Here is a 144,179-nt window from a genome sequence, read left to right on the forward strand (position 1 = left end):
TGTAAAACGTCCTTTCCCAGCCTATTCTGAAACATGATTGGCTGGCTGAGGGAGACAAAAAATGCTGGGGGTAACAAAAAGCAGCAGTATATTACGATGTATATGAGTTTAGATACGTCAGATCCACTTTATAGTGGTTTGCATGCTTGTATTCAGTTTTATATCTTCAAAATCAATGTGTGGAAAGTCGGTTGTCAAAGTGGGTAATTTCTAAATATGAATATATTAGTATATAAAGGTTGACCGTAATTATAATGCTTGTGAGGACAAACAGCAAGACAAAAAACGGTCCTGAGGCACAGCTTGCGGCTGCATGCCTGTGTGTTTATGCTAAATGGTTAAATGATATATATGTTAAATGGTTTTGTAGTGTTACATCATATTGAAATGTAGTTTCCTGGTAACCATAAAACAGTGGGCTGACTGGTCTGTGTTGTGAATAGCAGTATAAAGTGCTACAAATGCTTTAAAAAAAAAAAAAAGTTAAACTCATCTTAATGTTTGAAATAAGGTTCAACATCTCTATTGGAGTAGAAATGCATCATTTTAAATATAGTTGTTGTTTTTTGTTTTTTTCAGGGGGCACCAGTGGCAATTCTGACTCACTCAGTACCCTCGGCGAGATCAGACATGACTAGGTCCAGGTGGAATCTGTGGTGTTTTTTATTAAGTATTTTCTGTGTTATTTTGGGGGAGAATCTTCAAAATGAATTTCAATACAGTAAACTGAACACAGCTTAGAGTATTGTACTCTTATTGTCAGGTAAAGGAATCAGATGGTGTTGCATTTTATGGATTCTGTGGTAATCTGCTGAACTTTCTGTGGAGCAGATTTTGTAAGGTTAGACATGACCAGAAGGCAAATACTTTTTTTTTTTTTTTTAAACCCCATTAATGGTGCAGCTTAATTTTTTAAAGATACAGATATTTGCATTAAAATCCACTTGGCTCAAAAATCTGAAGGGACACGTGCCTTCTGTACATCTATACTTAAACACGCGGTCATAATCTTAAGTTTAAAAGACTTTAAATAGACTTGTCAAGCAGTTTCCCCTTTGACTGGGTGAATGATCTTAGAGCATAAAATCATTTGATTTAATTGCATTAGTTGAGGATCATAACGGCTCCCGTGGATCTCCTACAGGGAAATTACACAGCTGGGAGCGTCTGACTCATAACGAACCACCAATTTTGGCGCAAACGGAGCAAGCCCAAAATCACCGTTTTCATTGAGACAGACAGGAGTCGGTTCGTTGAACTGTTTTGCTCTTTTTAACACGTGGAGGCGTCAGTGAATGGGACATTTTGCAGGTTTTGCAACACCGAGCGGGAAAATGACTTGTTTACTGAGGCGTCGTGTGATTGAGAATTTTCCATAGTTTTGAGGCGCCCATCGTGCGCAGGGACTGTTAATGGTGCTCATTATCATTTGACTGTATTCATGTGTGTGATGGAGAGAGAGAGAGAGAGAGACTCAATCTACCATCTACTCGATTCACGGAGTGCGCGTCTGAGAGCAATGGTCTGTAAAGTTGGATGGAAATATGAACGCGCCTCATAACCAAATGATTTCTTTAATTAGTTAAGCGATAAGACTAGTCTGTTTGCATTGACAGACAGTAATCTGTATATGAAACGTATGTCTGTGTTTAATTATAGGTGGAAAGGTAAGAGAATTTAGTTGAATTTGGCGCGGAGCGCGTGGGAGGCATTGGCGAGTACAGTCTCAATTCCGCGCTGAGATGTTAAAGAGCGTACACGCGCTCGACAGTTTGCCATGATGTCTCGAGTTCAGTCGATGGTGTCGCAGAGGAATCTCTATCCAAAATACACCTCATCGACGTTTTAACGGCTGAATACGGCGCGTTACTGTTGTTTTCTCCAAAAGGATGCGATATTGACGGAATCCCCCTCGGAGGCGGCACACGGACCTGTTCCACAAGCTCCACTGCGGAAAGCACTCGAGTCTCAGAAAAAAAAAAAAATTACAGAAATATTAAGGTGAAAAATCCATGTTGTCGTTGTATGTCGTTTTTTTCCTTTTTCTGGTTAATCCCTGTAAGGAATGGACTCGGTAAACACAAGGACACCGGTGGAATTACGCCGTTAAGAGCGCTGAACTTGACGGATTTGTTTATAAAGAAAGATCAAGGTTACACGATGAAGACTACTGAGGACGCGGTTTAATTTCTTGACTGGTGTGTTGAAAATGCATAACGGGGATATTAGGTGAGTTGTTCTCTTTTTACTTTCAATAAAACATCAAAAACGTATTATTTTCCTTACCAAATGTGGGCTGGCTCTCTCATAGCCAACTGGGAGTCGTTGGAGCTTCCCGTTGACGAAATCGTCGGCTTATTTTTGTGACTGGAGAAATTATTTCAACCGCCTTGATGCGCAACACCTGCTGCGCGAGCGAGCGCCCTACATAGACAAACCCCGCGCGCGCGTGAGGGGAATACCTCACCGGCCGTTATTTAAACACACCGGGTCTCTCACACACCTTTTAACCGCTGACTTCACTCTCGAAGCTCACTGATAGGTGTTGTTTGAAACATGGTTGTGTGTGTGTTGTAGTCAGCCTCTGAGGTGACTTGGTTTTGTGCGGGGGAACCGTTACGCTTCCACGCAGATCAGTTTGCCCACTCGCGAAGCCTTTTGGTGTGGCTTTTCTCTTGTAGACTACTGAACACGAGCGATAAGTTATAGAAATACACTAAATAATGAGTTCTGTCATTTCTGTTGACCTGGTGTAAGGATTTTGGTTGACTTTTTTTCCAGAACATTGAACACTTAAGCTCCTGTCAAGGTGGTTCGCCGAAGGTCTGGGAAAAAAATGCGCCGAGAAACGCGCCTTCTCTGTGAGGAAATCTTCGTGGATCACATTCACAGGACATCGGTCAGTTTCACAGATGGCACATTTCAACCACGGCGAGTCTTCTTCACTGACACCTCGTGACACGCAAGGTAAGATACGTTTTAAATATTGAACGTTTTGGTAATAGGTGTGAAGCGGCTTGCAGGGAGATCCGACAGGGGGCGCCGTTGTTTCGCGGGTTCGGTCTAAACGGGGAATGAGGGACTTGCAGATTTGGGTGCAGTCACGTTGTCCAAGCACATTTTTGATGTTTTCCTCTTGCTTACAGGACCAGGCCTGAAATAGTCTTTCCTGCAATGGAGGATACATTTTTAGAAGCTGAAATATTTCAAAACCGCCCCCTCCCTACCCACACATTCATGTATAGAGCCACTTGTACACGTCTTGATAAAATGACCTTAACTGAGCGCCCAGATATATACACAGCAATGCATTCTTACATTTGCTATATTGGGCCAACTCTTGTGATGCCTTAGGCCAGAAACATAATTTAATCAAATACGTGAACGCAGACATTAGCCTTTGGCTAAGGCGCTGCCCTGTTGAACGTACTTAATGCGCTCTTGTGGTGGTACCAAACCTCAGGATTCAAGTGGGCAATGGAGTTACCTTCAAAATTTCTGGCATTAAAATGAAATTTGCTATAATATGTATTGACTTGCATAGCAAGATTTTCTTCAAACTGTTGCTCTTTCAGTAACTTTGACCTGAAAGAGAAAAAGGACTATGTAATACCACAGCTTTCTACACATTTAGTAAACTCGCTGCATTCAAATATTAGGTAGAATATATGAGCATACGTGCTGGTCAGAAAGAGAGATGGATGGGGGAGGAGGACCTAGTGCAGGTGCTTATTTTGAGAGTACTCGTAACTATTGACCCCTCCACCTTTCCACACAGTCAAACTCAGAAATCCACCCACAACCTCCCCATTCGCCTGTGAAGAGAAGTGATCTCAGCGGTGATATTCCACTAACAGCTAGCCGATCTGCACTTGGCACTTTATGCTGTGGTTTTGAATTATGAAATATGGGCTGTGACAGACCATCAAAACTGTGGTTGGTACTTCCAGGCATATACTCAAACCTCACTCGTACAAACACTCCTATTGGCAAGATGTTTTTGGCAGCATTGCTTAAATTTTGATGCGTAAAAATCCATGGGTCTGTTTTTGTATGTAAGCGAAACGAACTGTCTTTATTTTGATCCTTGGCTGCTCTTCAGTTGTATCCTGCAAGCTTAGGGTGAAGGTGATGTCTAATGTGACTGAAAGCATTACACACCGTTTACTTGAAAAACGTCCAACAAATCTGACAGATGCACATGCAGAACGAGATGCAGAGTGATGCACTGCATTTGCAAATGCTAAGTGCTAGTCCAGGGGTATACTTAAGGGCATGGTAGCTTTGCTGGGGTAGCTCTGTGAGTATGCCAATTATGGACGTTAGCAAATATACTAAATGAGAAAGTTACAGGGGTAACAGAGCACAACTGCCTGTCTCTGGAATCTCTAATGTGGTCATTGAGGCATGCACCACTTTTGAACCCTCACAAACTACCAGTGCAACCATCAAGAAAGCAATTAGGCAATTATATGATTGGCACTAATTAGTATGCTTCACAATACAGCTGAATGTTTAAGCTGTCAGAAGCAAAACCCTCTTACTATCTGCTATAAGTGTTTGCCAACAATTGAAAACGCATCAATAAATTATTAGTTTGTCAAGTGTTAAACAAGTCTTTGCTTCATTTATTCAAAAATGACATTGTAGGAGGAATTATATAATGCATCAGGCAGCAACAGTCATCCACTTCTGCTCATGTATGCTATATCAATGTTGTGATTTATAAAATTACTAATAAAAATCAGTATATTAGCGTCTGTGTGTGTGTATGTATGTGTTATATATATATATATATTAGTGCTGTCAATCGATTAAAAAATGTAATCACGTTAATCAGTCATGGACTGTGATTAATCATGATTAATCGCAAATTTTAAATACTAGGATTTACCTGTAAATGTGTTGAAAAAGAAATGCATGACACACTAGTCAGAAACAGAACCTTTCACACTTCCGCCAGGTATGAGACATAATCCTTATTATTCTTTTGTTTTTATTCAGCCATTACCCAAGCCACATCGCTTCAATCCCAGTATACATTTACCCAACTATTATCAAAAGTATTTCTAAATAAATACAACAAAACATTTCTTGCGACCTTACGTGAAGTATTATGACAAAATGCATTATGAAGAAGAATTGGAGCTAACATGCTTCATAAGACAGTTTATGAGATTAATAGTGCACTTTTTCTCAGAACTGACTTCAAACCACCATCGAGTGTTTGTAATAACTTCCTTTTACGATCACATGTGGAATTTGGTCGTTTACTGTTGTTAAAATATGCTATTTATAGCCTTTTATATCGCTGCACAAATTAGCATTTCAGACATACACATTCTCAAGAAAATCACATACAGACCATATCTATCGTAATCGTGTGTTTATTATCTTATATAATCTATAGTGGCTGTTGTCATGTTTATTTCTGCTGCTCTGCTGAAACTCACGTTGTTTGTGATGTTATAACCGCCTCTCCGTTCTTAAGTTGTCAGGGATACATTCCAAGTATAATACACATTAGTAAAAGGATCTATTTTAATTTTTATTTGTCTATATACACTTTTGGCGGCCGTGGTACATTATAAAAGTAGCCCAAAAAACCGCAACCCGCCACGGCTCTGTAATTTTTCCCGCGACTGTATTTTCAAACTAAACCACTTGTGCAGCTATCGTTACCCTGGCAACACTGGTGCTGTACCCTCATCACACAATGATAGATGACCTTCCGCGCTGCGATGATGGGAAGAAGTTGGGGTCAAACCTTATCAAACGATTAATCTGTGTTAAAATATTAACGCGTTAAATTGTTTTGATTAATCGCATGCGTTAACGCGTTAACGTTGACACCCCTAATAAATATATATATATGTATGTACTGCATCCTATATTGCATCCTTAAGAGACTATATGGAGTATTTATACTTTCAAAAAATGTCACATTGCAGGACTTTTTAAAAAAATTAAATGCAGATAAAATTCTTAAAATTGTGCTGATGTTGAAAATGTTCATGTCCTTATAATTTTTCTACTACCCACATGTACAGTAAGTATTTGCAATGTATTCCATCTAATATTCCAATGTAGGACTTTTTCTGTTAAGCTGTGCATTCATGAGCTTCTGCATTAAGCTTTGTCCTTTGTTGAGGACTGGTGATATAAAATGGTAGTATTTGTAGTAGCTGATGGCAGCACATTTTTATCTCATCATTCATTGCTGAGCACCCCAAACATACTTCCCAAAATTCAAGCTGTGGAGACTGTAGGGTTTATTTCACTTTATTGATTTTTGTGTCATGATGAGTATTGATTTTAAATGACATGCCCTGGCACATACAGTGTATTAAGAGACAAACTGACACGATTTGATGATGCTACTGTATATATGCCCTGCTTCTGTGTTACCAATGACATTTTCAACCAGAGTTAAATAAGAAACAGGATATTTGGCTGTACTAGTTAATATATTTTTGTTATAATTCTCAACATCATTTTGAGTACTTTTTCATCTGTGGTTATTAGCTATGGCCCAAGGTAGTCTGTGAATGAAATGGAGGTGCAAATATGACTGATGACTAAACTCCAGGGATGAAGCAGGTGCATCCAGTGACATTTCTGAGAGTGAAAAGTTCAGAGTGAATTCGATCAATCTTGCTATCAAAGCATGTTTGATAGCAAAGTATCTACCTTGATAAAAGAAGCCAAATGAACAGGAAAAAAAACTATATCTTTTTTTTTAACTTAAAGGAATATTGTCAGTCATTCACTCACTGTTTAGTCGTTCCAAATCTGTGCGGTCTTTCTTCTTTGTAACATATAAGGAGATATATTTGAAGTATGTTCACACTGCTGTTTTCCTTACAGTGAAAATGAATAGGAATAGGTGCCGATTGAGTTTTGGAGTGAACTATACCTTTAAGCCATAAGTACAGTTTCCTTAATTCCAAAATTGACTTTTACATTCAATCTCTTGAGACTGAACCATCTTTGAACCGCTGACATCAGCGCACTTAAATTTAACCATGTGTAAGCTGTTCTTCACTCATGAAGTTATAATGCACTCCAGCTTACTCCAGTTAGTGCAAGGTTTCATCAATTATTGCTATAATTTAAGAGACAGCTACACTAGCCATCTGGAATCATTCAGGCATCAAATTCCGCCTAGAATCGTAATAAACTATTGAAGAGACCTATCAATTAGACGGGCCATTTAAATGCAACCACGATGACATATTGTAAGACAGTACATCAGAGTAAATTGCTAATAAGTGAACCACTGTTCCATTCAACTGTTTAGGCTAATTGAAAAGTATTGACTTGAATTACTTGAATTGAAGCACCATATGATCTTAATCTTTAAAAGCTTGTCTTCCGGATTCGCTTCCCAGTCCCCCTCCACTGAATCATTGCGTGCAAAGGAACAGGCCGAATGTAATTTATGGATATGCGTTATCTGATTTTGGTTTATTGAGATCTGGTAAGCCTGATTTGTGAGACTTGGCGTGTTTTGCATCTTTTTAAAAACTTCTCCTCTTAACAGGGGCTGAAGCCAGGAATGATGGGAGCTGTAGTCTGCTTGATGGTCTTATGGGCTTTGCTGGGTTGGTCGCAGGCCGCAGAGAAGCCTCCATCCCTGAGTGTAGCTGTGATACTGGGCCAAACCCCCACCGTATCCGAATCAGCCCTGCGTCCGGCTCGTGGGATAGGTGCGCCTCTGGATGTGACTGTTCTCAGCATCCAGGTGAACCAGACGGACCCAGGAAGCATGCTTGCACACCTGTGTGAGCTCATGTCCCGACAGAGACTGCACGGGCTGGTCTATGGAGACGGCACGGACCAGGAATCCGTGGCACAGATGCTGGACTTTGTTTCCTCTCAGACTTCCATGCCCATACTGGGAATCCATGGCGGCTCTGCCATGACAATGGCCGAAAAGGTAAGCATGCAATACTCCCTTGCTGGCTCTATGTGCTTTATTTGTCCTCGACTTGCATTTACAGCAACCCACCGCAGAATATTTCATCATATCTGGCATCAAACGGATGTTTTCCACCAAGGCCTAAACAGAAAGCTTGATTTCAAATATTCAATGCCATGTTTTGGATTGTCTAGCTGTGTGGCATTAAACGAGACACAATTCAGATACCTGACAGATTTTCTTTATCAGTCATGCCATCTGCATCAGATATAACCTGACGGATTGCCAGTCTTCCTGTCACTGTCCCTCTGTCGGTCTATTTGTTTCTGCAAAGTTGGCAATGAGCTGTGTTTATAGCAAAATTGGTTGCAGTTGTGTGGGTGTGACAGAAACCTGCGGCCGGGGTAGAGATAGAGCTGCCTCAAAGAGTTTAGCATCGAAGCAGAGAAAGTTTTTGATTGCAAATGGACTCATTGATGCTGTCTTTGTTTTAAGTTAAACATTAGTGATTTTTTTAAAAATTCTTAATTCATTATCAAATGGATACATTTGACTATTAGGCTATTGCTACACAGTGTTCATCCACATAAACTGTAGAAACTTCTTGTAGACGACCATGTCATCCCATTGCATCATCTGGCTGAGTTCACTTCAAACTATCCTTCCAAATAGTGATTTGATAATTTTAGATGAACGCACAATCCCTTTTAACAGTGATGAAATACAACCACAAAGTAAGTGGATTGTGCTACTTTGTCAAAGCTCGTGGTTAGAGATGTTTCTCGCTTAAACCGAACAATGATTTTGATGTTTTAATTCTTATGTAATGTGCGTTTAGTTTTTATGTGATTAGTAGATTCTTTTTAAGTCCTGTTTTAGTTTTGTTTTACTATCTGCTTATTGTCTCATTGTATGTATGACAAGTTATTTGTGATGGCAAGTGTATATATTGAAAGTTGCTTAGAATTCATAAGGTTCAGATTTTTCATTATCTAATTTCCTTCGAGCGACATCCTCCAACTTCGTATTTGACACATTAGGCCCCGGTGCTGCTGTAGAGCTTGGAGGGTAATAATTGAAGAGACTCTTCAGGAGGGAAGCGCTGCTTAGGGAGTCAAATGCTGGGGCTGATGTGAATGAAACTCAAACATTAAGAGGCCCCCTGCTTGCTGTCTCCCATAACACTTCTCATCCCTTCTTTAAATCATCTCCCAGAGTTCCTTTTGATACCGAGGCTGATACAGCCTTGGCTGTATTGGCTGTGCAATAACATGTCAAGCACAATGCATTTCCAAGTCTGAAATAAACAGAAATAGAAAGGCAGAAAATATCACAATTACTGTCAGATCATTTCACATTTAATAAGGAGTCAGTGAGATTTCTTTAATGTGTCTGTAGGAAAAGTGTCTTCCACTTGCCAAGGCAGCATTTATTTGATTAAAAACAGCAATAATGTGAAAATACTATTCACAATTACACTCTCAGAAATAAAGGTACAAAAGCTGTCACTGGGGCGGTACCTTTTCAAAAGGTACAATTAAGTTCAAATATGTACACTTTAAGTACTAATGTGTATCTTTAAGGTACCAAAATGGACTTTTAGGTACAAACATGTACCTTTTGAAAAGGTACCGCCCCAGTGACAGTGTTTGTACCTTTATTTCTGAGTGTACAGTAACTGTTTTAATACAAGCATGGGAATGTTTTAATACATGTAATTTATTATATATAATTTATTCGTGTGATGGCAAAGCTGAATTTTTCAGTCATCAGTGTCACATTTGGTGCTCACAAAATATTTATCACAGTTAAGAATGTGTAGTATTATTTTCCCAATATTTATCTATATGAAAGTTCAAAAGAACAGCATTTCAGCATTGAGTTGTAATAGAAATCTTTTGTAAAATTATAAAAATTTTACTGTCACTTTGGATGTTTAATGTGTCTTTGAATAAAAGGCAGGTATGAAGGCATGTATGAAGTTTCTTGCATTTAATAGTAACATTTCCTTAAATAAAATAGCAAAATATCAAGTCAAATGTATTTGCACATAAATGAAGGCTTTTTTAATTGCTTTAATTATTTATATAAATAACATCTGACCGTTACATAAAGGTTGGCTTGCGATGTTTCTGGTCTCAGTTTTTCTGATTAGATTGAACAGAATAAAACCGCTTCAGTGTCAAAGTAGGTAAATGTGTTAACTGTGTTAAATTTAATGAATTTAGTGTTAGACACATTTAGTTGATTTAGCACTATAGAACACTTGGCATCCTGAATTGTAACTTTTGCATACGTGATGCTATTAGCACAGGCATGGGCGACATTTGAGTCTTTAGTCAGGGGGGGCAAGAAACGAAAGCACAAGAAATCTTCTTCGGATGTATGCATCAAAACAATGCCATACCATATTGCAACGCATCAAAACAGTCAATACAGCGCAGTCAAGAATAACTTAAAGAGGTTGCCTGCATTTACTAAACTGTGGGGCTTTGACTCTTGATGCTGATTTGAATTGCGACGCTTCCCGTTTGAAGTGGCCTTTCATTTTTAACCAAAAATGTGCACGCTGCTTTTCTGATGTTAATCTAAGTTTCCTGTGTCACTTGAAATGTGTCTGTTTCGATTAGTTGTTACTAAAGGTGAGACACGTGAGGAAAAAATAAACGATCAGTTGTGGGTAGGCATGGGACGATAACCGGTTTCAAGGTATACCGCGGTTTCAAAACCACTAAAATTTTCTGTTATACCGTTCCTGCGGAATGCGCAGTTTTTTTTTACGTGTCGTCAAAGACGGAAAGTGCAGGACTCCCTTAGTTGTGAGCAGTGAAGAGCGGAACGAGTCACACGACCCGTCCCCCTCCGGATAGCGGTCAGTGAGAGTCACCTATGTGTAGGATAATGGCCGCATGAGGTGAATCCCTGGAACTTGTTCCCTGTCGAAAAGGCGAAGTCTGCCGTATGGGTATTTCTCGGGTAACGTAGACGCAATGATGTTCCGTACAGATGACGTTTTGGCGCTGATCGCTAAATAAATATGTCCAGGTCGTACACAAACGATATATCTGTGTCGTCTTCATTTCTCCCTCTTCCACCCTCGATCAAGACGGTTGTTTCAGTGTTGAAATAAATACTATTTGGCTTGCTACCGAGGCAGATAACATACCTAATTAACTAGCTAAAATCCTCCCTCACGTTACTTCACAGAGCAGGGAATAGCAGACTAAAGTATTACGTTTCTGCGATTTAGTACAATCAATTTAAGCCCGGCTCACACTGTGCGATTTTGGCCATGATTTGGTCGTCTGAGACAAATTTTGAAAATCATAAAAGATTCCTATAATCCTAGGCTAAAATCTGTAGTCTTTGATTGCTGGTTTGACATGTTCACCGACAGCCGATTAATGGCTGTTGCGATCAAATTTCACCTCAGACGAAATTCTGGCAGTGTCAGAAGATTTGGCGCACAGTCCTGCAGTGTGACTACCCCTACGATGAATGTCAAACTGTCTCCGTTTTTCAAGGCAAGCTATGAGCAGAATTAATGCTAGAGATTTCTTCTATCCGCCATAAACTCCGACGCTCCCGTCCTCCGCTCACGGAATTCATCTGATGTGTTTCTTTTCTATATAATCACTGGTTGCGCTGCTGTTTTCATATGGGCGGGGGTGTAGAGCTGCATACACTATTCTTAAATACGCCGGTATTGCCGCCGTTCATATACTTTTCATGACAGCCAACATTTCGGTCCCGCGTGCAGTGCAGTTCGCAGTCACTGGACGTGTATAGGATGATAATGTAAAACTTCGGACAAGTTTTCTTGCGCACACCCGTTTTTAACTCGTCATGACTGTCGTACAGTCTGACATTAATGACAGCTGAGATCCCATAGTGTGACATGATCATCATGTTCGTGCAGTCTGATAAGTACAATCCTAAAGGACTTTTAAAAAATCGCACAGTGTGAGCCCGGCTTTAGCTGGTGTCATGTCTATAATTTTAAGCCTCCTGCCATTGTTTACATCTGTTCAAAATCACGTCATTTAAAAAAGAAACAAACTGCTGGCTCAGGTGTCTTTGCCACTGTTTGAGTATTATATGGACTAGAGAGACCATGTGTGTGTGTGTGTGTGTGTGTGTGTGTGTGTGAGACACAATCGCGCACTCTCCTTATGTGTATGTGCACACATATTTGTACCTCACCGCTCATAACTTGGACTGAAAGATGAATGTGTAGAAAGTGAGCATATCTCCAAAAACCTTGTTGAGCTGCAGGTTTAATGACTGCATTTTTTACAGAAGTTTTTTGATTTATGTTTTTGATTATTGAGCTGTAGGTATAGGTTAAGTGACTGCATTTAAAAAAATAAAATTTAGAAGGTTGTTTTTTTTTTTTTTTTTTACAGAAAATAATTTATGTTCTGATTATTGTTGAGCTGCAGGTAATTTTAATTAACAAGACTTCAATTATTTATATTATTTTTATTTACCGTTCCAAAATGTTCTATATGTTTCTTAAAAATAAAATGTATTGTGTTCAGTGGAAAAAACTTTGTTGTTTTTTACCCAGACATTTAAAAATAACACATTTTAGAACTGTAATCGCAATACTGTGATACCGTGATATTTTTTTTATCTAAGGTTATAATACCGTCAGAATCTCATACCGGCCCATGCCTAGTTGTGGGACTATTCTGCGATAAATCGCATACTATTCATTTCTGAACTTTCCGTTACTGGAAATGAAATTACTGGTTGATATGTCGCAATCTAAATAAAGTTAGGCTACACACGCTTTAAGTCCGTGAACTAGATCTTGTTCAGGACGTGCGCTGTCTGTTGAAGTCTGGTTCCAGAATAAATCACCGAGTCATTTTTGTCCCATCCATTGCTTTGGTTATCACTGTTTCAGTCACTGATATTTCAAGAATGAATCCAGCATAAACATGGGGATGTCATTCCATGCAACGTTTCTGTGTCCGAAAAACTAAAGTTTCATACAAATTCTGAATGGATTATAGCCTAGAAAGCGCGCTCCCATTATTATCACTAAAAGCATCTCTCATCTTAACTTAGTTCATCGCGAACTCACAAAGTTCCGCTATAATCAATGAAGCTCTCTAAACTACACAATGAATCTCTTATTTACATCACGTCCGAACTTATGAGATGATTCATGAGCGTGCAAAACCCTGGCGCTTTCAGCGGTGAGTGAATTCTGAAAACTCTAACGTTTCTGATTGGCCATTGCTTTAAAGAATTCAACAGAAATGTCTGTGATTAGCTACATTGCTCAACTCTGCAAAAACACGTTGGATTGTTTGCCAGATCTTTAATTGCTTGTGCTTTCGTTTGAGGGTATTTAGCACCGTCTAGTACCCCATACAACCAGTCCTGGGATGACATCGGGGATTCCATGACAGACGATATCATTTGCCCCCCCCCTAATGTCGCCCATGAGCACAGGACTTACTTTTCTACACATGTTTATCTTGCCAAGTTTTTTTTTTTTTTTTTTATCACAAATTGTATGAAAATTAAAGAGTATAACTTTACTATACTCTCAGTATTGCACAAGTGGATTTTGTTAAAAACTGTGGCTGCATACTGCATGTACATTTGTAGGTAGACCCGTCTCAATTATCGATTATCCATCTCTTAACTGCAGCACCTATTATATTAGTCATCTTTTTCCCCATGAAACGCAAAAGAAGAGATTTAAACAAGTAGGAGTTAGACAGAATCATTTAAAGATTTTTCAAAATGTGTCCTTTTGTGATCCATGGAAAAAACTACAACTTTTAAGTTTGGAGTGACTTAATAATGCCATAATTTTAAGTTTTGTGTGAACTATTGCTTTAGAATGTTTCAGAATGGCCTTTATCTCTATAGTATTATACATCCTTTCGGTCTTGTACTGCTGTGTCTCTTGGCCTGCTTTGATCAAGTTCAACTGCATGTCTTTTTGCGGTGTACTCTGGGGGGAGCGTGAATGTGTTTTGAGAGTGTGTATGTGAGGGTCCTGGAGGATGCTTCGCTTCACTGTAAACCCAGATTTTCATTAAAAATGAAGGTGCCGGGACTCATCTTTTTATCCATGTTTCCACCTCTGATATGGGAAAGAAAGGGCAGGGAGCAATAACGCACTCTGACGGGGCAGGACTGAATATTCAATGAGCTGCTTTGTGGTTTGCATGTTCAGTTTCTGGAATGGGGTCTGGGCATATGCGTTTAGGGTCTATATGAGGGGGCAGAGAGTGAAAGAAAACTGGAGGAAAACAAGGAAAGAGAGCCAGGCCTGAAGAGTTAAACACTAAAGCTGTTTTCTGCCCCATTGAAGCAGCTTTTATCCCATCTGTATCAGAGAGGTGCATTATGGGAGAAAAGAACAAAATAGAGGGGCTGAAAGAAATTAAATATGTAACATACACTTACAGGCGGACGTGTACAGCCACACACAGTCCTTTTTCTTTTTCGCTTATCCATCTCCCACACACTCTCAAATTTTCTTGTTATTCATTTGACAATAGACTGAGGTTGCACTGGCACATTAGATCATATGATGTCATCAGCAGTGCCAAATAATTGCCTGCAAAAAAACACAGTATCGCACAGAAAACCCACTCGAAGGGTAAAAGCCAACTCGTCTCCAACAAGCTTATAAGACACTTTGCTGATGTCACTGTGACATTAGTTTGATGATGTCAGCTACAATAAAACTCCCTTCACTGGATCGGTTAATGTTACTTAGTTTTATGTTGTGGCATAAAAAATAAAAAAGGTTTTTAAAAAAGCAACTTTATGATTGAAAAAGTGTAGTTTTAGCACAAACATTATGCCGGTCCTATTAGGTAATTTTTCAGTTAATACTTTTTCAAATCATGATTTGCCCCATCATTTGCCCAAATCATTTGAAGTGCCCCTATTATGCCATATTTAAGGTTCCTAGTATTGTTTTGGGAGTCTCCTACAATAGGTTTGCATACATGCAAGGTCAAACAATGCTTTCATTTTCTCAAAATATGCGTTTAATATCACCTAATTTTCCAACAATTTTCAAACGATTCGTTCAAAGCAGTTCTAAGATTCAGTTTCTCTAAAAACCCTCCTTTCTGTGAGCTTGCTCTGTTTGGTCAGATGGCCCAGTTTGTTGTGATTGGTCTACTGCTTACAGCCCATGTCGGAAACTATACACCCATTGCCATATTTCTGTATTTTGAACACTCGATAGAAAATGTAAACATCTATTGTTTGTCATACTTACAGGTTGAGGATTAGTGGAGCCAGCTAGTCCAAATAAACCGGGTACTGAGCCATCTTTCAAGAGCAAGCGGTTTGTGAATACCGCGATCAACTCCCTGAGATTAGAGAAGCAGTCGTCAGTAAAATGACTTGTTCGCGACTGGCCAATGTAGAACATAGACTGGCATTATGCAAATGTGTTACCCTGCATAGCTGTCATGGGAGTGGGATTCAAAATGACTCGATTACGCTGTTCAGAGTTGATTATTTCTTTTGGGAGACGACTAACTTTATTTATCATGCACTTTTGGCTTTACACCTTGCAGAGGGATTGCATTCACATACAGCTACATTACACACTGCATGAAAGGCAATATTCAAAATGGCCGTTATGCATTTTTGCAAGTCTTTTTCTTTCAGTTTTGATCAGTTTAACACATTCTTCTTGAAAAAAGTATCAAGTATCAATAAAAAAATATTACCTCAAACTTTTGAATGGTAGTGTATCTATTACTAAAATATTTATAGCACGAAAATATTTTTGTGTCATTTAAGAGGTCAGTTTTTATTTAGCTTAGAACAGCATTCTGTCATTTTGAAATACTGTGCCAGCTTTTACCTTTACCTGTGTTCCTACATTCCCAAATGCCCCCAAGGAGGGATCACTACAGCTTAAGTGAAAGTCCTGTAAAAGCCAAAATAAACTTGTCCTTCGTTATTTTGTGTGATGTATCGCTGCGCTTCAAGCAGACACCGAAATAAAGTTACAATGGCGGACCTAAGCTGGAATGTAATTTAAGATGCTTTACAAGACTCCGGAATGGTACACAGTGGACAAACGATCTGCCATCGCTCAATGCTGTATGATAAATCCTTCTCTCTCCGAACAGTAGCGCCTTGATGGCCACCTACTTATTTTGGGCTGTGCCACAGTGACTCACTGCAGTTCTTAGATGCTGTTAGATGGATTTGGCTTACAAAGATATGAAATTAGAAATTAATTTACATTTGGTTACTGTCATTAGGAGACTGGATAACAAATCTCTCGCCAATTCAGTGTCACTTCGAGTCAGGTTACAGGGAAGATCCCATACTGTATGTGGCACTTTGAACTATAGGATCAGATGGAGCTTTACAGGTCTTTTTTTAGAAGATAAAGCTTTCAGACCTCTGTCAAGTTTCAGTCTGTCCCCTCTTCTTTTAATCTCAGCAATCCCTCTATATGTGATCCTTCCTTCTCCCCATCTCTCTCTCTCTCTCTCTCTCTTTCCCGTTCTTTTATTTTCTTTCTCTATCATTCTTGCTTCAGGGTTTATCAGAAGCGAGGGTCTACACAAAGGATCCCTCTCCCTGGCAGACCACCAACATGTCTCTCTCGTCCTTACTTATTTTCTTTCTTCCTATTCCTCTCGTCACTTCTTTCCCGCGGGTTGTAAAGGACAATCGGCTAACATGGAGATTGGTGGCTGCATTCAGGACCGAATGAGGTCATTTTCCCTCTTAGCGCTGCCTTCACTGGAAATGACAGTCTATTTGGGAGAAGAACGGGCAGAACAACTCGGAAAAACCTTTGAAAGCAGCTTTTAAGGGCTAAGTTTAGATTCCCTGTTCCACAGCTTTCTGCGTTTTGTGCGACACTAACTTTATGAATATTGTATAGTGAAGTAGACACACAGGCTAATTCATTTAGAGTGAAACGTTAACCTCATAATTTCTACTGTTTTTCGGATTTGTCTTGGGCCAGAGGCTTTTCTTTGTGTGTGAGGGTGAGAGACTGAATTATAAAGACATCCAATGTGAGTTCGAGAGATTATGTTAATCTGATCTTTTTTATATGCATCAGGCAGCTTGAATTGCCTTTCAAAACAATAAGTCGCTGCTATATAAACCACCATTCAGAAGTCTGGGATCAATGTGTTTTTGTGTCCAAAAATGTTTTATTTTTTTTTTTGGAAAAAAATTAATAGGCTACTTTTCATCAAGGATGCATTAAATTAATCAAAAGTGTCATAAGGCATTCATAATGTTACAAAAGATTTATATTCTAAATAAACGCTGTTCTTTCGAACTTTCTTCAAAGAATCTTGAAAAAATGAATCATATAATAAAGAATGTTAAGAAATAAGAAGATAATGTTTTCTGAGCAGCATATCAGCATATTAGAATGATTTCTGAAGGATCATGTGATAATAAAGACTGGAGTAATGATGTTGAAAATTCAGCTTTACTATCAGGAATAAATTAAATTTTAAAATGTATTAAAAGAGAATGATTATATTAATTTATCAGATTTCACGATTTGACTTTTTACTGTATTTTTTAAACAAATGCAGCTTTGGTGAGAATAAGAGACTACTTTCAAAAACGATAGATAGATAGATAGATAGATAGATAGATAGATAGATAGATAGATTTCACAGCTCAATATGTCAGCATGCACCAGGGCACAGCTAAATATGCTTTTTAATGTTTGATATTTCACATTGAAATTACATAAATGCTAATCTAGAGGCTGTGCCTTTATTTATTTCAGGTGCTGTTTCATAGAGAATGTCCATGTTTGGTCATAATGGTCTAGCAGTCATCGCATGATCAAAGACTGCCTGGCGTAGGATTAGATGCAGAAATGTGTAGCTGTTCAAAGCGCTGGGCCACGGTAGCTGTGTGTGGGACTGATCACCCCTTATGATTCACTTCCATACTCTGTCTGTTCAGGCAGGATTGCATTTCTCACTTTTCTGTTACCAAACTGTATGTCAGTACATGTACATTCTCCAGATCTCTCTTTTTTTTTTTTTTTTTTTTTATAAATCAGGTTGGGAAACAAAGGAAATGGTGAGATCCTACAATATTAAAATGAAATATTCCAGTTAAATCCATTTACTGTTTAATGTTTTTGAAACAATTCTCTTATGCTCACCAAGGCTGCGTTTGTTTTATCAAATAGAGTAAAAACTGTAATATTGTGAAGTATTACAATTTTAAATAAGTGATTTCAGTGTATTTTAACATGTAATTTATTCCGCAAAGCTGAATTTTCATTGTCGTTACTCCAGTCTTCAGTGTCACATGATCCTTCAGAAATGATTCTAATATGCTGATTTGGTGCACAAGAAACATTTCTTATAATTACCACATTTGAAAATGTTTGCATTGCTTAGTATTTTTGTTGAAACTCTGATACATTTTTTCACAGTGTGTAGGATTTTATTCTGACAGTGCTGAGAATGCCAGTGCGCAGTGCTCCCATTCTTTGTCTTCATTAGTTTACTCTGTTGAACAGTTCTGACTAATAAATTACTACTAGGGGTGCACCGATCCGCTATTCAGTATCGGTATTGGCTCCGATACTGGCATTTTCTGCCGGATCGGGGTATCGGTCAGACGAGGCCGATCCAAATACGATATTGTGTGTATACTATTGTGTTATTGTTAAGCCCCACAAAAGCCACAAACACATTATAAAACACCGTAAAGTTTTCATGCACTATATTCCAAGTGTTCTAAAGCTGTTCCATAGTTTAATGTTAGGTTCAGATGAATATTTAAGTCAACTTCATGTAAACTCTTCTCTCCGCTGTGGCTGCCTGTCATCTTCCATTCAGCGTTCAAAAAGCGTGCCGCGTTCGGTTACTATAGTTAAGACGATGAAACGCTCTGCAAGATTATTAAATGTTCCTAATATTACACTTGATCTGTAAATAAAGATAGGGCTGCCACTAACTACTATTTTTATTACAAAAAATCAACAATTTTACTTAAGAATATTTTATTAAACCAAATAATTTCTATGAAATCCTTTTTTTTAAAGCAAAAGTAAAGTGCAACATAGAGTGCAAGAAGCAAGTGTCCATCTCATCTGAAATCAAAGTTCAGTATTCTAGTGTAAGAATGACAACATATCCACATGTTCTAGTCTACTAATAATAAAATTACAATCAAAATCATGTTTTAAAGGAGTATTTACCAGAATTTATTTAGGAGAAAAATGTAAATGTGCAGTATTTTTTTTTTTTTTTAAATAAAATAAATTAATTGGAGATACTTTTGTTTATTAAAATTGAATGGAACCATTAAAATGGAATCCAGAAAATAATAGAGAACAGAATTTGGTAAAGATAAAACTGTAAAACTCAATTAATTAGAAAGGCATTTTGATTTAATAAAATTTAATTTAACCATTAAAACAGAGTATAGAAAAATGAAAATGAGAAAAAAAAAAAAAAATGAATTTGGAAATAAAACTGATTTCATAGGGCCCTATAATTATAATAAAAACATTTTTGTAATAATAAAAATAGATGCAAGTGAACAATAGCCTTTAAAATGACTTAAAATACATATATAATAGCAATGAGGCAATAATAATCAGTTCAAGTAAAGTACCAAAAGCAAGAAATCATATGGTTTTATTGAACAAAATTGTTAAAATACATAATGTATTATAAACAATAGAGCTAATGTACATTACGCATTACAACAAAGGCCTGCAGGGGGCGCCAAAGGCCTGACGATTGTTTTTACACACTACTGTGCGATCTAATCCTTGTTTAATATTGACCAAGCACCATTTAATTCAAATGTCCACTTAATCTTTAATATTTGGCCATTTCTTTAAGACAGAAATGCTATAGCCACTGTAATTAAATGAATATGTGGACATCAAAACGTGTAAACTCAGAGTGAGGGTTTGAGCTTTTATTTTCAAACCGCGATGTATTCTCCTGTGTTTGCGTAGATTTATAAACTATTTACCTTACAAATCTGATGAAATGGCGCACGTTGTGTTCCCAGATGAACGTTATAATAAACCCAAACTCACACCAACATGCAGAGATGGAGTTTGAGATGCTCCACACATGTAAATGATAACAGTTTCTGTGGAACTACTGTTGTGTGACGCACATACTTAACCAACACGCTTAAATAATTAAAGCGCATATACTCTATTAGAACTGCATCGCATATAATTATTTAATTAAATCGTAGCGTTTGTGAATTCACATTATGCTTAATTATGTTTAATATATCATGCAGCCTTGGAAAACAGTCTAATAATGTGTTTTATGGATTCTCGTCTGTGAAATGTGCCACTTCCGGTATTTTGCCGGTTAGTTGACGCGAGCAAAATGAAGTCGACGATTTAAAAAAATCGAATAGTCGACTATAATCGACGAATAGCGACAGCCCTAAATAAAGATAAATGGTTTTGCCTAAAAGGACTTTATCTTGCAGGACTTTATCTTCGTGCTGTTTTCAAAATCATGTTACTTTCTACCAGGTGTCTGACTAGAGAGCTCTATGTTCTGAACGAGCACAGTAACTGAAATTTAAAACCGTTAAAAGAAAAGGCTCAAACTATCGCACAGATTTAATACACTACGCATTAATATCTCTTCACTTCGTGCTTTGAACTTTTTCTGTGCGGAGCGCTGTGACTCCGTGCTGCTTCAAGTACATCATTCTGTGCACAGGATGCGCATAAGCTCTTTGTGCCACTCTGTATTTGGAGCTTTTCGTATCATAATACTTTTGCACAGTGAAAGATTATTAATAGCCTTTCTTGTTCGTCTTACCTATCATATGTTTCTGCCTCATTACTGTGCTATACATTTAAAAAAAAAAAGTATTTTAATTTTACTCTATACATATACATATACATATACATACACAGTGCCCTCCAAAAGTATTGGAACAGTAAAGACAAAATTGCTGTTGGCTGTGGAGTCCAGACATTTACAAATATGATTAAAAGATGAATAAGAGACAAAACTACAGAATGTCACATTTTATTATTGGGTGATTCAACACATAGATGTTTTACCAGCTAAGAAGTTCAGCACTTTTAGAGTTTCATCCCTCTATCTGATGTGAGCATAAGTACTGGAACAGTTGCCTCACAGGTCTTTCTAAGTGATCAGCTGTGTCCTGTTGCATTAATTCTTCAGATATTAAAAGCAGGGAATGTGTCGTATTAGTTATATCCATTACTTCTGCATTCTGAATCTTGCATTTGATGATGACGCGCACAAACCAGGATGAAGATGAGGGAGCTGACTTTGAGAGAAAAGCAAGCAAGTTGGATGCTAAAAGAAAAGAGGAAGTCAATTAGAGCTCTAGCAAAAACAAAGGGCATGGAGAAATCAAGAGTTTGGAAACCACCAGCGACACCAACAACCAACAACGACTTGATCGGCTGAGAAAACAACAGTAGTTGATGACAGACAAATCATAAAAGCTGTGAAAATGAACCCTAAAAAAACGTCTATAAAATCACCAACAACTTCCAGAAATCTGGGGTGATGCTCTGACAATCTACTGTCCTCAGGAGACTTTGACACAGAATTACAGATGCTACACAGCAAGATACAAACTTCTGACCAGCTCCAAAAATAGAAAGGCAAGATTAGAGTTTGCAGAAAAGCACAAAGGTGAGCCAGAAGAGTTTTGGAACTGTGTTTATGGACTGATGAGACAAAGATGAACCTTTATCGAAGTGATGGAAAAGCAAAAATGTGGAGGAAAAAAAGGGAACAGCAATGATCCCAAGCATACAGCCTCATGTGTAAAGCATGGTGGAGGTGTTGTCATGGCATGGGCATGCATGGCTGCCTCTGGAACAGGCCCTCTCAACTTTACTGATGACTTAATGTATGATGACAGTAGCAGAATGAATTTGGAAGGGTACAAAACCATCTTGCCTACCAATATTAAAGAAAATGCCACCAGATTCATTGGGAAGTGCTTCATATTGCATCAGGACAATGACCCAAAACACCCTGCCAGTTCAGTCAAGGAGTTTATAAGGGCAAAGAAATGGAAAGTCTTAGATTGCCCAAGTCAATCTCCAGATTTAAATCCGATTGAACATGAATTTCACCAGCTGAAGAGGAGAGTAAAGGCAGAAACTCCCCAAAACAAGCAGCAATTGGAATTGGCTGCATTAAAGGCTGGGAAAAGCATTTCAAAGGATGAGACCAAGAGTCTGGTGATGTCTATGGGTCACAGACTCACTGCTGTGATAGTGCGCAAGGGATCTGCAACTAAATAATAGCTTTTAATCTTTTATATCTGCCTTATGTTCAACTGTCCCAATACTTATACTCGCATCAATCGAGTGGGATGAACTCTAAAAGTGCTGTTCTTTTTATTTGGTAAAACATGTATGTGTTGAAACGGCTAATAATAAAATGTGACATTCTGTAGTTTTGTCTCATATTCATCTTTTCATCATATTTGCAAATGTCTTGACTCCACAGCCAACAGAACAATTTTGTCTTCACTGTTTCAATACTTTTGGAGGGCACTGTATATAGTTTTTCATTCATGTATTTAACAACAATACAAAGAGTAATGTATATCGTTTTACCAGATTTAGTCCTACACTTATTCACTTTTATTTGTTCCCCATAATGTTTTTTTTTTTTCCCCACTAATTTTAGATTTTATAAAATTATTGTGCACTCATAATTTTTCTAGAGTAACTTTCCTGCTGAAAAAACAAAACAAAAACAATAGACACCATCACAAAATTTGTACTGGTTTTATTGGTTATAATGGGACTTGTATTGGTTTTAATGGAAACTGTAATGGACCCTGTGGGTCTCTACTGGTAATTGGACACCTTCTATTGGTGGCTTGATAAAACCAATAAATCCTAATGGAATATGTCCCAAAACACAGAAAACCATTTTTAATTGTTTTAGTGGTTATGGTTTGTAATGGTATTTGTAGTGGAAACCATTAGAATTTTCTGTGATGGTTCTGTTGTTTTTTTACAGCAGTATTTTGCTACTGAATTATCCACTAACCTATTATATAATAGTATTTTTGTCATAGATTATAATTGTATATGCGTTCATTTGTCGTTTTTCTTTACAATAAAGTTATATTTAGTAGATTGTGTGTAACACAAAAAAAGACCTGATCAGGTCAACACAGATTGAGGTATAAAAATTCAACACTAATTTAAAGAAAACACTGCCCTGTTATCGGATCGATATCGGTATCGGCAGATACTCAGAATCAGGATCAATTTCCGGTTCTGAAAAAGTGGTATCAAGCCACCCCTAATTACTACACATAACTTGTAAACAATGTACATTGTATATGAAAAAAGTATTATAGCATTTGCTTTTCTATTAGTAGTAACAAAGGCAAATGCTGTAATACTTTATCTATCGACAGCATTTAGCAAATATGCATTTCATTTAAAGTCGTTGAATATCTAATAAACATTTAATTTCTCTAAGCTTGCAAACTTTGTAAAATTTAGCTGTGAGATGCTCTGTGCATTTGCAGACTGCATAAAAATATGTACTCTGTTTAATGGTCAGTCTGTGTGAATTGAACACTGACAGGAAATTTTTTATTTCCAAATTTTTTTTTTTTTCCATTTAATTTTTCTAGACTCTGTTTTAATGGTTACGTTTAAATTTTATTCATCAAAAAGCATTTCTAATTAATTGAAATCATGAAACTTGCCATATTAAACAGCAGTTTATTAAACGTTTAACAAAAATTACATTTTTAAGGCCATGTGAAATATTATTTTTTTTGTCTCAAATTCAGTTTTATCTTTACCAAATTCTGCTTTCCATTTAATTTTCTGGATTCCATTTTAATGGTGTAATTTAAAAATTAATAATCAAAAACATCTCTAATTAATTGATTTTATTTAAAACAAATATTTTATTTATTTCTGTTTTTCCCCCAGAAGTACTTGTTGTGTATTTACATTTTTCTGTTAAATAAATTCTGGTAAATTATTTTTTTTCTGGTAAATATTTCCTATTATAAAAATGGTAACACTTTACAAAGAGGTGTCATATGTTAACATTAGTTAATGTATTAACTAATATGAACAAACAATGAACAATACATTTATTACACTATTCACCCTGCTAAAAAAAACAATAGAAGCCCAATAGAAACCATCACAGAAATTCCAGTGGTTTCCATTAAAATACCATTTACATTTACATTTAGTCATTTTGCAGACGCTTTTATCCAAAGCGACTTACAATTTGGGGAACACATGAAGCGATTCATCTTGAAGAGGCAATCCGACAAACGAAGTGCTTGTAACACCAAGTCTCAGGCATTGTTTAAATAAGTACAAGCTAGCAAGGGAAGGAATAAATAAGTAAATAAATAAATATTTTTTTTTTAACCATTATAAACCATTAGCTTTTTCCAGTAAAACCATTACAAAATTCCTTTTTGTAGTGTGTTTTGGGCATTTTTCCAATAGGATTTGACATCCCACCAATAGAATCCATCACATACCAGTAGACACCATTATAGTTTCCATTAAAACCAATACAATTCCCATTATAACCTTTAAAACCATTACATTTTCTATTGTGTTTTGGGCAGGGTTCTATTGTATTTTTGGTAACACTTTACAATAAGGTGTCATTTGTTAACATTAGTTAATGTATTAACTAACATGAACAAACAATGAACAATACATTTATTACACTATTTATTAATCTTTGTTAATGTTAGTTAATAAAAATAGTAGTTCATTGTTTGTTCATGTTAATTCATGGTGCATTAACTAATGTTAACAAGCACAACTCGTGATTTTAATGATGCATTAGTAAATGCTGAAATTAACATTAACTAAGATTAATAAATGCTGTAGAAGTATTGTTCATTCTTAGTTCATGTTAACTAATGTGAACTAATGAACTTTATTATAAAGTGTTACCATAAAAATAATGGTTAACACTTTATTTTAAGGTGTCATAATACAGAATAATTACCTTATTAAGCACTTAGTTAGTAGCCTTTGTACTTACATGAAATAAAATGTACTTACCATGTAACTAAGTTATGGAACAGCCTGTAATTACAGTTTGTAATTATGTAGATGTAATAGGCAGCTACTGTTTCACATATGTAACAGGCCGAGTCTGTTACACAGCTACTTGTACACTTAAGTACAATCTTGGTACACTTTATTTTAAGTAGCTTATGTCTGTGTACTTACATTTATAATTACGTTGTATAAAGTCTGCAACACATATGTAACAATCTTTTGGTTACATACAGTATCTCACAGAAGTGAGTACACCCCTCACATTTTTGTAAATATTTTATTATATCTTTTCATGTGACAAAACTGAAGAAATGACACTTTGCTACAATGTAAAGTAGTGAGTGTACAGCTTGTATAACAGTGTAAATTTGCTGTCCCCTCAAAATAACGCAACACACAGCCATTAATGTCTAAACCGCTGGCCACAAAAGTGAGTACACTCCTAAGTGAAAATGTTCAAATTGGGCCCAATTAGCCATTTTCTCTCCCCGGTGTCATGTGACTCGTTAGTGTTACAAGGTCTCGGGTGTGAATGGGGAGCAGGTGTGTTAAATTTGGTGTTATCGCTCTCACTCTCTCAGACTGGTCACTGGAAGTTCAACATGGCACCTCATGGCAAAGAATTCTCTGAGGATCTGAAAATAAGAATTGTTGCGCTACATAAAGATGGCATAGGCTATAAGAAGATTGCCAAGACCCTGAAACTGAGCTGCAGCACGGTGGCTAAGATCATACATCGGTTTAACAGGACAGGTTCCACTCAGAACAGGCCTCGCCACGGTCGATCAAAGAAGATGGGTGCACGTGCTCAGCATCATATCCAGAGGTTGTGTTTGGGAAATAGACGTATGAGTGCTGCCAGCATTGCTGCAGAGGTTGAAAGGGTGGGGGGTCAGCCTGTCAGTGCTCAGACCATACTCCGCACACTGCATCAAATTGTTCTGCATGGCTGTCGTCCCAGAAGGAAGCCTCTTCTAAAGATGATGCACAAGAAAGCCCGCAAACAGTTTGCTGAAGACAAGCAGACTAAGGACATGGATTACTGGAACCATGTCCTGTGGTCTGATGAGACCAAGATAAACTTATTTGGTTCAGATGGTGTCAAGCGTGTGTGGCGGCAACCAGATGAGGAGTACAAAGACAAGTGTGTCTTGCCTACAGTCAAGCATGGTGGTGGGAGTGTCATTGTCTGGGGCTGCATGAGTGCTGCCGGCACTGGGGAGCTACAGTTCATTGAGGGAACCATGAATGCCAACATGTACTGTGACATACTGAAGCAGAGCATGATCCCCTCCCTTCGGAGACTGGGCCGCAGGGCAATATTCCAACATGATAATGACCCCACAACCTTGCTAAAGAAGCTGAGGGTAAAGGTGATGGACTGGCCAAGCATGTCTCCAGACCTAAACCCTATTGAGCATCTGTGGGGCATCCTCAAACGGAAGGTGGAGGAGCGCAAGGTCTCTAACATCCACCAGCTCCGTGATGTCATCATGGAGGAGTGGAAGAGGACTCCAGTGGCAACCTGTGAAGCTCTGGTGAATAGGGCTGTGACGATTACCGCATTACCGCATCACCGCATCACCGCATCACCGCGGTAATGAGATGCCGACCGTGGTGTTGAGGTCATCACTGTCATCACCGCACTTTTTTTGCAAGGTATTTGCAGGAGGAAGCTAGAGGTCTGCATTCTGCAGCACAGGACCAGATTTCTTGCGACGCGGGATTAAATTCCCGAATAAAACTCGGTAGCGGTCAGTAACTCTGGTGTAATTTGAACGGGAGTGGGCAGTCTAACAACATACCGTTCCCAACGTCCTTTCAGAACAGCATATCTGCGCGTTACTCACTCTTATCGCTCATGCGCTGCACGCACTGACCAGTGCTTTCCGTTTCATGTATTTTATTGCGGCGTCTGTGCGCGCAGCAGGTGCATAACGGCCCTCAGACAGAACAGGCAGGTTGTCAATGAGTGACAGAGCAGAATAAGGATGTCAAAGCAAAGTGTGGATGCGCTGTCCTTGAAGGACGTTCAACTTGGACTGGAAAATGGTCAGTTTACTGCTAAGAAACCCACGTCAGGCAAGTCTGACTCGGACATGCTTCTCAGGGATGTTAAAAAGTGATTTCATTTCGCAATGTCTACAAGCCAACGGTTTTGTTCATATTTTGCTTTTAAATTTAAATGACAGATGTCTTTTTTTCTCTCTGCGACACTTTTCCTACTGTGTTGACAGCAAAATGTTAAACGAATTTTGTATTTTGACAAGACGAATAAAAATAACAAATAGGCTACAATTTTTTTACAACCTACAGGCCTATTTTATTTATAAATTGTTTTTCTCTGCGACGCTTTTTCCTGTTATGTTGTATGTTGACCGCAAAATGTAAAATTAATTTGATTCTGGTCAAGACGAATAAAATAAATAGCCTACAATAATTTTGTGCAGACTAAATTTTTATTTCTCTCTCTCTCTCTTTCAGTAGTGGAAGTTTAAATGTGAGATTCTGTGTCACTTGCGCATATATATATATATATATATATATATATATATAATATAATTATTTTTTAAATATATTTTGATTAGATAATCATGCAGTGTTCTAAAATAGCAGCAAATAAAATGTGGGAGTATACATACAATATCAATAACTTGTGCATGTAATTTTAATATGGCCTTGTGTAGGTATTTCAAGATGGCTATCTTTAAGCGTAACTGTTGAAATTAAATGGTAATACTTAACAATAAGAGTCCATTTGTAACACCAATGAAAGCTGTAGAAGTATTGTTCCTTGTTAGAGTGTGTTCATTTCGTTTCAACATTTACTATTACTAATAGGCTTCATTTTTATATTGAGTACATTGTGTAATTTTACATTACACAGTTTCTTCTTTTAACATTAGTAAACTATGAAATAACCAATGATCAATATAATAATTAATTTTAATACTAAATATTTATTCATTTACAGAGTATGTGTAACATGGCTGACGAGACGTGAGACGTGCGGATCCATTCGCAAGCTTTTATTAGGCAGAGACGTGGTCGTACAGGCAGGGTCGAAACAATGGCAAACAGGCATGGCAGGGACAAGACAAAGAGTAATCCTAGAGCAAGCAAAGGTCGATGATCGGCAAACAGTATCCAGTGGGCAAGGCAAAGAGATAATCCAGGGAACACGGGCTAGAATCCAATACGGGGTAAACAGTGTACAGACAGCAAGGCAAGGGTTAATCCAGGGAACACGGGTAGAACAAACACGGGGAAACCTATCAGGGGCTTGGTAGAGTTGCTACGGCTAGGGGAGCGGTAAATGCATACAATACTCGGCAACGTGGGAGAGAATGTCCAGGGTTGAAATAGTGTGTGTGATTAGTGTGTGCGTGGGACTCTGGACGAGCAGCTGTGACGTGCCGCTGTGACTCTGGATGAGCAGCTGTGACGTGCCGCTGTGACTCTGGACGAGCAGCTGAGACATGAACAGCTGAGACGTGCCAGCTGTGACTCTGGACGAGCAGCTGAGACATGAACAGCTGAGACGTGCTGCTGTGACTCTGGACGAGCAGCTGAGACATGAACAGCTGTGACGCTGCTGTGACTCTGGACGAGCAGCTGTGGCGTGCTGCTGTGACTCTGGGCGAGCAGCTGTGACGTGCTGCTGTGACTCTGGACGAGCAGCTGTGACGTGCTGCTGTGACTCTGGACGAGCAGCTGTGACGTGCTGCTGTGACTCTGGACGAGCAGCTGTGACGTGCTGCTGTGACTCTGGACGAGCAGCTGTGACGTGCTGCTGTGACTCTGGACGAGCAGCTGTGACGTGCTGCTGTGACTCTGGACGAGCAGCTGTGACTCTGGACGAGCAGCTGTGACGTGCTGCTGTGACTCTGGGCGAGCAGCTGTGGCGTGCCGCTGTGACTCTGGACGAGCAGCTGTGGCGTGCGCTGTGACTCTGGGCGAGCAGCTGTGGCGTGCGCTGTGACTCTGGACGAGCAGCTGAGACATGAACAGCTGAGACGTGCTGCTGTGACTCTGGACGAGCAGCCGTGACGTGATGCTGTGACTCTGGACGAGCAGCCGTGACGTGATGCTGTGACTCTGGACGAGCAGCCGTGACGGGCTGTGACTCTGGACGAGCAGCCGTGACGGGCTGTGACTCTGGAAGATCAGCCGTGACGGGCTGTGACTCTGGAAGATCAGCCGTGACGGGCTGTGACTCTGGAAGATCAGCCGTGACGGGCTGTGACTCTGGAAGATCAGCTGTGTCTTGGGTTGATTCGTGACGATTAGCAGTGACTTGACTTGATTCGTGAATGGCAGCAATGGCTTGACTTGATTCGTGAATGGCAGCAATGACATGACGGGATGTTGTTGTGGCCGCCATTTTGTGAACGGGCTCCAGTGTCACTGCCATTTCGAGCGCACGCTGGTCGTCTGCCATTTCAGTCACAGACACGCTGTCGCGTTCCTCTTCGCGACACCCACAGTAAACATTGAATCAGCACACAGCAAAACATAATCTATAAAGTCCCTCAATCGGACATTAACTTCCGCCCCGGGTAACCGCGATTTAACTGGTTCATTGAGTCCAAAACGGAATAAATCTTTAAACAATGTTTCGTCATATAGAGGAACTTGATAGATTACCTCACAGAACTGCTGAACATAATCCTCAATGGATCGATCTCCTTGCCGTAGACCTAGTAGCTGGTCGACAGGGTCCATACCTGGCCAGGGTTCCCTAGAATAGCCGCTGGATCCTCGTGAGGCCGAGTATTCTGTAACATGGCTGACGAGACGTGAGACGTGCGGATCCATTCGCAAGCTTTTATTAGGCAGAGACGTGGTCGTACAGGCAGGGTCGAAACAATGGCAAACAGGCATGGCAGGGACAAGACAAAGAGTAATCCTAGAGCAAGCAAAGGTCGATGATCGGCAAACAGTATCCAGTGGGCAAGGCAAAGAGATAATCCAGGGAACACTGGCTAGAATCCAATACGGGGTAAACAGTGTACAGACAGCAAGGCAAGGGTTAATCCAGGGAACACGGGTAGAACAAACACGGGGAAACCTATCAGGGGCTTGGTAGAGTTGCTACGGCTAGGGGAGCGGTAAATGCATACAATACTCGGCAACGTGGGAGAGAATGTCCAGGGTTGAAATAGTGTGTGTGATTAGTGTGTGCGTGGGACTCTGGACGAGCAGCTGTGACGTGCCGCTGTGACTCTGGACGAGCAGCTGTGACGTGCCGCTGTGACTCTGGACGAGCAGCTGAGACATGAACAGCTGAGACGTGCCAGCTGTGACTCTGGACGAGCAGCTGAGACATGAACAGCTGAGACGTGCTGCTGTGACTCTGGACGAGCAGCTGTGACGTGCTGCTGTGACTCTGGACGAGCAGCTGTGACGTGCTGCTGTGACTCTGGACGAGCAGCTGTGACGTGCTGCTGTGACTCTGGACGAGCAGCTGTGGCGTGCTGCTGTGACTCTGGGCGAGCAGCTGTGGCGTGCTGCTGTGACTCTGGGCGAGCAGCTGTGGCGTGCTGCTGTGACTCTGGACGAGCAGCTGTGACTCTGGACGAGCAGCCGTGACGTGATGCTGTGACTCTGGACGAGCAGCCGTGACGTGATGCTGTGACTCTGGACGAGCAGCCGTGACGTGATGCTGTGACTCTGGACGAGCAGCCGTGACGGGCTGTGACTCTGGAAGATCAGCCGTGACGGGCTGTGACTCTGGAAGATCAGCCGTGACGGGCTGTGACTCTGGAAGATCAGCTGTGTCTTGGGTTGATTCGTGACGATTAGCAGTGACTTGACTTGATTCGTGAATGGCAGCAATGGCTTGACTTGATTCGTGAATGGCAGCAATGACATGACGGGATGTTGTTGTGGCCGCCATTTTGTGAACGGGCTCCAGTGTCACTGCCATTTCGGGAGCGCACGCTGGTACGTCTGCCATTTCAGTCACAGACATGCTGTCGCGTTCCTCTTCCGCGACACCCACAGTAAACATTGAATCAGCACACAGCAAAACATAATCTATAAAGTCCCTCAATCGGACATTAACTTCCGCCCCGGGTAACCGCGATTTAACTGGTTCGTTGAGTCCAAAACGGAATAAATCTTTAAACAATGTTTCGTCATATAGAGGAACTTGATAGATTACCTCACAGAACTGCTGAACATAATCCTCAATGGATCGATCTCCTTGCCGTAGACCTAGTAGCTGGTCGACAGGGTCCATACCTGGCCAGGGTTCCCTAGAATAGCCGCTGGATCCTCGTGAGGCCGAGTATTCTGTAACATGGCTGACGAGACGTGAGACGTGCGGATCCATTCGCAAGCTTTTATTAGGCAGAGACGTGGTCGTACAGGCAGGGTCGAAACAATGGCAAACAGGCATGGCAGGGACAAGACAAAGAGTAATCCTAGAGCAAGCAAAGGTCGATGATCGGCAAACAGTATCCAGTGGGCAAGGCAAAGAGATAATCCAGGGAACACTGGCTAGAATCCAATACGGGGTAAACAGTGTCCAGACAGCAAGGCAAGGGTTAATCCAGGGAACACGGGTAGAACAAACACGGGGAAACCTATCAGGGGCTTGGTAGAGTTGCTATGGCTAGGGGAGCGGTAAATGCATACAATACTCGGCAACGTGGGAGAGAATGTCCAGGGTTGAAATAGTGTGTGTGATTAGTGTGTGCGTGGGATCAGGTGTGCGTGTGATTGATCACAGCTGTCACCAATCACTCATTGCATCAGTGTTGGATGATGGGAATTGGAGTCCATGTGATGTGTGGTGTGCAAGTCCATGTGGTGAGCGGGTGACCTCTAGTGGAGGGTGAATGGAAGTGCAGACTAGATTCATGACAGTATGGTTCAGTACTGTTACTGCTTTTTAAAAACAGTAAAGCTCTATTTTAGTTTTCGTTCAATATCCATTTTAAAAGCTATCGGTTGATTTAATCAGTATCGGCCAGTGTAGTCCAACCTAGCTGTCGGTATCGGTAAAATCCACTATCGGTCGACCTCTAGTACTCACTTTTGTTGCCAGCGGTTTAGACATTAATGGCTGTGTGTTGAGTTATTTTGAGGGGACAGCAAATTTACACTGTTATACAAGCTGTACACTCACTACTTTACATTGTAGCAAAGTGTCATTTCTTCAGTCACATGAAAAGATATAATAAAATATTTACAAAAATGTGAGGGGTGTACACACTTCTGTGAGATACTGTAAGTAGCTGTATAACAGACTCGGCCTGTTACATATGTGAAAGAGTAGCTGCCTATTACATCTACATAATTACAAACTGTAAGTACAGGCTGTTCCATAACTTAGTTACATGGTAAGTACATTTTATTTCATGTAAGTACAACGGCTACTACTAAGTAGAGGTCGACCGATAGTGGATTTTACCGATACCGATAGCTAGGTTGGACCACACTGGCCGATACCGATTAATCAACCGATAGTTTTCAAAATGGATACTGAAAAAGAGCTAGTGCTTTACCATTTAAAAAAAAAAGCAGCAACAGTACTGAACCATACTTTGTAAATGAATAAAAATATTAATATTATTTACTATATTGATCATTAAAGTTATTTCATAATTTGCTAATGTTAAAAGAAGAAACTTTAAAATGTAAAAATATAGCCTATTAGAAATGAAAACACTCTAACAAGGAACAATACTTCTACAGTTTTCATTAATGCTACGAATGGACTTTTATTGTTAAATGTTACCATTTAATTTCAACAGTCATGCTTAAAGATGGCCATGTTTAAATATCTACACAAGGCCATAACATTAAAATTACGTACATATGGATATTGTATGTGTACTCACACACTTTATTTGCTTCTATTTTTTAACACTTGATAATTATCTAATCAAAAAAAAAAAAAAAAAAGTTAGTCGCGCAGTGCTGCGTCTAGGAGAACTCGGAGGTATCACACACACACACACACACACACACATACCAGACGCTTTGCGTTCAATTCAAGTGGCGGTCTAAAACAATTTATTTAAATCACCAAACGGACATAAGTTTGCTTCAAGAATGAACAATGTGGCATAAATGAGTTTGAAGTTCGGTTTTTTAAAAAACTGAGCAAGAGGAAAGAGAACACGCGATCTGTATTACAGCTCTCTACATGAAGCATACCGACTTTATTAGAGCCACAGAAAGACAAACGTTTTGCTGAAAAATAATTTATAGCCTAGGGTGAAGTCATTATATACATTCACAACGATTTGGGACAAATATAATGTAATTTAATAGAAAACTATGTGAATGGCGCTCTGTTCCGCGGCAGGCTTTTCTGTCAGCTGTATTTAAATGCGCGTCTGGAGTTTCCCGCTCTGTGCAGCGCGCAGTGTCACATGTCACAATAAACAACACGTGCTGTCAGTGATTTCCGCCTCTAGAGGCCGCTCTCGTACTGTATAATGCCAGCAGACCCTTCTCAGCCATTCCGGCAACGGTTGCAAACCGGAAAACTATCGGCATGGATATTTGCCGATAACCGATAGTTGTGGCAATCAACTATCGGTGCCGATTAATCGGCAAAACCGATGAGTCGGTCGACCTCTACTACTAAGTACTTAACTAGGTAATTACTCTGTATTATGGACGCCTTAAAACAAAGTGTTACCAAATAATGTTTTAATAATAATTTTATTAGTAGTAATAGTACTGTCATTACTTTAAGTAATTTTTTTTGTCACTGTTTCTTTGTTAAACCAACCTTTATTTTGACTGGTTGCTGTGAAGACCTTTAAGTTTCTCTGTTTACGATATGACAATAGTTTTTCTCAGAGCAGTTCTAGAGATTATGTTCATGTACTCATATATTGAGGCAGTAGACACTGAAAACACCTCGAGCATCACTCACGCTTCTGTATGTGTGTAATAAACGAAACCGTGCGTTTGCACCATTCATTCACACAGAGACATGCAGGATTCATATTTAAATTATATTTTTGCTGTGTAATATTCGCAGCCACTAGTCCATATTTTGTTTTGATTTAAGTGTAGTGACCTACTTTTGATGTATCCATCCAAATTTGGCAAATTCCATGACATTCTGCGTTATTCAGTAAATTCTGTTTTTGTGACTGGATTCCATGATTCTGTCTGCGTTTTCCACATTGTGGAAATCATAGGGCCCTAAATATCTGCTGTCACTAGACATGCACGTTCAAGAAACTTAAAATCTTGTTTGCTGCTTTGTTGTGTTAATGTCATATTCACTGTGTTATGTGTAAAATTAGCAGTGTTGGGCAAGCTACTTGGAAAATGTAGTGAGCTAAGCAAACAGTTACTCTTCTTTAAATGAAGCTTAACTACACTAAAGCTACAGCCCTGGGAAATGTAGCAAGCTAAGCTACAACAACATGGCAAAAGTAGTTTACTACATCCAAGCTATTTAAAAAAAAAAAAAAAAAAAACAATTTCTATTGAACCAACATCATACCAAGTCAATGCTCTCTCAGTGATCAATAAAACTGTCAGTCAAGCAGATAGACAGACATGTTCAGTTTAATTGTTTATTCAACAGCTGTTCCAAACCAATTTGGCAACATAATCAGTATCAAATACAGGGCCGGATTGACCTCAAATTGTGACAAAGGCAAAATAAATTTTTGCTGTCGGCCGGAAACCTCCTATTGGTAGTTGGTATTGTGGCTTTATTGTATACAGATACATTTATATAAATGGTAACACTTCACAATAAGGTTCAGTAGTTAACATTAGTTAACTAGTGTAGTTAACATGAACTAAGAATGAACAATACTTCTGCAGCATTTATCTTAATGTTAATTTCAACATTTACTAACACATTATTAAAATCAAAAGTTGTTTGTTAACATGTTAATGCACTGTGAACTTACATGAACTACCAATGAAAGACTGTATTTTCATTAACTAACATTAACAAAGATTAATAAATACTGTAACACCTGTATTTTAATGAAATCGTATTGTATAGTGTTACCAGATGTTTAGGCCTACAGATAGGCTATGTTTATTTGCATCGTTGCATGTGTCATTAGATATTAATATAAACATTTCACCAAAATCAAGTTCAAATACGAAGCTTTGGACCAGCGAAGGTTTTTATTTTTATTTTTTTCCTGACTCGTGTTCTGTTTTCCCCAGTTTTCTGTCATTATGTGGGCATTCAGTTTTTTTCTGTTATTTGGCCAACGTATCATATTATGAAAGATTAAGCGCTTCGCACAAGCTATTTGGCTGTGACTTGACAACAAATGCTAGAGAAACTCTTCTCCGCTCCTCAAAGACAAAAAACAAACAAAAAAAGCATTAGCCTTTATAAATAGTGCGATAATAAACCGATGTACTTATTCAATCAACAGTTCTTTATTTACCTTCAGACTGCAAACAAGCTGAGATGCTCCAAAATGTGCACCGCATTTCATTGACGAAAGAGGCGGGAGGAATAATAAAGTTTGACTGACAGTTTGAGGAGCCAATGGCGTTACGAGCTTTAGTGTCTGTGGCGTCACTTACTGATCCAGGATCAGTGATCCGTAGCTGTTATATTTCCGATTTGAGCTTGAGTTTCAGAATGCTTTCTTTGGAAAATGTAACGTTAGCTTTTGTTGACGCTACCGTGCTACTTGATCAAAAAAAGAGCTTAACTACCGAAAAGCTATTTGATTCAGAAAGCAGTGATGCAACCGACACGCTACTGAGAAATGTAGTTAAACTAGTAGCGTCACTACTTGTAGCGACGCTACTGCCCATCACTGAAAATTAGTGCTACTTTGTCTTTGTTTGGAAAGAAATATGATTCCCAGTGCTCACAAACTTGAGTACACTGTTGGTTACAGTGTTTTCTTCCTTTTAATTAGTATTTTTAACAATTTATTTACTTATGAAAAACTCAGAAATTGCTATCTAAATAAATGTCTTTATTTTACAGGTCTATTTTTTTTTAAATCAAGTTCAAATTATTATTTAAATATATAATTTATTATATATTATGTAAAATAAATGTAATTTCAGTGATTTTTATATATGTGTTTTTGCTACCTTTAAATTAAATAGTGTGATTATCATATACATCTTTATTTCAGCCATCAGCCACCCTACTCTCTAAGATACTGGCACCGGCCATCAAAAAAATCTATTAGTTGACCACTAGATCTTGGCGTATAAGATTGACTGAAGTGCAAATTCAAACATTTCTCATCAAAAACTGCAGTTACCAAATTTAGCTTTAATTTACTGAATGTCAACAACTGACTTGTATTAGTCCTTTTGTATTCCCCGAGTAATGCCTTTGGACAAACATCTGATACAGTGAAGAACATCTGAGAATTCCATTAAATCTCTTGAGCTCTGAAAGAGGAACCTCCTGAGCAATAAATGTTTTCATTGGCTCAAAACCAATAATAAAGAACCACCTCGCCTCAAGAACCCACTGAAAAATGATTCTTGTTGATAAGGGGGTCCTTCACTTAATCTAAGAATCATTGAACAACCTTCATTTTGAAGAGTGTATCTGAAAGACCCTGCTCCGTACAACCTTCCTCCGTTGTGCCCTTGAGCAAGGCACTTGAGCCCCGTCTGCTCCGGGCATGCTGCAGTTTGGCTGACCTTGTGCCTCATCCCCTTCCTCAGTCTGTGTGTGCATGCGTCTATGAGTCTGCCAGAGATTTACAGAAATAGAACTTTTCGTGCACATTACGTTTATATGACGTATCATTATCGTCCTTTGCCTCGTCATCTTATCAAGTGTTAGCTCAGTTCATGTCCAACAGGAATCTTTCACTATTAATTAACTGACAGCATGCTGCGCTGTGCTACTGTCAACAAGTTTTAATGGCTGATTATGCAATCAGTATCAGCTTATCACATGCCTGATCTGTAGTGCATCAGAGGATACTTACATAAATACGTATTTATGCATGTAAATACCTTGACAGCAGTATGTTTAGACATGATAATTGCACATTTGTTGCTCCACAGGTAGTAAATGTTATAGATGATTTTAGTGCATCATATGTTGTTAACAGATTAAAGATTATAATTAAATTAATGACCTGTTATGGCAATTAACTAATGAAATTTATGATGTATATCAGTATTTGCTGAGAAAAGCCCCCAAACGAAGATAATGAAAAGACTAGACATGACAAAAAGTTGCTTTACAAGTCAATATAATTTTTTTAAATCGCCATTTAATTGAATAATAATTTACGTATGCTTATGGGGTAAGTGCATTAAATCACTGGTTCTCATTTCCAGGCCTGGGGAATCCCAGCTCTGTACATTTTGCATATCACACACCTGATTCAGATCATCAGCTTGTTAAGAGAGAGATCAGATAAGAGAGACATACAAAATGTGCAGAGCAGGGGGCCCCCAGTAGTGTTAATTTTGTCAACTATTTTTAATTTTAGCCTTAGGGCCCTATTTTAACGATCTAAGCACATGGTCTAAAGCGCAAGGCGCAGGTACACTTAGGGTGTGGCCGAAATCCACTTTTGCTCGTTTAACAATGGGGAAAAACGGTTGGCACGCCCGGCGCATGGTCTAAAAGGGTTGTCCCTATTCTCTTAATGAGTAATGGGTGTGTTTTGGTAACTAATGAGTAATGGGTGTGAGTCTCATCTCCCATTCCCTTTAAGAGCCAGTTGCCCACACGCCATGCAAATTCCGCCATGTAAATAGCGAATCCTCCAAGCGCAAAGAAACTCCAGGAAACGGATCTGCTCATGTGCGAGCAAATAGGTAGCCTAATTCTGATACATGCAATGACTATCCATTATGACATGTAGCCATTTTTATATTCATGTAGCCTACACAATAATAATTTTTTTAATTGTAATCCTTTAATTTTTAATATTTAGCATGTTTGTGTGCTGCTGCGTGTCCCTGTGTGTAATAAGCAGAGTGTACGTGCATTGTGGACCCGCCTATAGGCGCATACTAACAACGCTCTTTAAATAAAAAAAAAATACTGCACCATTGACTTTAGACCAGGTTTTAGTTAGTCAATGGCGCAGTCTATTTCAGTTGCCTCAAAATAGCAACGCATCAACAATGTGCCTGAACACACCTCGTTTTCAGACCAGCACGACCCGTGGTCGCACAAATGGGAGCAAATGCATTTGCTATTTCAACAATGTGGTGCAGGACATGAAAATAACTGCGTCAGGCTGAAACTAGCAAAAAGCACTTGCGTCACGCCTGACGCCGCATTGCGCCGGATGTATGATGGGGCCCTTAGTCCCGTGTTAATTTTCCTTATTAGTTTTTATCATATTTAGTCAACCTTATCCTATTTACTTCTAGTCAAGTTTTAGTCAACTAAAAGTCTCAGCGTTTTAGTAAAAGAAAATCTAAAGTATTTTAGTCTAGTTTTAGGGTGTACTCTCACTAGGCAAGGTTGCCTTGAACAGAGCCCGAGCCCAATTATCCCCCATCCCCACTCCCCTGCTGGCCTACACTCACACTTGCACTTAATATTCCGGGCTGGAGCATGCTTACATCATGTACGAGATAATGGAGAAAACATTTACGTTAACATTCTGCCTAATAAATTTATAATTTATGCTGTGCAGAGATTTTCACTTGTATGTATCAGAGAATTATTACGGAGGCAGCTGACGTTAATGAAAGAATTTGCAGCTTTGCTCACAAACCACAATTTCTGTTCATCAATAAGGTGAGAACCAGACCTGTTATAAACCTAAACATACATGATTTAATGAAATTAGTTGAAAAGTGTACTGTAGTAGTAATATAGAATATGTTTGCGGTCATAATGATGACAGTAGCGTACACAAAATACAGTAGTAGCCGTTCGGTGCTCTGGCGCAGTTAGCGCACACAATACATGCGTACCGCACCCAAGCCCAACTGAACCGTGCTCTGGTCCACGAACCAGGCTTTGGGGGTCAAACGCACTCGGGCACGGTTCAAAACGCCTAGTGTGAATACACCCTTAGTCAATAAAAATTGCCATTTTAGCAATAAGGTTATTATTAATTAACCACACAGCAGTGTTAATTTTGAACATTTTAGTTATTATCATATTTAGTCAACCTTGTCCTGTTTTTGTTTAGTCAAGTTTTAGTCAAAGAAATGTCTGAGCATTTTAGTTAGGTTTTATTTAATGAAATCTTAGTCACATTTCCATGCTATATAATGGTTAAACTGATAAAAAAAAAAAAATTGTAATGATTGTTGTCATTTGAGAAATTTACTTTTGCATGCAAGGTATTTCAGTTTCACCAGTAAGCACAAATCAATAGAATATCGAATTATATTTATTTGAACTCATCTAGTGTACTGATTTATTATATTATAGGCTTTTTGTTATATAAATTAATATCAAAGACTTATGCACTCTCTCTGTCTACATTATGAAAAAAAAAATATTACAACTAATTCCAAATTGCAATAGCCTATGTTTCTCTATTAAAACAACAGCGGTTGAGTTGTGTTCAGCAATCAAAATTGCAAACAACATAGTCGAGATCTCATAACAGAACACGGACTGGCTGAATGACTCTTTCATTTAGATTGCTAAACTCTAGCTGGATCATCAGTGGCAGCGCTTCCGCAATGAAAATCGAGCGTGCGCATGATTGCCAGATTGCAAAACTCCAGGCAGAAAACGTATCCTTGTAAAAGAGAAGCTCTGATTCAGGGATTTGAACTCTTGATATCTGGCAACCACACACATGAAAAGCTTGTGTAGTAGATGTGTGTACAGTAGTCCCACAATAATATTTTGTCTCCTTTTTTGGACAAAAGTAAAAATAGGTTTTTGTAAAGTTATTTTTTGAATAAATTTTAGTCTCATATTTTATTGTCAACAAAATTACATGTTGAGGCATTGTCTGAAATGCGGTTTCTGAATCGCGCCGCTTCTCTGTCTCTGCACGCTTTGGGTGTGTGCGGCAGCGGATGAGCGCAGAAAATGGCGCACGAGTCCCGATTCGATTTCTCCTTTATCTGAATGGTCTGAAATTGCTTGAATGTGTAAATTGGTAAACACATGCAAATGATAACTTTCAGTCTATACTGGTTGAATTTAACAGTTAATCCGTGCCGAATGCGTGCCGAACCGTGGGGACTGGTCCGTACGGATCACGGATCATCTACGATCCGTTGCACCCCTAATAGTCATAGTTATCGTTTATTGACCTTATTGTCGTCTCATCGTCGTCTCGTTTTGGTCATGGGGGAAAAAAAGCTCGTCAGCTGACATTTTTTCATAATAGTTTTCGTTAAAGAATTAACACTAGTCTATAGGACTGGAATTGAAAACCACTGCATTAAATGATCATAAATAATTATTTTTAATTAATCAAAAAAAAATAATAATACAGTCTTATGTGACTAAACCGATTTAGTTAAGAGACACTCTAGGTACAGGAGCTTTTTTTTTTTTTTTTTCACCGGAGTGTCCTCTAAATTCCTTCAGGAGTACAAGAGAAAGAAAGGGAGGAAGCGAGAGAAAGATGGAATCTTCCCACAATGCCTCAGGCAGAAAACTGTTTTTTATTGACAAGTGGACATTTTACCAACTGGCTTCAAAAGGTAAAATGTTCTTTTGAATTTACGAAGAAGTCAGATGACTTTCTCAGTCCAGCTGCATTATGTACTAGAGTCCTTCGAGAAGGGCAAAGAAAACATATTAGGTTTACAGAAGGTATCCAGCATACATACAGATGACTAATTTGTGAGTGGTGAGTGTAATGTGTCTATATTCACACAGCAGCAGAATATGGTTGTCAGTCCTGTTCAGATTATATCCGTGCACAATTCAGTTACGAAGAGAACAAGCTACTGAGTAATGAAAGTGACTACCTTTTTAAATTTTAGGACTCACAACAACATTTTACGAAAAAGTTCATTGTTGCTGCATGAACTGCAGTGAGCTAGTCATTGGCATGCGTATGACATTAGCACGAACGTTGTGGGTTATTCTTTGCTGTCAATCACTGATGTTAGGCCTGTCAGCATCTCTCCGGTTATGAAAAATGGCAGAGAATGGGGTATTGTGTCTGAGAGTGAGATAAAACTGTTACGTGGTGGGAATATGTGGTGGTAGTAAAAAAAAAAATCTGAATTGCACAAAAACAGAACAGAATTTTACACGCATTTTAAGGGTTAGTTCAACTAAAAATGAAAACTCTGTCATTAATTACTCACCCTCATGTCGTTCCAAACCCGTAAGACCTTTTTTCATCTTCGGAACACAAATTAAGATATTTTTGATGGAATTTGAGAGCTCTCTGACCGAGACCATAGACAGCAATGATATTACCACGATCAATGCACAGAAACGTAGCAAGGACATCAGTAAAATAGTCCAAGTGACATCAGGGGCTAAACCGTAATTTTACGAAGCTATGAGAATACTTTTTGTGCACAGAGAAAACGATAATAACATCATTTATTCAGCAATTCTTCTCCCCGAGTTACCGTCTTCTGACATTTTGGAGTGTACCCCAGAACATAATCAACATAATGAGCATTGTTTACGTTCAGCATGTTTTCCGAAGATGAACGAAGGTCTTACGTGTTTCGAACAACATGAGGGTGAGTAATTAATGACAGAATTTTCATTTTTGGGTGAACTATCCCTTTAAAGAACGGAAGCAGCTGGAGTCGCCTGAAATGCCAAACTATTTAGAATACAAAATATTCTTATAGATGGCATAAAAGATCTTAATGTTTACATCTGTGTACTGTCACTGTGGTTACAGGTTTACATAAAACTGTTGCCAGAAGGGGATTGAGAGCATCCAGCGCTGACAGTATCTGATCCACTCCGGTGATTCCACACTTGAGTTCCATTTTAGTTGTGTTCATCATATTTTTGAATCAAACTAAATAAAATTAAAATGACAGTCTTATGTAACTAAACAGATTTAGTTAAGAGACTCTAAATATCTTCAGGAGTACAAGGGGAAAAGAGAGAGGCAGCGAGACGAACACAATATTCCCATAATATTTCTCACTACAAATATACATGAAGTAGTCAACATTTTGAAGTGGATCAAAAAAGTTCATCAAAGTTGTCCTAAGACAAGAATGCATTTTGGTTTTAGGACAACTTTGAAAGGTTTTGATCCACTTCAAACATTGACTAGTGTATTTTTAATGTATAAAATTATAATTTTCTGAATAATAATAGTTATAATAATAATACATTCAATATTAGAAAGGGTTACATTTTGTGTCCTTGTTATAGTGTAATTATACATTTAATTACTGAGCAATATTAATTAACTACATTTACTTACTATACGGTTAGGGTTGGGATTAGGGTTTGGTTTAGGGTTACTTGAATGTAATTATGCATAATTTATTGTTATTATAATAGTAATTACATGTAACGTGTAATAACGACACCTTAAAATAAAGTGTTACCTTAGTGCTTATGCAGTGTGATTGAACTAATCAAAATGCAGTAAGAATGGTAATATTGTGAAATATTATTTCAATTTAAACTGTTTTCTATTTTAATATATTTCAAAATATAATTTATTCCTTTGATGGCAAAGCTGAATTTTTAGCATCATTACTCCAGTCTTCAGTGTCACATGATCCTTCAGAAATCATTTTCATATGATGATTTACTGCTCAAGAAACATTTATCATATTTTCTTCTGGATTATTAGATGAATAGAAGATGAAAAGAAGAGCATTTATTTGAAATGGCAATCTTTTGTAATATTTAGTAAGTCTATTCTAAATAGAAGTACAAGTGCAAAATATAATTTTTTTATTGACGCCAAACTTGAAAGTAATTTCTATATAGTGATGTGCCATTTTTTTTTTTTAGATACTTTTTATATATACTTCTCACCTGTCATCTCTATAAAAGTAAATAAATGGTCCATCTTGTGTTGTTTGGTCAATATGTAACTTGTAAAGGCCAAAAATATTTGTAATTGTGAAATGACCTGAAGTGCTTTGTGTTCACAGTGCGTGCTATTAGTGAACTGAAGCGTGAACTTAAAGCTTATTGCTTATTATGGTTTGCTTATCATCCTGTGCTGGTGGTTTGGTTTTGACATTGCTGTGTGATATTTAGCTCTCCAACTTCCAACCTTTTGAAAAATGTCTTATTTTATTAGTTTTAAAGAAATATCAGTCAGGTTAGTACGAGTTGATTTGTGTTTTTGTGTGTATTTGTGTCTCTGTGTGTGTGTGAGAGAGAGAAGGAGAGAGTTAAAGAGGTGAGGTTCTCTTATGCAAGTCATAGGCTCACTGCGCGTGGGAAGTGTGCAGTATAAACACACTCACACACTAACAAAAAATCAGGCTTGGGAGAGAGGGAGATACAGTATCTCTGTTCCATTTCAGAACAAGAAAATATTTCATTTATTAGTGTTAGAGCTGCCATTTTGCCAGCATTCCTGCTGAGTTTACTCTGTTGAAGGTAAACACTGTATTTTCTTTAAAGCTCAGCTATTAAAGAAGCTTTGCCAAGAAACTTGCGAGTAGTTGATTCATAACATGTCCACAGAGTTTTTATAATCAACATCAAGATTCTAGGTTAAAATGTACAAGGTAATGTGCATATCTTATCTTATTTTAACTTCCCCAAAGGACCCTCAAGATTAATATGGCACTGATGAACATTAGGCAGAACAAAGGCAGACTAATTGAGAGTAATTTGCATTATCTCAGGGTCTTTCAAAAAATCACTAGTGACATTAAGGGTAGAATGCATTTGCTGAATATGAAAATGTCTGGGAGAAAATTAAAGGGATAGTTCTAATATGCAAACCTGTATGACTTTTTCTTTAGAGGAACATTTAGTGTTTTTTTTTTTTTTTTTTTGCAAGTCACAACTGTTTGGTTACTAATATTCTTCAAAATATTTTCTTTGTGTTCCACAGAAAAAAGAAAGATATGAGGGTGAGTAAATGATGACAGAATTATGATTTTTGGGTGAACCATCTCTTCAAAATGAAATGTGAAAATGAACTTCTCTGGCTTAGATATTCCAGATCTTAATGTCTGCTAGGGTGTTTGGGATGATTGCCAGGACATCGCTGTGTGGTTGCTAATGTGTTCTGAGTTGTTTTTAGTGTGTTGCTATGCAGTTGCTATGGTCTTCTGGTGTTTGCTAATCTAAAAAGCCTGCCCCAAAGTCTCTGATGTTCTAGTACCTAGATAATGGCTCGGGTTCTTTCCCTCAATGAAAGTTTGTTGTACTTTTACACCAGTTTTAACATGCTCTAGGCGAAAATCATAAATCTGATCACTTAGAAATGTAATAGCATGCCTCTCCTCAGCAAGCAACATGATTTGTGGTTTCATGTGTGTCTGTAGCACCAACACAATGGATTTTAATGCTTAAAAAAACCTTGAAGAATACTACTACTGGTGCTTTATGTATGCATATGTGTTTTGATTCATTTCTGAATGTGAATGTCCATAGTTTGAACATTCCTATAAATGGGTAAATATGTATATTATGAATCAGTATCCAGTTTATTTGTTGTATCTAAGAGTGCGTGACTCATGAAAAGCCTAAGTCCTGCAGTCTTCACTCCTACAATCACACAGTTGGTTTGACATGATTGGTTTGACCTCTACCAAACAGATACAGAGAGCGAGAGATATAAAAAATAAAAGAGAGCCTTTTAAACATTTTGAGCCCCCACACAAAGACAATTTGCAAAGACAAATAACATCGCATTGCAACTTCTCCATTTGGTTCAAATGTAAGTTTGCGGCTCGTCTCGAGGTCCAAACATCCATGTAGCCTGTCAAAATGTATACAATCCTGTATTCATGTCATTCCAAACCTGTTCTTTGCTAAATCCAAGGTGAACTTTTGAATGTCAAATGGTTCTGTCAGATGTTTTTTTAATAGCCAGCTGTGCCCCAGAAATAATACATCTTCGTTAAACTAATTAAACAACTCCTCCAGGCAATACAGAAAAAGACCCATATTCAGGCCGAATAACTGTAAGTAAAGTGTAGTTCCCTTTATGGATGAGTGACTCAACAATATTACACAGTTCATTAGTGACTGATCCCTGGTCCATTTACAAACGTGTTGCAGATTTTTAGGCCAGAGACAGCAGCCATTTAAGGATTTGTAATGGTTGACCACCGGCTTGCTCAATCGCTTGTCTCCTCATGCGTGGGATCTTGACACCCACCCAAAATTTTATTGCTGTTAAATGCTTTTTAGTGCAGGCAGTTATAAGAACCCTATGTGCTTTTAGTTTTTGTTGTTAGACACATTTTAACTGCAGGAACCCACAGGAATATACATTTATAATGCATGTGATTTTTTTTTTTTTTTTTTTTAAATACTATATTTATGTATTATACCTCTCCTGACTAGCCGTGTCAAGCGAAGGGTAAGCTAGTTTCTATTTTGGGTAGTGCTGCCCACAGTAAAATCTTACTGATATAAAATCACTGTCCACATAATTTTATATTAAACATGGAATATTTTCTGATTGGCTGTGATTTGTCATGTCATGCAGCATTTTCACTTTAAGTGAGGAGAGATATTACTTATTGCTGGAAACCTGTCATGTTATAACTGGTTTAGACAGGATGTTCAGCTCTTGAAAATGGATGCTACAGTAGGTGTTACAAGACATCACATCTGCCATGTCTTTTCTGTTTAGTAAAAGAGTGGGGAATGTACTGAACAAAGTGTTTGGAAAAACAAGCTTGACTTTGATTTTAGCATTAGTGATGGGCGTTTCTAAACTCTCAGTTTTACCAAGAGAAAGCTTAAAACTCTTTACGTTCATGAGGATGTGAAGAGGATGAGACTAAATTGTGTTAAATGGTGCAGAAAAACAACCAGTAGGAAGGACAAACCACAAATGAGATTTAGTTAATATCTCAATTGTTTCTCCTAGACAGCAAGGGATTGAGAACAATGGAGTGTTTTTTTGTTTTTTGTTTTTTTTTGGGAGAAACTCTTTTAAAACTCCATAAAGTTTCTTGCGCTGTAAAATAATTGTATTATTATTATTATTATTATTAATGTTGTTGTTGTTATTGTTATCTGCCATGTCTTTTCTGTTTAATAATAGTAGTAGTAGTACAGTAATAAAAATGATTGTTTTAGTCACAAATAAGGTACATTTTATTCCCTTTGCATTATTACTGGTATTATGCATGCAGGGTCAGACAGAACAAATGTCAGATGCATTAGCGATTGTCTGATTGCAGCACAGCATATAGCATTAGCGAGTTGACCGTCTCCCCAGAGTTCGTTGTGACATCTTAAATTGCTGACTTTATTTCCTTGAGTGCCCTATATCTGCTGGAGATTGGCTTCGGTTACAGGAAGTTACAAAAACAGCAAACAGACATTAGGATCAGCAAAGAGAGGCCATGAGAGAGAGAGAAAGATCTGAACAAGAGTTTAGAGGAAAAGCACAACAAACATATGGACGGAAGGAGAGAGGAAGGGAATTACAGAACAAGACAACAGGGAGAGTGGGATGGGGAAAAAAAAGAAAGGAAACACAAAAGTTAAAGTCTTTGAGAAGAATAGCGAGAGGGAGCGGGGAGAATTCAGAGAGAAGTGAGGGAGTGTTCTGAGAATATGAAACACGGTTTTATTTCTCATCTGATATAAAGGATGTTACTCCTCCAAGCCATGCTTCAATAAAGAAAAAGACACCGCAAAGCATGAATAAACAAAAGAAGTGTCATAGAATCTGAAAACTAATTACAGCCTGACAGAATAAAGCTCGACTGTTCAACTCTCCTCCGCACCAGTGAGTGAGAGACGCAGATGAAGACGTATAGATCGAGGGCCAGATGATAAGTATTAGAGAATCACCAAATACAGGCAGCATCATCATCTTTATATCATCGCCCCGCGTTCCCATTGACTCTCAAAGGCCACGTTTACAGTTGATCATATTTTTCAACACTAAAATGAATTGAATCTCATTTATATAGAAGTAATGCGCTGAGAGAGGGCAGATGCGAGATGAGGGCGATGAATTCAAATTCTCTGTGTCTGCGGCACTAACCACCTCTCTTATCTCTGGCAAACGGCGTGGTGTCACCACGGTGTTGCCAAGGCTACAGGAGCAGTAATGGGGTGTTGTCACCGTAACCCCAGCTGTTGCAGTGAAGATTGTGGAGGAATTTTCCCCGGGAACGGGATTACATGCAACATGTGCACCCACATCCTAACACGCATGCGCTCACAATCACACGCTTACTCTCGAAGGGCTCTCAGAGCAGTGGGAACGAGAGATCAAAATCGTTACAATGCAAAGGATATACACTGCCGCTTGTGTGCTCCTGCTTTATTAGAGTTATTATATCAGAAAAGGATAAGAAACCACAGGGAGCTTCTCTGTTTCAAAGCTGTTAAACGGTGAGAGATGTATAGCAGAAGACACGTTGAGAGATGTATAGCAGAAGAAGGGTTGAGTGAGGGAGAAATTTGTTGATTTTAATAGTTTTATCTTTTAATGAAGCCCCCATGGGGGCGAGCCAAACACGCATGGCATCATGGGAACTTTTTCAGCCGTATCATTCATCCCTCTGTAGCACGCTGTATACCCTTTACATTACATAATTGTCTTTTGAGGGATGTTTTAGACAATCCTCAGAGACAGTGAAACCTGTGCCACGTAGATCTGCATGTACAGCACTCCCATTTTTATTTTTTTATTTTTTGTCAAAGCAGTTTCATTTTTCTGTCAGGAATCCTTTCGGATTCGTCACGAGATTGCAGAGATTTGGTTGTGATTTGTTTTCCTCTTTTCCTGCGTTACGCTATGCTGTGTTGTTTTCTAATCTTGTTCAATTTCCTGTTAAATTCAGGGTAGAAAACTGACAGCTCTGGTTGCCAGAAATTCATGCTAAAAATACTGTGACAGTGTTTCCAGTGTTTACGGGATGGCTTATTGGTTCCTGTATCTTTTTTACAACTTTTAGCGGTGTATTTCATTAAGTAATGTAATGTTAATGTGCCAAACTACTTACACTATTTACTGTGAAATGGACTAAAATCCACTGTAATGAATGCAGGTGAACAGAAATTCACATGAGTGTTCCAGTGTGCTTTAAAACTTAGCCAATATGTATAGTGTATAGATGAAGAGCAGGGTTATAAAAAGACAAAACATTATCAGGGTACTAAAATAATGCAATAAACATTAACTAAATAAAAGATAATGTAACAAAGCACCCTAATGTTCATTACTGATAACAAAAATAATATATTTTTAAAAAGTAAAATAGAATCATATGTGATGTGTCTTACAGGGATTTCTGGGAACGTCCTTTTAATGCTTTTCACCATTTGCATTATACAGTTGTTCATAGTTTTTACTATGAAAAAAAAAAAACATTTGACACACTGCTAAAAAAAATCATTCTTTGAAGCTGTGAATAAAGCAAAGATTATTGAAGTTTGTTTTACAAGAAAATGCTGTCAGTCTTCCTACATCAAAATGTCACGTGAAATTTATTTGAAATTTGTAAAAATCATATCCAAGTTGAATATAATATTTGACCCGAATATAAGACGATGTTTTTTTCTTGGAAATACATATGAAAAAACGCGGTCGTCTTATATTCGGGGTCTAGACTTTGACATGTCACTAATACACCCACAACAATAGGTGGCGCCAACAACGCATAAAACGAGTGTGCCATGAAATATGTAATATAATGTGTGTTGTAAAGATCGCGAATGAAAACAAAAGAAAAAGAAAAGCTTACAGGGGCATGAGTCGTGACTGTCATGTTAGCCTGATGGGAACAAACTTCCTCTGTAAGTGATTTTAAAACATAAGACAGGACCCAGATTTGAAGACTACAATAAGATTTCACTTCTACTGTAAATAAAATTTTGGTAGGCTACTATGAGATGGATAGCCTAAATGTTATATAATTCAGATGGGCTACCTGTTATTTCAATGGTATATCAAAAAGTGTATATTTTTCAATGTTATTGTTGGTACATTTTACCAGTATTTACTTTCAAAACAAAAATTAAAATAGGAAAAATATGCAATATGAAAATAATTTAAGAAAAAAATTTTACAGAGAGAAAAAAACCAAAAAAAACACCAAGATTTGGTTTTCAAAAAGCCTTTTTCCAAAAGGTACATCTGGGAAAAGGGGGGGGTCGTCTTATATTCAGGACAATACGGTAAATCCTATTCGGTTTTTTTCAGTGCAGCATTTTTACAGTAAAATTACATAATTTTTACAGTACATTCTACTCTATTATAAAAGTTTTGCATAGTGTAGACTGGTTTTTCTTGACCTTTTTTGTTCCCCCACAGCCCTATTAGTGACAAAGAGACTCTTACACCCATTACACACTTTTTTTCTTTTCCTAAGGAACTGAATAAATCATGAGTAGTTATTTTAGTCTTTTCTGTTTTATAGATTTAACAAAGTAAAATTGAAATCTTTCCAAGGACCTCCTGGATCCTGCTTAAGTGCTCCCTGCTTGGGAATCACTGCTGTAGACCGTTATGTGATTTGGTTGCTCACATTCATTCAGATTCAGATTCCAAACCATCCAAATCACTGAAGAGTAACAAAACCATTTTTGATTGACGTTTGTCAGTTGTGCAGTCAGCAGCGATGTCTCTGCATCAAGCATTCGATGGTAACACTAGCTGACCTCTTTTTACTGCAGAGTAGCATGAATTTAAAAAGGATATTACATATGCAGAGGGCTCACGAAAATCATTATTCACCAAATTATTCTTGCACACAAATTAATATACCATAGCAAATGAGCGTGAATGATTTTTCTAACATGCTAACAGTGTTTGCATAAGTCTTTGGATCACTGCTGGGTGTGTTTAGGCATAATACAGCAACCAGCAGTGCGGTAATGGCATGGCTTTGTGTGTGTGTTTGTATGACAGAGAGAAAAGAAAAAGAAAAGAGGAGAAACCAATTGAGAGAAAGAGAATGGAGTGTGTGTTTTAGCAGCAGCAGGGCTTTGTTCTAATGGTTGGTCTCACACTGTGCTTATCAATGCCGTCCAAATACATTGAAAGGCAGCAGCATGTGCCAGAGCGATATGCTTACTGTCACTGCAAAAATCCAATGAAAAATTGATCACGCACTAGCTCAGGTCACATACCCAGCCCTGTCAGTCTGACATTGTTCGAGTGGCCCAAATATATTTGATGGATAAATGTGTTTATTATACTGTGCAAACTGTTTTCTAATATATCAATATCATTTTACAGTGATTCAATATCATTGGTATTGAAGGAAGCTACGAGGTTAACATAAAATCAATTGAGATTTTGATAATAAAGGACATTTTAAAGGTCAAATGAAAGACACTGTCTGCACTACATATTGGTTTTAAGTAGAAAAAATTGTCTGAATTATGTTCAGATAAAATAAGCTAAGTTTATGCTAAATGTCAAAAAATACATTTTAATGGAATTGCAAAGTAACATCCAACTAAGATGTATTAAAATAGTGTGCTATGAACTAACAATTAACAGTGCTTTTGCAGAATTTATTAGGTTAATTTTAATTTCTATTTAGCATATACATCAAAACCATACTGGGTTTCTTAAAACTTTCAGTTAAGTTAAATGTATCAAAATAGTTTGCAGCATATGTAACACATACATGTACAAGTGTATATATAATATAATATAATATAAATACAATACAGTCATGGCCAAAAATATCGGCACCCTTGGTAAATATGATCAAAGGAGGCTGTGAAAATTAATCTGCATTAAGCTTTTATTTAAAAAAATCAAAAAAATCTAACCTTTCATTGGATAATAAGAATTTAAAATGGGGGGAAATGTCATTATGAAATAAATGTTTTTCTCTAATACACATTGGCCACAATTAACGGCACCCTTTTATTCAATACTTTTGAAACCTCCATTTGCCAGTTTAACAGCTCTAAGTGTTCTCCTATAATGCCTGATGAGGTTAGAGAACACCTGACAAGAGATCAGAGACCATTCCTTCATCCAGAATCACTCCAGACCCTTTAGATTCCCAGCTCCATGTTGGTGCTTCTTCTCTTCAGTTCACCCACTCATTTTCTATAGGGTTCAGGCCAGAGGACTGGAATGGCCAGCAGAAGCTTGGTTTTGTGCTCAGTGACCCATTTTTGTGTTGTTTTTGAGGTTTGTGTTTGGATTATTGTACGATTGATTAAAAGATGAATGAATTCCTCTTGTGGACGCGTTCTTCACGATAAACAATAAATAATCATCGTAGTACTACAATGAAGCGCTTTGCAGTGTAATTCAACCAAATGCATCCTATACGAGAGACATTTTACACGATATATATATATATATATAAACCAGCTGAAATGTTTTGAAATCACTTGTACCCTACCTGATCAAAAAAAAAATCGAGTCTTTCATTCTGCCTGTGTCAGTTTGAGTCTTGTTAAAGATTTAAATCCTTGCAGCCAAGATGCTCCTCGGTCGGTCACAGATTATGGAAAGTGAAACCTAAATCTATAGGGGTTGGATTTATTCACGAACGTTAAAATATTTATTTAAAGCTTCTTTCTTTTCAGATTCTTATTTACAGCAATATCATAGTAGGCTGTATATTAAGTTATTGGGAGAAAATCAGATCTATGTGAAAGCATATCTATCTATCTATCTATCTATCTGTCTATGTGTATGTGTATGTGTATGTGTATGTGTGTATATATATATATATATATATATATATATATATTAGCCAATGCATTAATGTATACTAACAATTAACAGTCCTTTGCAGAATTTATTAATCTAGGTTAATAAACACTTCATATAATATATGCTTTATATAAGTTTATACACTTAAAATTAAGTTAACATTGGTTAAAGTTTTTGATTGAACATGAATAAACAATGAAAAAAAGCATTTTTTATGAATTAACGTTTACCTAGATTCCTAAATGCTGTAAAATAAATCCTGTAAATGTTTAAAAACTCAATATTGTTATAAAATGTGTTTAGTGTTGTACACTGTAAGAAAAATACTTCAGTGTTCAGTAGAAAAACAAAGTTACTGATCATTTCTTCAGTATTTAAGTTTACAGACATTTCCACAATGGAATAATTCAATTCAAAATACAAGTGTACCACCTGTGAAAACAATGCCTAGAATTCCTTCATATTAACAGTACATTGTGTCCTATTTTCACAGACATTTCTGAGATTATAAATGTGTTCTCCAGTACACTAAAAATTGTTTTTCAAACTTTATTCAAATTATCCAGATCAAGAGAGCGCTGGTAAAAAAGTTTTTGAACATATAATCTCCCAGGAATAAAGATAATGATAAACTTCAAAATCCTCTGCACAATGGGGTACTTTTCAAGTGGATCTAAAAGAAGTCAAAGGAAATCATAATTCCCAAGAAATTAGTCAGGTTTCTGCCTTTGCTTTCATCTTGTGCTGCTATTGGCTGGTCAGCTCTGAGCTAAGGTCTTTTGGCACAACCTTTGCGTGGATTGCGCACCAATCTCAATATGTCACAAGGTGGAAGATGAAAGCTTTAGAGCCATTAGTACCGCGGGATGAAAGCAAAGCGGGAAACTGACGGGTTACCCTACGTGTCTACAAATCTAGCATGCGAGGGGCTTGTAGCATGGGGCCTTTTTATTTTCAGAATACCAATTTGTGCAGGCAATTTAAAGATATTATTATCTGCTTAATTCTGCTAACAAACGAACTCTGTAGATTATTCCATAAGAAGTGTGAGTCATAATATTAAGTGAATAAGAAGTGCTGACAGAGGTAATTATTCCTTTTGAGGCTGATTTGTAGGGCATATATGCTATTTCAAATCTAATTTGGACTTGAGTGGAAGGAGCTAAAAGTTAAAACTTTAGGGTATGCACTAAATGGTGCAGAAATTTGATTTCAGGATTTGAGATATGGCACAGAAGACTGAACTCGTACTTTAATGAGAGAAGTTTATCCCCATTTGCTGGTACATTTGGTCCAGACGGGAAACTAGAGTTGTCGGAAGCGGATTGTTCATTATTCATCAGTGCTGCTTCTAAATTTCATGTATAGTTCTAGTGTAGGCGTTTGCAGGGGTCAGAATGCATAAAATGAAAGTCATAATTCATAATGCAATAACTAAACTGGGTAACTGTGCACCAAATAAACATGTGACCTATTTGAGAAGCTTTTTGTTTTATTTGCTCCATATGTGCATTTAGATTCCTACAGAATGCTTTAAATGAACGGTGTTTGACAGTCTGTAATTTTATACTTGACACTGATTAAATTTTCCAATGCCGTATGATGTTACGGCAGGAAAATAATGGTTTTAATGTCTAATCCATTTGGAGTTTACCCAGGGGGAGGGATTTCTGGAGCACCTTGAAGGGCTCTGGATAATCTGAATAAACCAAATTATTTGCAGTGCAGAGACCCATTTCTTTGGATCCTTCCAGTTGTTATGATTGTGTTGGTCAAAGGAAATGAGTGACTGCAAATCTTGGCCTCTGATGTTTCGGTCCACTTCATTATGAAGTGTGTCAGTTTGTCTTTGAAGCTGCAGTGGCAACATTTGTCAAGTTGCAAAAACATTCCAACGCATCCCAGAGCCCAGTGAATTATTTAGTGAGTTTGAGGTCACTTAGTGAGGACCGACATCCAGACGTTGTGATGTTGCACTACTAGAGAGCTAGAGTAAATTCAAAATGAATGGCCAGAGAAGCCATTCAAGAGCATATTTCATAATTGAATTCGATGTGCAAAACTGCTACGACAAAAAAACGCCACTTGTATGTACTGACTAAGCAGTTTTCAGCTCATAGTATTTTTTTTTTTTTTTGTCGGTTTTATGTTAGTTTTGCACCCTCCGTGTGGGTGCATGTGTGTGAGAAGTGTGTAAACCATCAAGTCATGTAGCTCCCATTAGATTAGTATGTGTGCATGTGTGTGTGAATAGATATGCTCTTGAGTAACTTTGGTGTTTTATTCATGAGTACCCTGCAGCAGCTATTTCTCTCCATCAGCGGAGTCTTGATGCTCTAAGAATAACGCATTCATGTTCACACACAAACCATAGATTTTGTACTTCACAAGAAGCCGCAGATTATATGTGTCTTTCACAGACTGAATGATCATTACTGAGCTCTACTCCACTGATAGACTTGCATTAAAGGGAGGATGAAAATATTATGAGATGTAATTATTAGGATGTATATTATACATTCCATTCATCCACTGTAATAGTATGGGATGTATATTGTGTAAACTCACTGTATGACCATTTGCAAGTTTGAATGGGATCACATTATCATCTATATAAGCACACTTAGTGAACATGAATTCAGAATTGACCCTGTTAAAACATGTTTTTGGTCAAATTATTTTCAGTGCACATTTAAACCAAATTTAGGTCCACTTTCTATTGTCAAAAGTACAGCAATGTAAAAAAAAAAAAAAAGTCCTTTGCCTCTAAAACAATTTTTTTCCTTTTCTTTTCTTTTTTGATGTCACCAAGAGTGTGTGAGTGGGGGAAAAAATGTTAACCACTAACCAAATAGATATTTAGGTATTGTTTTAGGCTAGTCTAGTTAAACCTTTAAAAACTAGCTTCACAGTATTAAAGAGCTAAATAATGGAATCAGTAATGCAAACGTCAAATGAGACACATCCAAATTCTGCAGTTAAAACAAGAAAGTAGTGTCATTATTCAGCTGTAGTCAGTTCAGTGTTGATTCAGTTTAATAACAGTGCAAAGTTCATCAATTATGAAACAACTTTTATTTTTTTACTTTTATTATCATTTCTAAAACCTTGCCAGTAATTCAGAGTCATTAAAAACACTATGGTTTAAAGGTGTTTTTTTTTTTTTTTTTAATAGTTTATTCAGCAAGAATACATCAAATTGATCAAAAGTAACAATAGAGACATTTATAATGTTATAAGTTTTCTATTTAAAATAAATGCTTTTTATTTGAAGTTTCTGTCCATCAAAGTGTCCTGTTTTCAACATTAATATTAATAATAATAATGTTTTTAAGCATCTAATCAGCATATTAAAATCATTTATATTGTTTTAGACTTTTTGATTCAAGAAACCTTGATTAACATTTAACATTTATTAGTGAACTTCAGGGAAAAATAAACACTAGAAAAGTGTCCAGTAGGTTAGTGATAGCACTGCCTTTTCTGTGAATCGGAAAACCCAGTATTTCTGAATTATGGCTCTGACCTTGTGTTTCTGTGTGAGAGGAAGAGAGATTCACAGAGCAGAGCTCAACAATAATGATGGTCCGCTGGCCCGGGGGCAGTGTGATAGTGTTTTAGGCCAGTTGACACAACTGTCGCTGCTCTCACTAACCCACGTCTGATGATCATGCACATTTGTTTTAAGCCTTGCTATATTTTTTTTGTAAATAAAACGTCACATTTCATAAGTCTAAAAATATTGTTTGTAAAATATAATACATGCTAAATATGCAGTGTTTTTATGGTGGTCCTAGAAGAAATGAGAGAGTACCAGGGCAGCCGAAAAAAAATCATACTGTTTTGCCCTGTAGAAGGAATGAAATAGGCTGCATAAGCTGAGCGCCTTTCATAGATTTTGGCCAGCAGGACTCTAGACGACCCCTTGGTGAAAGCAAGGCACAAAGTAATGACAGGAGACAGAGAGAGAGACGGAAAGAGAGAGAGAGAGAGACGGTGCCGCCAGTGAGGTCAAATAAAAAGGAGAGAAAGAGACGGAGAGAAAAAGGGGCTTAGTGCAGACTCCCTTCTTTGAGACTGTGCTGTAGTTATCTCTGCTAACGTTTGCTTCTCCCCATGAAAGAAAAGAAAGTTAGAACCACAATGCATAATCAAATTCTGTTTTGTAAAAAAGAATTATTAATAAAGATGATTGGTGTACATTTTACTAGAAAATATAATTTCAGTCTCTCTACATTCAGAATTTGATATTTAATTCAGTGTTACTTACTGTTTGTAAGAAAATGTTTCCAAGGCATTTTTTTTTTCAGTGTATTCTTCAAAAACTATTAGTATGAAATTATTAATAAATATTAAAAAATGTGAATATTGGTTGGACTGCCAAGCAAACATTTTGGGGCATGTTCACTCTCCACCATGTAAGGCCCAGAATTATTTGCTGTGGCCCTGTATAGTGAGTTTTTAACTGATTTGGCAGGGCAATTACAAAAGGGAGATGCTTAATCTGCAGAATTATGCAGGTGTTTCAACTATGCCAAATTAGCTGGCTTCAGTGTGTGCTGCTTTTGATTCACATGTGGATATATGCTTACATACAATCGAAATAAAGTGTGAGAATATCCGACCAAAAATCAACTGAAAAAAAAAGACACTAGTCCATATGACTGTACACTATATATAGCCATATGATAAATGAAATGTGTTTTGATTGAGAGAGTTTATGTAAGAAAATTATTATTTGGCACCTCATAAATGGATAAACCGTGTAATTGATTTAGATAATTTAATGATGCTTTTCTCTTTTTATTTATTTTTGGTTTATTAATTCACCCATCTGTTTTTCTTTCAGTTTATTTATTTAAATTTAACTACAGAATCAAGACAACCTGCTAGAAGCCTTGTTTGGGAGAGAAAACCTTGAGGCTGAATAGTCAGATTTAATGGGTATCTATCCCTTTTAAATGCAGTGTAAATGTATGTTTTAGTGTGAACAGTTGGATTCATTTATAAACTGTGTCCACTAGGGCCCGCATCAATCTTCTGATTACTCACATAACCTTTGAATTTTTCAGTTCTCACCATATGCTCCAGAACCTCTTGGACCCAGGAAGGCCACAAGCTTTTTTGGTCTTTATTTTATTGGTTGTGTTTTTCAGAGAGTTTATTCTAAACTATAAAACGTGGAAATGTACAGTTGCTGTTTTAATTGTACTTCTACCAGATCTAACCCTGAAAAATTACCTTACCCAGTAGTCAGGTTATTTCAGTCATATTAAAGGGGTCCTATTATGCTTTTTCACTTTTTGAATGTTAGTCAGTGTGTAGTGTGTATGTTTGGGCATAAAAAGATCTACAAAGTTACAAATCTCAAAGTCCACTCCAAAGGGAGATATTTTGTTTTGAAAAAATCCCTTTTCAAGAACTACAACGAACAGCTCGTTTGGACTACAAAGTTGTTTTACTGTGTTTGTGATATCACAAAGCGGTCCATTAGAGTATCATTAAAATAAATCCCACCTACGGAAATTTGAATGGTTGGTGGGTGGGGAGAACACTTGAGCACTGCACGTTTCAAAATCAAAACCCGGTGCGGGTGTTTTTATATCACTGTATTTCTGAAGGAAACCGACTCTCTTCAGAAAATTTTGGATGTCATTTTCATTTCATCTTGCATGTAATGTCTGATAAAGCAACGTTTGTGAGCGGAGCTCTGCTTTGTGTACTCTCTCTACTCCAACAGCGCCTCCCGCTGGCAGAGAATTCATTTGCATATATGCCGCCACAAATAGTGCAACACTGTGGTATAAATAAATTCAACTGTATAACAGTTTCACTGCAATTTATGTTATAATGAATTCAAGAACAATAAACATAATACATATTACCGTTGCACTTATCTGTACATAGGATGTCAACAACAGCTTAAAAATAACTGCATTTACTATCTAAAATGTGATTTAGCCCCCAAAAAAACAACAATAACGTTACCACTTTAATATGTCTTGCAATATCAGTGCGTGCAAAGGTTTTGCGCGATCCTCTTATTCAATGTTTTTGGGGTCTGAATTGATATGGCAATATTGACGAACTTGCTGTTTTGGCAAGGGAGTACTGAAACGCCGTCTAAGTTGTTCGCCAATCACAACGCACTGGGACAGCTAACCAATCACAACATTTTGTTTTTCGGAAGGTGGGCCTTCATCAAACCCAGAACTAATTGAGCCGTTTGTGCCAGGCTGGGGAGAAATGTTTTGTAATAATGTAAATTATGTGAAAAAATAATGTGATTTTCGAACCACCAAGCATGAGAGCATGTTCTAGTACACCCCCAAAACAAAATCGAGACTTTGTAAAAGAGCATAATAGGACCCCTTTAAATAATTTCTTTTCTGGAGTAAAACTAATTTTTTTGCATTTTGTATAGACAGACAGCATAAATCAGATTTCCGATTCAAATCCAGACATAATTTGCGGTTCAGTAGGTGAGTCAGATTCTGTTATCAGTCTAGATGATTCATAAGTGTATTTGATTCACTGAACACATCCAGTTAAGAGTCATTTGAAGTTGAAGTACACTGGTCGCATTGTATATTTTGCACTGTAGATTTAGTTAGTGGCACTGCTAAATAGTAGCACAAGTATTTTAATGTAGAGTCCCATCCAAAATCTGATTCTCAGTCGTGAAAATTTCTCAATCCAATATTGGGAACTAGACTATGACGGAATGTTTTTCAGCCTTGGCGCCATCCTCATTGTCTCCTTTTATTTTTCCAAACTATCACTGTGATCTATTTCATGCACCTGCTTCTCCAATGTGTTTATCCAGGCTTGAACTGAGCCAGCTGCTTCTCCATTGCTTTAATCGTCTGCACCCTTGCTCAATCTTTGTTACTGCCCTTTTATCCCACTTAGTCTGAAGCATTACTCGTAATAATTTCTATCATCAATTATCCCAATGCGGTGTTGAGTGAATCTTCTTGTATTGCTTGGATGATGCTTGCTGGCTGTAGTTCAAGAGATGACAACTTGACAATATTCTAGCAAGAAGATTAACTTGTTACAGCAGAGTCAGTCTTAATTTCCTTCACTACTTTCAATATGACACTGACAGATTTTTTAACAAAGTAAACATCGAGGCTCATGATAATGGCTTTCATTTAAAACTTCAGGGAGTACAGCTTTAGCATATACTGGGAAATGTAATCCTGCTCGGAATCTGCTCCGGCAGATTTGGTGGAAAAAATCTACAGATTTCCGTAGAATAGAAGGCACATCCCCTGCCCCTTTAAATGTATGTAATAGGTTACATCTAACTTCAATGATTTAAATGCACTCACTTTCATTTTGTTACAAACCTGTATTCTTTCTTCAGTGGAACATAAAAGTATGTATCAATAGTTGTACACATTCCATGAAAATTTCAATGCAATCGTATGGAATCTAAAATAATTTTCTATGGTAATCAGTAGAATCAGTATCGATTAAGTGTTTCTAAATAGTTTCTCGTTATTTGTTAAATCTACAGATCACACATAATGTCAAAACAAGAAACTATTGTACCTTTACATTTCTTTTTAGCCAGCTGTGGTAATTTTTGTAAGTGTTCACATTCATTAATTTTTTTTTATCACTTTTCTACTCGCGTACACATTAATTCATATTTGGTCATGTACTATTAATGAAGTTGTTGCTCTGATGTTTAAATTAGAGGTTTCTGTAAGATTTGCGGTATTAGGAAGTTAGTACATGGCTCTTTGAAATAGTCTATTCTGATTGGTCAAGTGTGGCATACTGAGGTCTAACTGTATATCTGACTGTTATCCCAGATAACCAGTTTCCTTTCATCTCTCTCCTTTCAATAATGTGGTCTCATTCTTCTCAAATAATCAAATAGTTTCAGCTCAAATACATTTTTTTTGTCCATTTATTTATTTACTGTTAAGTAGCCCAGTTACAAAGATTTGTTTAAATGTATTAGTATTGTTATTAAATATTTAATTGTGTACACTTATTTCCCCTATTTTTAAATTTAAATGAGTTTTAGATGACGGGCAAAAGTAAGTTTCAAAATAAATATACATGATTCCAAACCTTTTTTTTTGTAAACCACAGCTCACACAACCAAACACATATGTTTCTGCGGCCCCCTACAAAAAAAAAAAAAAAATGAAATACACCCGCTATTTGTGGTGGGCAGGTAAAAGCTCATTTTCACCAATTGAGGTTTTCCAGCCTTTTTCAATCAGCTTTGCAACACGATAAGATGCCTCCAATCTTAAACCATGTCCTAACCATATGCAGCAAGATTCCACACCAGACACGATGCAACAACATGCCGCGATAGAATCAATCAAATATCACAGCCATTCACTGCACTCCCACCGAAATGGACAAGTTTATAATCTAATTTATAAATATTAAACCTTTTTAACATTATTAAAAGTACTGTACATACTGAGTGACTGATACCATCTTTATGCAATAAGCTTGTTGGTCCGCATTGAGTTCACAGTTTTAACATGTTTGCTTTATTTTTAAGATCTGAGATAAACAATCTGTTGTTGTTTTCAGTATGGTTATAAATGTCATGCAAAATGACATTCAAACTTACATTAGACAATTTTAACATTGAATAAAGCACATAATCAGTACCTGATATTTATCACTGTTGTAGTTTGTATGTTGTTGCTCCAGCCGCAACGTTGCCGGAATGAAAACTTTTTCTATAATGAAAACTTTGTTGCCATCACACCTGGTTAGGACAAAAACTCAGATTAACATGGAAAAGCGGCATCGCATGTAGTTAGGACCCGGTGTTACTGTTGTCGTTGCCAGAGTATACAGTTTCAAGCGTTTTTCCTGCTTTGGTACTCTTTAAGTTTATAAAAAAAACTTGGTTTGTTGGTTTGTATGCATATTCGCTATGTTTTGTCTCAGAGTGCCGTCATAGTTTGGTTTCAAAGCTTCATTTGACAAGACAAGCATACAACGCAGTTCTCTGCTCCCACACATGTGAAACCTAGCGCTAGTAACTACTAGAATTTTCTTTGTTTATTTTGAGTCTTTTCAGAGTCCGGCTTACTTGGATGAAGAAATGTCAGTATTTGTCCTTTTCAGCGATGCCGTTGACAATCAATTATTGATGTTTAAATCTGTTGTAGCATATGATGTATCCAGCAAAAATATGTTAGATAAATTGGAGGATTGTTATTAAACCAATCAGCGAGCTTGAATAGTGAATGCATAGTACACATAGCATTTATTATTTATTCTTCATTATTTAATTATATATCAAATTGTGATATTTAATTATGACAAGACATTTTTACATATATTAACAATATTATTATTTCTGTTAATAACTGGCACCCCCCCCTGCAATACCGTTGCTGCCCACAGGTTGAAAACCACTGCTCTAAATCATAATATTGTGATTTCTAAATTCATTTGAGGCATTTAAAATTAATTTTTTTTTTATCGTTTTTTTAACAAAATACTATAATTTTAATATTGTCCGTTTATCGTTTTTTGACCGTAGAATTAATATAATTTTCAGCTTAACTTGTTGGCCTTAATTTTAATATCCGTACATCCCTAATAGTTTGCATTTGGAAAACTACTTGGATTTTTTTGAACAAATACAGATACTGAACTCTTGTTGCACTGTAGTTTATTTACCTTACTGTAGCTTGATGTCTTTTGCCTCGTGGCTTAATAGCTTAATAGCTTAATAGCTTAATAGCTTGGCTTTGGAATATATGCAAATTATTCGTAACAGTTCAATAATCATTTGCATAGACGTCAGATAGCTAAATTACAGGAAGTGTTCCTTGAAAAAGAAATGCTCCCTCATAAGTGCCTCAGATATTGGACTTGGATGTTTTGTGGAAGTGGTTCCTATAATGGGCTTTTTTAATCAAGCTTAATATACATTTTGCTTACATTGCTGAAGCAAGCTGTTGGCACAAACGATTTTGCCCTCAGCAATCTCACCAACAGCACTTAAAAAGATTCAGTGAATGTGTTTTAGATTTCAGATGCTAGTAACATGTCATTACCACGTGCAGACATGCTTAATATTGCAGATGCTCTTTTAGGAAGACCGAAAGGAAGATGTTGATTTCACCTCTTTTAACATGGCATGATTTTAATCATTGTTTGGTGGTCTAATTAATTAATTGCCCTGTCATGTGTTTGGTTTGTGTGTGATTGCGATGTGATGAAGGGTTTGGTAAGTGTCTCACAACTAAATGTGTGTGGGGGTGTGAATGATTTTGATTAGATCGGAGTGAAGTCTTTTCTTCAGTCTGCTAGCTTCCTTGTAAACGTGTCTGTATTCGTCTGAACTGGATAGGAGTTTGTTGTCATGTGCGTCTCTAGACAGAATGTTGACTGAACATTACTCTGAGTAAGGTTAAAAAGACGTGCTTATCTTCATGCCTGTGTGTTAAGGTTATTATAGTTTTGTATTACAGTACTGTATATACTATTTTCAGGTTGCCAAATTAATTAGATTTTAGTTTGTTTCAGTGTATTTTTCATTTCATAGGCTCATTTTTTTTCTTTCCTTTGTTTGGTATCTTAAGCCCCGTTTAGGACTGTTTTTCACAGACATGGTTTTAATTCCATCCGAAGCAAGCGCATTTGTGTTTTTCTCCCATAACCTTGGCAAATGATCTAGTGTTTTTCAGCTAACTCTGGTCCTCTGAGAAATCTAATCCTGTTGGGATAGAAATATATGTGATTGCGGTATAATATTTTTTCACAATGCTTCTCATTTATTTTGACCTTTATCGTAAGCATATAGTGTAACTAAAGCTGAAAACTAAAGTTTTACACTGCCTCGTTCACCTTAATTATGAATTTGGACCTTTTTCACAACTTTCTGTGTAAGGTTGGTGGTTTTAGCTGGCATCCCGTCCGATTAAACACATAATTAAATCAATAAAGAGAGTCCAGTTCCAGAAACTGCTTAGAATGACCACTCCAGCAGCATTGGGTGTCATTCTTACCTTAATTCTGTCCTCTAATTATGTTGAATTATGTGATTTTATATAATTTGCAATCAGTGGGTTTTGTGTATTTCATTATACATGCATCCAGAGCATATGCTCTTCTATATAGCCCACATCTAGGAAATAGACAGTGTTTATTTTTATTAGTAATAAATGTAGATCCAGTTCCCTTACAAATTATAACGTGTAATTCACTGATTGCTTTCAAATTGGATAACTGTTACTCTTCTTTAGTTTTAAAAACTAATCCCATAGTAAGATTTTTATTAACTTTTTTTTTTTTTAGTTTTTTTAAAAGTTTTTAGTCATAGTAATTATAGTCAGTTAATGCACTGTATGAGTTCCTTTGGGTATAGTGCATGGGTTTTGAAAGACCTGAGGACAGAAAGAAATGATGACAGAATTATTTTTCCCCCACTCCTAGGGGAATCAGCTGAATATTCAGTTATTTACCTCTAAATTAGGCAAAACATTTGAATGTGAGATTAAGAGGTACTTTTAAAAAGCAAGATAAATCAGTAGAGTTTATCTATACTGCAAGGTGCAACAAAACTAAATTGCTCCCATTATAATCAACATAACTGTGCTTGCAAGGTAAAAATCATTGTGGATTTTAATTGAAGCGATTTATGTTATGTCGCATCACTTCTTTGCAATGTAGATTTGATGTGAGGCTGTTTTTTTTTATTCCATTAAGAAGAGATTTGTGCACACGTCATTGAACTTTTTTTTACACTCCCTCTGTTGCTATACACAAACCTCTATATACTCTATATATGTTCAATTACACAGACACACAGGTCAGAATATCCTTCGACCATGAAAAACCTGAATGTTTACAAAAATGAATTTATATTTGACCTTTGTCAAGCAACCCTATTTTTTGTCATTGAGATTTTTTCCATTTATTTTGTGCTATTTTATGCCTGGAGTTAACCAGGAAGACTTGTGTTCCCATGAGGTTTAGTTTTTGTTACCCAGAGTTGCCTTTTTGCTTTATTTTGTATGATGTTCTGGGTCTGCTGCATGAATTTAATGTAGTTGACCTACCTGGGAATACTGGAAAGGCTGCTTGGCATGCCAATGTTCTACTGACAGAAACAGGAGAAAGAGCAACAACACAGGTGCAGCCAGCCATAAATGGTGTTCCTGGCATGGACGAGGGTTAAGGGCATAACAGCAGTGGTAATAGGTAGGCTTGCATGAAACTAGCAGAAAGCTGGACAGATTTCCACATAATTTGCATAATTTCCACAGTTTCCACATAAGAAGTTCTGCACATGCATCTGCTGCTTGCATGTTTTTTCATGAAATGTTTTGGGCAATTTGGTAATACCTTCAGCTATCAATAAAGGTCTGTTCACACCAATAATGATTTGTAGCAGTAAAATGAAAATAAATTGTTCACTTTTAAAAGTGACGAGCAATTATGGGCCATGCAACCTAATTTAGAACAGCTTAACATCATGCAAGTCAGCAGCAACACAATACAGCCACTCTACCAGTGTGTTGAATCTAAGGAGGTAGGCTAGATCATGTGCACTTTAAGTCAACATAAAAACAAAAAACTTACCGTTTTCATCCTTAATGTGTTCCTGATCTTATTGTGCATCCTTGGTGTGTTATTCCAAAGAAAAAATTCTTTCAAGTATTTCAGCAAAATGTATTAACTTTCCTCGTGAATTTGTCACATTTTGGTTTGCAACACCAAATTTTCTCAGTCCATTCAATTCCGATGGATGAAACTGAGTGCTATCCAACTTTTTGTTTATTCTGTAATATCCATCTTCAAATATATGTCACATTACTGAAGTAAAATGGGTTGTGAATGCGGTTTCATTTTAACTTTAAGTCCATTCTGCAGATTTTCCATCACAATCCGATCAGAAAATGTGCAAAGACATGAAAATTCTGTGTGGAACCTGTCATAGTGGTTAATATGAGATTTGAATATGATTTTTTTTTTTTTTTGAGCTCTCATTAGTCTTGATCTAATAAGGCAAGGCATTGGAAGAAATGCTTACTTTGGTTGAATTGCACCATACGGTATGAACTCAGTCTTCCTTAAGTTGCATGATGCTTCTGCTCTTATGAGTTTATTGGACTTTGCGTTTTCCACAATAATGAAGTTCTAATGAATTCTGGGACTTTGAGTATTTGGGGGTTTGAATGGCCTAAGGGGAGAATAATAGAGACATTAAAAAGGCATTGTTTCTGCAAGCAGAAACAATAATGTGTTTCCGCTCAAAAAGAGAGACTCGGCACCGAATACTAATGTACAGGCGCACACACATACATGTATTTCTGTATGCATACTGAATACTAAATTATATAATATATTCTACTTTTTCTGAAAGAGAGAACACATAAGTGATAAGTGACACATGTGGCAAAATATAAACCCTGCCTATATCTCTCATCTGTGTGTGTGTGTGTGTGCGTGCATTATAGTGGTATTTGATGGATGAGTGGTTGTTGTGATAAAGGGCTTTAGGAATGGAGAGATGTCAGGGTGGAGGTGTGTGTGAAGTGAGAAACGTTACGTTTTGATGGCTGAGAGTATGGTTAGGTGGATGATGGATGGTTAGAATAAACAAGTACAGTGTTCTGATGAAAGGAAGTTTTGGAAGAGCGGTGGAAGGGATGCAAGACCTGCTTCATGGCGGCATGTTCGGATGGAAAGATGTTAGAAATGAAAGAGCATTCTGATGCCTAAATGAAAAAAGAGAATTGATTTGAGGACAGGGAAATAAAGTTCTCTCAAAAGTGACAGGAGAGACAAGCGAACCTCTTTATTAAGACAACTTTCAGAGAACACTTTGACAAATACAGATTAATAAATGAAAAAGGACGAATAAAAGAAGCTCTTGTGACACCTATAGTTAAAGGAACGATAACTGGTATAATGCTCTTATGGCATGAGTAAAGACATTTAGATGCCTTTTGAATATAGTGGGCAACATTTAAATGCAATGAAAGGTTGTCTATCATATTTCAAAATGCTGCACTCGATTTCACACATTTTATTCTGGAGTTATAGTTTGGGAAAAGTTCACCTAGTAAATGCCTTCAACTTTGTCACAACAACACATTATCGAATGCCAATAAGAAACATTACTTACTCGGTATAAAGTATCCTCCTCCGCCGGCTCCAGCTGCGCTCGCGTTCGGTTTGTGAGGTAAACAAAGCTTTTTCCTCTCAGCGCATCTTCTGGGGGTAAATATAACTCTTTTTCCTCTCAGCGTGTTCTTCCAAAACTGAAAAGTATCCGAGATGAACGCGTTGCTGCTTTGTTTACGGTGGTGTGGGCGTTTACATGCTGCGTGGCTCGCGTGGAGATTTGTAATAACAATAGCGCGAGCAGCGCGTGGGCGTGACCTAATTAGAGATAATGAGACCAGACGGAAAAACTGGACATGTCCTTGGTTTCATACGGATTACTTTATCACAGAATATTTGTTTTCAGTAAGACTTACTTCATTTAACAGTAGACATGTCAAGCTTTCTATATATTTCTCATGTCTCTGTGTGAAGTATTTGCTGAGTTACAGTTCATTTTAGTGACGTGTTTCAAAAAGCAGTTCACGGAGACGGAGAAGACCCAGAGCACACCCTGTTTGTTTTCTTTATTCTTCAAAAGCACAAAGTTTAGTTTTTATTATGAGTGTATACAAATAAAAGTAGACCCCTTACAGATTCGAATGGTGTATTGCTCTTATCTGTACGATCAAAAATGGCAGAGTAATTCAAGCTCACCTATGCGATTAACGCCGACAGTTTATTCTAATGGCATAAGTGAGATTGTGTTAACGCACTATTAACGTGTTAACTTCGACAGCCTAAGCTATATTCTTACGAACATTGGACAGAAAATCTGAAAAAAGTCAGCAAAATCATTGACGATGTTGACTTTCATGAACAACTTATTGAGTCAAACATACTCAGAAAACAACGTCAAGTTTGACAGAGCATGCGTGACCTAGACAATCTTATTTCTGACATGAGAACCGTTGAGACATTAGGAGATGGAAATTCAGCGTCAGAATAAAATGTACGAGCGTTATGATTTTTGGACAGAAAATCTCTGCCCCTGTTTTATCCCGATTTATTAACAATTTATCATGTAGCAACGCATATGAGAATTTAACCCACACAAGATTTTTTTTATTGTTTTGCTACTGATAGAATTACATGGAAAAATTATATCTCTGTTTCCTTTGGAATCATAGTTTAACGTTCGTAACTGCTTGGACAGAAGGTGTAACAAACGTTAGTAAATGTTTCCATTGCATCGTGGTGGATTAAGGGAATTATACTTTCAGTGTTAGTAGTAGTATTTTGTAGAAGACACACCAAAATAAATGTTATGCGCCAAAATTCAGGATTTTATTAAAGGAAATGAAAGAAATGACTTAGGAAAATATCTTAAACAAAATAGTGAACTAAAAATAAAAAAAATTACAACAACTGGGTATTATTCAATCTATATTGTTCATTACACCCCTTATGGACCGAAACTGTGGAATCGCTCAACAATATATGGATAAATGGGTGCAACAATAGATGGATAAATGGATGGAACAACAGAAGGATGAATGGAACAATCGATGGAAAGATAGATGGATCCAGTGTTTCCCACAGGATTTTGTGAGACTTGTGGCGGCAGGTGACGGCACATTAATTTGCATATGTATGATGTCATTGCGTCAAGTTTGCGTTCAAACAAGTTTAGGCACTTAAAATCTGTTCTACTCTATAAACTGTCACATACTGTAATGCAACATAATTCAATACTGTAATACATACTACATGTTAACCAGGAGTCACTCTCACTTTACTCCTTAAATCCTGATTTATAATCGTGAAAACATCTAATAAAATCAACATACATCTACACTAAAGAGCGACTATGCAGTGGTTTTGGATACATTACTTTTTTGTCACATGCAGTGCACTGCCTGCGTCTGAGTAACAAACTTTGACCATATTAACAGACGAATTATGTTCATTTAAAAGTCCAAACAGTAAGCTACAGGTCCTTGGAAATGCTGTTTTATACTCATTTATTGATGAGACGGCTGTGGTACGGCTATATGAATGCACTGCTTCTCTGCCGCTCACTGCACAGAACAGACGCAGAAAGAGGCGATACTGTCCCGGGAGAGTCAGACCTCGCGCTCGCGGGGCAGTACTGTCAGCCTCATCTAACTGAACGATAGTTAAGGTTTATCTAAAAAAAGTCGCTAAGTTTGTCAGTATGTATGTTTTATGGAAAAAAGCCATTAAATATAGTGCTAAAGTCACGCTCGTGTGTGTGTGTGTGTGAGACGCGGGAGCTGATGACAGGGGGCGGTGGATATTTGTGGCGGTCAATGTGGATATTGTGGCGGACCGCCACAAATAAAACAATGAAAGGGAAACCCTGATGCATAGATGGATAAAACAATATATGGATGGGTGGATAGCTGGATAGACAAAAAGAGACAGACAGATAGGGCGCTTGAACAGAATGTATTACCTGTGTTCTTCTTGTGACATAACCAATTCAATTGTTTTTTTAAATTGAAAGGGAGCTAATTCTTCAAAGTTGAATTTTGCACAACCCTGTGGAAAGTACTTGTCTTACTATAGTTTAACAGTTATTCATTACCTGAAGCTAACAGCTCATACTGTAGACATTGGACATGTTCCTTTGTGATGCTCTGCCAGGCTTGTTCTGTTGCCACCTTCGGTGCCTCCTTGTTTGCTGTCATTCTGATATCAAAAACACACAGTTGGATTCAGATTAAACAATTGTTTTAAACATTTTTTTTTGTTTGTTTGAGCCTGAACGCTCATAGGGTGCCTAAGCAGAGTTATAGTCAAGCTGCCAAATAGAGTCCCATCCAATGATTTTTAAGGCATTCGAGTGGATAAGAGCCAACAGTTGAATCACCAACAATGACAAATTGGAGAGAACCAGTAGTACCCATATACCATTGATCCTTGGGACATTATTTACAGATGAAATTGTGTGGTTTGGGTACTGTAAGGATCTTTCTTGCTGCACATTTTTCCTTTCTGTCAGTCTGTCCAGGTCTGCCGTTATCTAATTTAACTCTGTTTTGCTATCTTAACTGGCTCATTATCTCCTACTCCTGAGGTTTCATCATTTGTTATAGCCCCTCAGTGCAAGAGTAATTTTATGATACTAAAATTTTCCATCGCTGCCTTCAGCGAGTCTTAGAGGCAGGAATCAGAAAGAATCCCAAGACACAATATTATTATAGTGTAGTTGGGTCATGATACAATGCACATTGAAAAATTATTTTGAAATCTTTTGTTTTTGTGCGGTGTAATCTAACTATTAGATAAAATGTGATTATATATTTTTTTGTATTGAATGCATCAAGACTTTTAAACAAGATCACCAAATTGCATGTGTTGTATAGGACTCGTTTTTCCTCTGTACTGCCAAAATTAGTGTACACATGATTTCAGTGTAGATGGGCATTTTAATTTTTTCTTTGATATGTTGCGTAATAGTGTAACATAATTATATAGCCTATACCAGACAAAAGTTTGGATACACCTTATTCAATGGTTTTTCTTTATTTTTCTGTATTGTTTTCAATATTGTATACTAATATTGAATACATTGAAATTATGACAGAACAAATATGGAATTTCTTAATCAACAAAAATGTGTTAACCCAGAATATGTTTTACATTTTCAATTCTTCAAAGTAGCCACCTTTTGCTTTGATAACAGCTTTGCACACTCTTGGCATTCTCTCATGTCAGTCTCATGATCTTGAAGGAGTTCCCAGAGATGTTGAGTACTTGGCTGCTTTCCCTTCGGGTGATTGTGGAGGCCAGGTCATCTGATGCAGCACTCCATCATTCTCCTTCTTGGACATATAGCTCTCACATAACCTAGAGGTGCATTTGGGGTCATTGTCCTGTTGGAAAACAAATGATGGCCCCACTAAGTGCAAACCAAATGGGATGGCATATCACCGCAAAATGCTGTGGTAGCCATGCTTGTTAAGTCACATGGATTATTTTATTGATGTCCTTCATCAAAAATGTCATAATCTGTGTTCGGAAGATGAATGAAAGGTCTTACGGGTTTGAGGGTGAGTAATAAATGAAAGAATTTTCATTTTTGGGTAAACTATCACAATAACTCTTGACAAGGCATTCCGTGAATTGGAAACTATTCCAGGTGACTTCCTCGTGAATCTGTTGAGAGAATGCCATGAATGTGCCAAGCTGTCATTAAAGCTAAATGCAGCTTTGGACAATCTAAAATATAAAACATATTCTGGGTTGTTAATGTACAATGTTAAAAATAATAAAACAATTTTAGAAAGAAAGAAAAACTACTAAAGAAGGTGTGTCCAAACTTTTGACTGGTTTTGTATATGTAATACCTAGTTCACACTGCACGATTTTCAAAGTCGTCGGATCACCATTGTTTTCACACTGCATGACTTTTCAATGGCGAGAATCACAACTCCGACAACTCTGTCGTTGTCGACAACCAAACGCACGCGAGAAGTGATAAGGAAATAACGGAAGATCACGCTGATATTGTGGTCTGCAACTTGAACTTCCCACTGCCCTGTATCTTACTCTTTCATTGGCTGTAGATCATTGGCAATGTTTTTCAGTCAGAACTCATTTCACACAGCAATCGAATTTGAATAGACTTTGAATCTCAGATCACGTCTTGTCACTCATGTGAACAAGCACCAATTTGCCTGATTTCGGGCATTTGTCTGTGATTTTGTGAAATCTGTCGGCAAGTGTAAATCGGGGCTGAAATCGTGCAGTGTGAACTCGTCATAAGCACCACACCATCTGAACAGACAAAATGGAAATGCAACTAATTCAGATACTTGGGTTAGTGTACATGATTCAAAATCATGGCACTATTGTTCTCAGTGGGTTTCTTGCAGTGGTAGAGGTGAAGAGGAAATATTTGTTGGCAAGCTTCCAGGTCGGTGGCTGTAGCACAAGTGGCAAGGTCAAGGGTTGTCAGTCGGCACCATGTACAAGAAATCATGTTCAAGTCTGGTTTTCTATTACTATCACAGATGCTATCAACAGAACAGTACACTTGATTGCAAAAGCTTCATGTACCTCTGTGTACCTGGACTTTGCAAGGGTTAGTTTCTGACTGATGGATCCCTTAGCTCTAAGTTGAAGCCTGGGGCTCACGGGAACTGGCTGGATGGTGTTGGCTGTCAGCGTACAAAAGGTGATCCTTTCTGAGAGTCCTTTCTTGATCTGATCTGAGAGGTCAATGGTGGAACAACACCCAATGGCGATGGCAGAGACAGGTCATCTAGCAGAATGCCTGAGGTACCACTTTCATGCCAAGGAAGAAGTACTGTCCAAATCGCTCCTATCCTTCATGACTGTGCTCTTCAGTGATCATCAGAGCAGGGGATGCTAAAGGGTTGAACATGCTCAACCAAAAAAGGCAAGTTCTGTTGTTGGCTCTAACTTAGAGATAATTGGCGGAGTACTGTCTAAATGAATAAACATCATGGACTGTCTTTTAAATTATCTATCTCCAAAATCATGCCAGCTGAAATGAGTAGGTCATTCCTGACTACAGCTGTAATAGCTATGTTCTATTGTAACATATTTTAGAATGTGATGTAATGGCAAAACTGAATTGTCAGCAGCCAGAAACAAGTGGAAACATGGCTTGTTTTTTCAAGGATTCTTTTGTGAATAGAAACATAAATGACAACATTTATTTGAAGTAGAAATCTTTTGTAACATGTCTTTAAATGTCATTATTAAATGTCTTTTAATTGACCGTTATTCAGCAAATATGCTTTTAATTAATAAAAAGTTCATTTATTTTCAAAAAATAACAAAAATAAAAATACTAAACCCAAACTATTGTAGAATGGTCGTGTAAGTGACACAAAATGGAGGATGGCATTTGTATGCATTAATATTAAAATTCTGGCAGCTATTGATAAGTCTATAATTATTTTCATGTTATGCGTCTATAATTATTTTTACACGGATACATTATATTTACGTTCCATACTATTTTTTTCTGAAAAATAAAGTCAATCATTCACTACAAGTGAATTTGAGCATCACAAAATTATAATGTAAAGAATGAAAATGGAGATTTTTTTGAGATTTGCTCATTTTACATTTAACAGGGTTATTAAATGATCATTTCTTTCAAAGGTTTGGTTTGCCTTTGTCATCGTGAAACACTCATTCTAAATGTAAAAATAATGAACATGTACAATTAAATATCCAATACCAATAATCTGAAACATTTCTAATATTGGCTTATTACTAACATGCTACTGATAGTTTTACTAAAATATTGAGAAGCAAGTCAACCCTGAAATTGCACAACCTCCATCATTCTCCTGGTCCAGAAGTACTAGGGGTGGATGCTAGTCTCTCTTCCTGTCCTGAGGTCCTTTTTTATTTAATTTTTTTTATAGCTGTTTTTGTTTTTCCCCGCGAGTGTCAGTCACATAGTTGTTCAAACCCTGGCCAGTCTCTGCTGAGTAATAGCAGAACAGGGAGCTTTTTCTCTACTTCTCCCGCTTTGATGAAGTAAGAACAGCAGGCATTTTCCACCAAAAAATGGGATTGCTTTGGGACATATAGAATACATTCAGAAAGATTTATTCCAAATGTCTTTAGTGCCAGAGTAGCTCATTACTCTCTAATGTGTTTAAGCGTCTGTATTTAAAAAAAATATGACCGTAGGACAGCAAACTCCCAAGCGTTGTATTCTGAATCATAATGCTAACAACCATCATAAACAAATCAAATAATCTTTGATAAACCGTATTTTGGAAAGACAAATATGAATGAGCATTTTAGCCTTTTTTTTTTTTTTTTTTTTATAGGGCTAATCAGTATGTGTGGATGGTAAGCATCACTAAGTATGTGTGGATAATCAGGATAATCTCTGGAGTGATTGATGTGAGTTTTCCTTCTATTTTTAAATTTGCATGATATTCCAAAGCTGGAAAACAAAAAGTAAAACAAAGCATAAAAAATTAAAATTAGGAAGTGTTGCAATGATTATACTGTATATATTCATACTGGCAATCAAAAAAATGTTTTCATTAAGCAATATTCATATGCAGCATTATCAAGAAAATGGCAGCTCCAAGGTCAGGATGTGTGGACAAATGGGTGACAAGATTGAAGAAGTGCTTTAATGGAAGGATATTTCTGCGCTCCAACCCTCATATCCTCTCTGATTAAAGCAATTTCCCGGCACACATATCTTTTGTGTGTTTGTTTGTGTGTGCATCTACCTGCAAACCTCCAGCTCTGCAGCTAAATCCTAACCCTCTTCACATGCTTATCAACCTCCTGCCAAACTGGAAAACCTCTCAGCACCTCAAGTACCAAAAAAATAAATAAATGATGTGTGAGTCCGTATGATTAATTTTCGAAACCTGGTCTAAGAGCGGGTTTTTTTGATTAGACGCACTGTATGTGTGTGCACATGTACATGGCTATATACGTACAGTACATGCACCTTGGCTTATATCCGTTTACACCTGAGATTTGTGTGGGCCTTAGTGTGTATGTGTGAGTGCGCCCGAGCTGTGTGCATACCTCTAATCCAGTTTCATCCTAGAGCCTCTTAAACGCTGAAGTGCTGCATTCACAGTGCAAAAGAGACCATCCAAAACATTGAGTGCAGCCACTACATTTGCATTGATTTATTAACTCCTCAGTGTATCTGGGACACAGTTTTAATGTCTCCTGAATTGTTTGTGTGATATATTTTTAGAACGTGACATAACTGGTTTGTGTGAAGTTTGGTGCTCGCTCAGTTTTGGATCAGTGGAGATGTATTGCTTTGTGACTCAGTTACGAGCTGAAGATTCAATTTTCTCAGTAGGTTCGGTTACAGTGAAGTACAGTTTGAAGAGCATACATTTACCTCATGTAAATTCAATTGCCTTTGGCCTCTTTATTTTATTCTGTTCAAAGTACGGTGCTAATCCTCGGCGAATACCTCCTCCTTACCTGTTTATTTGCGTATCACTGTTTGCTTAAGCTCAGTATTTTAAATCTGTCACAGCACCGTGGTGGACAGATCAGCGTCTGTGTGTTTGCACAGCGCGTGAACCATGATATTCATAAGCTCCATTGTCGCTCGTTTATGTGTTTGTGTATTCTGAGATATCAAGCTGTCACCGCACAAGGATGCAGTCATTATTCTTAACTCAGTCAGTGACTCCAGTGTGACAGGGCGCAGCAATTTCTGTCTTTCTCCCCTCTCCTGTATTCAACGGCTCACTGTCTGCTCCTGATGCCTGCCCTTCTCTCTTTTGCTCGTTCCTGTTCCCTCTATAGACCTTTTCACACTTTCACGTTCGCAAAGCTGAAGGCTTCAGTAGTAGGGTAAAGGAACTTCTGCTTTATCAGTGGCAGTGAGAAACAGCCTTTCCACCGTTTTCAAATATTTCTCAGGGGTGACGAAACAAAATGATTTCATGTTCTACGGCTGGATAAAAGCAGTTATTTTATGGTTTAAAGCAGGAGTACCTAAAGTAACACACTTAGAAATCTATGAATATCATTGCATTAGACACAAAATATCAAAGTACACTACCATTTCTTATGTTTACCAAGGCTGGATTTCTTGATGAAAAATACAGTAAAAACTGTAATGTTATGAAATATTATTACAATTTAAACAACAGTTTTCTATTTTAAAATATTTTAAAATGCAATTTATTCCTTTTAATTGCAAAACTGTTATCAATGTTGAAAGCGGTTGTGCTACTTAATATTTTTGTGGAATTGGTTTTTGGATTGAATAGTAAAACAATCGCATTTATTTGCAATAGAGATGTTTTGTACTATTATAAAATGTTTTACTGTCACATTTGATTAGTTTAAATCATCCTTGCAGAATTGATTACTTTCAACAACAAAACAAAAATATCTTACTGACCTCATATATTGTTTTATTATTAAGGTTCTTAGGATTTTGCTTCAAAGTGTGAGTGTGCTTTTTTGCAATGTTATTCATATATGTTAAATATGGCTTACAGTAAGTGTCTCGATGCATTTTGAGGCTACTGAGGCCATGTGTGAACAGCAGTTCAAAAAGTTGTTGTTTTTTTATTAAAGAAATACAAAAATTGTAAATTATGATTATAAATAAGACTACATATAGCACATTAAACAACATTAGAGAAACAGGGGCATGCATCACAAAAAAAGCATACATTTATGAGTAAAAATTGGACACAGGGAACAATAATATTGCATGGAGAGAACAATGATGTTTACAGTCCTTTCATACACTTTTTATTCCGTATACATTCAAAGGACATTTAAAAAAATTGTTTGGATAAAGGCATATTTCTAGCCCCAGCCAAATGAGCTTGAATGCATAATGACCAAATGTATACAACAAGATAGACTGCAGATGTGATTTTGGATTTGGATGCAATGTACATAATAGCAAAGATGGAAACATTGCTGTGTTTGCAACTACATTTACGTTTGAAGTACAAAGGAAAATAATGTGCTGCAACAGCATCAGTGAAACGTTAGAAGTAACATTTAGTTTTAAAAACATCTCTTCAGACTTGAGTTGGCTGCATGGAATCCTCTGAGAGTCACCTGAATAGTGTACAACTCATCGTTTTTCTTCATGGACTGTAACACTGTCTGAGAATCACCTCGCTATTTATTTCTTCAGATACTGTTGTACATTTAAAATGGAAGCTAACACTAGCAGAAAGGTACCATGTCAAGCTAAGGAGACGGTTTAAAATGTTGAGGTTTTATTGTTCCAGTTCAGCTAAGATACTTTAGTTGATTTATCAGAACTGAAGACTGTCCATTGGCAAGAATGCAGGTGGAAGTACAATAACCCAACTATCAGAGTCGGATGTGACAACACACGGTTTGTATTTCCCCGCATTTCTTTATCTAACTTTCCTTTTTTGTCTTCACTCCTACTCATGTTTCCCTTTCTCCTTTTCTCTTCCACCACCTGTTCTTTCTGGCTCTCCCTCCCTCTTGCGCTCTCTCTCTCTCTCTCTCTCTTTTTTTTCTAGGATGCCAGTTCTTCGTTTTTCCAGTTCGGGGCCTCCCTCCAGCAGGAAGCGCTGTTGATGCTTGCTATAATGGAGGAGTACGACTGGCACGTCTTCTCGGTGGTCACCACCAAGTTCCCAGGTTTCCAGGAGTTCATTGCCACCGTCCGCGTCACCGTGGACCACAGCTTCATTCGTTGGGACCTTCAGAGCGTAGTGACGCTAGACGGCGTCGGCGAACCGGAGGACCGAGCCCATGTGCAGCTTAAACGTATCCAGTCGCCCGTCATCCTCCTCTACTGCTCCAAAGACGAAGCGGCGTTGGTTATGGAGGAAGCCCGTTCGCTAGGGCTCACTGGGGCTGGCTTTGTGTGGATTGTTCCTAGTCTGACGACAGGAAATCTTGAACAAACCCCGGAAGCCTTTCCGACGGGGATGATATCTGTGGCGTACGATGAATGGGATTATCCCCTGGAGACGCGTGTGCAGGACGCTGTGGGAATTATCAGTTCTGCAGCCGCTACCATGTTCAGAGAGGAAGGCCGGATACCTGATGGAACGGCTAGCTGCTACGGCCAATCAGAGAAGCCAGAGGTGCCGCCAAGTGCTCTGCGCAGGTAAGCACAGATTGCTTACGGTTGCATGCTTGAAAATCTGTTTGCATAATGAAATGGACAAACATACACAAATACAGGACTAACCAGAGGTAAATGCTTTCATATGTACTGTGCAATGGTAGTTATACTTTGAAAAAGAGAGATTACTTCAACGTTAACATGATAAAACACAATCTTTTTCAAATTCTGTAATCTCAACATACTTATGTAGATGCTTCATGCTGTGTCTTTTGGCTCGCCTTTCTGTACTACAGCTTGGCCACCTACTACTTTGGGCAAGCAGTTCCTTTTACAAGCCTCAAACTCACTGGCTAACAGTACTCTTTCTTGTAACTCAATCCAGCAAAGTGGCTAACATGGGTTTCCAGAGTACATTATTCCGCTCTGCAATAGAAATGAGAATAGTACTTTTGACAAATGTGTCAAAATGATCTTCACTACATTAGTGGACTAAAAAAAAGCTGTTTTATTGTATGTAAGTGACCCTTTCATTGTAGCTGTCATGTTGAGATAACTTTGAATGAGTTATAAAGACAAACTTCCAGAGAACAATTTTTCAATTTATGCACCGGTCAGTCTGTTATCTGGATGCTTTTTAGAGCTTTTGGGGCCAGAAGAGAGGCTAAAGCCATCATATTGGTTGTTTTTGAAGACAAATCAGGACAGGCAACACACCAAGGGGTCAAGGTTTGGCTGGTTAGCATGGTCCAGTTAGCACCTGATTGACTTGTAAACAATTGTGTCCGGAACTGTGTGGCTGCGAGCGAAGATGGCAGCATTTAAATTGCGTACTTCCAAGAAGACCGAGCAACTGGCATTGAAACGAATGGTAACAGACAGCTTTCTCCAGGCATTACAGACCTCCACGCGCTACGAGACACAAACTCAGCACCCTTCGCAAGGCACAAATTCATGCACATGCTAACCCATAGTAAGTCCATTCTTGACAAGATGTCAGTAAACAATGTGGAGGAAGGTCTTGCAATTTTGCAAAGAATGGGGAAAAAAAGCCAAACAATGTGGCCGAGACAGTGGATGAGCAGACGTGGGCAGTAGCTAGCTGCCATTTCAATGTTTTTTATGTTGTTTTTGGCATCCCACTGCCTCACCCTCCTTTTACACATTTTCCCCTGGAAATCTCATTGGCGGTTTGACATTGCTGCTCAGAGACACACAAATGCACATTTTTTTGATGGTTCGGCTAGATTTCAAACAAGTTTGCGAGTGTGTCACAAGTGCATGTAGTATATGTAGTATCCATGAAGATTTGGGGCTTAGAGCATAAAAGTGTGACAAGCAAGTCCTTGTAGTGTGTGCTGAACTGAAGAGCCAGCAAAACATAAAGGTCAATAAAAAAAACATCAGAATTCTTTAAAGTATTTAAATGGAAAAAATGCTAATAATCTGTCTTTAATCTAAAATGAAAGATGAAATTTTGTTATTGACCAAATACTTATTTTCCACCATAATTTGCAAAAAAATTCTTTAAAAATCCTACAATGTGATTTTCTGGATTTTTTTTTTTCTCATTTTGTCTCTCATAGTTGAGGTATACCTATGATGAAAATTACAGGCCTCTCTCATCATTTTAAGTGGGAGAACTTGCACAATTGGTGGCTGACTAAATACTTTTTTGCCCCACTGTATATCGATACATGAATTTCAGTACATCGGTATATACTGAATATGTTTTGAGTATTTTAAACTTGCAGTGACTTGCTGAATGTGTTTAAGTAAAAATTAAGTAAAAGAAAATGAAATTGATTTATTTATGTTGAAATTGTTGATTTGTTCTATTTGGACAAACTGTATTTATTTTATTTGTGCAAATGTCTTGAATTTAATTTGAAAAACTCTGTGCAGATACCCTTTATCTACTGTTGCTTAAATTATTATCCTTGGCTTTTAGGTCTCTAAATATTTTTTTTTCCTAGGTCTCCGCTTACTAAGCACTGACAAACAAGGAGTTTTTTCAGGCAACACATTTTCTTGCTCCATTTGAGAGGTGCTGGATATTTAAAGAAGCACAAAGATTGCTATTTTGGATCCCATTTAATTCCTCCTGCCCAATTCCTTTTATATCTCAGTGATTGGATTGGTTTTCAGTTCCGTTCTGAGCTGCGAGGGCAAACTTGTGATGTCTACATCGGCCAGGAAGACGTCGGTATCGCACACGGTAGTCGGAAGCAAAATCTACTGTTAGTTTAGATTGCGAAGGCACTTGCTGTGGCTGTTTTTTCAGAATGCACAGTTATCAGGAGTTGCCATGGGTTACCATCAGTAGCTGTTTGCAGCGTTGGTATCCGTCTGCTCCGAGTAGGTGTTCCTTTTGATCTCTCCCTCGTTGCTAAGGCTGTCTGTATCTGGGACACTGCAGACTCTTCAATGTGGGAACATTTTGTATGACGCCACCATCCACAGAGCTAGAATTAACCTTCGAAATGCCTCCAAGAAAGATGGATAGATGTGTTGTGATACTTGTAATAGCAAAGTACACAAATATAGTACAGTGTGAGCAGCGGAATTTATGTAACACAGAATGATCATAAAAGAGAATTATGGTGCTGTAATCAGAAACGTTGGTGTGATGTTTGGTAAGATGTCAGTGAAAGTTGGAGATTATCTTAAGGCTGTCATACATATACATATAGACACAAACCAAAAATACTGCATCTGAGTAGCAGGTGTAGTTCTGGCTTTTGTCCTTCTGGCTACCCAGAGGCTAAACCCCGTTTCTGACAAATGTACTGTATGTGTTGTCTTAATTAAGTCTGTTTCTCCCCTCCCGCACACACACATATGTATACATACAGCTGTCCTCGAACGATAACTCCAGCAATTAGTCCCTATATTACAAACTGTCATATATTGTTAGAAGAAATATGCTGATCTAGACGCTTTGGTCAATACAGATTTATTCTGAAATTACAGTGCATTTAATCAATATAACATAAGCAAGTAAGTGTTGTTGTTCTGAATATCTGATCATATCATACATTATAAAAGTTTGTTTCAGTTTGATTGGTGAAGCAGCATTTTAACTTTTTACTTTGTATCACTCACAAGCTTATCTGTGTTTGCGCTTTCCAGACAGACTGTCTGTGCATTAGTAGTAACAGTAAAAAGTTATATTTTTCAAAAACATTGATTCATTCTCTTTACGAGTGAATCATTGAATCATTCATTCAAGCAATTTGTTTCAAAACACTGATTCATCTAGCAATGAAGCAAGTGGCAGTTTTTATATGTGAATTATTGAATCTTTCTCTGAATCAATTACAAAAAACAAAACAAAAAAAGAATAATTCTCTGTATTGAATAAAAAATGAAGCACCTCTATTGTGTTGCTTGGACTAGGGTTGTCATGATACCAACATTTCAACATTAGAAGGAAAAAACTAATTTATTAATGCATTTTTATACTGTATGTACAAAATTATTAGTGAATATCAGTAGTGTTGAAGCTCTATTTTAATAATAATTTTAGTTATTTTTAAAACAAGTTATTTTATATATATTGTTAATTTTCTAATAAACGGTAAAACTGGAATTATGTAACATTTTAAGTGCAATATTTTTGTTCATATTGTTGTTATTGGCCATATTTTCCAAATCTAATATTGGTCGACCTCTTCCCATTATTATTACATGATCTGAAGATCCCCGTTTTTGTGAGGGTTATGCATTTTTGAATGTGATTAATTAGATTTAACTATAGCAATTTAGTTTACTTTTTTTAAAATATTTGACATAGTCCATATATGTATACAGACAGTTGCATCACAACTCTTTTTGTTGTTGCCATTTGTTGTTCTTTAGATCAATCGGATATGGGCTCATATGTGACCCTTGATGACAAAACCAGTCTTAAGTGTCAATTTTTCGAAATTGAGATTTATACATCATCTGAAAGCTGAATAAATAAGCTTTCCATTGATGTATGGTTTGTTAGGACAAAATAGGACAATATTTGGCTGAGATGCAACTATTTGAAAATCTGGAATCTGAGGGTGAAAAAAAATCAAAATATTGAGAAAATCACTTTTAAAGTTGTCCAAATGAAATTTTTAGCAATGCATATTACTAATAAAAATTAAGTTTTGATACATTTACAGGAAGAAATTTACAAAATATCTTCATGGAACATGATCTTTACTTAATATCCTAATGATTTTTGGCATAAAAGAAAAATCTATAATTTTGACCCATACAATGTATTTTTGGCTATTGCTACAAATATACCCCAGCGACTTAAGACTGGTTTTGTGCTCCAGGGTCACGTGCATTTTTATATAGTTTTGCACATCATTAATCAAAACGGCAGTCCCTGTTATTTTCTGCATCCCTATAGTTGTTAAGGTTAACTTTAGTTAGTTGGAGAGTTGTGTGTGTTTGTGTTTATCTGACTGTTGTTGTGAGCCCAACACAGACCTGCTGTATCTGCTCAAGCGCAAACACAACGGCTCCTTTCATAAGCTCCTCCTGCAACATTATCACCTTTACACAGAAGACGCTGCCACGAGGCTGACAAGTCTCATGTTTTAAGCGCTTGAGTGATTTCACAGCCTAAGGCAAAAGTGTCTGCCTTTTGTTTTGCCAGAGTTGTGGCAACTCCTTTACTCCAAATTATTCACAGTCTGACACATTAACTGTTAATGGCATCGATTATCATCTGCTCGTCTAGAGCGCTGCTGTTTAGTTGAGTTTTTTCCCCCCCACTCAGTTTAATGCAGTTACACGTACTGTATTTCTCACTGTACAGATTTAAAGTCGACTTCATCTGGGGGTATTTTCAACGCTTGATATACTTTTTAAACATTAAACACCTTAGCGGTGAGAGCCTTGTATTATGGGAACATGAATCTGTTTTCATCAGACACTTTCCTCTGCGCTTACTGTCCTTTTGATTCTGGCCTTGTTTACTTGCCTCGCTTGTAGGCAAGGCGGGATCTCTGAAAATCGATTCTGAAGCATTATGTTGTAGCTTTCGCTCGTTGTTGACCTCCTATTTATTGTCTTTCAGCGCACAAAACAACATAACTGCTGGGCCAGTTCTTATTGGTTGCGCTTGATATGCCAGCCTGGGTATTATTACTGACAAACCTGTTCACTTACATTAGTCTGTCTTAGCGAAATGCCATTTAAAGGTCTCTGATATTCAGTTAAGAATTCAGCATTTTTGGGTTTATGATCTGACAAATTCTTAGTTTTACTTTTAATTAAAAAAAATTCATTTTAATAATGTCAGCAATTTCTTAACTCTTATGTAAATGCTGTTCCATCTTGTATCTATTGATGTTCAACTGTTCAACATTTTGGCATTTATTTATAGACTGGGGTGTTCTGAAAGAATTTTAACACACGTGGTTGCTAGGGTATTCATAGTAGCATATAGGTGGTTTATATTCCTAATTTGTGATTGGCCTGTCATGATTATTACATAAAAACATGATTACGATTATGTCAATAATCACAAACGTTGTGTGCTTTAAATGAAAAAGGTCTAGCATGCATTGTGGACATAAAGTTCTTCAGTATTACTTAACAATTAATATAAGCAAATTAATATATCATTCTATTTATTTTTTATTTTATCATGCAAAGTCAATGAAACACCATGAAACAGAAGAGATAAAACATCTATGGGGATGAGAGAATGAAGAATTAGTTGAAAAGACTATCATGAAATATATACAGAAATGTAAAGGTCTTCTTTCATGTGAAATAAAGGCTCATGGGGTTAAAATTATTTGTGAATGAAATTAGGACAGAATTTATTATTCACCCCACAAAAAAACCCTTAATATATTTGTTATATTATTTGTTTTATACGTATATTGTGTTATGGATTTTTTATTTTGTTTTATTGTATTTTTTTTTTTTTTTTTCTTTTATGTTATTTTATTTTATTCTTAGGTGCAATATTTGTATTACAAAGCCTTTTTTATTATTCAAGTACATATGAAATGACTTATACTTCATCTGAACAAAATGGTCTATTGCAATAATTTGTCACAATGAGCCAGAATTTCACTATCGTGACAGCACTGCTAGTGATCACACGCTTTAGCACAGCACAAACAACCAGAGAAAGATTAATAGCATTCATGGCACCATGTGGGATTATCATCACCTAATATGCATTTAACTACATCTAATCTCTGACTAACATTTCACTGTTAATTGAGATCATGCATAAAGAGGCTCTGTGTACAGAAAGCCATTTGAATTGACATTTTATAAACCGTAAACTCTCTCTGACATAATTAGTTGTAAGCTTTCGATAATTTCCAGAAGACTATGGAAAATAAAGGTCACCCTGCGCAGTGTCTAGTATATTATACTCTCCCCCATCTCTGTTTATCAATCAGTGAGATTAGATGCACAGAATAATGTGTTTGTTTAAGAGAAAACTGTGACAACTATGACAAAAATCAATTTTAATTTTTACACTGTGGAAATCTCTAATATATGAATAAGACACGCTTACAAACAAACACACACAACAGAAGCTGTGTTTGAGTAGCAGGTGTAGCTCTGACCCTGTTCTTTTCATTTCTGCCTGAAGCTAAACCCCATTTCCTAGTTATGTTCCTGTTTCTTAATTAAATTCCGAAGAGAGTTTGTGTGTGTTTGTGCCATCTGAGTAGTGCACAGCTGAGCTAATCTTCACTGTGCATTACACGGAGAATGCAGAGATACAGTATTGAGCTGCTGTTATTCAGAGGAGTCAGTGATTGAACGCGGCCTGGCGAAAGTATTCAGCCCCTTTAAGGATTATAGTTCACTCAAAAATGTAAATTCTGGCTTTTTTACTCATCCTCATGTCGAGCCAAACTCGTGTCACCATTTTGCATGTGATTCAGATGGAGACATTTTGAATTACGGGACTGGTCGCTCATTTCCATGCCATTACAGTGAATGGAGACGGAAGCTTTCAAGCTTCAAAGGACGCAAAAGCACTCTAGAAGTATGACAGTAGAAGTCAATACAACTTGTGTACTCTATTCCGAGTCTTCTGAAGCCATATGATAGCGTTGTGTATAATAGTAATCTTCCCCTCCTGTGAACTGTTGAGTCAGACTGCTTTTGTGAACTGGATCAACATTTAATTGAAAAGATGCTGATTGTTTTTCCAGGAGATTTAAGGCAGATGTCGAGGTTTTAATTTTCTTTTGTTTTCCACGGAAGAAAGAACATTTATATGGGTTTGGAACAACATGAGGGTAAGTAAATAACAGACTTTTTCTTTTTGAGAGAAGGAATTCTTTAACCAAACCAACTTTTTACTTAATTACAAATCATTGTTTAAGTTCCTGTGACATTTGTACTTTTAAGCACCGAAACAGAAAATAAATTAGTTCATGGTTACATTTTCTAAAAAAAACTAAATAAATTAAATTGAAATGTGATTGTGATTGTGTGTATTCAGTGGCTATAGGTTACAGAAGCTCACAACTCTGGCAGCCATACAATTTTTGTGAGTTTAGAGTAAATTTAGTATTATAGAATGGTGATTTAGTAGTGAATTATTTAAAAATTGACTATTGTAGTAAATCAGGGTATCTTCCGTTCATTCGTTTTTTTAATTTTAATATTAAAAACAGGAAAATAAGAAAATGGTTCCTTTTTCCGTTTTCAATTTTTCAAAAAAAAACGAAAAAAACATGAATTATGCTTGATTTTCCATTTTTACATTCAAGGCTAGAAAATGAATAAACAGCTTGAATTTTTTATCTGTGCATGTGGGCGGGAATAAAACGCCCCTTTCAGCTGATTGGTCAACCAAACATTAAACCGTGCTGTCATTAGTTCTTCCGCAGTTCTGCACAGCAGAAAACAGTCCTGCTGCTACAGTTGTATCATTCGTGACGCTTTATTGCAACTTTCATCACTAACAAATGGCTAACGGTTAACATTTACCCCTAAAATATAACAATGAAAACCAATTAGAATAAAAATAGAATAACAGACCATATACTACACTGATATGAAATAATGTCATATCTTTACATATCTATTTCATTTCAACTTCATCTCTTGTCCAAAACTCAGCTCAATAAAACAGGCGATGTGCCAAAGATGTAGGCTAGGGGGTAGCTATGAGTACAGATGTCAATAAATTAATAGCTACGAGAAAATAATAACTTATAACTTTTTTAATAACTTATTTCTCGCGCACTGTAAAAAAAAAAAAAAAAGCTGAGCGAACTTAAAAAAAATAGTTTTAACAGCTTCAGCAGATTTTTGAGTTTGCTCAACTTATTTTTGTGGGAGATTCTCAAATTTTTGTTGTATAAACTTAAAACGACAAGTTGAGAGAACTCAAAACCTTTTTTTTGTACAGTGCACAGGTTGCCGAAATTATGCCCATACAGAAGTAAGCCGTCTATAGGCTCTGCCCCAGTATGGGCTATTCGTTAGCCATTTGTTAGTCTGGTTGTTTGGTGAGAAAGTAATTAAATATAGTTGCAATAAACGCATTAAGAATGCGTACAACTGTAGAAGCAGGACTGTTTTCTGCTGCACAGAACTGCGGAAGAACTAATGACGGCACGGTTTAATGTTTGGTTGACCAATCAGCGGAAAGGGGTGTTTTATTCCCGCCCACATGCAGAGATGGAATATTCATTTTCTAACCATGAGCGTAAAAACGGAAAATCAAGCATAATTCTTTTTTCGTTTCTTTGAAAAATTGAAAAACGAAAAAAGGAACGGTTTTCTTATTTTTCTGTTTTTAATATTAAGTTAAAAAATGAATGAACAGAAGAGACCCTGATTGTAGTATTATCAATATTTTTAATTAGCTTTTATTTTCATATTTTCATTTTAATTAATTTTGTTTTAGTAATTTTGTGCTTTTCTCATCTTAAGCTTAAATTTATTTTTTTCACTTTTAATGTCATTTTAGTACTTAAAGGTGCTGTATGTAGGATTTTGACTCTACTAAAGCATAAAAATATCATATGTTTGTAGATATTTAAGAAACATGCTAAATTAACATACTTGTTTATCTGAAAAACAATGCTACAGTCAGTTATTCTCCTTTGAAAATGTGCATTCCGGCCCGGAATGTCTGTGTTTGTTATGGTTTGTGAAACCCACTCACTGCCAGTTTACCCAATTGTATTTCTGCACCCCGGGTTGCCAGTTGGAGGAAAACACAGTGCATTTAATTTCATTCATCGGCATGTGCGCTCGTTCCTGTTGGTGTCGTTAATCTGGCAACCTGCGTGTGAGTCAAGTCTGAGGAGGAGGGGCCGGGTGAAAATAACCGTCTCCAATATTTTGAATTTGGACTGCAATAACGAGTTCAACCGCTGGGTGTCAATCCTACATACAGCACCTTTAAGCTTATTTCAGTTAGTTGCCAAGGCTACATTTCTAATTTTTGCTTAAGTTTATTTTATTTTATTTTAGCTTTATTAAAATTTATTTTCAGTAATTCAAATGGTTTTAGTTTACAATAAAAAAAAAAAACCTGGTTTCATTTGGGGGCTTTTCTCAGCAAATAAGCCATTAATTCAGTTCATTTGATTACTTAAACAGCACAAACTTTACAACATTTTTAATCGGTTGACAACTTTCAAAAAATAAATAAAACAAAATATGCTGGTGGAGGATCCGAACAGGTACAACTGGATTATACCTGTGAGTCATTATAACCTTTCCTAGATAAACAAAAATGTCACAGTTACAGGATAATTATTCAGGTTGTTAATCTAAAGGACAGCTGTGAAAATGAAGACTAAAGAGCATTCTAAATATGTCAGCGATAATGTTAGACAAATGCTTTAGGAAAAAGTTACAAAACAATGTCCAAATCTTTGGATGTCCCAGCGGTGTTGGTTCAATTATGAGGAAGTGGAAACTACCACAAACCCTCCAGACGCCATCGAGAAAAGGTCATCCCTCAAAAGTCTCTGCACAAACAAGCAGATTTGTAAGAGAGGCCAGAGATCACTTTGAAAGAGTTACAGAGTTCAGCAGTTGAGAAGAAAGTAAAAGATTGAATGAGCAGTCAAGCATTATCATAGCACCATATGGGAGGCTGATGTAGCAAAAGAAACCACTTTGTCAGATGTAACTAGAATTAGGTGTTTTTAGATAATGTTGCCCATTTTACATTGAACGCCAAAGATTAATAAAAAAATAAATATTGAGGCTTTGAAAGGGGATGGAGTCTGTCACGCTCCTAACAAGAACCACCATGAAAACTGTCCATGCAGAGGAGAAGATTTATGAGCGAATAACAATTTGGTGTAAATTGGTGTATGGCTACAGAAAAGATGAAGAACGCTGAAAAAAAACAAGAGAGCCTGTTTCTGAAACAAACAAAAAAGCCAGTCATTGATGGCAAAAAAGTATCAGATTTAATAATATAAAAAGGTGAATTTCTACACATCAGTATGTGAAACTAAATTTGCAAACAGCGTAAGTGTCATCCTATTACCCTGAACAACCTGGAGCAAAACTGCCAGAATTCAATTAAAGGGCAAATTAACACCTGTAGAGTGTGTGAAGCTCTTACATACACACCCTAACAAGTGTTTGTCTTTGCAGCAAAGGGTGGATCTACCAAATATTAAATTGTGGGGATACAATTCTTTAAACTGTTTTTTATGTTGTTCAGAATACTTTTAACATTCAACATGAAAATAATTTAAAGTTTTAATGCATTGAAAGATGAAAAAACTATGCATAATTTGTCCATTTAAAATGAATTAGTTGAGTGTCTAAATGCATTTGCAAGACTTTGTGTTTGCTGGCTCATTGAATTTGGGTTTTGGCTACAAAAACACAGAACTAGGATGGACTGATTTGTTTACCTCATTTAAGATTACAAAGGCAATTTAATGTCTTGCGAAAATAGATAAGACAAATAATGGCGTTCAATCAGACGTGATTTATATTGTTTACCTTGGAGCTTTTCACTTATATTTCATTAAATGACTTGCATTCCACCCCCAAACAGTTTTAAAGAACATTTAGTCAATGAAAACTTTTGTCCGAACACAATATGACAGATAGATAGACAGACATGTCGTAACTTTGCTGATATTTTTGCGTCTGTGTGTTTGTTGCAGATATATGATGGGAGTCAATCTAGGGGGTAGAGATCATTCGTTCATGGACGATGGCTACCAAGTCAATCCCAAGCTGGTTGTCATTGTTCTGAACACACAGAGGGAATGGGAAAAGGTAAGAAGAGCCTTTTATCTTTATATCCTTCCTGAATCTTCATTTTCTTCTATTAGCTCTGCCTGTAAGGGGATTCTGGAACCATAAGCAATCAATATTCTGTTTACTAGCTCAGAGCCTTTCTGTGACTGTGACTGAAAATGCACTGGACTTTGCTATTAGAGAAGAAGAACATTTCATTTGTACTTTCCTTTTCCCAGCCTGGGTTTTTTTTTATTTTTTTTTATGCACATGACTTAAACTATTGTTTACTTGGTCATAAAGAGTCAAAATAGCCCTTATTAAGGCATTGGTTTCACAACGGATTTATTGCGAGCTTTAAATTGGAGAAGAGTGCACGTGTGTCTCCATCCAATTCAATTGTGCTGGTTAATGCCCTTTTTCATTTCTCTCTCTATTTTGGCTATTAGCAATAATAATTTGCTTGTTTTTTTGTACAGTAATCTATTCTCTGTCTTTGCTCCCTTTCTCTAATTAGCTTTACATGTTCTCCTATTCTATCTCGGCGCTTCACACACTCGTTTTCGTAATCGTTTGCTCACTCATGCGTTCTTTTAATGAGTTGTTTTTTCTCTGAGGTGTGTTGGATGCTGTGTGTTTTGACAGTGCCCTGCAGTGTGTGTGAAGGCACACACACTCACATTAAAACCCTGCAGTGATTGTGTGAAAAGTGTGACACTAATCATTTCTCACTGCAGCGGGGCTAGAACAGAGTGTGAGCCAATCGTGTTATCGGAGCTTATAGATGAGCTCACGCACTTGACGGAACACATAACTACTGCATGAAGAGTGCAGTGCACATACACGGGGTAAATTTGACACATTATGTTGCTACACTGGTAGCTGACATGGCATTTCAAGCAGCAAAAGCAGTATCTTGCAGTGTGCCGTGCTATCTGAAACTACTTTAAACAGCTTTTTCTTTTGTAATTATCACACATGCAGTTCTAAGGCACTTTTGTACTTCTTAAAATTAGTGTGTAACCCACAGGATTTAAATCTGTGATTCCTAACTGGTTTTGTATTAGAACAAAACCAATATTATCTTGGACATCGAGGTGTGGGTAAAATTGTTTATTGTACAAAAGTAAGATTAACATTGATTAACATTAGCATGAATTACACAGGCCAAACAGTGTGCGAAATGATTAACATGACATAGGCTGAATGGGAAAACTGAGAATTTTGCTAATGCATAAACAGCAGCACAAGTGTGAATATTTTTTTTTTTTCGTTTTTTTTTTTTTTCTTCAGCCTAACACATGGAACAAATACCAGGCCAAATATAATATTCGTATTAGTCATATTATTATAAGTGAAAGATGAATTTGCACCAAAATACCATAAAGTTTGATTGGACAGCCTTTAACGTAAACAACAAAAGATATGGGAAGCATTTTCTCCTCCGTTTTAAAACTAGATAAACACATTTATTTTTCTGTCATGACTGTGCACATTTGTAGGTTAGGTTAGTGTTTTATTATTTGCATTTTGCTTTTTCCCCCTTGTTGCCAGTAAAACCTCATCAAAACAGGCCTGCAAAAAATTTCTAGGCTACAAACCACCAGTTGAGAATTTCCTGCAAAAATTTCAAAAGATTTAAAATCTTTTAAAATTAAAAAATTAAAAGATTTAAAAAAATATATATTTAATACAGTATATAAATATATATTATATATATACACCCCTAAAATCTAGACGTTAACGAGAATAAGGAAGACTGAAGGAAAAATAGGCCTGGGTCCCAGTCTTTGAATGTGACCTTATTTGCTGGCTGGATAAAATATACAATGTTTCGTTAATAACATTTCTTAGCTTTGCTTTGAAGAGCGGAAAATCACATTTTTGTCCCCAAACTTATAATAATAATGGAGGCCACTTCAGAAGAACCTTCAATCCTTGTTTATTTGTGAGCCAATGTTTGTTTGTGTATGTCTACAGATGGGACGATGGGAAAACCAAACGCTGAAGTTGAAGTTTCCAGTTTGGCCACGTTATAACTCATTTGGGGACAAGGACGCTGATGAGAACCACTTGAGCATTGTGACTCTAGAGGAAAGACCCTTTGTTATAGTGGATGATGTGGACATTCTTACTGGCACATGCATGCGCAACTCTGTACCTTGCAGGAAACACATTAAAGAGTGAGTTTTGTTTTGGTTTACTTAACTTTAAAGAGAAACTATAGCCGCTTATACCAGTCTTGAATAAACTAGCAGGTTCCGTAGGCTTTATACATCCTATCTTAACCTTCAGCATGAGAGCTGTCTTTTCCTGGGGAATACAGAAATAATTGTGCGGTCTCTAATGTGGTTATGAACTTTTTGTGTGTTAAATTTAGAACATATTAGATTGAGTTATCTTCAGTCTTTCTAAGCATCGGCTGTTTTCTATATTGCTGTGCCTGTATATGCTGCAGTAATACCACGGATGGCTCCTATATCAAGAAGTGCTGCAAGGGCTTTTGTATAGACATCCTGAAGAAGATTGCCAGAAATGTAAAGTTCACCTACGATCTTTACCTGGTCACAAATGGCAAACATGGCAAGAAGATCAATAATGTCTGGAACGGCATGGTGGGGGAGGTTAGTCACTTTCAATAACCTAATGAATGAATCATCAGTTTTAATTGCAGTCACGTAGATGTCAGTTCTCCCTGGCTGTCTGGCTGTCAATCTATTTTTCTGTCTGTGTGTCCATATTAATCTATCAGGCTTTCGTCCCCCACACTTTTTTGGGGAAAATATGTTCACACAGCAGTTTTCAAGGGGCAGTGTGAATAAATCTGGATTTAAAATTAAGGTGATGTGAAACACTCTCATGCAGTGTATGTTTCATTCATACTCGAAGCTGGAGGGCGCTCTTGAACTGAAAGTCCAAAACGAACTCATAGAAGTAACGGTGACTTATGACATGCCAAGAAATCCCTAATATGGACAAAAGCATCAAGCTAACTGTAGCTAAGCTTAAACTGATGCTTATGTACCCTCTCTTCTTTTCTTTCTTTTTTAATTTTTCTTTTTTTTAACTTTCCTTGTTCCTTCTTGTTGAGGCATGTGACATGTTTTTGTTATATAGTGGGATATGGCACTGTACATGCTACTTGTTGACAATAAAGCATATTAAAAACAAAAAAAAAACTAGCTAAGCTTAAAGGGGACATAACGAACACAGTTTTGCGCTGCAAATGCTTACAACACAACCAAATAAGGAATTTTATTTGCAGTGCGTTGTGAGTATTTGCAGTGCGTTTCTTTATTTGTTTGTGTTGTGAGCATTTGCAGTGTGTGTTGTCAAATTGATGATGTTTTCTTGATTTGCTGGTGCTTTTTCTATTTGCAGTGCGTTTCTTTATTTGTTTGTGTTGTAAGCATTTGCAGCGCCTGTGCTGTCAAATTGATGAAGTTGTTTTCTTAATTTGCAGTTGTTTTTTTCTATTTGCAGTGCGTTTCTTTATTTGGTTGTGTTGTGAGCATTTGCAGCGCGTGTGTTGTCAAATTGACGAAGTTCTGTCTATCGATTTGTTCTATCTGTGTGTCTGTTGTATCTATCTATCTATCTATCTATCTATCTATCTATCTATCTATCTATCTATCTATCTATCTATCTATCTATCTATCTATCTATCTGTCATTCATTTGTCATGTCTGTATATCAGTTGTTCTGTCAATCTTTTCTGTCCGTCTATCAGTCATTCTCTTGTCTTTCTATTGTTCTGTCATTCTATTATCTATCTGCCTCACTGTCATTCTTTTTATCATTCTATCAATCTGTTGTTCTGTTTGTCTGTATGGCTGTTTATCTATCATTCTGTCTGGCTTTCTGTTTGTCTGTTAGTCTATCAGTCTTTCATTCTGTGTGTCTGTCTGTTCTATTTATATATCTGTCTATTGTTGAGCCTCTGTCTGTCTGTTTGTATACCCATACATCCATACTTGTCTTCCATTATATATACACTATCTATATTCTTCAGTGTATTTTCTGTTTCTTGAGGTGTCTCTTTCTTCCCTGCTGTGTAGGTAGTCTATAAAAAGGCTATAATGGCTGTGGGCTCATTGACCATAAATGAAGAGCGGTCAGAGGCCATAGACTTCTCTGTCCCATTTGTTGAGACAGGCATCAGTGTGATGGTGTCACGTAGCAATGGAACGGTGTCGCCCTCTGCGTTTCTAGGTAATAGATGAAATGATATCTTTGAAATCCCTCTGGAACCAGTGTTTTTTTTTTTTTAATCTCTGCCTTTCCCCATGCATTTTCTCTATTCTCTCTCCTCCCTCAGAACCCTTCAGTGCTTCAGTGTGGGTTATGATGTTCGTCATGTTACTCATCGTCACAGCAATCGCTGTTTTCCTCTTTGAATTCATCAGTCCGCTTGGTTTCAATAGAAACCTGGCACAGGGCAAAGGTATGATACACAACCTCAACCACAGAGTCAACCAAAGTCTGCTTTGAAACAGCAAGAATACGTAGTTAAAATTTTAAAATCCCATCATTAAAAATTTAAACAAGCACCTTGAGTAACCTGTAGATCCACAAAGCTCTTATGACTTCCCACATACTCCTAACTCTTACTCAATAACTTTAGCTTTTTCTTGTCTTGCATTTCTATAGACCCTCATGGACCCTCCTTTACTATTGGTAAGGCTGTCTGGCTGCTGTGGGGCCTGGTGTTCAACAACTCTGTCCCAGTACAGAACCCCAGGGGCACTACCAGTAAATTTATCGTGTCCGTATGGGCCTTTTTCGCTGTGATCTTCCTAGCCAGCTACACTGCCAACTTGGCTGCCTTTATGATCCAAGAGGAGTTTGTGGACCAAGTAACAGGCCTTAGTGACAGAAAGGTAATTTTTTGTGTATCATGAAATACATTGAGCTGTCTCCTTCCTCACGAACCTGTATGTATATCTGTACCTGTAACTGTATGTTAGGATGGAACTAAAATAATGACAAGATTATACTGTCTGATAATTAATCTACCATTTAAAAGTTTGAGGTGATTAAAATGTTATGTTTTTGAAAAAAGTTTCTTATGCTTACCAAGGCTGCATTTATTTGATCAAAAACAGTAATAATGTGAAATACTGTTATTGTTTTCTATTATAATATATTTTAAAATGTGATACATTTCTGTGATGGCAGTTAATGTTAATGAGTAAATGTTTTTTTTTACTTTAATCATGTCTTATCTTGCCTAGGGCACTGGTGCCCCCTGAGAAAATATATGCATACACCCCTGACAGCAGCTGTCTTGTTGACCCTGAAGTTCTAACTTAATATAAATATATACATACATTTATAGACATCATTTTACTCCGGCTCTGTCAGCCATCTTAGCAGTTATTTGTTGCTGAGCTCAGCACAAATCCATTGTGAGATTACCTTATCTATGGATGACACACACTGTAAAAAGTAAAAATATGCAGTTGGTGCTATAGGAAGCTATTTCTACCTTTTTTTTTTTCTTTTTTTTTTTGCTAGTGTAATCTAATGTATTCTGGTTCATTCAAGTCATAATAAATAATTTCTCTGACTTGAATAAAACCAGTTAATTTAGATGTTACCACATGAAGCACATTTCTCAGGCTACCTGACAAAACATATTTTACAGTGTGCTGTCTAGTTGGCAGCTCACTAGGTTTTGAGAAAGCATCCGTATGCCATTATAAATTTACAAGATGGAGCGTCTGAACTACACCAGTTACTAGGTTTATCTCCCCGGATGTGTTTCTGTATTTGAGTTTGTATTGATTCTCTCCGTGTATCTCTTAAAGCTGCCCTCACTGTTCTTCGTGTAATTGATGTATTTTTTTTTTTTCTTTTTCTATCTTTTCTAGTTTCAGAGTCCCTATTCCTATTCACCACCGTTTCGCTTCGGGACCGTGCCTAATGGGAGCACAGAGCGAAACATCAGGAAAAACTACCCAGACATGCACCAGTACATGGTGAAATACCATCAGACTGGAGTTCAGGATGCACTGGTCAGCCTCAAGACGGGGTACGGCTGGGATATGCACATTATTTGCAGTGCATGGTCAACAAGAATACTTCTGGTATACATAATGTTGATATTTCTGTATATATAAGCCACTAATAGTGCTTTTTTGGTTTGTACAGTAAACTGGATGCTTTCATATATGACGCTGCTGTGCTCAACTATATGGCGGGGCGTGATGATGGCTGTAAGCTAGTAACTATTGGCAGTGGCTACATCTTTGCCACAACAGGATATGGCATCGCCCTGCAGAAAGGATCTTACTGGAAACGGCTGGTTGACCTTGCTATCCTTGGGATCATTGGAGATGGTATAAGTGTTTTCCTGCATTTCTTTCCTATTTTTTTTTTTACTTATTTCATGTCCTCCGTATTAAACACTAGCTCTGTTCCTAACCATAGTGAGATTCCTTGCTGTCTACAGTATGCAGCATCCTTAATGAAATGTAACTTCATAAATGATTGATTTGAAACACACTACATGGGGATAAAATGCGCACCCAGATGTGCAGCATAAATATCATGAAGTGCACTCAGTTGATTAGAATAGATTTGACCTTGAACATGAAATACTGATTCTCATTTTAAAATATATTAAAATAGGAAACTGTTATATTGTAAATTGTAATTATATTTTACAATACTACATTTTTTCCTGTATTTTTGATAAAGTAAATGCAACCTTGGTGAACATAAGAGACTAAACGCTTGAATGGCAGAAGAAAGTTTAGGAGACTGATAGCCAGGGACAGAGGTCAAATATGCAATTTGGCTGTCATTATTAAAAAAAAAAAAATGGCTGCAGAATGCTGCAAGCAACCAATCACAATGAGGTATTCCAGAGAGTGAAATAATGGGAAAATGCAAACAAATAAAATAAAGTTGCAAATAAAGATTGAGTGTTTTTACAAGAAAATACAATTTCAGCGTTTCTACATTTCACAATTAATCAAAAAAAAAAAATCAGAGTATAAATGTTGTGAGTTTTTTTTTTTCTTTCTCAGTGTAGTTCTTTTAGATTAAACTGTTATGCTATTTTGGTTGAATAAAAAAAAAAAAAATGTTTTAATTCAGTTTAATTTAATTTCACATGGCAACATTATTTTGCTGCCTATTTAGCAGCCTTTGCATCAGGAGCTTGCCTGAAATGCTTAAAAATGCAGCCCAGGTAAACAGCTCACTAGTGTTTGGAACAGAGCCAGAACGTGAGCCTGTTTTTTTTTTTTTTCTGTGAGTCTGTGCATAAGCATTAACTGTGTGATGTTTTGTTGTGTATTAGGTGAGATGGAGGAGCTGGAGGCCCAGTGGCTGACTGGTATCTGTCATAATGAGAAGAATGAAGTGATGAGCAGTCAGCTGGATGTGGATAATATGGCTGGTGTGTTCTATATGCTCGCGGCTGCCATGGCTCTGTCGCTAATTACTTTTGTCTGGGAGCACCTCTTCTACTGGAGGCTACGTTACTGTTTCACTGGTCTCTGTTCTGGTCGGCCAGGAATTCTCTTCACTATCAGCAGGGTATGTCGCAGAAAGACTATGGTAAATTAACTAAAGAGGTTCCGTTGCTGAAGGCAACTATTATCTGCTCAATCTTGACATATTAACTTGTCATGGTGGCTGTTTACCACAGTCGTCTTAAAGCTTCATCAGTGTAGGGATTGCTGCTTATGTGCTGACAAACACATTTTTTGCTGCGAAATAAGAAAGAGCTTATATAACAGAATATAATGGCACAAGCCACCATCTCTAGAATAAAGTTACAGGGTGCTGTTGTTTGTCACAGCGGGATATATTACTTTATTTCATCGGTTTATAGAGTTTCAGACCCCAGAAAAAACACAGCGGGACTATATTAAGAAATATTGTGCTAATATATACTTTTTGGTGTTAGCCTCCACTTATGAACTTCTTTCGTTAACCTTTCCGTCTCTGTTTCACCTATAGGGGATTTGGAGTTGTATTCACGGTGTCCATATTGAGATGAAGAAAGCTCCAGAGTTGGGCTTTAGTCCTCAGGCCAACATGTTACACCTTCTGAAATCGGCTAAAGAGATCACGACCCTCGGAGTTACCTCGCCCAAACAGCCCATGAGTAACATTCTCCGTCCTACCACGGGTTTGCTGGAGATTATGGACGGTGCAAAAGGCAACAACCTCGCCCAGAAAAACGATCCCTATAGCAATGCCAGCACCATGCTCAGCAACCGTCACAAAGAGCCACTTAACAATACTCTGTTGCCAGGGCAACGTGCCCTGAGCTTGACAGATGCTCAGCCAGGTGTTGCTGGAAACGGTGGCTCGGGAGGCGGAGGTGAGACTGCTCGACCTCCAGCCTCCAAGCCACGTGCTCTGTGGAAGAAGTCTGTGGAGACTCTGCGGCAGAACCAAGGACCTGGGGGTAATTCCCCACCATCTTCCCCACAGCCCACCGAGACCCTACCTATGAAGAGCCAGCGCTACCTGCCTGAAGACGCACCCGCCCGCTCGGATATGTCAGATTGCTCTGGTCGGGTGGACTTGCAAAAGCAGCACAAGTTAAAAGAAACACTTCGGAAACGGAACCGCCTACCGCGGGATCTGAGCGACATGGAGCTTTCAACTCTGCGAAGCCAGCCCAGCCAGCAGAGTAATCACAGCGCTCAGATCTACTCTCAGAGCAGCCAGGGGAGTCAGATTTATACCATTGACTCCATTGATCAGGAGCATAGCCTGCACTACCCAGATATCTTCAGCGATCACCGCGATAACAAGCACCGGCCGTCCTCTTCCTCTGAGCAGCAGCCAATCCTGCAGCTCAACAGCAGTCTGCTCTCCCAGGCCCACGAACCAGATGTGATGCAAACCGCCGTCGCGAAGGATAAGAAATACAACACGTACGGAAAGCCTGGCGGTGCAGGGACCATCGCCGGCGGGCCTGGCTCTACTCAGGATCCACGACAGACACACTGCCGTAGCTGCCTGTCGAAAGTGGCCAGTTACTCTGGGCTTTACACTGTACGGTCCCCTCAGTATCGCTGCGATGCCTGTCTGCACTCCGCAAACCTGTACGACATCAGCGAGGATCAGTTCCTCCATCCAGATGGACGGGGCACTGGCGGTGGAAGTGTTGACAGGGCCTTCTCTCCTTTTCTCCCTCAGCCTGATGCTTCCTTCACAGCCTATCTTCCCCAGAGTGACCAAGAGGGCGACGGTCTTATTAGTCACTACCAGAACGAGGGCGTAATCATCCGCCAGCACTCGTATGAGAACCTGCCCCAGAAGAGTTCCTCACGGCGGGTCAGTCTGCAGGACAACACGCCATATGCCAACGTTCCCTCTGCGACTCTGATCCCGGACAAGCCCCCAAAAAATCAGTCGGTCCACCTAAACCACACGCTCGCGGGGGTGGGCGTCAGTGGACTCGGGATCGGTCGTCGCAGCAAGTCGATGTATCCGGCGCGCCCTACGGAAAACCCGTTTCTCCAGACGCTTCGTGATGACCAGCGTCTAGCTCACGGCCGCAGCTCCACAGACATTTATAAGCAGCTTGTGCCGCTCACATTAGGCCAGGCCGATGGCAATGTGCTCAGCGTGGGGATGCCGACCCCTGACCTCTATTACTCCGAGCATGTCATGCCTTATGTAGCCCCTCCCCCTGTCGGCACATACACCGCTCCCAGGGCAATGAGCGCTGGGGGAGCTCGGCGTGTCTACAAGAGGATGCCGAGCATCGAGTCTGATGTCTGATGGAGAGAGTGCAGCGTGGTCTGGAAGACTATGAAAAGACGTGCATGGATATTTCCACCAGGATATGGCTTAACCGTGGAACTCTTGGCAGGATTGTAAAGCTTTTTGACTATAAGGCAAGCAAGTCTGGAATATATTTTGTTTCCCTTCTTGGACTTATCTGTCTGAACAGAAGTCAGAGTTCAACTTTACATCAGGTCCTCCCCTCTAGCCGAGCGGCAGCTCTGTGTCTTCCAGAAAACATCAAAAATGGTGGGCAGGACGCTCTCGCGCCTTCGAGCGAAGGAAGAGCAGCAAAAGCTGCTTGGAAGTACAGGGGCAGCTCCAAAGAGTTTCCTTTTTCACGCAACACGAGCAACCAAAAAATTTAGTAAATAAAAACCTGAGTGAATACCCACATTCAGCACTTTTACACACACAAAAATACACATGCACATGCAAGAGGCACAAATGATCTCAAACTACTGAAAGGACAGCGTTAGGTATAAACTAGAATCTTTCTTGACCAAAAAACCGAGTACCACATACAATGTAATAGCATAAATGACTGGTGTGCAGTTGCACACAATCTGAAATAAATAAACGCTTAGCAGATCCAAACCTGATTGAGTTTTTTTGGAAAGGCGGCAGAGCATCTGCTAGACTGTTTGAACGGCTTATAAATGCATGTACGGATGCATTTCGATGTAAAAGCTGCGCTGAAGCACGGTCCACAAAGCCTGCTCAGAGTTCAAAGATTAGATTTCCATTCCAGCCTGAACTGTGACAAAATGCACTACCTGTATGATTAGTCTCGGGTGTAATCTCTGAAATCAAGTACGTTAGAAAATTTCAGAGAAGGAAAACTCGATGCACACAAGGCCTGCGACTCATTGTGTCTCTGAGGACACCAAGTGGAAAAATCTTTGACCCTCCCCACCCTTGAATCCGTCCGTACCTTGCCTGCATGCAGAGCGCAAATGCAGGAAGACACTCCTCTGCTCACAGCACAACAGTGTAGTAAGTGTCAATGTTCATTCATCTAAATTTTATCATCTTGAGCATATTTCTATAGTTGTCTAGAATATTGAAAAAAGTGATAGTCAATTTTTACAGTTTTCTACACTGCCAAATATTTGAAAAAGGTGTGCCAAGTGTATTTATTGTGTTATAGAGAGGAAGACTGCAGGAAAAGAAATGCAGGGAAGTGACAGAAAAAGAGGTATACCGTCTTTTTGTGGTCGTAAGGGATTCCGAGAAGGCGTAGAAAATGTAAAAGCCCACACCAACTAATGATGTCAATACAGAACCACCAAGATATAAAAAGTTCCTCTTTGCCTCAACACACAAACACATCACTTCCTGTAGAATCCAATCACACACTCATACTTCACAAATATTTTTGGTTGTTTTGAATTATAATGGTCGTTCCAGCGATATGCACAATATCAGGTTGCAATATTATATTTATGTATGAAATTTCCTAGTTTTAATGTTTTATTATTAGTTCCTTTCATTTTATGAATTGTTATACATGTGGAATTCATTTATTAATGTGATTTAATTGCGTATATATATTTAAAAGAAAAAAGCTAACAGCATGTTAATCTTCTCTATGGTCAAACTTTTAGAATTGTTCTTTTTGATTTTGATGTGAATGGGAGTATATGTTTACAGTGAATGTGAAAATATGGATTCATCTCAGATGTGATTTTGATTCTCATTTGAATACAAACATAAAACTGTCCTATGACCAAACGGTAACTGGATCACCTTTCTTTGCTGTGTTTTCAGTAAACGCGAAGTGAGGTTAACCGGTAACACTTTACAATACGGGTGCACAAATATGCATTAAATAATGCTTAACTAATGCACAGATAATCATGAGTTAATGTATAACTCATGATGAACTAAACCATTTATTAATGATTACTGCATCAGCAACTAATGAACATTCGATATGATTCAAAGATTAAGTAATAGATAAATTGTTATCAGTTAAATGTGTCATAATATATTAACTTCCTAATAACTTATTTTATTATTAAAATAGTAAGTAAATTAATATGTTAATTACCACATTGGGTCGAAGCCATGCCTTTAAACTTCCAGTTGTCTGCTTTAATTAATCATTAGCTAATGATTTGCATGGGTATCATTATGTTATGACTTTACTTGTTGAGGCACAGTAATACGTCATTGTGGTTATATATTTTGAATTAGTTAGTAGAGTGCCTCAACAAGTTTAGTTCTTCATGAGTTACACATTAACTCATGATTATCTGTGCATTTGTTAAGCATGAATTAATGCATATTAGTGTCACCGTATTGTAAAGTGTTATTGGTTAACCTTTCAGGGTACATACTGGGTTTCAGACTCACCACACGAACATGGTTTGAAAATAATAAAGAATATATTGTGGCTTTAGAAAAGAGAAGCATTTTTGATTAGGACAGTCTGTCAGATGCTACACGTCTGCCTCTAACCATTTCCATTCTGTATCCGGACAGGCGTTCTTATGTTTACACACTCAAGAAAAATTCAAATTAGCTGTTTGTTTTTAGCCTCATTAATGTCTATGAATACTAGCATATTCATATTTCATATTTCATATCAGCCTCCATGGAAAAGGCCATGGCTGCGTGCATCAACATCTCACTTGAATGTAAACAACAACCAGACCCAAGACACGGTAGGATATTTTAATGTCCAGAGTAGATGGGTTGTGATTAGATTGTAGTGGTTTACACAACCGGTGTGCGTTTGTATTTACAGGTAGATTTTGAATAAATCTATTTGCACATTGATCTGTTTTACATCATTTACATCCCTTCCATTATGCAAATTTAGACCAATTTACACTTGCTTGATCCCATGCTACAATTCAAAATAGTGTAATAATGTCAAATGATGCTAATGTTGAGTCTCATTCCTCACAAACATTGTGCTGTATTCCTACAATTGGTATCCATTTAGGATCTGAATTTGCCGTAAAAATTTAAGAGCTCACATGATAAAAATGTGAAATTAGTGATTACTAAAACCATAGACATGTAAGTATAGTCACTTATAGGCTGAAAACAGACACGATAACCAAATTTAATTATTATTTTGTCTTGCTATTTGTATTGTTTTGTAATGAATTCATTTGCATGGAAAAGTAAAATTTAAAAGCTGTTTATTTTTTTTTCATTAGGTTGTTTAGCAGACAGCAAGTCATTTATGTTCTGCAGAAGAAAATGTTTAGGAAATTCAAAAGGAAATGGTGAGATGTAACTGATTCTATTTTTCAAAGTTTCCCTTGCAATATACTTTTAGTATCATTTGGACTATTTAGGTTATTTTGATATGACCAGTAACAGTGTTTCATTCTTTTAGGTGATATCTACCTATGCGAGTTAATCAAAAATCAAAGTGACAGGTTTGCAGACGAGTAGTCCTCTGGTAGTGAAACTGATCGGGTAGTTTTTCACACATTTTGGCCAAATCTTTGCTTTATAGAATTAAGCTACATATGAAATTGCTCCTGTTGTGTAAAGCTGTTTAGGGAACCTCTGACAATGATTCTGTATATTACAAAGGCTAATGCATAGGTAGTATCAGTAAGGTATATAGCTTATATTTAATGCTGACAACGTGCAGCCTTTTTTCTGCATCAACAGTGTTTGTCTCTGTCATAAACCTGGTCATGTTGCTACAGAGAAACTTATGAAATAGCCCATTCCTTTTAAATGAAACATAATCGTGTTGATAACAGCTACATGATGGGCTTCTGGCAGATCTTTCAAAACAACTTTGCAATGGATTTTATTCTTTTTTCCTGTAATTTGTAGTTGCCAAAAGACCCTGACAAATGTGGCATCTCGTGGCACTGCAATTGGCTCAGAGAAGGAAGAAATGCTCTGATTTCAGCACTAGTATTCATGTCCTTAAAGGGATAGTTCACCCAAAAATGGAAATTTTATAATCATTTAACTCGCCTTCATGTTGTTCCAAACCTGTATCTATTTCTTTCTTGTTTTGAACACAAAAGAAGATATTTAGAAGAATGTTAGTAACCAAACAGCTGAATTCCATAGTTTTTATTTTCTTCTCCTTCTCTATATACTATGGAAGTCAATGGCTACCAGCAACTGTTTGGTTACCAGACTTTACCATAATATCTTGTGTGTGTGTGTGCGTGCGTGCGTGCGTGCGCAACAGAACAAAGAAAATCATACAAGTTTGAAACAATGATGTCAAAATTGTCATTTTTGGGTGAACTACCCCTTTAATATTCACTTTATCAGCACTTTTAAAGTGTCTTATAAAGTCTTATGAAGAATAGCTGCATTATTCTGCACAAAAAAGTCCACAGATATCATTTATCTATACACCCACACAAATTAGGTTTTTACAATGTTTTGTAAGAACATCAAAGCTGCATTTTATTTCATTAAAAACAGTCATATTGTGTGAAATTCAAATTTTAAAGAACGTTTTCTACTTTAAAATGTAATTTAGCCCTATGAGGGCAAAACTCAATTTTCAGCAGTCATTTCTTCTTCAGTCTTCAGTGTCACATGATCTTTCAGAAATCATTCTAATGTATTCTAATAAATGCAGCCTTGGTGAGCATGAGACTTATTTCAAAAACATTAAAAACGTTTAATTAGTCCAAACTAGTGACTGGTAGCTACTGTATACATAGATATCAGTCCTTGCCATAGGACACACAGTAACAGTCAGAGTATTTGTGCAAGGTAGACTATATAGTACAAGTAGGCTGATATACTGTGAATAGACTAATGTGTGTGTGTGTGTGTGTGTGTGTATACTGGGAATAGACATGCTGTTTATGTTCACTGTTGTCAGATGTATGTGTGAGGACTTTGTGTGTGACTACTATGGGTAGGTGTGTCTTAGTAGGCAATGTATCCGATTAGTCATTCGGATTAATAAAGCTAAACAGTCAAATTGTCCCGGTTAAAGGTGAAGTGTGTAATTTCATTAGACGTTAAAACTGCTGTCAAAACCTTGTTCTGTTTGTTTGGGCATCACAATCAGCCCAACACCACAACACTGGCCCAACCAAAGGCTGTTTGTCCAACCAATAGATGGTAGGAGTGTTCGGAAAACCTGTTTGACAACAATAATTTTTATAATCATTTAGTGGCGCAGAAATTATACACTTTAGCTTTAAATTTTCTGGGATTTTTTTAAACCATTTTAATTTGCCCTCACAATGATTTCTTCTGCAATATCATACAGATATGAACTGATTTAAAAAATCTTTTATTTTGTTTTAAAACAATATTTAATATAATATATAATGTAACAAAATCCAGTAATAAAATATTTTTCTCAGTGTCTAGTAAAATTCAGAAAAAAGGCAATTAGACTTGGTTTAACAAGCATTTACTTGCTGAAATGTATCATATAAAGACATATAATAAACTTTCAGATGTTTCTTAATATTTTTCTCCGTAGTGGTATTTCATAATGTTCATGCATGTTATATGATGGATTTCTGTATCCATTGAGACCCTGTGGTCTGAAATAAAGGATAGCGATAATTTCTAAAATTCTTCGTTTTATTTCTCCATCGCTGTATTTTCATAGAGGCTTAAAAGACCGCTTTGCATGCTTTACAGATTTCGACCAGATGTGACCTACTATTTCTTGAGAGCACTTTAATGGCAGTGAATGCACTTCATGAGAGAACCTCAATGGGAGAATGTAAGTGTACTACAGAACTGTTTGATTTTCAATGCTATAATTTAGATGATTTTATAAAGACTTGGGTTGTCATTTAACACACTTTAGGCCATACCACAGCATTATATGGTTCCAGCCCATATTACTAATGATACTAATGATACAAAGCATGTTACAGTGCTAATGAAATGGGCAAAAAGTACATGTCCATTAATATGCCTGAGCATGACTTATATTCATTTAATTTTATTTAAAGCTATATTTTTTGTTTTATTTGATCTATTTTTGTTTCATTTAATTCACTTTAGCAATTCTATTCATACTGTTAGTTATTTTAGTATGTGATAGTGACAGCTGGATTTTTTTTTCTATTATTCAAAGCAATTCAATGCTAATTTCAAATTAGCTTTTATTTTTTTCCTTCAGTCTTCATTTTAGCTTAGTCATTTTTTTCATTAATTTATTTTAAATATTTCTGTTAGCTTAAACGTATTCATTTTGATTAATAAATTTAAATAATTCATTTTAGTTCTTCATTTTAAACTAATTTCAGGTAGCTGCCAAGGCGCATATATATATATATATATATATATATATATATATATATATATATATATATATATATATATATATATATATATATATAAGGGGTGTCAACATTAACGCATGCGATTAATCTAAAAATTTTAACGCGTTAATATTTTTTTAAAGCAAATTAATCATTTGATTAGGTTTGACCCTTCTTCCCGTCATCGCAGCGCGGAAGGTTATCTATCATTGAGTGCGTTTACATGCACCCTCTTAATGCGATTATAATGAGATTTTGACAATATTGCGATTAATCTTTACCTCATGTAAACGCAATACTTCGATCTAAATAATGCGATTAAGCTCATAATCGCAGCAAGCATAATCGTATTAACATAGGTGGCGTACGCCGATTTTAATCGAAATATACAGGCATGTAAACACCTTAATCGCAGTATTGCCTCTCTGACCAAAGTGCGCATGCGCTTGTGACATATGAATAACGTGACACGCACCTGTAATAATACGGAGATTACAAACGATGGCGGGGAAGAAAGCATCGCATTCTGGGGAAAACACAACTCGCTGCCACCAGTCTCTGTTCTTTACCCTCATCCAGAAACGGCGAGTAGAACGTGACGGCAATGTAGGCAAACATATTCCATCACATTTCTATGGCGCCGAAAAAGTGTGGAATACAGCCATACAAAATCATTATGCATTAGACGTAAATAAATTAAAACAGCGGCCAGTAACACTGCTCTTTCTGATTCCATCAGTTGTGCTGTGCTGTGCAGTGGGGTATGTGAATAATGGCAGTAAAAAAAATTAACCACAATTCTTAGCAAATAATAAGAATAATGGAAATTGCATGTAAACGGGAGCTTTGCTCTTGCCATGTAAACATCATAATGCGATTAAGTCCTTACTCTGATTATTGGAAATAATCGCATTATTCGTGCACATGTAAATGTAGTCATTGTGTGACGAGGGTACAGCACCAGTGTTGCCAGGGTAACGCCACAAGTGGGCTATTTTGAAAATACAGTTGCGGGAAAAATTACAGAGCCGTGGGTTGCGGTTTTTTGGGATACTTTTATAATGTACCGCGGCCGCCCAAAGTGTATATAGACAAAAAAAAAATTGAAATAGATCTTTTACTAATGTGTATTATACTTGGAATGTATACCTGGCGGTTGTAAAGGAGGGGCGGTTGTAACATCACAAACAACGTGAGTTTCAGCAGAGCATACAGGCTTTTACACAGCAGAAATAAACATGACAACAGCCACTATAGATTATATAAGATAATAATCACACGAATACGATAGGATATTTGTATGTGATTTTCTTGAGATGAATGTGTACATCTATGCTAATTTGTGCAGCGATATAAAAGGCTATAAATAGCATATTTTAACAACAGTAAACGACCAAAATCCACGTGATCGCAAAAGGAAGTTAATACAAACACTCGATGGTGGTTTGAAGTGAGTTCTGAGTAAAAGTGTACTATTAATTTCATAAATTGTCTTAAGCATGATGCTAATATTAGCTCTAATGCACCTGCAGAACAGGTCGAATTCTTCTTCATAATGCATTTTGTCATAATATATCACGTAAGGACGCAAGAAATGTTTTTTTGTATTTATTTAGAAATACTTTTGATAATAGTTGGGTAAGTGTATACTGGGATTGAAGCGATGTGGCTTGGTAAACGTTTTATTGGCAGTATAAAGGCTGATCATGGCTGAATAAAAAAAAGAATAATGATAAAAGTATAATAAGGATTATGTCTCATACCTGGCGGAAGTGTGAAAGGTTCCGTTTCCTTAAACTATAGTTCGTCATGCATTTCTTTATTTCAACACATTTAGAGGTAAATCCTAGTATTTAAAATTTATTAGTTTAAGCTAAAGTTTTTCATCTAATATTTATATATTTTTATTTAGATATTTAATCTAACATTAGATTTATCTAACATTCATTTTAGTTTACGATAAGAACACTGTAGCAATTTTTGCTGGATACTTAAAACCCTTTTCTAAAATTATTTTTAAAATAAACCTTTTTTATTTTATTTTAATCTCTCTGTTGCTCTCTTGCCTGTTCTGTAATTTTCCTGTTTTCGTTCTTTCTCTCTCTTTCTGTTTGGTTCTTTATTTATTAATTACTTTTGACAGTTATATTTATAATATCTGTTATGTTTTAACGCATATCAAGGACCAAACGCCTCCATACATTCCCACTCCGGAAATCTGGAGTCTGTCTCTCTCAGTGTGTATGCATGTGTCATAGTGTGTTTAGTGATGCACATGGGTGAAAGCATTACTTTTACTCATCACTGGGCACTAAAAGGTCCAGATGTATTGTGGTGAGGCTGAGAGGAGTCAGTGCAAAGGGCAGATGAGAGTCTATCAAACGAGTTTCCGTCATTTATTCTGCTTCAAACAAACAGCCTCAAATACACAGGCGTTAATCTGCAGTCAGATCGTCCTAATCTAATTAATCGTGACATGATCCATATGCACAACGATACAGCCTGCAGTAAAATGGCGCACACAGGCTCTGACATGTTTACATTGATGAATATCAGAGAAAGAGAGAGGAGCTGGAGATAATTACTCACACACATACAAGCACATGTCAAAAAAATAAAAGAATGCCGTTAAATGAATCAAATTTGAAGAATTAGCATAATTAAGGGCCTAATGTGGACATATGCGCTGTTCCCTCCAGAAAAAGCAGGGCTATAATATGCTCACTCATTAGCATTTACACTCACACATGACTTTCATATGCTGGATTGCTGTCAGGAAGTACTGCAGAAGTTCAGTCTGCGTGTAATCACGCGTGTGCGTTTTCCCGCACGACTGCGAGCGTGCGAGCGCACGAGCGCACATACGTGTGAGCTTAAACGGAGAGGTCAGCGACTCCTCCAAATAAATCTCAGAAGCGCGCATGCTGTAAAACCCGATTAACATTGTATTATCATGTCACTAACATGGAGCTTGAAGAAGTCGGGGGATTTTTTCCTCGGAAGGTCTGTGTGGGGGCTCGCGAGGAAAGCGAGAGACCCAGATCTATCCATTTTTAGATGCAAGTCATTTCTCATTGGCTTAATCTACTGTGAGACATTGAATGTTCATGTAGTGTTAGGTGTGTACTGTATCTCGCTCGTGTGGGTGTATACGTGTGTGTTTGTGCCAAACGGGAGGAACGGAGATGATGCTGATGAGTTTTCTTCTAGGTTGCAGTTTCGAAAGAATGAGTGTATGTTTGTGTGCATGTATTTGTGAGCGAGTATTTCTGAGCTTTTGCCAGAAGAGCGCGCTCTGCCTACACATAGAAGAACCCATGAAAATTCATAAGGGCGCGACGCCTACTCTCCAATACTAAAAATACAGAGGAAGATAGTTGGAGGCAAGAGAGGGAGGGAGGAAGAGAGAGAGAGGAGGAAGAGAGAGAGAGGAGGAAGAGGATGACGTTCGGCGAGCAGAGGAGCATTGCACACGTGGCGCACCATGCAAGGGTTTCTCTTTTCAAATTCCACTCTCAGAGTCACAACCTTCTGTGATCGTGTGTGTGTGTGTGTGTGTGTGTGTGCGCGTTTCAGATAGATGTGTGAGACTTTCCTTCCAGGCCTCCATATGTGGTGTGACCAAAACGCCACATGTCACACATTATGTGGTGAATCAAAGTACAGGATATTGGAGCCGATGCACGTTTGAAGGCGACATGAAATTAAAATGGACCCTACTTGCATTTTGGGGCTTACTGCGAGTGCTTTGTCAGTGCATGTTATCAAATTTCCAGAGAATTTTCGTAACACTTGTTTTGTGCAATTCCGATCTGTATCGCCCATTTTTATGATCCAATTAATTACAGATGGATATAATTAAGTCCAGGTCTACGTTATGAATGATTATATTATATTATATTATATTATTTTATATTATTTTATATTATATTATATTATATTATATTATTAAATTCAATTAAATTCATCTGGATCAGCCATATTCTTAAAATGAACAATGCACTTTAAAACGTATATATGCTGGATATGGATTGGTCGATATAATCTAGTTGTGCTAAAAAAAATACAAATACTATAATGCAAAACAGCTGTTCACTTAGACACTGTATTTATCAGTGCATAGCATGCCCTTCAGCCATGACTATATTAAAAAGCATGTCGGTTATATAAGCTTTTTGTATTAATTTAAAATATTTTCATTATGCCTTATAATACACATTGTAATACATTATATGGTATCTTAATTATTAATTACAAATCCATTCTTAATGTCTTAATAATGCCTTATAATACAGCTTATAATGGTTTGTGGGTGAATAATAGCAATAAAGTTGGTTGTTGAACATTTAATACATTTAAGGTGCATAACCACATATAGGCATTTATCATAACATATGACTGTGATCTCAATTATTCAAAAGATGATTATAATGTATTTAACAAACAAATCAATGTAAGGCATAATGAGTAAATTATAGTGCATTAAGAATCCAATCATAATGCGTTATGCATACAGGCTTCATGTGCAGTGCAAGTTATTTCACATTAACTTTGGAATCATTTTAAAACTAATCAAGCAAACAATATTAAACCCAATATATTGCATGTGAACCCAAATAATGTGTGAATGCGTGCTTCTCTCTCTCTCTCTGTGTGTGTGTGTGTGTGTGTGTGTGTGTGTGTGTGTGTGTGTGTGAGAGAGAGAATGTGTGTAGGCTTACGAATATTCTTATGTGCCCAGAGAGTATCAGTCTATGAGAATACGTTCATTCATAAAGTCACTTGGGAAAGAGACTGCACATATAAAGCAAAGTTATGACTCTAATTATGCGTTCAAAAACACCAAATGGGAACTGTTTATGCAAATGCACATGCAAATTAGTGTTATTTTAGGTGAGTTCCCAGTTGGAGCCAGAAGTCAAAATGTTTGGATTAAATATAGCGCCATTAGACATGCTGTCAAGCAGAACGTGATGAAATTTCATCTCGATACAATAAAAGACTAATACTCTGTGGAATGGAATTGACATAAATGGATGCATATTCGAACGGTAAGCCTGAAGTGAATCTAATAAACATGCTGCATGGCCAAAAGTATGTGAACACCGTGATTTAATTAACAGGTTTAGATATTTCAGCTGCACAGGTGCATAAAATCAAGTGTGCAGCCAAGGAATCTCCTTTTCAGCAGAATGAAGCCCTTTTCTGTTCCAACATGATGGTGCATAAAGCATTTCACTGAGTCTGGTGTGGAAGAACTCGCACAAAGTCCACAACTGAATTCTTTTGGGATAAATTTGGCTGTGTGCCAGACCCCATCACCCAATATCAGTATCTGACCTCATGCTCATGTCTGAATGGGAGCAAATCCCTGCAGCCATGTTCCAACATCTTGTGGAAAGTCTTCCCAGAAGAATAGAAGCTGTTAAATGTTCAGCAAGCACACATGGGTGAGATGTTCTGCTGTTCACAGATTTTTTTGGCCATGAAGTGCCTACACTTTCAAAATGAATTGGCTTTGTAAATATCACAAAAATAAATAACTATCTTAATAAAATCTCTGTATATGACATAAATTAATTATTGTTGGATATAGCCAAATACAGGTGCATCTCAATAAATTAGAATGTCGTGGAAAAGTTCATTTATTTCAGTAATTTAACTCAAATTGTGAAACTCGTGTATTAAATAAATTCAATGCACACAGACTGAAGTAGTTTAAGTCTTTGGTTCTTTTAATTGTGATGATTTTGGCTCACATTCAACAAAAACCCACCAATTCATTATCTCAACAAATTAGAATACTTCATAATAGAAAAAAACATTTTCAGTGAATTGTTGGCCTTCTGGAAAGTATGTTCATTTACTGTATATGTACTCAATACTTGGTAGGGGCTCCTTTTGCTTTGATTACTGCCTCAATTCGGCGTGGCATGGAGGTGATCAGTTTGTGGCACTGCTGAGGTGGTATGGAAGCCCAGGTTGCTTTGATAGCAGCCTTCAGGTTATCTGCATTGTTGGGTCTGGGTCTGGTGTCTCTCATCTTCCTCTTGACATGATGGGGTTCATATCAGGCGAGTTTGCTGGCCAATCAAGCACACCAACACGAATGGTCATTTAACCAACTTTTGGTACCTTTGGCAGTGTGGGCAGGTGCCAAGTCCTGCTGGAAAATGAAATCAGCATCTCCATAAAGCTTGTCAGCAGAAGGAAGCATGAAGTGCTCTAACATTTCCTGGTAGATGGCTGCGTTGACTGTGGACTTCAGAAAACACAGTGGACCAACACCAGCAGATGACATGGTAGCCCAAATCATCACAGACTGTGGAAACTTCACACTGGACTTCAAGCAACATGGATTCTGTGCCTCTCCACTCTTCCTCCAGACTCTGGGACCTTGATTTCCAAATGAAATGCAAAATTTACTTTCATCTGAAAAGAGGACTTTGGACCACTGAGCAACAGTCCAGTTCTTATTCTCCACAGCCCAGTTAAGATGCTTCTGACGTTGTCTCTGCTTCAGAAGTGGCTTGGTAGCCCTTTTCCTGAAGATGTCTGAGTGTGGTGACTCCTGATGCACTGACTCCAGCTTCAGTTCACTCCTTGTGAAGCTCTCACAAGTGTTTGAATCGGCTTTGCTTGACAGTATTCTCACGCTTGCAGTCATCCCTGTTGCTTGTGCACCTTTTCCTACCCAAATTCTTCCTTCCAGTCAACTTTGCATTTAATATGCTTTGATACAGCACTCTGTAAACAGCCACACCTTTCAGAAATGACCCTCTGTGACTTACCCTCTTTGTGGAGGGCGTCAATGTTCATCTTCTGGATCATTGCCAAGTCAGCAGTCTTCTCCATTATTGTGGTTTCAAAGAACAAGAGATACCCGGAATTTATACTGTAGGGATGGTCATTTATTGAAACTCAAATGTAAATATTCTAATATTTTGAGATACTGATTTTTGATTTTCATGAGCTGTAAGCACTAATCATCAAAATTAAAACAAAAAAACTTTTGAAATGTTTTACTTTACATCCAATGAATCTAAAATATATGAAAGTTTCACATTTTGAAATAACTTACAAGAAAAAATGAACTTTTTCACGACATTCTAATTTGAGATTCACCTGTAAATGGCTAAAATGTTGTCTAAAATGTACATATATTTAAAAAAAAAAAAAAAGGTATTTCACTAAATTGAAAATTAAATTTCAATCAAAAGATTTGAGAATGGAGAAATATTACAAGAACTACAATTATTACTCATTCCTTATCAATATTCTTTAACAACAACTTAAGAAACTGAGTAAGCTGGACACAGTTAACAATCATGCACAAAAGAGACATCTGATTTTCCCAGCATGCTTTCATATAGACTGTATAAAGAGAGTAAATGTTGAAATTAAGTGGTATTTTGTGTGTTTTTCAGTCTATTGTAATGGTACTAAGGCGTTTTAATTTTAAATCATCGCTTCTGGTCAAAATGCAAGTCCAAAATAATCCATAACATTTTCTCAAGTTGAAAGGTCAAGTTTGAAGTCCAAATCCTATGGTCCTCTTACATAAAATCAAAATGACATTTTGTTTAGAACTGTTTGGACTACTTGATCTGTGCATATTTCTCTCTGACAAGACATACTTTATGGATAGAGGACTCTGTTTGAAATTAAAAATGTCATAATGGATTTGTTTTGCATAAAAACTGTTTTTCACTTCACGACATGTTAATTGATGGAGTCGTGTGGATTACTTATTGATTATTGTTGATGTTTATATCAGCTGTTTGGACTCTCATTCTGATGGCACCCATTCACTGCAGAGGATCCAATGGTGAGCAAGTGATGTAATGCTAAATTTCTCCATATGTCAAGAAACAAACTCATCTACATCTTGGATGGCCTGAGGGTGAGTACATTTTTCATTTTGCATTTACTATTCCTTTAAGTGTTTAAAACGGTTTTACCAAAAAAAAAAAAAAAAAACTACACAAGTACATTAGTTTTAGAGTGTATTGGATAAGGAAGGAAATTAATGAGCTATTATTATTTGTAGAGTTGTTCAAATTGAAAGAATTTTTATTTTACACTTCATTACTCTTAGCTTCTCTTTTTTGCCTTTTGGGGATAAAGAAGCAACATTCCTGTTTTGCTGGGCATTTCATGTAGCTGTCAGTAGATGCAAAGACCTAGTTTCTCCTCACAAATGTGTGTGTGTGTGTGTGTGTGTGTGAGAGAGAGAGAAGAATGTGGATGGGGATGACAAGACAGTGGAAAGTCTGGAACATTACGCAGGTGGCCCCCTACATGTTTAATTCATGACGAGTGTTATATATTTATTTTTTAATGCGATATCTTAACATTTAATATGTATCTCTTGAGTGTTGACTTGTCAGAGTGTGGGCTGCAGCGATGATGTCATCCTGACATACCCATGGAGCAAACTTCGGAAACAACACACACAAAGAACATCTCAATTAAAAAAATATTGGGTCATTGGGACAAAAGCTGCTGTTTGATGGCTGACGACGTTTGTTTGATTGTTTCCAAGCCTCCAGGTACAAGATCGTACCTAACGATACATGACATCCTGACAGCTTCACGCATAGTACCTATCAGTCACAAGACTGCAAAATGGGTCATTCTCAGGAAACTGTACCATTTGTGCCTGAAGTTCAGTTTCATTTGAAAAGGTTACTGCTGAATTTGCAAGAAATCATATTTTTGCAACTTGAGCCTGAAATACCAGGGCCAGAACTGAAACATAGACACTGCGCCATCATCATACACAATCTGAAATTCAGATATGGGAATTTCAATTATTAGATTTTTTTTCAGGCATTACAGGGGACAGTTCAGCCTTATACTCAGTCATTTTTACATACCTTCATGTTGTTCCAAACCTCAAAATAGCTTATTTTATGTTCCACAGAAGAAAGTCAGTCATAAAGTTTTAAATATAAATGACAGAATTATCCCTTCAGTCCTAAAAAATTGATTACAGAAAACTACCCATAGTTATTTATTGTTACTGAATTATTTCAGCCCTGTCACATTTTTTGTCACAAGTCTGAAATTCTTACAGTTCCAATATCCTTATCCTTAATTTGAATAGCTACACTACATTTCAAACGTTTGGGGTTGTTAAGATTGAAAGAAGTGTCTTATGCTCACCCAATGATCAAAAAAGTATGGTAAGAAGTAATATTATGAAATATTACTACTATTTTACTAATACTAATTTGGTGCTCAATAAACATTTCTTATTATTATCAGTGTTGAAATCAGTTGTGCTGCTTAAAGAAAGTGTACAAACCACAAAATAGTGTTTTTTCCCCCACAATTCTTTAACAAAGGTTGAAGAACAGCATTTATTTATAATAGAAATCTTTTGTATGCGAGTAAATACTGGTAGTTTCAGTTTTGGTGTGCTTTATTATAAATCAAACATTAATAACAATTTTTAAAAGGTTTTTTAAGATGATAAAACTTATTAATAATAAATTTCTCTTTTAAAACGGGTGTGGTGCCGTCACGGTTACATTCAAAATGTTTTGAGTCAAATGTTACAAGATTGAAGGTCAGTGAAGGCACCAAACAACATTTTTCTTTAAAAAAAAAAAAAAAAATGAAGAACATAAATTCTCAAATTTTCTAAGAAAATTTATAAAGCATTTTAGAAAAATTACACTTTGTATTTAAATCTTTGGATTAATTTTATTAAACCCATTAAAATGACAATAGGGTACTGATTGGATGATATTTCCACAAAAAAGAGGCAAAAACATGCATCCCCGCTAAAGCACTAAGGCTCCTGTGTGTGGGAAGCGAAAAAGTAACTTTCTCACTTTCTAACTCAAATGTCACTGTAAATTGGAAATATCCAGTCAAGTAATTCACTTTTGATCCAGATTATATCCTTCTCAAATACCCACCCTGTGATTTCTTCTTAAAATACCCTATAAGTCTCACTAATTGCTCTCCAGGGGGGTGGATATCTAACCCTCGAATAATTTTTACTTTTAGTTCGCTTAGTAGACTTACCTACTGTGAGTGGATCCATTCCTCAGGCACAGGATGGAATAAAGGTCTATCAGTAATTTGAAGAGTGTGAAGCACTGGTCACAGTTAATTACCTCTGTTGGTTGGTGTGTGTGTGTGTGTGTGTGTGTGTGTGTGTTATAGCAGACTTTAATAGGCTGGGGACGAGGTCGGCACTTAGAACTTCTCTACCAGGGAGTCTCCATTAGACCTAATTGTGGAGAGAACACATTTTAGTAACAGATGGACCAAAGTTTCCAGTCGGCCTGTAATGTTAGCCCATAAACAAACGCATACACACACACACACACACACACACACACTTAAGTAGGGCAACCTGACGACAGACCCAAAATGAGAACACACACACTAGCAACTTAATCTGCCAAACTCCGGTAGTTTTTTGCAGCATATTTTTTGCTGGTTTGGCAGGTGTTGACCTTACAGTGAGCGTGTGTGTTTATGTGTATTTGAACAGGCACAGGTCTGTAATTTCAAGAAATTGCTTTCCCAAGCAGTTTCATGAAGGCTTTGTCTTCTAAGAACTGCATTAGGTACTTTAACATTTAATCCTTAAGACATACTAGTTTTTTTTTTGCTACTAGCTTATTCTTTAGGTAATAGAGACTAGATTTTATTCATTAGATACTAGTTCTTATTATATACTGGTACTTATTCATTTGATACTCGTACTTATTTATTAGATACTAGTAGGCTACTTATTAAATAAATACTTAGATATTAGTTACTATTGGAATAGTTGAATACTAGTCACTATTGAAATAAGTGCTAGTATCTAATATCTAAGAACTAGTGTCTAATGCAGTGGTCTCAAACTCAGTTTGTGGAGGGCCACAGCTCTGCAGAGTTTAGCTCCAACCAGCTCCAACTCACACCTGCTTGGAAGTTTCTAGTAATCCTGAAGACCTTGATTAGCTGGATCAGGTGTGTTTGATTAGGGTTGGAGCTAAACTGTTCAGAGCTGTGGCCAGGAACTGAGTTTAGACCACTAGTCTAATGAGTAAGTACTAGTATCTTTAAAAAGTTACTAGTACATAAATAGTAGTACCTAATGAAAGAGATACTAAAAAGTGTGTTTAAGTTTAAACACAATTATTACTTGTGTAAATGAAAGACGAAGTCGAGATGGATATAAAGCTTGAGTCTTAGACCTTTTTAATGATGTATAGTTTATGAAGTTAATTGCATTCTTTTACATTAAAACTAGCAGTAACTCTGAACTAATGTAAACAAAGAGCGCTGTGCACAGGTTAAGAGATTTTAAACAAGCACTATTAATGCACATTTAGTTAACCAAATGAAACAATACACATTTTAATGCTATAAAAGTGTGCACACCTTGAGAGAAATAAACAGCAGATGTTCATATTAACAACTTCTTTAACTTGAGCAAACGCTGCTAATACACACATACATTTGTTAATAAAATGAAAGCATGCATGTTTTAAAGCTAGTGAATAAAAGGAAACGATCCACCCGCATGCCTCTGCTCAATGACGGTGCCTGGATCAGCTGTGATCTGCGTCTCGGGCCGATGACGTCACTTCCAGGGAGGCATGCCCAGGCCTGTTGGACACGCCCCCGTCCCCTGACTCCACCCCCATGTCAAAACCGCGCCACAAAGTGAGACGCGCAGAAACGTGAAGCGCAAAGGGGAAAACGGTATCGCAAGCTCAAACTTGACTGAAAAGCAAAATAAAAGCTGCATTGCAAATAAATTAGTAGATATGGCCATGGAGAATATGTATTGCAAAATCATTGCTTTTGCTCTGTTTTATTTATATTTTGCAATTCTTTATTTTTGTTTGCAAAACTTATTTTCTTTTGCAAAACTTTATTTTCTTTTGCATATATATGCAGCATTAAATTGACTCCATAGTAATATATTAAAAGAGAAAACTAAATTTAAATAGAAAAATTATGCTAAATTGCCATACTATTTTATTACTATATTATTTCACAATATTGGTGTTTTTACTATATTTTTAATCAAATAAATGCAGCCTTGGTGAGCATAACTCCTTTTAAAAACTCATGTAGCCAGATCTTCAGACTGATGGCAGAAGGTCTTGGCTGCTTTTAATGTCCAAGACCCGCCCAAGCAGCCATATGACTGACAGGTAAACATGACGGCTTTCTTCTTCCATGAGGGGGTTTGGCATCATGGCATCTTTGTTTCCAGGTGGAACATTAAAGAACGTGACACACGTCAAATCATGTATAATTTAACCAATTCGATGACGACTTCAAAACTCCTGAAGTGTTTCCAGCTAAGTGTGCCGTATACATCAGGCGTTCAGCCAGTGGTCCGTGGGCGTGACGTCTGAGGCTGAGACTAACATCTTACTGACCCCAACTCATAGTATAGGTTTATATACAAATCATGTTATGATTATATAAAGAATTTAAAGGGGTGGTTGACTGTTTTTTTTCCTAGGCTTGATTGTGTTTATGGGGTCCAGTCTAACGTGTTAATGCTTCGTTTAAAAAAAAATATATATTTTTCACATAATTTACCTTTATTCCACACCTCTAAACGCGCTGATCATTTTCTGGTTTTATGAAGCCCCTCCCTCAGAAATACGCAATGGGCTCGGATTGGTTAGCTGGTCCAGTGTGTTGTGATTGGCTAAACCCCCTCTAGTGCGCATCTGAACGTCCCGCCCCTCAGCTAAGCTGCATGTGCTCTGGTTGTATTGTAAACAATGGCGTCGTCTCTATTGCTGATCAGTTTGAGCCCGATTGAGACCCAGAGAATATTAGTGAAGAGGATCGCGCAGAACCTGTGCAAGCACGGCTCTTAATGGTATGTTTTTTGTTTGTTGTTGTCTCATACTTTTAGATATGCTGTTATTTGTAAATGCTACTGCTTCTGTTAGCTTTTAATATACTGTGTTATCCTGATTAAAGCTTTAATACAGTACGGCAACCGCACACACATCCATGTATAACGCTTCACATAGCTATGTGAAAACAAGTGTATAAATGGAGCCATTGTTGGAGCCGAGCTGATGATCTGAATGAGAGAGAGAGAGATGCAGAGCAGGGCGACGCGAGGAACCGTATTAAGAACCGCTGCTTTAAAACATTTTATTTTGAAACTTGTGAATCCATTAGAATCGTTAGAAGACACAATGACCGATTCATATATGAATAAATTTGTACGTGCACCCCTAGTTTTCTTCCTCTTCTCTAAAGCATGACTTCACCCCCTTTGTTGCATGTTCCCGGGGGCGGGGTTTATCTGGGTTTGTGATGTAACGGACCCAGGAAGTAGCTCATTGTAGTCCCTACGAGTCGTTTTTTTTTTGTGGGCATTAAACTGCCAGAATTTTAAAAGACGATATCATTGTTTGCATTGAACTTTCAGCGCTGCCACTTTGCAGATATTGTTTATACTCAAATAGCAACATTATACACTAACTAACGTTAAAAAAGTGAAATCGCAATCAACCACCCCTTTAATAAGATAACTATTTATTTGGCACAAAAACAGTATGGATCTCAGTTCACATCACAAAGAAGACAAACATAATGATTGTTTTCCAAAAGGTTTCCTGAACACTCTCCCTGTCTGCCATCGATCAGAAAACGGATTGCCCCGCCCCAAATTCAAATCATTGGTTGAGCCACTGTTGCTATGCTGAGTCGATGTTACTGTGTCATGCTGTGATCTCACTTAAGCCATTTCTTCAATAAACACAAAGTCATAAATCACAACCACCATTTGTTATCCACAGAGTGTTTTTCTGGGATATTTTCTACTTTAAATGACTAATAAAATAAAAGAAGTCGAGGCAGAGCAGTCTGTTTATTAAATGTAAATCGTCTTCTCACTGAAGCTGCGCGCACACATTTAACAGCCCCGAAGGGACAAACACATAATCACACACATTCACAGCATAAAGTCACTCCATGAATTACAGTTGTTTATGCTCACGCCGTGCTCCCATTCACATTTTGGAAATGGACAGAAATGTCAGAGGCAGTCGTTTAGTTTCCTCCGACAGAACAGGGCAAGATTTCAGCGAAAGCATTTTGGATGTCTGACATCCCCTAGCATAAATGGAGTTGTTTCGAGACAGCCGGTTGGACGCCGCCTTTAGTTAGCGTTGTTATGCTAGATGAGCAGCTTTCCATCTCCATAGATCTTTCACCTTCTCAGCCGGATGTCTAGTCCTATACAGCAGCTTACACTGATGGTTTCCAACAATTCAACTGCATGCATTATTAAATTTCTTCCTACTGCGATGCATCTTCAAATGGATCTTGTCAGAGAGCAACTTCACAGAATGCTGGGTCTGAAACCCTCAGAGAATGCCGTAGGGTACCTTTAAGCGACCTGTGGGAGGAATGATTCCCATAGAGAAGCGCAACGAGCAGAAACCTAGTGAGGAATCAGACCCGAGGGGAGCCTGTCCTCCTTTAATTGGCAGTGGGCAATTACTGTACTATAGTTAGAGGTTGTTCAGTCTTGCTAACTCATTAAACATATATTAAGGGGTTTGGGATTACTTTGGGGTTTTGGAGACATTTGGATGGAAAAAACAAAGAGCCTGAGAATGCGTGGGAGTAGTATGCAACTTGACGGCAGTTGGAAGAGGGTGTAGAGACCAGCAGGCATCTTCTGTCGCTAACCAGAAGAATGAATGCTGCCAATCCCAAACAACGCACCATTGTAGAAGTCAGTTGAACTGATCTATGATAGGCAGAAGTGTGATGCTCGTTCAGACTAAAGCACGTGGCACCCTGATTATTGAGCCAAGTGGATTTCTGATTTAATGATTGTTATTAATGATTTTGTTGGCTTAAAATTCTGTAGCAGATATCATGCATTTGTTGAAATGTGTTGTGTCCAGAGTCCAGTGTTGTTATTGTTAACTAAAACTAAAAATTGTTTTCATTATTTGCAGTACAGCTGAAATAAAATATAGATTTTAGATGAAAAACTTAAATTGGTAATGTTGCCATGGTCTTGACACAAAATACATTAAAGCTAAAAGGAAACATTAAACATGTCAAAAGCTTATAAAAAATAACTAAACTAAACCATGGATATTATAGTTCACAAAAAATAAAAACCATAAAAGCACTCTTATACTCTGTTACTTTAAATAAATGTAAAAAAAATTAACTGAAATAAAATACAATATATATTTTATTATTATTTTCTTTTGCTGATGCGCCTGTTTGAGAACCAGGGTTATAATTAACTACAGATAAAACCATGAAAAAGAAATAACTGAAATAAAACAAATATTAAATGAAATCATTTTAAGGTCATATATATATATATATATATATATATATATATATATATATATATATATATATATATATACATACATACATACATTGCTTGTTACACTGTTTATTTAAGTTTATATTGTTATAAGGTTTTTATTCTATTATTTTGATATTTTCATTGGTATTATATTTCTCCACATATATTTCAAGCTTTGGCAATATTGTATTTTTCACAGTCATGCCAATAAAGCAATATTGAATTGAATTGAATATGTATATATGTGTATGTGTGTGTGTATATATATATATATATATATATATATATATATATATATATATATATATATATATATATATTAGGGGTGTCAACGTTAACGCATGCGATTAATCCAAAAAATTATTGTTAATATTTTTTAAAGCAGATTAATCGTTTGATAAGGTTTGACCCTAACTTCTTCCCGTCATCGCAGCGCGGAAGGTTATCTATCATTGTGTGATGAAGGTACAACACCAGTGTTGCCAGGGTAACGGCACAAGTGGGCTATTTTGAAAATACAGTCGCGGAAAAAAATTACAGAGCCGTGGGTTGCGGTTTTTGGGCTACTTTTTAATGTACATGACGCTCAAAGTGTATATAGACAAATAAAAATTAAAATAGATCCTTTTACTAATGTGTATTATACTTGAAATGTATCCCTGGCAACTTAAGAACGGAGAGGCGGTTATAACATCACAAACAACGTGAGTCTCAGCCAGAGCACATGTTAAGGCTTTTACACAGCAGAAATAAACATAACAGCCACTATAGATTATATTAGATAATAAACACACGATTACGATAGATATGGTCTGTATGTGATTTTCTTGAGATTGAATGTGTACATCTGAAATGCTAATTTGTGCAGCGATATAAAAGGCTATAAATAGTATATTTTAACAACAGTAAACGACCAAATTCCACATGTGATCGTAAAAGGAAGTTATTACAAACACTCGATGGTGGTTTGAAGTCAGTTCTGAGTAAAATTGTACTATTAATCTCATAAATTGTCTTATGAAGCATGATGCTAATATTAGCTCTAATGCAGCTGCAAAACAGGTCCAATTTTCTTCATAATACATTTTGTCATAATACTTCATGTAAGGTCGCAAGAAAATGTAGAAATTTAGAAATACTTTTGATAATAGTTGGGTAAATGTATACTGGGATTGAAGCAATGTGGTAAGGATTATGTCTCATAGCTGGCGGAAGTGTGAAAGGTTCTGTTTCCTTAAACTAGTTTCATGCATTTCTTTTTCAACACATTTACAGGTAAATCCTAGTATTTAAAATTTGTGATTAATCATGGTTAATCACAGCCCGTGACATCGATTGACAGCACTATATATACACACACACACACACACACACACACAGTGGGTACGGAAAGTATTCAGATCCCCCTTAAATTTTTCGATCTGTTATATTGCAGCCATTTACTAAAATCATTTGTTCATTTTTTTTTTCCTCATTAATGTACACACAGCACCCCATATTGACAGAAAACCACAGAATTGTTGACATTTTTGCAGATTTATTAAAAAAGAAAAACCACATGGTCCTAAGTATTCAGACCCTTTGCTGTGACACTCATATATTTAACTCAGGTGCTGTCCATTTCTCCTGATCATCCTTGAGATGGTTCTACACCTTCATTTGAGTCCAGCTGTGTTTGATTATACTGATTGGACTTGATTAGGAAAGCCACACACCTGTCTATATAAGACCTTACAGCTCAGAGTGCATGTCAGAGCAAATGAGAATCATGAGGTCAAAGGAACTGCCTGAAGAGCTCAGAGACAGAATTGTGGCAAGGCACAGATCTGGCCAAGGTTACAAAAACATTTCTGCTGCACTTAAGGTTCCTAAGAGCACAGTGGCCTCCATAATCCTTAAATGGAAGACGTTTGGGATGACCAGAACCCTTCCTAGAGCTGGCTGTCCGGCCAAACTGAGCTATCGGGGGAGAAGAGCCTTGGTGAGAGAGGTAAAGAAGAACCCAAAGATCACTGTGGCTGAGCTCCAGAGATGCAGTCGGGAGATGGGAGAAAGTTGTAGAAAGTCAACCATCACTGCAGCCAGTCGGGGCTTTATGGCTGAGTGGCCCGACGGAAGCCTCTCCTCAGTGCAAGACACATGAAAGCCCGCATGGAGTTTGCTAAAAAACACCTGAATAAGATTCTCTGGTCTGATGAGACCAAGATATAACTTTTTGGCCTTAATTCTAAGCGGTATGTGTGGAGAAAACCAGGCACTGCTCATCACCTGTCCAATACAGTCCCAACAGTGAAGCATGGTGGTGGCAGCATCATGCTGTGGGGGTGTTTTTCAGCTGCAGGGACAGGACGACTGGTTGCAATCGAGGGAAAGATGAATGCGGCCAAGTACAGGGATATCCTGGACGAAAACCTTCTCCAGAGTGCTCAGGACCTCAGACTGGGCCGAAGGTTTACCTTCCAACAAGACAATAACCCTAAGCACACAGCTAAAATAACGAAGGAGTGGCTTCACAACAACTCCGTGACTGTTCTTGAATGGCCCGGCCAGAGCCCTGACTTAAACCCAATTGAGCATCTCTGGAGAGACCTAAAAATGGCTGTCCACCAACGTTTACCGTCCAACATGACAGAACTGGAGAGGATCTGCAAGGAGGAATGGCAGAGGATCCCCAAATCCAGGTGTGAAAAACTTGTTGCATCTTTCCCAAAAAGACTCATGGCTGTATTAGATCAAAAGGGTGCTTCTACTAAATACTGAGCAAAGGGTCTGAATACTTAGGACCGTGTGATATTTCAGTTTTTCTTTTTTAATAAATCTGCAAAAATGTCAACAATTCTGTGTTTTTCTGTCAATATGGGGTGCTGTGTGTACATTAATGAGGGGGGAAAAAATGAACTTAAATGATTTTAGCAAATGGCTGCAATATAACTAAGAGAGAAAAATTAAAGGGGGTCTGAATACTTTCCGTACCCACTGTATATGTGTGTGTGTGTGTATATATCCAGAAGGGGGAGCCCGCAGTAATGCAACGCTGTTTGATAACCGCCAGCAGAAGAACAGCTAATGCCATGAGTTGCGCATTTGCAAACAAAGCCCCCTATGCTAAACTAATTATTTATGTAAATTATAGGCTTTGTACTTAAGTCGCGTTCCAATGGTGACACAGAGGCGCGCGCGCGCTGATGTTTGGTTCACTGTATTTTATTTGGTAAAGTGCCAACTGTGCTGTCAAGTTAGCAATGCTGGAACTGATATGGTGTGTGTGTGTGTGTGTGTGTGTGTGCACTGTAAAAAATCCAATTAACCAAATGTTGGAAGGCCAAAAATATTTAAGTTGAACTAATTTTATTGCTTGGGCTTAGTTGAGAAGACTTATATTAAGTATGCACAAATATATTTAAAAAACATTAAATGAATGGTTATTTTCAAATCCAGTCAACATTCAGAAAGCTAAATGTTGACTAAACTAATAAAAACAAATCCAGCCAAAACTGAGATCATTCTGCACGTGCCTGAGTGACTTCGCGGGAGAAACAGCGCCGCCACCTTGTCAAGTTCACGCGTCAGGTAAGTTGCACTAAATAATTTGAAGTTAACATGGACATGTTGAATGGGTTTTTGCATTGTAAACTTTTGCAATTGTCCCGTGAAGTAGAAAGACGACATTAAACGTGAATAACAACAAGCCATGGTGAAATGTATGTTGTTCTTTTCAAACGGACATTTCTGGTCCGTGAACGCGCTTTGGAAGAGGAGTTCATCGTTCCGTACGAAAATGATCATCTGAATCGTTTCACAAGGCCGTTAAAAGCGTCTCAGTCAGTTCCCTAGGTAGTGAATCACTAGATCGTGCACATGGGTCTGTGCACAAGGAAAGACCGTGGCTCAGTAAACACAACTGATCAATCAATTTGTAAAACGTCACCACTGGTATTTATCAACAACAGGCAGGACCGTTATATTTTGATATTATTTTTATGCTATTTGAGGTAACTTAGCCCTATAATATGAAAGGTACATGTTCTATTACAAATCCAGTCAGCACCAATGCTCCCTGTTGTGCAATGGAAAAAAAATAAAAAAGTTGCAACTTCTGTTTCATCACAAATTTAATTAACTGATATTGATACATTGTCAATTATTTCAAAGGCAGCATTTCATTTTTTGAACTTTTCTTTCTCCATCAGGGTGTGGCCAAAGGTTTCATTGGTGCTTTGTCGTCATTGCAAGATTTCAGATGCAACCCAGTCAGTTCTTCCAAGGCACCAAACACTGGCTCGTGACCAGACTGCTCCACTGCAATTACATATTGTTTGTGTACTTTCAAGACTAGGAGTTTATTTTTTTTCATTCCAGGTAATGTGTGTAAATGATTAGAGTTTTTACTACAATTATAATGTACTTTACTGTTCTCAGTGGCATCTACGCTATATTAGTCTGTTTCATTCTTATTCTGATGTGAATGTAGCCACCCAGTTAGTATCCAGATCAGATGGTTACTGTAGTCACCCAGATCCAGTCCGTATCCAGATCAGATGGTGGATCAGCACCTAGAGAAGACCTCTACAGCCAATAATGCTCATCAGCTAGATGAGCTCCAAAGACAGATCCCCTCCGAAGACCTCGTTGGCCATCGGGACAAGACCAAGAGAACCAGACAAGTCCTCTGCTCAATCTGACCTGTGTTGCAGCCTATAATTAAACCACGCCATTCTAGTTTCATCTGGCCAGAGGAGAACTGCCCCCCGACTGAGCCTGGTTGCTCCCAAGGTTTTCTACTCAATTTCTGTCACCGATGGAGTCTTGGGTCCTTTCCGCTGTCGCCTTTGGTTTGCTTATTTGGGGATGCTTGGCTGATTGCACAGACATTACTGGAAGAGAGCTGAACTGGATCATGTCAACACTGAATCACCATTGAACTGACTTTAACTGAAAAAATGACTTGTTAATGTCTTCTTGCATTATTGACATTTATTTCATAATGATATTTCCCCCCATTTTAAATTCTTATTATCCAATGAAAGGTTAGATTTTTTTATTTTTTTTAAATAAGATCAATATATACATACATACACACACACACACACACGCACACAGAGACAGAGACACACAGAGAGACACAAGAAAATTGTAAGTATAATAATAAAAGCTAATTCTTTTCTAGTATTAAATACTATAATATTAGCAAAATATCACTAGTCCACTGAAGCCTCAGATCATTTGCTTGAGGTTTCATAGCTCTGTACTATTATACTCAGCAATTGTCACATTCATGTCTATTTTTACTTCTCCATGAATTGTAGGATCTGGAACAAAGTTTATACTTAAAGCTTAACTGATAACTCTAAAGGGATATTAAAGAGATAGTTTAATTTACTCGCCTTCATGTTGTTCCAAACCTGTATCAATTTCTTTCTTCTGTTGAACACAAAAGAATATATTTTGAAGAGTGTTGTTAACCAAAGAGTTGTTTAACAAACTCGTACAGGTTTGGAACAACTTGAGATGAGAAAATGACAGAACTTTCATTTTTGGGTGAACTATCCCTATAACTTTTTCATGTAATAAACCTGATTATTTTCATTAAACACATTCACTTAACATAAAATGTCTCTATGAATGAATGCACGTGGAGAGGAAAGCACTTGCTGATTTAAATTATTAACATGACACGAGCATTCATGAAACAAAACAACTCTCATGAAAACCTTGAAATGCCACACACAGACTTGTAGATGAAACACGAAAAGGAAAGCAATCAGCTGATCATTTTAATTGAGGAACAAACTCAGCCTGACATCAACAGAACACAGCAACTATGCAAATAAAACTGGCAAACGGTCAAACAATGCACCTGTATTATTTATTCATGCCCCAGTGCATGCTGGGATTCCTAGCACTCTGAGAAAACAGCATCTGTGCCGTTAGTTAGTATATAGAAATAAAATGAGCATTTGCCACAGTTGTGACAGCAACTAGACTCCGAGCTATGCCATTATGATACAAGCCAGAACAACTGTAAAAATGCAGTTTTTTTTAATACTTTTTTTGCTGTAAATTTGATATTGCATATTGTATATTGCAGGGAGGGTCAAGGCGTGACTTAAGTTAGATTCAGCGACACATCACCCGCACATTAGAAGCCATTTACTACCCGCCGGGCCACGTCTCCAACAAGCTAACAGAATTTAATGGGAATAATGGCTGATTTAATTTGATCAATATTTTTTTTGTCTATTTTCTCTCTCTGTAATGAGCGCCAGCTCATGTCATTTTCGGTCTCATGCTAGCTGCCAAATGTTCACACACATTTACTTAACGGGCTACAATAAAACATCTTGTGAGATTCTCTTTTGACTTCTAGAAGTCTGATCTAACATCCCATTAACGAACACGCGCGCGCACACACACATACAAAGAGACAAAGAGGTCATGAACGGTTAACAGAGTGATATTTATTCATTTTGACACCCACTGTGTACATAATTCATCATGCCATGCACACTCATTTTAGACGTATATTCACATATTTATGATGAACCCTCTGCTCCCTGTGCACATACATGAACACACACACACTTTGACATGTAATTATATATTTATGTAAGACACACACAAATTCCCACACCTACATGCTTCCATCTAAGGCTTCATGAATGTATTTATGAAAGGGTACACACATAAGTTCCCATACACTTATTTGAGACCCATGCAGTGTCATGAACACACATTTGTGTCTTGTCGATTAGCATACTAACTCTGGTTCATGCACTGGCCATTAGTTCAGTACTTTACAGTGTGTTTATCAAAGTACTTTCTGTCCATCCATCTATCATTTACCAGTTTATTGTATCATTAAACCCTGAGGAATATATCCTCAGCTTGCATATAAATGTACCTGAAATGAATGAGATTTCGAGGGTTATTAAAAAAAAAGACATTTTATTACATTTTTTAGTTCTTATTTATTCCTTTATTTCATGAATAAAGTTGATATTTGAAATGCAAGAATTAATGAAAAGAGACGACAATTTTTGTGTGAATCTCAATTAAAAAAAAATATTGAAAACTGCAATTCAGACAATACATCACTTCCATGTATTTCTTAATGAAAAAACATTTTGATATTTTGTGTGAAGCATAGATAGATAGATAAACACACACACAAACAAACCTGTCATAAATATTATACAAGAATCCACTTTGTTGTTCTGTGACAAGAAATAGACCTTCCTGACAGATCTTTTGGCAAAGTTAGTTTATGATATACAAATACTTTTAACTTTGTAAAATGTTATTTTTTGCTTGGCTATCAGTTGGTGCACCACTTGCAATTTCACAGTCATTAAAGCAAAACTTCTTGAAAATGGCATTTACTCAAGGTTTTCAAAAACATATGAATCCAACAAAATAAAGACTGAGACTGCATTTCTAAGCGTCCATGTTTTAAATGAGATTTTGAGTGTTTCTTTCATTAAATCCTTATCACAATCCCTATAGGTTATTGATCCATTTTTCCTTTAATATGCAGGAACCAAAGAGAGCAGACAGCAGCGTGAAGGGAGAGCCGGTGCAGGGCAAACTCAAACCAGCGTCCCATCGAGCACGTGCAAATCCTGTAGCGTCACGCAGAATATAATTTCAAAAGTTGTCTTCTTTCTTAGAAAGTTCATGCTGAGTATCACCAGCATCTCCCCAGGACCAGCTGTTTGGCTGAATTTCACAATCCTGTTTCAAAAAAATTCAGATCTCTCCCATTCATACCAAATGAGAAGCAAAAATGCCAAAAAAGATATGCAAATCACTCATGCAGCGCCCCGTCTACATCTAAGGAGGGAAATCTTCCGAATGCAGCAGAGTGTTTCCTGTTTCCTCCAGATTGCAGGCTTTGGCAGGGGCCTGGTGATCATTATAACTAGAGGAGTCATGTCCCCCTCACTTTTGGAAACTGAGAATGTTCATTGTCAGTGCTTTTGGGAGATAATCATTACTTTTCAAAGATCTGTGCTTTGATGTGTCCCCCTCTGCTTTTCGAATCCTTCCTCAGCCCCTGATGTCAGGCGTTTTTATTCTGTCCATCAGGTAGTCTTAATAGGCAAATGGGAATAGACAATGTTGGTGCTGCACAATCACGGGCCTGTCCTCGTCTTTCAAAGTACGCTCTAATTATTGCAGAATCTGAATTCCTTATTCCAGCCATTTGGATTTGAATTTGATTAAAACAGATCAAACATCATGAGGGTTGGCGCAGCCGTATATGTGCGCCTTTGGTGATTACTTCTTTTCTGGGAATTTCTGCTCTAATAAGGACACCTGAATTTGCACAAGAGCCTTTGTTTGATAATACATCACATAGACAATTAAAGAGCCTATTTAGGGGGCTTCAGCCCTCTTGTCTTTCATCTAATCAGCAATGAATTTAGCTGTCAGCACCCTAAAAGTCAGTGATTATATAATTGTTCCTGTTTACTGAAAACAGCGACATCTTATTTCACAGGTCATTTCACACTGAATCTTCCCCTTACTAGTCATTAAACTTAAAAACATCAAACCTCATTAGACTGAAGAGAAAGGTCACTCAAATATAAATGTTATCTCTTGTTATTCCAAACCTATGTGGGTTTTTTCCTCAAAAAAATAAATAAATAAATAAAGCTAAAAAAGGCATAGACAGAATCTTCATGTCACTCTCTAAGAACCATTTGGATTCCCCAGAGAACCTTTCACTGAACAGTTCTAAAGGACCATTTTTTTCTTAAAGGAGTAGTTCACCCAAAAGTAAAAATATTCTGAAATTCTACTTTCATTTTTTTCTTACAAACATGCAGATTTTCACTGATGTTGTGATCAGCTATTTAGACTCTCATTCTGACGGCACCCATTCACTGCTGAGGATCCATTGGTGAGCAAGTGATGCTGCAATGCTAAATTTATCCAAATCTGTTCCGATGAATTAACAAATCATCTACATCTTGGAAGGCTTGAGGGTGAGCAAATTCTCAGTAAGTCTTAATTTTTCGGTGGACTATTCCTTTAAGGCAGGAATACACTTCACAACATTTAAAATTGGAACTGGTTTTATGCCCATCATATACTGCATGATTTTCTGCAATATGTGTCACCTCTGATGGCCCCATCCCTATTTGCAGGCTGGCTCTTACTATCGGGAACTAGCGTTGACTCATCCATGGCAAAAATCTGTGCATGTGTATTCAAGTAGAGCATTTTGAAAATCTAAAGACACTTTTCCACTTGTGCAATGGACGTTTCCATGGATGTTAAAGTTTCCTCGTGGAATCATGCTAATAAAAAACCTTTATTTTTAAAATATAATAAAAGTGAATAGGGTCTATCAAGCACCACAAATGTTGTTTAATGACCATATGATCTTTATATGGTGTTTTTTTTTTTTGCCATCATTAGGTGCTAAACAGATGAGGTCACAACAAACTGTTGTTTTATGGAAAATATTTATATGAATTTTCAAATGAACTTCAACAATATGAGGGAGAGTAAAATGAAAATACAGATTTTCAAAATTTTTGTGTGAACGGTTACTGTAAATTAATTTAATTCTGAGTCACAGTATCTTAGAATCACCCCTTATAAATCACCAGCAGCCTTCAGCCTGTGCCATATATACACTGTTTTTATGACTCAAACATAACTTTTTCCTTGAGATATTTTGCTATTCCACTCCACATACACCTACAGCCTTTCCTGATTCAGAAAGTGTTTTATCAAGACTATAAATCATCTCAAGATTAATCTCTATTTCATTTTTAAAGTAGCAGCAAACGGGTGACACTATATGAACGTCAGCATGAATCGTACAGTGACCCCAAAAGCGTATGAGATCAGACTTGCTAAATATACTACCCTACTAAAGACAGGATGATTCTCTTGAGCTGCTCCTGCGGTCAACATATATTATTCAAAATAGTGCATAGGTCCTTGCTGAGTCCTGCGACTGTATGAGAGAGTGTGTGTGTGTGTGTGTGAGAGAGAGAGAGAGAGAGAAAATGTTCTTGCTGTGAAAGCTCTCATCCCAGACAGCACACCCTGCGGGAGATGAAGGGAGAGGAAGAGGGAAAGGGAGTGATCGAGAGTAAAAGAGTGAGAGTGTCTAGGGAATGCAAAACTTGAACTAAAGTTAGCATTTTTGTCCGTTCTGATAAGTGCTCACCGTCTCATAGTGTGTGTGTGTGCGTACCTGTTTTTCTATTCAGGTGGGGACTTAAACCTGAATACACACAGACTCATGGGGACTCGTGTCATGGTGGGGACCTAAATTGAGATACCCCACGGGTAAACAAGCTAATAAATCACACAGAATGATGTTTTTTGAAAATCTAAAAATGCAGAAAGTCTCCTGTAAGGGGTAGGTTTAGGTGTAGGGTTAGTGTAGGGCAATAGAATATACGGTCTGTACAGTAGAAAAAGCATTACACCTATGGAGAGTCCCCACAAGGATAGCAAACCAGACGTGTGTGTGTGTGTGTGTGTGTGTGTGTGTCTCGGCCAGCTGGTCTAACCCAGATTGAAGAGGAAAAGTTTGTGTCAGATGGAACATTGCTGAGTGGCTTGAAACTAACAAAACAGTTTTAGCAAAAAAAAAAAAAGTAGATTTTATATTTTAAAAAATACAAAGATGCTTCGATCGATAAAGGGACGCTCCACTTTATGGGACGTTGCGTAATTGAAGTCTGTGCATGAAAGAGCAAAGCTCGTCTTTTCTCTCCACAAGAGACAAATCTGACTTTCTCATCATCTGCTTGTGTGTACAGAAAGCCATCTCTGTGGTCTTTGTGACTACAGTCAAATCAGAGAAGAATGTAAGATAAGCATAAGAAATTAGAATAAAACTGGAATATGCCCGAAATATACTACAGAGCAGATGGTGTTTTCAAAAATATGATGATAGTACAATGGAGAAAATGCATCCGTTTATAAAGTCATAATGACTTTCAAAACCCATTTTAGATTTATACAGAGTAAAATGAGATATTTACAGAAAAAAAAAAAAGAAATTACAAGTGGGAGTCAATTGGATAACACTGGTTCTCAACCGGCCCCCATTTGTTCACAGCATTTGACAGCCACGTGACCTTTTTTTTCTTCTACTAGATAAGGATAAGTGTTAAAAATATTTTTACTCACAATCTCTACCCAATTTAAAATTCAGATTACATTATTTTAATTGACTTTTCCATGTCTAAAATCACATTTTAAAGACACAAAATAAGAATTATTGATAAGAAATATCTTGATTTTTAGTTGTTTTGGCTTATTTTACTGCTTATTTTTACTTATCATTTTTAAACTAATCAAATCAAGTCATATTGAGGCTCCCGTGGAAGTTTTCTGAGGCCCTTCTGGTTGAGAACCAGTGTTATAGTTTAAATAAAATAAAAAATAAGTGAATATAAAATAAACTAACTAAAAATTAAAAAAAATTAGCTAAAATAACTAATTAGTATCTAAAATAACCAAAATAAAAATGTAAAACTTTATAGACATTTACAAAAACAAACAAAAAACACGCACAAAAAATTACTTTACCCAAATTAGTGAACATAAAGAAATTCAAAATATTTTAATTAAAAATTGGTTCCCATTACTGGTTCCGCCCCCTACAGGGCCTAGATGACATCAGCTATAAAGGAAAGTCATTTCAAAGGCAGAAAAATGTATATGGAATAACATGCACTGATGAAACGTGCACAATATGACCAGAAACATGCATTTTGAAAGTAAATTTTCCATTTTGATTTCATGTACATTATATATGTGCACTTTATATGTGACCCTGGACCACAAAACCAGTCTTAAGTCGCTGGGGTATATTTGTAGCAATAGCCAAAAATACACTGTATGGGTCAAAATTATAGATTTTTCTTTTCTGCCAAAAATCATTAGTATATTAAGTAAAGATCATGTTCCATGAAGATATTTTGTAAATTTACTACTGTAAATATATCAAAACGTCATTTTTGATTAGTAATATGCATTGCTAAGAATTCATTTGGACAACTTTAAAGGCGATTTTCTCAATATTTAGATTTTTTTTGCACCCTCAGATTCCAAATAGTTGTATCTCCAAATATTGTCCGATCCTAACAACCCATACATCAATGGAAAACTTATTTAATCAGCTTTCAGATGATGTCGAAATCTCAATTTCGTGGTCCAGGGTCACATATATCAAATACGAAAAAATGATGCTGTCTGAGAAGGTATCTTTTGTATAGATACGGACATTCGCGCACAAAGATTCTGGTGATAAAAATAGGTTTTTGTTCACTCTGAGGTGTTTCTGAGATGCAAGTAATTTCACAGAACCAGCCTCGGGGTCTCGCTTTGTGTGTGTGGCAGAGATAGAGGCACAGACAGAGTTGCCCTTAGACAGAAGTAATAATATTTCGAAAGTGCTCCGGGGCTGGGTCTCACAGACCATTCAATACATGAGAGGAACCAAAGTGTTTGTGTGTTTTCAAGTGGAACACAGCCAAGGTGGACGAGAAAACTCTGGGTCGGAGAGAAAGAGGAAGAGAGGAACATTTAAAGGATAAGAGAGGGACTGTGTTTGGGTTAAAGGAATAGTCACCCAAAATAATCCAAATCCAAAAATAGACACAAAATCTGTCTGATTTTACATCTTCTGACCGTTTCTATACAATGAAAGTAAATGGAGCTGCCAAGTTCCAAAAAAATTGCAAAATTGCACAATGAAAGTAATTCATATGTTGAATTAGAGTTGTTTTTGCTTGAAGTCTCCCTGCGGCATTCAAATCTCATTTAAAGGAATAGTTCACCCAAAAATGAAAGTTTGCTGCGAATTTACTCATCCTGAGGCCATCCGAGATGTAGATGAGTTTTTTTCTTCATTCGAACAGATTTGGAGAAATTTAACATTACATCACAGTCCAACAATTAATGTCTTGTGAAGCAAAACGCTGCTTGTTCGTAATAAACAAATTCATCAGTATGTTTTTAAAAATTTTTAAGTGATGGTTTAAAGTTCAAATAGATCAGTTTATTAGGCTACACTCAGCTTTTCACTTCACAAGATGGTTGAAGTTGTGGATTATTGTAATGTTTTTATCAGCTGTTTGGACTCTCATTCTGACGGCACCCATTCACCGCAGAGGATCCATTGGTTGTAATGCTACATTTCTATAAATCTATTCTGTTGAAGAAACAAACTACGTACATCTTGGATGACCTGACGCTAAGTACATTTCCAGCAAATTTTCATTTTAAGGTGAACTATTCTTTTAAATATTACTTATTGTAACTATTCCTACTGAGCTTGAAAATAATAATAGGAAACCATTTCATTATATTCTGCTTAACATCTCCTCCTGTGTTAGACAGAAGAGAATCATTCAGGTTTAGAATGACATGATGACCATTTTTGGTGGGCATTATTAAGTGTTCTTCTACAATACACATTTATCTCTCTCTCTTTCCCTCAACCCACTCATGAAGCTTTGTTTGTGATTTTTCTCATTCAGCACAGCACCAGCGAGCTCATCTTTACAAAAAATTATCTCTCCAAGTCCCCCTCCCTCTCTCATTCCTCTTCAAAAGACAGAAAACCACCTTGTATTGACCTTTTTCACGCCAAAACTACTTTCAAAAGATGCTTTTACCTCATTTACACACAATCTCTGTCGACAAGACGCGATCTGCAAGAGCAATTTGGTGTTTTTGACGGATTTGATTTTCCATGCTCTCGTCGTCAAGCTTCTTTGTGTTGTTAGCTGCTGCCCCTTAGCGGTGACTGCTCGACATTACGCCACAGAAGATAAAAACAGCCTCGGTTTCTCTTCGCTAGGAAGGATAAATATTACGTCTAGATATGTAACGTGTTGCTATGGTGATGGGCTCACGGTCCTCTTTACTGAGAAGCGAAGATGATTCGGAGGACGGCAGCGTAAAGGAATGCGGAGCCGATGACAGTGTACTGTTAGCGGCGGACTGTTACCATAGAAATAGGGGATAGTCCTGAAGCGCGCGCGCGCAAAGCGCCAACGCTTATTTTATCAATGAAACAACAGGTTTCGCGTGAGAACGAGGGAGGAATGGGTAAAACAGAACAACAAAAAAGAAAGGTGTGTTGCATTTAAGAACATCTTAAAGAGATAGCTCACCCGAAAATGAAAACTCTGTCACCACTTCACCCGTTTTCCAAATCCATGTAGTGGATCGCAAAAGAATATACAGATGCATTGACATCGAATGGTCAGTGAATCGATTAATAAAAATTAGACTATTCGACTCCCAAGTCTCATTTCTGAAGACGATATCATGATTTTCAGTCAGCAGCAACATTTTGTCTGTCTATCCAATATTTTTTTTTAAATTTAATTCCATATATTAAATTATATTTAATGTATTTAGAAAAATGTATACAGTGCACAAATCAGTGATGGTTAATTAGAAATAAGTTGTGTTATTGTCACTGCATGGACAAGAAATCTTAGATTTTAAAATCTGTCATTTTAACGACTTTTTATGGCACTGGTGGCAAAAATGATATGGTAACCAAATAATACCATATTTTCATTTTTGCGACTACTGTATAGTCATATTACATTAATATGGGATCTGTTAAGTTTATGAAGCAGCTTTCTGAAACTCATTCTGTGAAATAATTGTCATTGTAGACGTATCATTATAGAATTTATTAAACAATAAAAGGAAGAAAATTAAAATAAGTATATTTTAAAAAGTTACAGAAGATAAAAGGATAGTTGACCCCAAAATGGAAATTCTTTTACGCACCATAATGTTGTTCCAAAATTGTGTGATCCTCTTTCTTGTGTGAAACATAAAATATGAGAAATATCCTTTTTTTTTCTTTAACCATTGGTTACCAAATCAGTTTGGCAATGAATGCACTTAAAATATTTTGTGTGCTGCAAGAGAAGAAATGCAGCGTTTCAAAACAAAACTGTAAATGATGACAGAATTGTCATTTTTGGATGAACTATCCCTTTAAGCCTATTTAAATTACTTGATTGTATAAGGGAGTGTTTTTATCTTGGGTGACTTGTCACCATTTTAAGTTGTTACAATTTTAATGGTGCTGTGGTTCTGTGTGTCACATGATTATTAAAAGTGTTCTTTTAGAAAAATAAAATAGTTTAGGATGGAATATAGCACGTCACACTGTTGACACCACTTCACATGTTGCCACCTGCCAAACACATTTCAACAGCTCTTAGAGAAAAAAAAAAAAAACATTATGGGAATTGTCAGGGATTTGACATTCGATTCTTCCAGTTCTGTCCACACAACTTATTTCTTTGCACTTTCAGTTCTATGAAACCCTATTAACTGCCCTTTATATTTCCAGGATGCTGGACACAAAACATAATAACAAAAATTGTTGGATTTTAGCTAGTATTGTGTGGCCATATATAGCATATCCAGCCTATGGAATCACATTCACTGAGTGTTCAAACACAGCTGAACACATGGGCACAAGCAATCATTTTGAAAGCATTGTTATTGGCAGCTGTTGTTCACAGATTGTCAAAGGAACAGTAACAGATTGCACTTTTGATACAGAATTTGCATTCAATATATTAGCATTTTAATCTAGTTTAAGGATAAAATCCTATTTGGTCTCAAATGTGACTCAGATGACAAAGGTAGCAAAAAAGAGGTAGTTAAAAGCTTGATTTCTTTAATGCAAGAATCATTATTGTACATTAACAATTCAATGGTCTCTGCACAGCTTTTTTTACAATATGTACCACAAGTCTATGTCAGCACCTACAGGTATTTACATTACATAATGTTACACTGGAGACAAAGGTGCTGGGGAAAAGAGTGAAGAAAGAGGATGAGTGAATAAGATGGGATGCTTAGGTAGAATGAAATTATTGGAGAAAAACAAGAGTGATTGAGAGATGTGCATGACAGCGGATGTATGGCTATCACAGCACTTGTGCCTGCTGCTAGAGCAGAATTAAGAGAAGGCAAAAAAATCATGAATAACATTGTCAATAATATTAAAATAAAACTTTTGTTGCTTTTCAAAGCCGCAGCGTGGTAACTGAGAGCTGGGGCAGTGACAGGTGCTGGAGGAAGAGGCAGGTACCACACACTCTTAACACAAAACTCATCAGTCGTTCACTCACACACATCAAGTACTTGTATACACACGCAATCATACAGACATTGCTCATTATGTTGCGAACATGCACACAAAAATGTTTTCTTGTTCCTGCGTTCGATCGCATCTCCATTCAGCCATAACACAACCTTACACATACACACACACACAATCAACTCACGCAGCAATATAGTGAATGAGGGTTGTGTGTTTGTCGACAGGATCCTATGGAAGGGCACTTAGGCCTCTGCACTGAACACCGTCTCCCACCGATCACCTCAACTGGGCTCTGTAGACCAATCAGAGAATGTGCTGGGCTGTGGTGAGCACTGTTATTGGCTGCTTTTATTTCCTGGTCTGAATAAAGATGGGAGGATGACTGAGGAGTGGCATTTTATTCACGCATTTCGCTGTTGTCGTTTTCTTAAGAGCTCAGATCATCCTATTGCGTTTGTGAGTGGGCGAGTCTGTTATGACATCATTGCACTGGGCGGAGCTTCGTTTCCGAGTTCCGTTGTCGAGGTGGAGCGCCATCTCCTCTGCAATGAAAGTGTTGAGGTCCACGTCGTGGAGACCGTTTCGGCGGCGACTGGGGGCGGAGCTGGCGCTCAGGTGTGTAGGTGAACCTGGGGCTCCGGAGCGCATACTGATACTCGCCATGGCTCCACTTAGACCTTCAACACACACAGGTAGGAAAACAAATATGAAATACAAATGACTTAAACATGCATGTCACACACCCTAACTCATCAAAACAACAAAAGGCAACATGCTACCACTATATGTTCAAATTTGCAACATCTAATCAAAAATTGTTGTTGAAAATAGGCAGAAACTACAGAATCTAAAATTAAGCCATAGGAACAAATTCTTAATTTGTGGCCACAATACATATTTTTGCCTGAATGTCATGTGCAGTGCTCATGTGCGAGTCTAGTTTGTGTGCTCAGAAAACCTTTGTCAGTGACATTTTGCTGTATTGTGCCATACTATTTCTATGAAAAAGAACATATTTGAACAATACTAGAGGCCATAGAGTGAGATGCAGTGGAAAAAGTGTACAACACATATTGCCCAAAGCAAGGAAGCACTTTATATTATACGCTTCAAAGAATGTCTTAAAACATTTTTCATTTCTGTTCGATACGAACGAGAGATTATATTATATATATATATATATATATATATATATATATATATATATATATATATATATATATATATATATATATATATATATATATATATATATATACACACACACACACACACGCATACATACACACACACATTCATATCTATATACAGTATATCTATATCTATCTATCATATATAGCAATTTGGGCCATCCTACAGCAATCAAGCAATTAAATGGCACTGTCGTCAAACGCACTCACCATGCAGAGCAATGGCCTCCCTGAAAGGCTGCAGGTCTGTTTCTACAGATGAACTTGTCTCCGAGGACGTGGGTCGGCTTGGTGACACCATTGCAAGTCTTGGCGGAGCCCTGGAGCTACGTGGCGGTGGGGCTTTACCACAGAGGAAGCTGATAAGATCCTCACGCCGAATAGTCCGCCTCCTTTTCTTCACCCATGCCAGGACATCTTTGTTTCGTCTCTGATGACCAATCTGAATACCCAGCTCATAACTCCGCTGATGGGCATCAACACTCTCTGGAAAATGGGAAAAAAAAAAAAAAAAAAAAACTTGGCATGAGTATTTCTGTATGCATGTCAGGAATCAGCCCAGCTGCATCAATGTCTCCAAGTGTTTTATGCCCAATGAAGTCAGTCTCATTTAAAAATTCTAATAAGGGCTTTTGATTTCAGAAATTGTTATACAGCATCAAGCAGAGAGCAAGGATTTTGTGTGAAGAAACGGAACAGCAGGTAAATTATTGCTGATAATTAAAATAGGAAGCTTTTAATAACATAATTACGTAAATGTTACATCAACTTCCAAAGCAATTTCGCAACACCATAAATTTTCATTCTGCCAGAAACAGCAGCATCACCTCCTCAGGAACAGCAGCCACTGTTCTTCAATATATTATTTTCAATCCATAATAGGCAACAAATAATCCGGCTCAACCATAACTGGCAGGGATGAAGATTTGTTTCAATTGACAGGGTTTCCATTGCCAGGCTGGAACCAGGTTGAAATGAATTATACGCTTACAAAATCTTGAGATGGGGTGCATGAAATGATTCAAGGAGATAAAATCTCACCAAGGTGTTTATAAGAAAAATGAGGGGGGTTTAGAAAATACAGACTCGAACCGAACAATTTCTGGTTCAAACTGTGAACTTCAACACTAAACTTTTGATTGATAAATACAGAACACAGTGAGCAGGCAATCAAACTTGAACTGACCACATCCTATATGCTTCGAAAACTTCTCACAATGGATAACCTGCTAAATCAGTCATATGTAGGCAATGAGCTCAAGTAAACTGAACAAACAAACACTCCCTGTTCCTGACAGCTCCTAAAGTCAAATCATCCACATGACACATCTGACAACCTCCCCACCACATCATCTCTCATTACCCCAACCAAACACACCAACATATGAATGATGACTCAAGTTTTGCAAGCAGACAATGCCGTACACATGTCTGTGATGAGTTTAAGGTCTCATAACTGCAATCTAATAAAACACAACTACTCTAGGCAGTGAATAAGACTGTCTCTGTTACAATCAGAGAGATTCTGTCTGAAGAGAGGAATAAATCAATAGGATTTTAAGCACTGCTGCCGGCCATGTTGTTGCTAGTCTCAAATGTATGAACAACCTACTAAACACCGTTCAACAGCTATTTTTTCAGTAAGCAAACAGGTGTTCTCCATTATAAAGCAGATTCCAGAAAGAAAGAAAAAACCTTTGTTCTGTTGTTCTTTCTGCATGTTACGAAATGTCTTATTTGTGAAATGAGTGGTTGAATTGCTCACTTAACCGATTTATTAGAAAACACTGTCTCACAGCCAAACCCTTTCACTTATTCTATTTTGTTGTAACCTAGATTGATTCACATGACGGACAAACAAACTGAACAAAACACATTGTTCAGCAGCTACTCATTCATGAATAAGCTGCTTTGTCACTCCGAATTTTGTTCAGATTCAAAACACTGACTCTAAACGGAACATATTAGTACCTTAAAGATACATTTTAGTACCTTTTGAAAGGGTACCTCCCTAGAAACAGTTTTGTACTTATTTTTTCTCAGAGTGTAGGTCCAACCAATGCCATTGCTCATTACAGCCTGCACTCTAAAGCTATTGGCTTGTGCTACAGTTAAGGCTCATTCACAGCAATGATGAGAGCTGTAACAATAGTTATCATTTTAAGTTCTAAAAATAATCATTCTAATTTTATGAGAATAGAGAAGACCACAAACAGAACAATAACATGTTGAGGAACGATATCATTGGAATCACTTTCAGAACAATTATTTTTTTTTTTTCCAGATGATAAATTCTAAAAACATTAGCCAATCAGAATCTACCTGACTTTAAAGAGCTCGAGCATTTAAAGCCACAGGCCACAACTGAAAAGTATGCTTATAATAAACAGAATGTCACCGTTGGTACTGACACTGGTATGGTATGTATTAATATAGTTATTTTTCTTAATGTGAATAGGCCTGTTGTGTTTAAAAGCAGGAATGACCATAAGTGAACGAAAGATGTGTGTCTTAAAAAGACTCATTTGAAAACAGCAATAGGTTCACAAACAAAACACAAAATTAATACAGTGAACTGCAGTCCAATTAACGACGAACCTAAAATGCAACAGTTTGTTTAAAAAAAATCTCAACTTACCTTTGTATAGGTTAGTGACGGCAGTTGCAGCATTTTGAAAGGGAACCCATAAGGAAAGCCCCTGTTGTTGACATACTCTATCTGAAGGAGTGAACAGACAGGAAATGTTTATGTTGCAAGTGGAGATAAATCATTTCCCGTCTTAATGTGAGACATACCTTTAGCCACTGTGTTTAAAGAAACTCAAGAAAATACCCAAGACAACTAAGCCAACATCAGCTTTATATTTAGTACCTTAACAGTCTCTCACACTGGATGTATGTCACGAGATAGTGAGCTGCCTACTTAAACAGCACTTTTGGGCAGCATAAGCGCGCTTGGAATGTTCTAAAAGCGTCTATGATAACCATAAGTGCGGTCTACATAAGCAGTTCTCTATGTTTTGAGACACAGCCATTAATTACACGACGTCTAAATTTGATATGTAGCAAGAGGACTCTACGCCATTTTGTTGAGTAGCTTTAGTGTATCCGATTGTACCGGGTTGTCCAAACCACAACTTTGTGTATGAAAACGTGCACTCGCAAATTAAACCAGCTGTATGGTGTTTTATCTATTTAATAACAAATATGAACAAAACAAGCTCTGACACAATAACTCACAATCTTTCAACTTAGCTTGCTAATCCTGCCTTCGCCATTTTGTTTCGCATACTATTATTATTGTTAAAGAATAATCACACGTTCTCATCAGTTCATGTCGTAGTTTGTATTGCTAGATCTTTTTGTCTGCACACATGACGTTTGAGTTCATAACAGAGGAGTTTTCGATCACAAATCGAGTTATTTTCATCAGAAGAACTCCTCCCTGCACTTCGCCATTTTGTTTTGCTGATAGACAACCAGCTGGGTGACGCTTTAAATTTCTTTAGAATATCGCGAAAAACGTTTAAATGTACTGAAACTAGTTTTATCGATAAACAAAGACGGGCAACCGGTGACATTTCTGGATTGTGTCCTCACAGAAACTGATTTGTGTGTCAGTTTACGTTGCTCGTCTGCCACTTAGCATCGATGCTAATCTGTAAACGCCACCGACCTTCAAAACAGCCAAATAAGGGGCCGAAATAATCTTAATTGAGCCCTAAATGTGTACTTTATTGTAAAACAACTCCTCGACATCTTAATTAGGTCGCATTAGATTTAGTTTGGTGGCTATCCCTTGAGCTTATGAGTTAGTGTCCTTTGTTTGGCAGTGTCAGCTAACTTAGCCAGCTACGGCTAGCTCTCAGTGACTTTTTATTACATATTTCGCACCTTTATACAGTTGTGCGACGGCGGTGGCGGAGTTCTGGAAGAGATGCCAGAGTTTTTGTTGGCTCTGCTCGGTCTCCTCCTCGCTCGGTTCCTCTTGCTCGGCCTCGGCTAGGCACTGCCGCTCCCATTTGGAGAACCAGTGCTCGGGTCCGTGTTCCTGGATCTCCGCTTCCCCCTCCTCCTTCTTCTCCTCCATGGCCACAAAAACACTAAAACCGCTGCTGCAATGCTCTAATGTTCGCTTAAAAAGTTCTCCGCGGTGATTAAACCCGGCCGTGGTCGACTGTCGGCGGCGGCCTCATCGACAGCTGTTAGTTTACGTCTGCATCGCGAACGGTGCTTGCACTTCTCCGCCACACAGTCGATGAAAACAACTTAACGTTGCCGAGACTCAAACCCCGCCCCTTGAATTATGCTCGACGCCGATTGGCTACAGAAACGCGGGGGCGTGGTTAGGCGTCAACGGCTCAACTGTTTATTAGATGCGTCAACTGTCTGTCATCTGTCAAGAAGCGACAATAGATGAAGACACCGCCCCTGTTTATGTGAACCGCCACACCAAATACTTAAGCCTCCCTCAAGTACACTGAATAGGAACGCAAGATTGCGCAAGCCCGTAATGAGTCCCTATTCATGCAGCGAGTGTCCTTTACAAAGTCTTTTCCTGTTGCTCTTCTGTTCATTACAGTAAGCGTCTGTTAAACAAAGAAGGGATTTTGATTATACAGCCAGTTGTGATGACCTTCTTTGGCCTACAGAGGGCGCCATTACACAAGTGCACCAATGCATCTTTCGTGCTCAAAGCCATTTAAAGTCATAGACGTCTTTACAGGTAGGAAACGAATTCAGAGAAAATACAATTTCACGGTGGCATATTTCAAAACACCTCTCTTTTTATGTATAAACACAAGACTGTAGATCATTCCCTCTAAAAACAAAACAAAAAAAAACACGATAGGTTCATTCTGCGCTTTTATTTAATCCTGCAAAAACTGACATATGAAATAATAGTCACACATTTTTAAATCAAACTTAAATATTTGATACATCACACTTTTATGGATCGTATTGTATGATGAATATGTGACCCTGGACCATAAAACCAGTCTTAAGTGTCAATTTTCCGAAATTGAGATTTATACATCATCTGAAAGCTGAATAAATAAGCTTTCCATTGATGTATGGTTTGTTAGGATCGGACAATATTTGGCCGAGATACAACTATTTGAAAATCTGGAATCTAAAAATCAAAATACTGAGAAAATCACCTTTAAAGTTGTCTAAATGAAGTTCTTAGCTATGCATATTACTGATCAAAAATTAAGTTTTGATATATTTATGGTAGAAACTTCACTAAATATCTTCATGGAACATGATCTTTACTTAATATCCTAATGATTTTCGGCATAAAATAAAAATGGATAATTTTGACCCATACAATGTATTTTTGGCTATTGCTACAAATATACCCCAGCGACTTAAGACTGCTTTTGTGGCCCAGGGTCACATATGCGGTTCACACTTGATTTTATTCAGAGGCCCAAACTGGACAAAAATATGCAACTTGGTGCAGTTGCTGATATATATATATATATATATATATATATATATATATATATATATATATATATATAAAAATTAAGATGAAATTCTGATGAGATCTGTATAACATAATCTCTGTAGTTGTTATTGTTGGGGGCAAAACATAGGCCTAATGCAATGCAATACAATGATGATTGAGAGATATGAACAGATCTGGACAGAAGTCAAGTAGTTTTACTTTACTCAAGTAAAAAGTATCTGTACTTTATGTGTGTGTTTTTCTTTGGAAAACTTTTACTTCACTACATTCCAAAGCATAATGTCACACTTGAAACATTTCATAAATAAAAGTAGTGTTTGTTGTTGTTGTTTACCTTAAATAAGGCCACTTAACATTAAAAATATAGTACTATCTTGTACTCAAGTAAAACTTTTTTACTTGAGTAAAAGTAAGAAAGTGCTAGATTTCTAATGTAATTAAGTATAAATTATATTTAATATGAAATATAATGCAGTAAAAAGTACAATATTATGCTTTGGAATGTTGTGAAGTAAAAGTTCTCTAAAGATAAACACTCTGATAAAGTACAGACACTTGAAAAAATGTACTTTTAAAGCAGAGTAAAAATACTTCACTACTGTCCACCTCCGAATATAAACGTTAAAAGGGAAATAAATATTCCTCAAAAAAAAAAAAAAAAAAGTCAGGTTTACTTGATTATCAATACTTTTTTAAATAAGTTGCTTCTGTCCAGTTAATGTTTATTGTTAAAAATAAGTAAATATTTCACAACAAATAGACGTGTGCCACAAGCTATCAATCACATAATAGAAGTCATGTAGTAGATTGTGGATCGTTTAGAAATTTGCATATTAAATATGATATAGTAGTCTTAGTTAAATGAAACTCATCAATGAGCTATACTGAATTTATATTATTTCCACTGATGTTTAAAAAAAGGATATTTAAGTAGGTTTTGATTGCATTTTATAAAAAGTTTAAGCATGTAGAAAGTCAAAATGTTATGTTGCTAGAAAATTTAATTTTTCCTGGTACGTATAAACATTTAACATATTTTGAACTGTGTTATATGTTGTTTCATAAGTGCAGGAGTTACATAGCAGCAAGTGTTACGTAGAACCAGGGTGTGTGAGGACTTTGACAGGAGACACGCAGTGACCTCTGGTTGTATGGGTAATTCACGTCTGGAGTATAAGGTCCTGAAAGGGTGGAGCATCAATAGACACTTAAATGTTCATTCCACCTGGAAGCTTGTCACTTTTTCCATCCTCTTCTCTGCTTCAGTCTCTCTGGCTCCATGGATGTGAGTGAGCTAAAAATGTTACCTGCTGGGGAAAGCGATGGCACAAAGGTGTGTGTAAAAGTGCCGGGCCCAGCTCTGACATACCAGAATATTCACTACTGCATTAGAGAAAGCCGTGGACCGTGCCGCAAGAGAGGACCTGAGCGAGAAATCCTAAAAAACGTCAGGTTAGTGTCTGTGTGTGTTTATGTGCTGTAGAAACAGAGCAGATGCTTCATAAGAACTGACATCTCACACAGATCATATTCAGCAAAACACACTGCTGTGCAGTCAAATTTGATTTCACATCATTTTGATACAGATAACACTTATCTTTAAGATAAGCATCCCAGATCCATTTGATATGCATGTTTATATTACTGTCTTTCTATGTGTTTTAGTGTTTTTATATCTGGAAAGGAAATGTTTTGTGACCTAATGCTAAAATATTTGTCCAGAGTTTAGATGTTTAGGCATTAAAATAAAAAAGAAGAACTGAAATTGTAATTCTCCATAGATTTTGTGAGTCAGTGTGTTCTTTCTTTCTTTCTTTCTTTCATTCTTTCTTTCTTTCTTTCTTTCTTTGTGTGTGTGTGTGTGTGTTCTATGCATTTGCTTACTTTGGATGAGAAACTGTGATGATCATTGTTTTTCTATTATTTTTATAATACAAATGTCAAACAATACTTTGTATTCCTTTCCATAACAATATACCATAGTTAATGTCATTATATGTACATAGACTGCTTTTTTGTTGCATACATCATAATGAAATCAGATCAAAATCAAAATGTAATAGCATTTGATTCAACTGTTAAATAAAAAAGCGACTTTGTAAAATTAAAAGATATAATTTACACTACTGTTCAAAATATTTAGTTTTAATGGTCCTCTAGTTTTAATATGTTCAGGCATATTAAAAATATGATTGATTTAATTTAGATGTTGCCATATAGAGCACAATTTTAGGTTATTTGATAAACGTTTTTACAGTGCACTGTTTTGCTGTTTCCTGTTTTAGTGGAATCATGAAAACCGGCCTGAATGCAATCATGGGAGCAACAGGAAGCGGAAAAACATCGTAAGACGCTCACAGAATCAACCGACTATACGACTGATGAGGAGCTGGCAACTACACTTAATTTCTAACCTTTATTTTTGTTGTGTGAAGGCTGTTAGATGTGATCGCTGGAAGGAAGGATCCTCGTGGTTTGCGTTCAGGTCAAGTTCTGGTTGACAACAAGGTCGTGAC

General features: G+C 37.3%; 3 protein-coding genes and 1 long non-coding RNA gene across 10 annotated transcripts in view; 3 read left to right on the plus strand and 1 right to left on the minus strand.

Moving 5' to 3' along the window:
* The first annotated feature begins 1,114 nt into the window (after positions 1 to 1,114).
* Positions 1,115 to 99,092, plus strand: grin2ab (glutamate receptor, ionotropic, N-methyl D-aspartate 2A, b). 3 transcript variants are annotated; one of them, XR_009273054.1, is made up of 15 exons: positions 1,115 to 2,229; positions 2,782 to 2,967; positions 7,544 to 7,939; positions 75,769 to 76,364; positions 87,452 to 87,566; positions 89,508 to 89,710; positions 89,986 to 90,151; positions 91,586 to 91,739; positions 91,846 to 91,971; positions 92,178 to 92,407; positions 93,401 to 93,561; positions 93,681 to 93,868; positions 94,837 to 95,075; positions 95,502 to 98,282; positions 98,437 to 99,092. XR_009273054.1 is itself a non-coding variant. In XM_058788749.1 (14 exons), the coding sequence occupies exons 3-14, from the start codon at positions 7,559 to 7,561 to the stop codon at positions 97,281 to 97,283; spliced, it is 4,341 nt and encodes a 1,446-aa protein (XP_058644732.1). In that variant the 5' UTR covers positions 1,115 to 2,229; positions 2,782 to 2,967; positions 7,544 to 7,558; the 3' UTR covers positions 97,284 to 99,092. The 3 variants fall into 3 exon arrangements, 2 of the variants coding, with proteins under 2 accessions (XP_058644732.1, XP_058644741.1); XM_058788749.1 differs by having other exon boundaries at positions 95,502 to 99,092; XM_058788758.1 differs by lacking the exon at positions 1,115 to 2,229 and adding an exon at positions 2,356 to 2,661 and having other exon boundaries at positions 95,502 to 99,092.
* A 22,847-nt stretch (positions 99,093 to 121,939) lies between these two features.
* On the plus strand, positions 121,940 to 123,954 carry LOC131549166 (uncharacterized). The gene is made up of 3 exons (XR_009273345.1): positions 121,940 to 122,438; positions 123,059 to 123,227; positions 123,340 to 123,954. It is a non-coding gene; the product is annotated as an uncharacterized LOC131549166 (long non-coding RNA).
* A 10,597-nt stretch (positions 123,955 to 134,551) lies between these two features.
* Positions 134,552 to 140,456, minus strand: hapstr1b (HUWE1 associated protein modifying stress responses b). The gene is made up of 4 exons (XM_058783613.1): positions 140,082 to 140,456; positions 138,826 to 138,906; positions 136,398 to 136,673; positions 134,552 to 135,674 (listed from the first exon to the last, which is right to left on the minus strand). Exons 1-4 carry the CDS (start codon positions 140,275 to 140,277, stop codon positions 135,433 to 135,435), a joined length of 795 nt encoding a protein of 264 aa, XP_058639596.1. The 5' UTR covers positions 140,278 to 140,456; the 3' UTR covers positions 134,552 to 135,432.
* The window catches only part of abcg2b (ATP-binding cassette, sub-family G (WHITE), member 2b), a 13,580-nt gene continuing 6,069 nt past the window's right edge, over positions 136,669 to 144,179 (plus strand). Inside the window, exons 1-6 of one of the 5 annotated variants that reach the window (XM_058783581.1) lie at positions 136,669 to 138,607; positions 140,770 to 140,913; positions 142,730 to 142,818; positions 142,930 to 143,115; positions 143,949 to 144,008; positions 144,099 to 144,179. The exon at positions 144,099 to 144,179 is cut by the window's right edge and continues 37 nt beyond it. In XM_058783581.1, the coding sequence (XP_058639564.1) occupies positions 142,943 to 143,115; positions 143,949 to 144,008; positions 144,099 to 144,179 (314 nt within the window). In that variant the 5' untranslated portion in view covers positions 136,669 to 138,607; positions 140,770 to 140,913; positions 142,730 to 142,818; positions 142,930 to 142,942. Of the gene's footprint in view, positions 138,608 to 138,912; positions 139,675 to 140,769; positions 140,914 to 142,729; positions 142,819 to 142,929; positions 143,116 to 143,948; positions 144,009 to 144,098 lie in introns of those variants that run through there. The other 4 variants (XM_058783596.1, XM_058783590.1, XM_058783605.1 and 1 more) reach the window with 4 other exon arrangements.

The sequence above is a fragment of the Onychostoma macrolepis genome, chromosome 01 (genome assembly GCF_012432095.1).
Source record: "Onychostoma macrolepis isolate SWU-2019 chromosome 01, ASM1243209v1, whole genome shotgun sequence".
NCBI lineage: Eukaryota > Metazoa > Chordata > Actinopteri > Cypriniformes > Cyprinidae > Onychostoma > Onychostoma macrolepis.

What these genes read in the sequence shown, in the direction of transcription:
- grin2ab (XM_058788749.1), top strand. Translation starts at nt 7,559, where the DNA reads ATGATGGGAGCTGTAGTCTGCTTGATGGTCTTATGGGCTTTGCTGGGT. An exon ending in GGAACGGCATGGTGGGGGAG is followed by an intron (nt 90,152 to 91,585) that starts GTTAGTCACTTT and finishes CCTGCTGTGTAG; the next exon opens with GTAGTCTATAAAAAGGCTAT. An exon ending in CCTTGGGATCATTGGAGATG is followed by an intron (nt 93,869 to 94,836) that starts GTATAAGTGTTT and finishes GTTGTGTATTAG; the next exon opens with GTGAGATGGAGGAGCTGGAG.
- hapstr1b (XM_058783613.1), bottom strand. Translation starts at nt 140,277, where the DNA reads ATGGAGGAGAAGAAGGAGGAGGGGGAAGCGGAGATCCAGGAACACGGA. An exon ending in CGTCGCACAACTGTATAAAG is followed by an intron (nt 138,907 to 140,081) that starts GTGCGAAATATG and finishes TCACTCCTTCAG; the next exon opens with ATAGAGTATGTCAACAACAG. An exon ending in CGTCACTAACCTATACAAAG is followed by an intron (nt 136,674 to 138,825) that starts GTAAGTTGAGAT and finishes CCCATTTTCCAG; the next exon opens with AGAGTGTTGATGCCCATCAG.